The sequence below is a fragment of the Leptonychotes weddellii genome, chromosome 1 (assembly GCF_054177405.1).
Source record: "Leptonychotes weddellii isolate Sample4059 chromosome 1, ASM5417740v2, whole genome shotgun sequence".
Taxonomy (NCBI): Eukaryota; Metazoa; Chordata; class Mammalia; order Carnivora; family Phocidae; genus Leptonychotes; species Leptonychotes weddellii.
This window is the reverse complement of record NC_138369.1, coordinates 16,937,845-17,052,670: the sequence shown is the minus strand read 5'-3', so window position 1 is coordinate 17,052,670 and position 114,826 is coordinate 16,937,845. Positions and strand designations below refer to the sequence as shown.

The window sequence follows — 114,826 nt, the reverse complement described above, 5'->3', positions numbered from 1 at the left end:
CTCTCTCTCTCATTCTCGCTCTCTCAAATAAATAAATAAATCTTTAAAAAAAAAAAAAGAAGTGGTGAAAATAGACCTCCTCATCTTGTTCCTGACCTTAGAGGAAAAGCCATTAGTCTTTCACCATTGAGTATGATGTTCACTGTGGGTTTTTCATATGTGGCTTTTATTATGTTGACTTAGTTTTTTTCAACTCCTAGTTTGTCGAGTGTTTTTATCATGAGAAGGTATTGAATTTTGTCAAATGCTTTTTCTGCAACAGTTGAAATGATCATGTGGGTTTTTCCTTCATACTGTTAATGTGGTATATTATATTGATGGGTTCTGTATGTTGAACCATCCTTGCATTTCAGGAATAAACCCCACTTGGTCATGTGTATAATCCTTTTAATATGCTGCTGAATTCAGTTTGCTGGTATTTTTTTTTAAAGGATATGACACTGTTTTGTTTTGTTTTTTAAAGATTTTATTTATTTATTTGACAGAGACACAATGAGAGAGGGAACACAAGCAGGGGGAGTGGGAGAGGGAGAAGCAGGCTTCCCGCCGAGCAGGGAGCCCGAAGTGGGGCTCAATCCCAGGACCCTGGGATCATGACCTGAGCCGAAGGCAGACGCTTAACGACTGAGCCACCCAGGTGCCCCTGCTGGTATTTTTTTTAAGGATTTTTGCATCAATGTTCATAAGGGATATTGGTTCAAAGTTTTCTTTCTAGCCAGCCCTGCACATGCTTTTCACGGCCTGATCCTTTGTCCTTGGGTACTTGACGATGTCCTTCTGTGGGTACCTGAAGATGTCCCTCTCAGCTAAATCTAGATGCCACCCAGCACATATTCCGCAAGCTCTCCTCAGTGCCTCACAGACAAACACACTGTTTATTTTTATTTTTTAGATACTGTACATGAAGAACACAAAATAACCAAGTAGGCGTTGCGGCAAAGTTTATAAAACTCTTGGTCCTTACTACACATGAGATGGTACAGGAAACCCAGGCACCCACAGGTTTGTTTTAGTATCTTGGGGCTGGTACGGCCATTTTCTTCCATAGGCAGCCAGCGCCTCAAGATTTGCTGCACCAGCCAATGCCAGGATACGCTCCCCCAGGACTTCCTTCCTGGCAGACCAGCTTCTCCTGGGCTTTTACCCACCCATCTAGATGTCTGCCATGGCACTGGGTCAGGAGGAGATTTTACTTTGTTTTCCCTCATGGCTTCCCTTGGACTAACTCACGTGATGGAGGACAAATACAAGTAAGAGGATGTTCTGGAGATGCAGGTAAAGAAATGGTCATAAAATGGAACACCTTGAAGATGTGAATGGAATTCAAGGCAGCTCTGGGGCTCTCAGGGTGTTGGTGGCATTCATTCTGGGCTACATTCTCCAGTTTGGTAACTTTTTGAAATTTTTATTATTATTTTTTAAAGATTTTATTTATTTACTTGTCAGAGAGAGCAAGCACAAGCAGGGGAAACGGCAGGCAGAGGGAGAAGCAGGCTCCTCGCTGACAACATGCAGGGCTCGAGCCTGATGCAGGGCTCGATCCCAGGACTCTGGGATCATGACCTGAGCCGAAGGCAGATGCTTAACTGACTGAGCCACCCAGGCGTCCCTTTTTTTAAAAATTTAAATTCAATTAGCCAACATATATTACATCATTAATTTCAGACGTAGAGTTTAGTAATTCATCGGTTGCATATAACACTCACTGCTCATCACATTCCAGTTTGGTAACTTTTTATGTTCTAACTTCTCTTGCTACTACCATTTCTTTGTGACCTTTATTTTCTTTGGTTTCTCTGCCTTGTAACATTGATTACTGCAGAATTTGGGCTTGGCCATGACCACTCATGACCTTCACGCATCTATGCATGAGATCCTCAGCTCTGCTACTTCCTTTCCAGCTGTCTTTACTTTTTACAATTCAAACTTCAGGGAACAAGAATGTTTTCTCTCTCTTGTTTAAAGATTTTAAAATTTTTAAATAATCTCAACACCCAATGTGGGGCTCAAACTCACAACCCCAAGATCAGGAGTCACACGCTCTCTGAACTGAACCATCTAGGCGCCCCACGAATGTTTTCTGGTAGTGTTCTGTGTGTGCTTGAAAACAAGGCTTTTTTTTTTTTTTTGTCTGCTTGATTCTCTGAGTGTCCGAGATAGGTAGAAGTGTAGAATTTTCTACTTGTCTCTGTAATTCTATCAGTTTTTTACTTTATGTTTTGAAGTTATTTGTTGAATACACACAAACTCCCAGTTATTATCATTTCTTAGAATAATGTTCCTTTTGTTGGTTTAAAACAGGAGCTGCAAAGTTCTTCTGTAAAGAGCCAGATAGTAATACGTTGGGCTCTGCCAGCCATCCAGTCTCTGTAGCAACTACTCAACCCTGCCACTGTAATGCCAGAGCAACCACACAAAATAAAACATTTCCTACAAAAACAGGTAGTGGGTTGGATTGGCCAGTGGGCCTCAGTTTGCTGACCCCTAGCACAAAACACTGTTACTCCTTTTAATGATTACATTTCATCTTATGTCCTATTTACTCTATTCTATGTTACAATAGCTTTCTTTTGTTGAGAATTTGCCTGATAAATCTCTACCCTTTTGTTTTCAAGCTTCTGTGTTACTTTGTTGGTGTCCCTATTCTACACATTTCGTAGATGCATTTAACGTATTGAATTCCATCTAGGAACCTGCGTTTTAATTGCTGAGTGAATGCATTACACTTACGGTGATTGCTAATATATTTGGACTTCTTTCTGTCCTCCGTCTGAAAGTTCAGATCTGTCCCACCCCCGGCAGGTAGGTTAGTCATCAAACTCAAGACACAATGGACTTTAATCTAGCACGAAGTTTGCTTGGCTCTGCAGAAAACGCAGGCCAGGAAATCAGCACGCATGGCAGTGGCAATCTCCTCAGGAGCCCACGCGTGCAGGTGCTTGCTCCTCCCCACCGTCCACTCACAAGGAGCACCCTGGCACGGAGAACTCTCTCTTAGTTGCCTTCTGGTCTTTTACAACATTCCAGTCCCACAGTCACAAGGTCAGCATTATAACTTGCGGCTCTCCCAGTCCCGAGGTTTCAGAATAACCAAGACGGATAACCTGCCCCTGGTTCACGGCTTTCTGTCAAGCACACTCAACACACATGACAAGGGAAACCTGAGGCCAAGGCCTGATTGGTCTTACTGGTAAGGATACAGTGGGCCACCTTAGATTCAGACACTTTATGACTCAGATAGACAGTGAAAGCAAGATTAGCCAAAGTGCCAGGTCCCTGTGGTTCTCGTCCCACAGAACAACAGGGATGACATGAAATAAAAGGGCCAGATGACAGCAGTGCAATTTGTCACTGAGGAGCCTGATCTAGGCTGCAGCCTAGTGGTTTTATCTTCTGCAGCCCTACTTGGGGGAGGCTGGCCAGAGAGCCCTGCTCCTCATTGGAACCCAGGGGGAGAAGGCAACTGTCTCAAGATAGCCTCCCAGGGAAGACAGCAGCTCCTCATAAGCCCCCCATCTTCTCCTGTTCCAGCAGGATCCCAAGGCATCTGGCCAAGACTCAGATTCCCTGTGGTTCAAGCTTCTGCCTTCGTAACCTAATTGGATATATGCAAGCCTGCCATGGCAAGATCATTCCTCTATAGCTCTATCCCCTGATTCCCGTGTGTCCACTAAGATGTCTCAGGGGCCCAGGCCACTCCATACCCTCATTAGTTGTGCAGTTTGGGGCCTGAGCCTTATTTGTCTTAAGGCAGCATTGGATGAATGACCGTAACATGACTCCCAGGTGGGTGATCAGGCCCACTGAGAGTACTGGACTGCAGCCATGCTCTGCAGTCTGGAGCCGAGCCAGCTGAGTAGGTCATTCATCCGGATGCGGCAGAGATGTTGGCAAAAGCACATACTCGACCTCCCCTAGCCAGCTGAGAGCCCAGAGTAATGCCATTGTCTATCACCAATCCCACTAGAAAGCCTAGCACGATTAGCAGTCTGGGAAAAGGTATAAAAGAGTCCAAAAAACAGGATGAAGCTGCAGGGAATCATACCAGTGTTCAGAAAGTCCATCTTGTTCTGTTATCTCAAATGGAGGCTATTCCTTTCTGGAATCAGCAGATGCTGGTGGGTTTTGAGAGTTTTCATTTCAAGGTTCTCATTTATCAGTGAGGGTGGTGGTGGCAGTCTGGGTGATGCTGACCAGATGCCCTGCAGACAAGAGCTGGGAGAGAGTAATGGTCCCTCCAGTCCTGACCCTTGGGGTCTAAGGTGTTTTCTTTTGCAGGGGAAGGCAGAGGGAGAGGGAGAATCTTAAGCAGACTCCACAGCCATCGCAGAGCTGGACGTGGGGCTCGATTTCACGACCCTGAGATCATGACCTGAGCTGAAATCAAGAGTTGGGTGCTTAACTGACTGAGCCACCCAGGCACCCCTAAGGTGCTCTCTTCTTAATTCAACTTCCTTCAGCAAGAATCTGGTTCTGCGGTCATCCTCACGTACCTTGTGCCATCCCAGCATGCCTCCCGTCTCCTGACATGTGGGCCACATCATCACCACCTCAGGAGTTGTCACCTCATAGTCGTGATCAGACTCTTTCCAAGGAAAGGATCTCTGACAAGGCAGCCTGGAAGCCACCTTTGGAAGTAGAGATGTCTGTGGGAAGAGCCCAGCCCCGCTTCTGCCCTTGACTCACAAGGTCCTTCCTCATTGCTGGAAAAATCTCAATCATCCTCTCTAGGCATTTCACATCTCTGCGCATGTCTCCTAAATTTCTCTGACTTCATCCTCCTCCCCCTTCCCCTCTCTTCCTCTGCTTCTGCCACACCAGCCTTGTTGGTGTCCCTCAAACATGCCAGATTCAGTGTCTTAACACCTCTCCACCCCCAAGATGCCTGCAGAGCTTCCTCCCCGCCTCCTTCACCTCAAAGTGATTTCACCCACTCTCTGACCACCATATAAAAGTGAGACCTCCTTTCCATCCAGCATGCTCTGTCTCCCCCTGCCTGACTTTTCCTCATAACATTACTATCCAAACACTCTCTACATAACTGTTCCAGAAGCACAGGAATCTTGCCTGCTTTTTTTTACTGTTGGATCCCCAGCCCCTACAACACTGTGGCACAGAGTGGACGCTCAATAAACAAGTGTTGAGTGAATACCTTTGGTCCAAACCAGTAAAATGAATCCCACTGAGCACAGACCATTCAGCCTTGGGACACAGACAAGTGCCTTCCCTGGGCCACAGGGCCTAGTCATGGATTCCAAGCACACTAAGCAAAGAACTTTTGTTCATAGATTCACTCATTCGTCCATGCAACAATCATTGAACCCCCTACTATGTGCCAGGTACTATTATAGGTACTTGTTAAAGCCAAGAGTAAGACAGGGAGAAAGTCCCTACCTGTATAGAGGTCACATTCCAGGGAGGAAAACAAACCAACAAATAAATGTGCTTTCCATGCATTGGGACAGGTGGCCATTTGTGATTGCTGTGCACTGACAAAGGGGTTTATGGATCACACTGTCTAGTTTTGACAATGCTAACCCTCACCAACAAGGGCAAGTGTGTTACAAAGATTCCTGCAAAAAAATCCTACACAGAAGTGTTACTAACTCACAAGCACAAGCTACCCAACGAAACCCTGGTGATGAAATTTTTCTAGCCTCTGGAGGGAGCTCCTCATCAGCCAAAATAAGATGCCATGGAAAATGCTTTTAGAAAACGGATGTTTTGAAACATTTCCTTTACATGATTTTGTTGCCAAAAAGTTCACTCACAAAAACTCTTATAGCTGAACACTTAAAACTTTGAAAATATAATTTCCTCATCTATTTATCATTTACGTATCTCTCACCTCTACCCCCCTCAAATTGTATTAGTTGTCAGTGTTCAGGACAAAGGAATTAACCAACAAACTGTTAGATGTATGAAATGCAGGGAGAATAGGATCATTATTATAAGAGATTTCAACATCATTAACCAAAACTAAGGACGTAGGGGAACTGAATAAATAATAAACAAAATTCATGAGACACATGCAGAACTTTAGATTTTTCAAATAGAGTAATCATTTATTTCATACATCCACAGAATATTTACAAAGGAGTGGCACACACCTGGCCAGCAAGAAAAGCTTAATTTACAAGTATAATCAGTGATCATGTCTAGGGTTATGTCAGAAACAAATAAGTTAAAATTTTTTAAAAGTCTCATCTCATTGGAAATTAGGGAAAACCTTCGATGGAAGGCAAAACCAAAATAAAATTGCAAACTACCAAAAGAGCAAAAAGAAAAAGAAGACTACTTCTTTTTTTTCTGAGAAGAGACTATTTCCTAACAAAGCCTGGGCTTGGAGGTCTGTCATAGTCTCGAATGCCTCCAATTATCAAGAAAGATAGACCAAAAATGTGGAAACCCAGTACTCATCCCTCAAATGAAAACAAAAACAGAAACAACAGAAGAATCCAAAAGAAATGACAGGGGCGCCGGCTCAGTTGGTTAAGCGGCTGCCTTCAGCTCAGGTCATGATCCTGGGGTCCTGGGATCGAGCCCCACGTCCGGCTCCCTGCTCAGTGGAGAGCCTGCTTCTCCCTCTCCCTCTGCCTGCTGCTCTGCCTACTTGTGCTCTCTCTCTATCTGTCTGTCAAATAAATAAATAAAATATTTTAAAAAAAAAAGAAATGAGGACAAAGGAGATAATAATAATTTTTAAAAGCTCAAATTACTGAAACAGAAACCTTCCCCCTTCAAAAAAAAAAAAAAAACCACACAGGAAAGATAAATGAGCTTAAAAGCTGTTATTTGAAAAAGACTAATAAAATAGATAAACTTCTATGAGCCAGATTTTTTAAAAAAGAGAGAGGGTAAAAATATACAAGATAAGAAATGAGAGCTGGGGAATGACTACAGATGTGGGGAAGATTAAAATTATTTGGAGAGAATATTCTGTGCAATTTTATGGCTAACCAAATTTGAAACTATTGAGGAAATGGATGATTTCCTAGCAAAACATATATTATCAAAATCAACCCAAGAACATTTGAAAACTTGAATAGATCAATTACCACAGAAGATTATATTTATTATGTATTAAATATTGCCTGGGAACCAGATGGTTTCATGGCTGAGTCTTATTTAACATTTACAGAGGCGACAATTCCAAATCTATTTAAATGATTCCACATAATAGAAAAAAAAAGAAGGAAAACTCTCCAGTTCATTTCATGAAGCCAACTTAACATTAACACCAAACCTGATAAAGATAGGCACCAAAAAGAAAGCTAGATAGACCAGGGGTTGGCAAACTTTGCCTGTAAAGAGCTAAATAGTCTATATTTAAGGTTTGCAGGCCATACGGTGTCTGTTACAACTACTCAACTCTGTGCTGGAGCACAAAGACAGCCACAGACATTACGTAAATAGATGAGTGTGGTAGTGTTCCAATAAATCTTTATTATGGATACTGAAATTTGATATAATTTTCAAGTGTCACAAAATATTATTCTTCTTCTGGTTGTTTTTTTCTTTCCTCAGCCATTTAAAAATGTGAAAACCATTCTTAGGTCGTGGGTTGTACCAAAATGGGCATTGAGCCAAACTTGGCCTGGCCATGGAGGGTGGGGGGGGTGGCAATAGTTTGCTGACCAGTGACCAATGTAATAACCCATTCTCACTAATCATTGTAGATGTAAAAATGTAAAATAAAACATTACCAGATAGAATCCAGCAATATGTCAAAAGAATAATACAATAAGATTAAATAAAGTTTATTCCAGGAATGGCTTGATATCAGGAAGAATTAGTGTATGTCCTTAGTGAACAATTTAAAGGAAAAATGAATAGCCTCTTGATCAAATCAATATATGCCAAAAGGATGCTTATAAAGTTCAGCAGCTAATCTTAATAACATTCTGGATAAAACTGGAATAGGAAGAAACTACTTAAAACTGATGAAAACTTATTTTGTTTTGTTTGAGGCAAACAGCATTCTAAATGGTGGTGGGAAAGAAAACTATTACCAATAAAATTACCAATAAAATCAGGAACCTGACAGGGATGCCTATCATTCCTATTATATACAGCGTTTTGGTTCCAGCAAATGCAATAGAATGGGAAAATCAGTATAAATTTTGAAAAGGAAATAAAAATTATTTCTTTCTGCTGCTGATATGATCATATACCTAGAAATTCCAAGAGAATCTAATGAGAAAAAACAATATACCTAGAAATTCCAAGAGAATCTAATGAGAAAAAACAATCAATGAGAAATAATAGAACATTTGGTATGTGGCCTGATATAAAATAAATATATAGAAATCAGTGGTGTTTCTCTGTATTAATAGTAACCAAATTGAAATTGGGTTGGATAAAACATTCCATTCACAACAACAACAACAAACTATTAAATACTTAAGAATAAATTAAAATGTAAGGACAAAAACAACATAAAATAGGGTGGAGTGATATAGGACCAAAGTTTTTATCTACTATTGAAACTAAATTGAACTAATTTGACTAGGTTGTTATAATTTAAGATGCTAATTGTAATCCTCAGAGTGACACTAACAAAACATTTAAAAATATATAGTAAAGGCAATAAAAAAGGAATCAAAATGGTAAACTAAAAAAATCTAACACAAAAGAAGGCAGTAAGGGAGGAATTAAAAAAAAAAAACAAGGATATGACATATAGAAAACAAACAGCAAAATGGCAGAAGGAAGTTCTTTCATATCAATGATTACATTAAACAGATTAAACTCTCCAATCAAAAAGCATAGGATGGCAGAATAGATTTAAAAACAAAACAGTGTGGGGCGCCTGGGTGGCTCAGTCGGTTAAGCGGCTGCCTTCGGCTCAGGTCATGATCCCAGGGTCCCGGGATCGAGTCCCACATCAGGCTCCCTGCTCTGCGGGGAGCCTGCTTCTCCCTCTCCCTCTGCCTGCTTCTCTGCCTACTTGTGTTCTCTCTCTATCTCTCTGTCAAATAAATAAATAAAATCTTTAAAAAAAAAAATAAAAATAAAAACAAAACAGTGTGCCTGAGTGGCTCGGTTAAGCGTCCAATTCTTGATTTTGGCTCAAGTCATGATCTCAGGGTTGTGAGATCAAACCCCATGTCAGGCTCTGCGCTGGGCATGGAGCCTGCTTAAGATTGTCTCCCTCTCCTTCTGTCCCTCCCCCTTTCTCCCTCTCTAAAATTAAAAAAAAAAAACCACATGGTCCACTATATTCTGTCTACGAGACACTCTCTTTGCATCCAAAAACACACGTTGAAAGTGGAAGGATGGAAAAAGATATCCCAGGCAAATCATATACCAAAAGAGATCTGGGTAGATATACTGACATCAGACACAGTAGACTTTAAGACAAAAATTGTATAAGAGATAAAAAAGGCATTATATAGTGATACAAGGGTCAATCTATCAAGAATATGTAATAATTATAAACACATATGCACATAACGAGAGTTCCAAAATATAGGAAACAAAACCTGACAGAGATCTTGGGAGAAATAGAAAGTTCAACAATAATAGTTGGAGACTAACCAATAGATCAATTAGACAAAAGATGGACAAGGAAATGGAAAATGTGGACATCACTATACAGCAACCAGACCTGACGGACCTCTACAGAACACCCCACCCAACAACAGCAGAACACCCATTCTCCTGGAGGGCATGTTAAACATTCTTCAGGACAGACCATACGTTAGACGACAAAACAAGTCTCAATAAATTGAAAATGACTGAAATCATACAGAGTATCTTTTCTGACCACAATGGAATGATAATAGAAATATGTATGAATAGCAGAATATTAATAAAAATTAATCATTCATAATAGAAGGAAATCTGGGGGTGTCTGGGTGGCTCAGTCGTTAAGTGTCTGCCTTGGGGTCAGGTCATGATCCCAGGATCCTGGGATCGAGCCCCGCATCGGGCTCCTTGCTTCGTGGGAAGCCGCTTCTCCCTCTCCCACTCCCCCTGCTTGTGTTCCCTCTCTCGCTATGTCTCTCTCTGTCAAGGAAATAAATAAAATCTTTTTAAAAAAATAGAAGGGAATCTGGAAAATTCACCACTTTGTAGAAATCAAAAACACACTTTTAGGGGCACCTAGGTGTCTCAGTCAGTTATGCATCCAACTCTTGATTTTGGCTCAGGTCATGATCTCAGGGTCATGAGATCGAACCCAACAACAGGCTCAGTGCTCAGCTCGGAGTCTGCTTGAGGTTCTCTTTCTCTCTCCCTCTGCCCCTCTCCCAGCTCACACACGTGCACGTGCTCTCTAAATAAATAAATAAAATCTTTAAAAAAACAAAAACAAACCACACTTTTAAACGACTAATGGGTCAAAAAGAAATCACAAGAAAAATTAGAAAATACCTTTGTATGATTTTAAAAAAACCCACAACATCCCCAAATGAGGGGTGGCGCTCAGAGGGAAATTTATAGCTATAAATGCCTCAATTAAAAAAGAAGAAGTATCTCGGGGCACCTGGCTGGCTCGATTGGAAGAGCGTGTGACTCTTGATCTCAGGGTCATGAATTCAAGCCCGATGTTCAGGGTAGAGCTTACTTAAATAAATAAACTTTTTATTTTATTTTTTTTAAAGATTTTATTTATTTATTTGAGAGAGAGAGCACAAGCAGGGGGAGTGGCAGAGGGAGAGGGAGAAGCAGGCTCCCCGCTGAGCAGGGAACCCAACGAGGGGCTCCATCCCAGGACCCTGAGATCGTGACCCGAGCCGAAGGCAGACACTCAACTGACTGAGCCACCCAGGGGCCCCTACTTAAATAAATAAACGTTTAAAAAAGACTATTTCAAGTTAATAAACTTCCATTTCAAAAAACTAGAAAAAAGAAGAGCAAACTAAACGCAAAGGAAGCAGGACAGAAATAAAGATTAGAGCTGAGATGAACAAAATAGAAAATAGAAAAACAACAGGTATGCTTGGGTAGCTCAGCCGGTTAAGCATCTGACTCTTGGTTTTGGCTTGGGTTGTGATCTCAGGGTCATGAGATCACGCCCTGCACTGGGCTCTGTGTTGGGCATGGAGTCTGCTTGGGATTCTCTCTCCCTCTTGAGAGCCTCTGCCCCTCCAGCTCATGTTCTCTTTCTCTCAAATAAATAATCTTTTTAAAAAAGAAAAGCAACAGATCAATAAAACCAAAAGTTGATTCTCTAAAAAGACTAAGAGAATTTACAAACATTTTGCTAGACAGAACAAGTGAAAAGAGAAAAGACTCGAATTACTAAAATCAGGAATGAAAGTGGGGACCTGGGGCTCCTGGGTGGCTCGGTCAGTTGATCGTCTGCCTTCGACTCAGGTCGTGATTCCAGGGTCTTGGGATCGAGTCCCACATCGGGCTCCTTGCTCAGCAGGGAGCCTGCTTCTCCCTCTACCTGCCTCTCCCCCTGCTTGTGCTCTCTCTCTCTCTGACAAATAAATAAATAAAATCTTGTTAAAAAAAAGAAAGTGGGGACCTTATAAAATAAAAAAGATCATAAGAGAGTCTTATAAAAAACTGTATGCCAGCAAATTAGATAACCAAGGTGAAATAGGCAAATTCCTGGACAAAAACAAAGAACCAAAACTGACTAAAGAAGAAAGAGAAAATCTGAAAAGGCCTATAACAAGGAAAGAGATTGAAGCAGTAATTTAAAAATTTCCAATAAAGAGAAGTCCTGGACCAGTTGACTTCATTGGTGAATTTTATCAAACATTAAAGAACTGATACCATTCATTCTAACATGCTTCCCAAAAACAGAAGAGAAGGGAACCCTCCCTAATTCATTCTTTGAGGCCATTATTGCCATGATACCAATGCCAGACAAAGATACCATCAGACAAAAAAAAAAACTTAAAGACCAACAACAATTATAAGTGCAATGCAAAACCCTCAGCAAAATACTAGGAAATCAAATCCAAGAGCATATTTAAAGGATTATACACTGTGATTTATTGCAGGAATGCAAGCAAGGTAGGTGCAACATATGAAAATCTACGTTAATAGAATACAGGGGGGAAATCACATGATCATCTCAATTGATACAGAAAAAGAATTTGACAAAATCTAATAGCCCTTCATGGTAAAAAAAAAAAAAATCAATAAACTAGGAATAGAAGGAAGTTTCTCAACCCGATAAAGGGCAGCTATGAAAAACCCACAACTGACATCATACTTAATGGTGAAAGACTGAAAGTTTTTTCTCTAAGATGAGGAGTAGACAAAGATATCAGCTCTCATCACTGCTATTCAACAAAGTACTGGAAGTTTTAACCAAGGCAATTAAGCAAGAAAAAGAACTAAAATGCATCCAAACTGGAAACGTAGAGGTAAAACTATCTCTACTTGCAGATGACATGATCTTACATATAGAAAATGCTAAAGAATCCACCAAAAAATTATTACAGTTAATAAACTAATTCAGCAAAGTTGCAAACAAAATAAACACACAAAAATCATTTGTATTTCTATACACCAGTAATGGAAAATTCAGAAATGAAATTAAGGATATAATTATATTTATAGTAGCATCAAAAAGAATAAAAATACTTAGGAATAAATTTAACCAAGCAGGTGCAGGACTTGTACGCTTAAAACTATAAAACCTTGTTTAAAGAAATTAAAGGAGACCTAAATACATGGAAAGATATTCTGTGTTCATGGGTCAGAAGACTTAATATTCCCCAAATTGATTTACAGAGTCAACATTATCCCTTTCATTTCCACTGCTTTTTTTTTTTTTTTACAGAAATGGAAAGCTGATCTTCAAGTTCATATGGAATTGCAAAGGTCTCAGAATAGCCAAAACAATCTTGAAAAAGATAAATTTGGAGGACACAAACTTCTTAATTTGAAAACTTACTGCATAGCTACAGTAATCAAGATGGTATGGTACTGGTATAAAGACAGACATGTAGATCAATGGATTAGAATTGAAAGACTAGAAACAAACCTATAGCTCTATGTTCAATTAATTTTCAATAAGGCTACCAAGACTCAGGGGAAAGAATAATCTCTTCAGCAAATGGTGCCAGGGCAACTGGGTAACCCCCTGCAAAAGCATGGAGTTGGATTCTTATCTCACAGCATATATAAATATTAACTCATAATTGAAGCCCTAAAGGTAAGAAATAAAACTATAAAACTCTTGGAAGAAAGAACAGGAGTAAATCTTTACAACCTTGGATTTGGCAGTGGATTCTTAGCTATGACACCAAAGCACAACCAACAGAAGAAATAGATTAACTGGATGTCATCAAAATTAGGAACTATTGTGCATCAGAGGACATTATGAGGAAAGTGAAAAGACAACCTGCAAAATGGGAGAAAATATTTTCAAATCATATATCTGATAAGGACCTAGTGTCCAGAATATATAAAGAGCACTTACAACTCAACAACAAAAAGACAAAGAAGCCAATTAAAAAGTGGTCAACAGACTTGAACAGACATTTCTCCAAAAAAAATTGACAAATGCCACAAAAGCACATGAAAAGATGTTCAACATCATTTATTGTAGGGAAATGCAAATCATAACCCCAAATGAGATGCTATAGTATTTAAAAATGGGAAATAATGAACATTGGCAAGCATGTGGAGACTGGTGGGAAGTAAAATGGTCTGGTGGTTCCTCAAAGGGTTAAACACAGAATTCCCACATGACCCAGCAATTCCACTCCTGGGTATATAACTAAAAGAACTGAAAACAGGTGTTCAAACCAATACTTGTACACAAATGCTCAGGGCAATACTATTCCAATCACCAAAGAGTGAAAATCACTCAAATACCTGGCAAGTTATGAATGGATACACAAAATGTGGTCTATTCATGCAGTGGAATAGTATTTAGCTATAGAAAGGAATTGAAGAAGGGCTGACACGTGCTATATATGCCATGGACGAACCTGGAACACAAGCTAAGTGAAAGAAGCCAGTCATAAAAGGCATGTGGTCTCTGATTCCATTTATATGCAACATCTGGAATAGGCACATCCATAGAGACTAAAAGCAGATTCACGGTTGCCAGGGCCTGGGGTGACAGAAGGGTGATGGGAAGTGACTGCGTAATGGCTACATGGTTTCTGTCTGGGGGGACGAAATTAGAACTAAAACAAGTTGAAAACAGAAACTGGAAGTAGATATGGGTGATGGTTGTACAACACGGTGTGGGTACTAATAGCCACTCAATTATATACTTTAAAATGGTTAAAAATGGTCAATGTTATGTTCTATGATTTTTACCCCAATTGACTTAAAAAGATACATAACAACACTCAAAACAGTTTTACATTTCTTTAGGTACATATAAAGGCATAACTCATTGTCCAGGATGCCCTCCTAGCGGGGAACAGTAATAATGTAAAGGATTGCCAAGGGAAATTTCAGCTTGAAATGTATGTATTTCAGTATGAAATGTATGAATTAAAAATAAATTATTTCGGGGGCGCCTGGGAGGCTCAGTCGGTTAAACATCTGACATTGGCTCAAGTCATGATCCCAGGGTCTTGGTTGGGATCCAGCCCCACATTGAGCTCCCTGCTCAGCGGGGAGTCTGCTTCTCCCTCTCCCTCTCCCTCTGCCCCTCTGCCCCACTTGTGTTTTCTCTCTCTCAAATAAATAAGTAAAATCTTAAAAATAAATAAATAAATAAATAATTTTTAATAGAAAATTTAAGCTAGTCTGTGCATGGTATAAATTCCGGAGGAAGAGCTTCAGGGGCAAATTTCATGGGAAATTCACTTTCCACCTTATATATTTCTCCATTATTTGAAATTTTAGCAACAGGTATACCATATTTATAATCAGAGCAAGAAATCAAGCAGAAGAGAGCTGGAAGCTGGCGAGGGGAGAACTGATGAAACGGAGACCAAGGCTCGTGCAATGTGATCTGACCCCTCAGCCTCATCTGCTGCCACTTTGTAAATACCTGCAAAAAAGTGAACATAAAAGGGACGAGCAGATTTTTCCAGAGACTTCTAAGAAGGAGACAAAGCCAGAGTATTCTGGCAACAACCCAACCAGGCCAGAGTTGGAGTAGGGGAGAGATCCACAAGGAATAGTGGGATCTGGCATCTTGACCATGGCAACCTGGCCCAGATGGACTGAGTCTCAGAGCACCGGCCACACCCCTAGCCTGTGGATCCCTTCTGCACAGTCTGGCGGACCGGGCTGGGAGTGGATGGATCCCTGATGCTCCCTGATGCACAGTTAGTGCAGCAATGGAGGCCTTTGAGAGACTGATACCAGCACTGGTGACTGACAGTCATTAAAGGAAGCAATAGGGTCTGCCGCCTAGGACTTTTAACATGATGCAAGAGTGGTTGTGTGGTTGACAACAGGGTCAGAACCTGTGAGACACCCAATGGCCAGTGCCTCAAATACACAAAAACAGGAGCCACAGACAGAGCATAGCCCAACAAGCAGTGGGCCCCCAGCAAACCCACATGCAGAAAAATGAATGCTAGGACACATGCTAAAGCCAGAGCCAGAACGGCCTTCCAAATCCCAAAGGACTCCCAGCATCTCTGCCTCACCTGCGTCTGCACTTCCGGTCCTAACTCTGAATCCTAGAAACGCAGCTTTCCCTGAGCTCCCAGGAGACCTGGCTGCACAAGGCAGGGCAGAGCCAGGTTTTGTGGGACCTGAAGCTTACATAATTTGGAAGTCCTATTTTAAGAAAAAGAATGCAAAATTACAGGCTTAAAATTAGGCAAGTGAGGGGCGCCTGGGTGGCTCAGTTGGTTAAGCGACTGCCTTCGGCTCAGATCATGATCCTGGAGTCCCGGGATCGAGTCCCGCATCGGGCTCCCTGCTCGGCAGGGTGTCTGCTTCTCCCTCTGACCCTCCCCCCTCTCATGTGCTCTCTCTCATTCTCTCTCTCTCAAATAAATAAATAAAATCTTTAAAAAAAAAAATTAGGCAAGTGAGTATGTAGGACAAACAAAGAAATCACAACAAACTGTAAATTTTCAAAACTTGGCAAATACCAAAACATAACATAATGTTTATATTAAGTCACTGTCCCACTTCTATCATGTTTTTCCAACATTTTTTTGCAGCATAATCTGCGATTACTTCTTCGTATGATTTTGCAATATCATTTTTTTAAAGATTTTATTTATTTATTTGATAGAGAGAGACACAGCGAGAGAGGGAACACAAGCAAGGGGAGTGAGAGAGGGAGAAGCAGGCTTCCCGCCGAGCAAGGAGCCCGATGCGGGGCTCGATCCCAGGACCCTGTGACTATGACCTGAGCCGAAGGCAGACGCTTAACAACTGAGCCACCCAGCGCCCCTGCAATATCATTTTTGATAAAAATGTGTTTATTATGGATGCTCCAGATGCATAAAATGTTATTTCTCATGCTGCCTTATGCACTGTTCATAGTAGCTCTACTAGTTGCTGCCCTGAAATCATAGGAATTCTGATCAATTCTCTTTCATAAAATTCAAGCCAAAATAAGAATGTATGTTTTATAATTGTCTCACTGCATTATTAAGTATATTCCCAACAAGACAAAACTTCAGTTTTAATCAGGCATCAGTTGAGAACAGAATCTTCCATTTATGGTTTTACATAAATGGATAACAGGAAGAACTTTCTACAGACCGACTCGTCTCCACACTTTCAAACCTCCCTTTCCCTCCCCCGCCCACCTACTTCTGGTGCCAGGCACTGGAGGACACGTTCATATCATTCACACCACCGTAGCAGCCTTTGTTCCTGCAAATTCATCCCGTGGCACGGTAACTGGTAGGAGCCATCTCCTAGCTGAATGGCTAGCAAGGACATGTCTAATTCCAGGCGTGCCTGTGAACCAGATAAATCTGCCTCATTTAACCCAAACTAAGTACGCACATCCTAGCTCTGCTTCTCCTTAGTCATGTCCCCAAAGGGGCTGCAGCCCGTCCCACGCCCCCCCCATAGAAGGGCGACAAAGGGCGTCAGAGAGGCGGAGACAGAGGCCCTCTCCAATTGCAGCTAAAGGATTTTGCTTTCACAAATTTTACATGAAATCATACTTGCCTGTGAACACAGTGCTTGGGGGCCCTCCCACGGGCTCTGCCACTTAAACTTCCGGAAATCCAAACTGCCCGTGGGTATTCCTAAAGTAAAACCCCTTACTTGAAGGAGAGTTGTGTGCCTCTCTCTTTGCGGCCACCAGCAGGAGCAGAAAGAAGTGACTGGAAGGTGTAGAAAGAGCAGGACTTAAGATGCCAGTGGGGTCTGAGAAAAATACTGCAAGCAAGAGATAACAGCAGACCCCCCAAATGACGGGAACCAACAAATGAGGGGACTGGTCAGTCCGTAAGGAGACACGAACAAGAGGAGAGAGATGTGGCAAAAATGTGTATGGATAAGGCCTGACGAGGGGGGGAGCCTTGTGTGCAGGTGGGCGGAGTCTAATGAGGGGGGGTGACTAACAGTTGAGGGCGGGGCCAAAGACTAAGCTATCCTAACTGATAGATGAGCGGACTCTGAAGACCGGGGCCATGGACACACAAAATGTGAGTAAGGCCCGCATGGCCGGGGTCTGCCTGGCGGATGATGAGCAGTGACTACAGATGAGTGGGAGACTGGAAATAAGGTGGATGGGCCTGGAAACGAGGGGGCAGGGCCACTTGTGCCGGGCCCCCTTTGTTCCCAGCACCACAGACGGGGACAGCAAGGGGAAGGTAGCCCACTGAGCATGTCCGTGTTCTTCCCTCCCCTGATCAGTCGGAGAAGGCAGCCGTAAAGATTCAGTCATGGTGGCGTGGCAACATGGTGCGCCGGACGTTACTGCACGCGGCGCTCAGGGCCTGGGTCATCCAGTGCTGGTGGAGGTCGATGCAGGCCAAGATGCTGGAGCAGAGACGGCGCCTGGCACTAAGACTCTACACCTGCCGGGAGTGGGCAGTGGTGAAGGTGCAGGCACAGGTTCGAATGTGGCAGGCCCGCAGACGGTTTCTCCAGGCACGCCACGCAGCCTGCATCATCCAGTCTCACTGGCGCTGGCATACCAGCCAAACCCGGGGCCTGATCCGGGGCCGCTATGAGGTCAAAGCCAGCCGGCTGGAGCTGGACATCGAAATCCTCTTGACCTAGGGAGCTAGCAGAGCCAAGGAGACTGGATCTCTCTTCCAATAAAGACACTTACTGACCACGGTCTTGCCCTTTGGAAATCAGACCCATAAAAGAGGGATCGGCCCCTAAATAATGGTCTAGAGCCCGTCTCAGGGCACGCCACCCTAGGTCCTTGCACCTACTGCAAACCTGAGCCATCTTGCACCCAAAAGAGACCCCAGGGGCCCAGGATAGGCTCTGACACCTTAGCCAGCCTGATCCCAGCTCCACAAGCAGGGCTGTGCACTGGGCTGAATCTTTCTGCAGCCCCTCCCTGGGCTTCTCCATTCAGGGGAGGACACCAGAGAGTCAGGCCGCAGCCAGAGCCGGCTGGGAAGGCCAGGATTCCACAGCCCTGTGCAGGGCAGGGCCCTCAGGGCCGGTGCAGGCTTGGCAGGGAGCCAGGAGGACAGGGCACCCAGCTGAGTAACAGCAGGCCAGGCGCTGTGCCCCACTGGAGGATAGTCTGCCAGAGTCAGCCCTGGGGAAGGCTGGGGCAGGAACTGAGGAGCAGCAAGCTGTGCCTGCCCGTTCGGCCCCAGGGCCTGAGACAAGGCTTCCCTCCCCTCTGCCGGCCTCTCCCTGAGAGAACCAGGCGCGGTGAGGGAGGGGAGAGAAAGCAAAGGGAGGTGGGGCTGAGGAAACAAGCGGAGGGAGAGTCGGGGTGGGCGGGGGAAGGACTGTCCCAATGCCACTGGAAGTCATTGGTTTGGGGATACAACCTCTAAATCTTACCACATCCTCAGAAGCAGCTGTTCTGGCATCCCCCCCAAGATCCCCCGTATTGGCCCCAACCCTCCCACAGACGGCTACAGCCTCTGCAAGACCTGCCTCAAGGGGGTGCCAATGGGCCTCCGAGGGCTGAGTCTCCTGCTAACACTGAGCCCTCTAGGGTCAGCCCTCTGTGTACCAGTCTCTCACAGCCTCTGCTTTAGCATTAAAGCAGGTCCCTCGGCTCTTTGTCTCTGAACCTGCCTCCTGGAAGCCTGAGGCTCGTGACCCTCCCTAGGGGTCTGCGATGGGTGGCCTTGCCTGAGGGGTGGGAGGACCAGTTGGAGAGGTGTACAGATGTCAGAGGTCCTCATGGGCCTTGCAGCTGGGTAAGGCTTTCCCTCCCCTCAGGGACGCCTGTGTGCGTGCGTGTGTGCGGACGTGTGTGTGTTTGGGGCTCAGGGGAGGGTGTCTCCAGAACAACTGTGGCAGGTCTGGGGGTTCAGGGATCAGTCTGACACCCAATGCCTTCAGTAGCTGCAGGTGGCAATGGTGCAGCCAGGTACCTTGCTCTTCCAAAGGAGCCCCTTCAGGAACTTTGGACATGGCTCTCATCTGCCCGCCTTGCAGGAGTGAGTGGTAGGAGACTAGTTAGGTCTGCGTGCTGAACATGATGGAATTCTGCATGACTATGCCTGCAGGCGCCACCCCTGCAGTGAGAAGTAGTTAAATCCAAGGTTGGCAAGGCTTTAAGTCTCTGATTCTCAACCTACAGTGGACATTGGAATCCTCTGGGACACAAAACATACCAGCGCCTGGGCCCACCCAGAGATTCTGCTTTAAGTAGTCTGGGGAGAGGCCTGGACACTGGAATTCAGTGTGCAGCCACGATTTGGAATCCGCTGAGTTAAGCCCTTCCCAGCCCCAGGCAGAGGAAGTGAATGAGACATAGGATGGGAGTCCACAGAAAGGATCGCCTTAGGGGCCTGGTCAGCTAGCGTTGGCCTGGGTGGGGGGAGCCACGGATACGTCCTCGGCAGAGGTAAGGCTGCAGGTGGGGCTTTCAGGGGCAGACACCCTCATGGAACATCACAGACCCTCCCTTCTCTTCCCCACTGTCATTGAGAATTGGGCTGCTGAAGGAACTCTCCCTTACACTAACAGAATTGAGGTTTGGGGGGGGGGGTGATGCTTGCAGACTTGGGGCAGGAGGGGGCCTGAGGGCACTCTGGAGGACTTTGTATCCCCATTCTTGCTCCTCTCCCAGGTGACACTGTGTCCCCAAGAGATGTGTGCCCTAGGCCTGATCAACAAAGAAATATATTGACCCTCAGACTGGTCCAGCATACTGGGCCCCTAAGAAGATAGTTCAGCAAGTGGGCCCATCCCCTACTGGTCCCTTCCAGCCCTGAAAAAGGATTCCCAGGTGGCTTTTCATCTCCTTGCTCCCAGGATGCCCATCCCATGCTCTCAAGCCCCTCACCCGATACATCTCCAACCTCAGTTCTGATCCCACCATTCAGGGTCTCCATCCTGCCTTGTCTTCTGCTTCTCTCTGTCCCACATGGCAAACCCAAAATGAGATGGCACTGTGCAATTTCAAGATTTACAGTAATCAAGACAGTGTGGTATTGTTGAAAGAACAGACAAATAGATCAATGGGATGGAAGAGAGAGCTCAGAAATAGGCCCACACAGATACAGTCAACTGAACTTTGAAAACAGAGCAAAGGCAATCCAACGGAGAAAGTCTTCACAACAAATGATGTTGAAAAAACTGGACATCCACATGCAAAAAAAAAGTGAAGCTAGTCATAGAGCTTACACCCGTCACAAAAATTAACTCAAAATGGATCACAGAAGTGTAGTGCTCCTAGAGAAATGAAAGAAATTACTCACAAGCTGGATTTCATTAAAATAAGAACTTCTGTTCTGCAAAAGACACTGCTGAGAGAATGAGAAGACAAGCCGCAAACTGGAAGAAAATATTTGCAAAAGACACATCTGATAAAGATTTGTTAACTAAAAAAGACAAAGGACCCTGAAAACTCAACACTAAGAAAATGAACAACTCATTAAAAATTAAGAAAAGCCCTGAGCAGATACTTCACCTGAAAAGATGTACAGATGGCAAATTGGCCTATTAAAAGATGTGCAACATCATATGTTATTACAGAATTGAAAATTAAAAATGAAATAACCTTATACATCTATTATTAGAAAGTCTAAAGTCCAAAACACTGACAGCACCAAATGCTGATAAGGATGTGGAGCAACAGGAACTCTCATTCAGTGCTGGTGGGAATGCTAAATGGCACAGCCACTCTGGAAGACAGTGTGGCAGTTTAATACAAAACTAAAGTAGGCTGCCCATGTGATCCAGCAATTGAGCTTCTTTGAATTTACTCAAGTGAGTTGAAAACATATGTCTACACAAAAATCTGCGTATGGATGTTTACAGCAGTTGTATTCATAATTGTCAAAAGTTGAAAGCAACCAAGAAGTCCTTCCAAAGGGTAAACTGATAAACTTACTGCGGTACATCCACACCACAATGGAATATTTAGTGAGAAAAAGAAATGAGCTGTCAAGCCACGAAAAAGACATGGAGGAAACTTAAATGCATATTGTGAAGTAAAAGTGGTCTGCAAAGGCTACATATTACATGATTCCAACTATATGACATTCTGGAAAAGGCAAACTATAGAGAGGGTAAATGATTGGCAGGTGTTTGGTGGAGGGAATGAGGGATAAATAGGTGAAGCATAGGAGAGTTTTATGGTATTGGAACTATTCTGGGGGCGTCTGGGTGGCTCAGTCATTAAGCGTATGCCTTCGGCTCAGGTCATGATCCCAGGATTGTGGGATCGAGCCCTGCCTGCATCAGGCTCCCTGCTCTGCGGGAAGCCTGCTTCTCCCTCTCCTGCTCCCCCTGCTCTCTCTGTCAAATAAATAAAAATAAAAAATAAATAAAAAAAGAACTATTCTGTATGATATTATAAATGCAGATACATGAAATTATATATTTGACAAAAACCATAGAGCTACATACACAAAGTGAACTCTAATATAAATTATGGACTTTAGTTAATAATAATGTATCAATATCAGTTTGTCAATTATAATAAATGTACCACACTAATGCAAGATGTTAATAATAAGTTAAACTGTGTGCAGCAGGATGGGGAGCAGGGAGCCATGGGAACTCTATTTTCTGCTCAATTTTTCCATAAACCTAAAAATGCTCTAAAAGGAAAATCTGTCAATAAAAAATAAAAGGCATAATGATTAGAACAAAAGTGCCAAGGCTGTCTGCATTTTTAAACAGCCTGATTATGTCTATAGAAAGTCATAAAGAATCTACCCAAAAAGCTACTTGAATACATGAGTTTAGAACAGTCATGGGATATAAAAATCAGTTGTCCAAAGAAGATATACAAATGGCCAACAAGCACATGAAATGATGTGCAACATCACTGGTCATTAGGGAAATGCAAATCAAAACCACAATGAGATACCACTTCATACCCATTAGGATGAATTTTATTAAAAACAAAAAACCAAAATAACAAATGTTGGCAAGGATGTGGAGAAACTGGAACATTTGTGTACTGCTGGAGGGAATGCACAATGGTACAGCTGTTGTAGAAAATGGTACGGCAATTCTCAAAATATTAAAAATGGAATTACCATATGACACAGTAAGCCTAATTCTGGGTATATACTCAAAAGAAGTGAAAGAAGAAATTCAACAGATACTCGTACACACATGATCATAGCAACATATTTGCAATAGTCAAAAAGTGGAAGCAACCCAAGTGTCCATTGATAGATGTAGCACATATGGAATGTTTTTCTGCCTTCAAAAAGAAGGAAATTTTGACATAATTTACCATATGAATGAACCCCGAGGACAGAATGCTAAATGAAATAAGCCAGTCACAAAAGAACAAACACTGTATGATTCCTCTTATATGAAACTCCTAGAGTAGTCAAATTCATAGAGGCAGAAAGTAGAATGGTGTTTGCCAGGGGTAGGGGGAGGAGGGAATGGGAAGTTAGTGTTTAATGGGTACAGAGTCAGGTGGAGAAGATGAAACAGATTTGGATTTGGATGGTAGTGATGGTTACATAACAATGTGAATGTATTTAACCCCATAGAAATGTACTCTTAAAAATAGTTAAGATAGCAAATTTTATGTCATGTATATTTTACCACAGTAAAAAAGTAAGTTGTATCTAACAACAAACTTCAAACTGAAATTAAACTTAAAAAAGCATTTCCAATAGCATCAAAAAAATCAAATGCAGGGGTACCTGGGTGGCGCAGTCAGTTAAGCATCTGACTTTGGCTCAGATCATGATCTCAGAGTCCTGGGATCTGGCCAGTGGAGTCTGCTTGTCTCTCTCCCTCTGCCCTTTCCCCCATTCATGCTCTCTCTCTCTAATAAATAAAATCTTTAAAAAATCAAACGCCTAAGAAACAGCATAAATAGAAGACTCCTAGGGGTGCCTGGGTGGCTCAGTTGTTAAAGCGTCTGCCTTCGGCTCAGGTCATGATCCCAGGGTCCTGGGATCGAGTCCCACATCGGGCTCCTTGCTCAGTGAGGAGCCTGCTTCTCCCTCTCCCACTCCCCCTGCTTGTGTTCCCTCTCTCGCTGTCTCTCTCTCTCTGTCAAATAAAATCTTTAAAAAAAAAAAAATAGAAGACTCCTACACTGAAAACTATACAACACTGCTGAGAGAAATTAAAGACTGAAATAAGTAAAAAGATATGCCATTATTCATGAACTGAATGACAATACTGTTAAGATTACAGTTTCCCACAAATTGATCTATATATTCAATGCAATCCCAAACAAAATTCTAAAAGATTGTTTCTGTAAAATTCAAAAGGCTGATTCTAAAAACCTATATTGAAATGCAGAGGACCTAGAACAACCAAGACAATCTTGAAAAAAATAAAAAAAAATGAAGGGCTTATCAGACCTGACCTCAAGATTTAATGTAAGCTCAGTAATTAAGACAGTGTGGTGTTTATTAGGGTAAAAAATACATCAATGAGACAAAATAGAATCTGGACATAGTCCCACCCATTTATGGTCAACTAATTTTTAAAAAGGGTGCCAATATAATTCAGTGAGGAAAGTAGAGTCTTTTTAACAAAGATGCTGGAACAACTGAATATCCATAAAGATTAAGCTAATATTGGCCCCTATCTCACATCACAAGCAAAAATTAATTCAACAAAGATCTAAGTCCCAAATGTAAGAGCTAAAAGAAAAATTTCTAGATAAAAAGCAGGAGTGGAGCAGTATCAGTGAAAATGACAAAGCAGGTAGGACCAAGGGCCCATTCCTCCACAGAAACATCAAAAAGTCAAACAAAAACTATCAGAATCAACTTTGTCCGCACTCTGGAAAACAGTCAAAAGTTTACAGCAACCAAATGAATGTTGATTAAAGAAAAAGACTTTTTTTTTTTTTTTTTAAAGTAGGCTCCATGCCCAGCATGGAGCCCAACACAGGGCTTGAACTCATGACCCTGAAATCAAGAGTCAGACACTTAATCAACTGAGCCACTCAGGCACCCCAAAGAAAAATACAATTTAAAAACAGTAGGAAGATTTTGTGGAATTTTTATTTTCCATTGTTCCATTCCCCCACCCCCCGTCTACAGAATGAGGGCTGTCTTGAAGATGGCAGCCCACATCCTCAGTGCAGGAACTGGTTACTGATTCCAGAGCAGAGCAGACCATACTCCCACGGAATTGTGTTTGCTGGTCTAATTTGTCCAGGTGTGGACTAATGCAAGGCACTTGCTTTTGGTTTGCCTATCTCAGAGTTCATTTGGGGTGGAAAAGCAGTAAGCATTCCTGGAACAATATAAGGCAGGTGAACAACCTCAGCTGCCTGGGGAAAAAGATTATAGTTGAGGCATACAATAGAGTGCTAAAGGCCTCACAGGAAAATCTGGGGATAGTTTCTTTCAGAAATTAGGGCATTCAAAGAGCCTGTGTATACTGGGAGTTTTAAAAAGTTGTGTTCATGACCAGGGCAAGACTTATGCCCAGAAAACCCCTGCAAAGACCTGAAAACCCCTGCAAAGACCTGAAGCTTTTACCTCTCTCTGATCTCTAAGCTAAGAGCAAACAGGAAGTGAAGGCTAAGGCAGAGTCCTACATGGCCTGGCTAAGTGCTGAAGGAGTGTCCCAGTGCAGAAACACTTTGCAAAAACCAGGGGAGTCCTTTTTCTTTTCTTTGTTTCTTCTCTCTCCTGGCATTCAAGAAATTTTCCAATAAATCACTAGCTGAACACAGCTAAAGGAAGACAGACTTCAGAGACCACATATTAAGGAGAACACAGACTTAAAATAATAATTTAGAAAAGTCAATAACCAACTATAGCCCACAGCAAGCCATAAAAAGATAACCTGGGGAGAGAGAAGATTCTAATTTCCAGAGTTACCACATTATAATCAAAACGTTCAGTTTTCAACAAAAAAGTTACAAAACATGCAAAGAAACAGGGAAGTATGACCCATTCACAGAAGAAATTAACATAAATTGTCCCTGAGGAAGCACAGACATTGAACCAGCCAAACAAAGACTCTAAATCAACTGTCTTAAATATTCTCAAAGACCTATAGGAAACCATGGACAAAGAGCTAATGGAAACTGGGACAACAACATACGAACAAATAGAGAATACTGACAAAGAGAAAGAAATTATAAAAAGGTACCAAATAGAAATTCTGGTGTTGAAATGTACAATAACCAATATGAAAACTACAAGAGGGTTTCAATAGCAGATTTAAGCAGGCAGAAGAAAGAATCCATGAACTTGAAGATAGGCCAACTGAATTATCCAGTCTGAGGAGAAGAAATAAAAAGAGAACAGAGAAAAATGAATAGAGCTTAAGAGAATGAGACACGATCAAAAGTCTAAAATATGCGTAACAGGAGCCCAGATTAAGAGGAGAGAGAAAAGGGGGCAGACAGAATATCTGAAGACACAGTGGCTAAAAACTTCCCAAATTTAATAAAATAAAATAATCTAAATCTCCTAGAAGTTCAATAAACTCCAAGAAAGATAAACATAAAGAAACCCACACTGAGTCACTTTATAATTAAATTGTCTAAGGCAAATGACAAAAACAGAATCTTGAAATTAGCAAAAGAAAAATTCATCATGCATAAAAGACCCTTAGTAAAATCAACAGATTTCTCATCAGAAACCAGGGAGACCAGAAGGGAGTAGGATGATAGTTTTAAAGAGCTAAAAGAAAAATCTGTCAACCAAAAATTCCATATTCAGCAAAACTCTCTTTCAAAAATGAAGGAGAAATTAAGACTTTCCCAGAAAGCTGAAAGTGAGCACCACAAATAGACTGCCTATAAGAAATACTAAAGGGTGTACTTCAGACTGAAATGAAAGGGCACTAGACAGTATTTTAAAACCTTATCAAGATATAAAGAACTCCAGTAAAGGTAACTATACACATAAAAATAAAAGCTAGTATTATTGTGTGGGCCTTTTTTTTTTCATTTGTAGTTCTTCTTTTTATTTTCTATATTATTTAAAAGACAAATGTATGAAAAAATAATATATCAATGTAAATGAACACTGCATAATGATAGAATTTGTGGCAATAACAACTTTGTGGGAATGGAGCTTTTTGGACAAAATTTTTATATGCTACTGAAGCTAAGTTGGTATCAATTCAAATTAGATTGTTATAAATTTAGGATGTTAATATTAATCCCCTCATAAACACTAAGAAAATATCTTTTTAAAAGTACACAAAAACATTTGGGCTCCTGGGTGGCTCAGTCGGTTAAGCGTCTGCCTTCGGCTCAGGTCACGATCCCAGGGTCCTGGGATCAAGCCCCACACTGGGCTCCTTCTCAGTGGGGAGCCTGCTTCTCCCTCTCCCACTCCCCCTGCTTGTGCTCTCTCTTTCTTTCTGTCAAATAAATAAATAAAATCTTAAAAAAATAGTAAACAAAAGAGCCGTAATGGCTGCACTATTCCTATTATAAAATGTCTATATTAAAAATAAATATCTTGGGGCGCCTGGGTGGCTCAGTTGGTTGGGCGACTGCCTTCGGCTCAGGTCATGATCCTGGAGTCCCGGGATCGAGTCCCGCATCAGGCTCCCTGCTCGGCGGGGAGTCTGCTTCTCCCTCTGACCCTCCTCCCTCTCATGCTCTCTGTATCTCATTCTCTCTGTCTCAAATAAATAAATAAAATCTTTAAAAAAAAAATAAAAATAAAAAAAAAAAATAAATATCTCAAATTAAATAATCTAACTTTAAATCTTCTAGGACTAAAAACAGAAGAGCAAACTAAACCCAAAGATAGCAGAGGGATGAAAATAATAAAAATTAGAGTGGAGATAAATGAAATAGAGAATACGAAAATGATAGAATCAATAAAACAAAAAATTGGTTCTTTGAGATCACAAAATTGACAAACCTTTATCTAGACTTACCAGGAGAGAAAGAGAGATATAAATAACTAAAATAAAAAAAAGAAAATCAGTCCATTACTACTGACTCTAAAGATAAAAGAATTATACCCCAGTGGTGGGCTTGCTGCCACAGACCTAAAGCAGTCCAGCCCACCTGTGGACCTGGCAGGAGCGCTACTCACACCCCTGGTAGCGGACCCACCACACGCCAATACAATAAGGTAGCAGGAGATGTTAATACCCCACTCTCAGGAATGGGTAAATCATCCAGACAGAAAATCAATAAGGAAACAGCAGAACTGAACAACGCTATAGACCAAATGGATCTAATAGGCATATGCAAAACATTCCCCCCAACGGCAGCAGCATATTCATTCTCCTCAAGGGCACACAGAATATTCTCCAGGATAGATCATATGCTAGGTCACAAAACAAATCTTAATGAACGGAAGAAGAGTGAACTCCTTCCAAGTATCTTTTCCAATCACAATACAACGAAAATAGAAATCAATAATAGAAAGAAAAGGGGAAAATTCACTAATACATAGAAATTAAACAACAAACTCTTAACCATTGGGCCAAAGAAGAAATAAAAAAGGAAATTAGAAAATATACTGAGAGACAAACAAAAGTCGAAAGACCACATACCACATACTTTATGAGATGTAGCAAAAGCAGTTATATGAAGGAAATTTATAGCAATCAATGTCTACCTAAAATAGAAGATCTCAAACAACCTAATTTTATGCCCCAAGGAACTAGAAAAAGAACAAACTAAACCCAAAATTAGTTGAAGGAAGAAAATAGATTAAAGCAGAAATAAATGAAACAGAATAGAAAAATTTTTAAATTGATGAAACTAAGGGTTGTGTTTTTTTTTTAAGATAAACAAAATCAACAAACCCTTAGCTGGACTAATTAAGAAAAAGAAGATTCAAATAAAATTGTGAGTAAAAGAGGAGATTTTACAACTGATGCTATAGAAATAAAAAGAATTATAAGGGACTATTATGCATAATTATATGCCAACAGATTGGACAATGCAGAAGAAATGAAAAATTCCTAGAAACATACAATCTATCAAGACTGAACCAAGAAATAGAAAGCCTGGACAGACCAGTAACAAATAGGGAGGCGAAAGTAACAATCAAAACACTCCCACAAATAAAAGTCCAAAACCAGATAGTTTCATGGGTGAATTCTACCAAACACTTAAAGAAAAATTAATAACAAACCTTAAATGCTCACAAATTTGTTTTATGAGATCAACATTACCCTGTTACAAAGGTCAAAAACACCACAAGAGAAGAGAACTTCAGGCCAATATTCTTGATGAATATAGATGTAAAACTCCTCAAAAAAAAAAAATACTAGCAAACCAGGGTACGTGGGTGGTTCAGTCGGTTTAGCGTCTAACTTTGGCTTCGGTCATGATCTCAAGGTCTTGGGACTGGGCCCAGCGCCAGGCTTCATGCTCAGTGGGAAGTCTGCTTTCCCCTCTCCCTCTGCCCTTCCCCTGGCTCTTGCACTCTACCTCTCAAATACATAAAGTCTTTAAAAAAAGCAAACCTTAAAAAAAAATACTAGCAAGCCAAATTTAGTAGATTAAAAGGATCATACACCATAGCCAAGTAGGATTTATCCCTGTATCCCTGAAATACAAAGATCCCTACATACACGAATCAATCAGTGTGAGATACCACATTAACAGAAGAAAGAATAAAAGTCACATGATTACATTTCAAGATGCAGAAAAACATTAGACAAAATTCAACAGCCTTTCATCATTAAAAAAACCCAACAAATTAGGTATAGAAGGAGCTTACCTCAACACAATAAGGGACATTTATGACAAGCCCACAGTTAACATCATACTCAGTGGCGAAAAGGTGAAAGCCTTTCCTCTTAAGATTTGGAACGAGGAATGGAAATCCACTCTTCTCTCTTCTATTCAACATAGTACCAGAAGTCCTAGACAGATCAATTAGTCAAGAAAAATAAATAAATCAAAGGACTCTAAATCCAAAAGAAAAAAGTAAAATTATCTGTTTACAGATGACATGATCTTATATGTTAAAAACCCTAAAGACTACACACACACACACACACACACACACACAGAGGCAATATATACATACAGCCTGTTAGAACTAATAAACACTTCTAGTAAAGTTGCAGAATATAAAATCAACAAATAAAAATCAGTTGCCTTTCTAAATAAATCTTTTTAAAAGGGGGGGAGGGTGCCTGGGTGGCTTAGTCATGATCTTGATTTGGGCTCAGGTCATGATCTCAGGGTTGTGGGATCGAGCCCCGCATTGGGCTCCATGCTCAGCTGGGAGCCTGCTTGAGATTCTCTCTCTCCCTCTGCCCCTCCCCCTGCTCACACGCTCTCTTTCCCTCTCAAGTAAATAAATAAATAAATAAATAAATAAAATTTTAAAATCAGGCCAATATTTTTACACTAACAATATTATACACTAACAATGGCCTATCTGAAAAGGAAATTAGGAAAACAAGCCCATTTATGATAGCATCAAAAAGAATAAAATACCTGGAAATAAACTTAGCCAAAGAGGCGAAAGACATGTACACTTAAAACTATAAAACACTGATGAGAGAAATTAAAGACATAAGTTAATGGAAGAATATCCCATGTTAATGGATTAGAAGAATTAATATTGTCAAAATGTCCATATGACCCAAAGTGAACTACAGATTCAATTTAATCCCTACCAAAATCCTAATGGCATTTTCTTTTTACAAGAATAGCAAATACAATCCTAAAATTCATTTGGAACCACAAAAGACCCCAAATAGCCAAAGCAACTTTGAGGAAAAAGGACAAAACTGGAGGTATCATAGTCTCTGCTTATAGGTTATATTAGAAAGCTATAGTAATCGAAACAGTATGGTACTGGCATAGTAACAGACATGTAAGTCAATGAAACAGAATAGGCAGCCCAGAAATAAACCCACACATATATGATCAACTGGTTTTTGACAAGGGTGCCAAGAATACACAAATGGGGAAAAGACAGTCTCCTCAAAAAGTGGTGATGGAAAAATTGGATATCCACATGCAAAAGAATGGTATTAGACCTTTACTACACACTATATATAAAAATCTACTCAGAATGGATTAAAGACTTAAATGTAAAAGCTGAAACAAAAAAACTTTTAGAAGGAAACATCGGGAAAAGTTTCTTGACACTGGATTCGGCAATGATTCCTTGGATATGACATGAAAAGCAGGCATTAAAAGAAAAAATCGGTAAGTGGGATTACATCAAACTAAAAATCTTCTTCACAACAAAGGATACAATCAACAAACTGAAAAAGCAACCTATGGCATGGGAGGAAATACTTGAAAACCATCTATCTGATAGGAGGTCAATATCCAAAATATATAAGGAACTCTTACAACTCAATAGCGACAAACAAACAAAAACGAAAACAAATAGTTAAAGGACTTGTGTAGACATTTCACCAAAGAAGACATACAAATGGCCAAGAGGTAGATGAAAATGTGCTTACCATCACTCATCATCAGGGAAATGCAAATCAAAACCACAAGATATCACCTCATACCCCACACCCATCAGAATGGCTAGAATCAAAAAGACAAGAAATAACAAATGCTGGCGAGGATGTAGAGAAAAAGAACCCCATGTACTGTTGGTGGGAATGCCCATTTGTACAGCCACTGTAGAAAACAGTATGGAGTTTCCTAAATAAGTTTAAAATAGAATTACCATATGATCCAGTAATTCCACTACTGGGTATTATCCAAAGAATAGAAAAATACTAATTCAAAAAGATATATGCACTTGTATGTTCGTTGCAGCATTATTTACAATAGCCTACATATGGAAGCAACCCAAGTATTCATCAATGGATGAATGGATAAAGAAGATGTGGTATATATACACAATGGAATATTGCTCAGCCATAAAAAAGAATGAGATTTTGCCATTTGCAACATCATGATTGGACCTAGGGGGTATTATGCTAAGTGAAACAAGTCAGTCAGAGAAAGACAAGTACCATATGATTTCATTCATATGTGGAATTTAAGAAACAATTCAAAAAAACAAAAGAAGAGACAAACCAACTGAAAACCTGACTCTTAAATACAGAGAACAAACTGGTGGTTGCGGGAGGGGAGATGGGGGCGGTGGTGGTGGGTGAATTAGGTAAAGCAGTTTAAGAGTACATTTATCATGATGAGCACTGAGTAAGGTAGAGAATTGCTGAATCACTGTGGGGGCGGTGAGAAAATACAGAATTGTTGAATCATTATATTGTACACCTAAAAGTAATATAACACTGTATGTTAACTATACTTCAATTAAGAAAAAGAAAGAAAGGGGTGCCTGGGTGGCTCAGTCAGTTAAGTGTCTGTCTTCAGCTCAGGTCGTGATCCCAGGGTCCTGGGGTCGAGCCCCACATCAGGCTCCTTGCTCAGCAGGAAGGCTGCTTCTCCCTCTCTCTGCCCCTTCCCCCCTGCTTGTGCTCTCTCTCTCTGGCAAATGAATAAAATCTTTAAAAAAAAAAGAAAGAAAATGTGATATATATCATATCACACACTCACACTGGAATATTATTAGCCATAAAAAGGAAGGAAATCCTGTCATTTGCAACAACATGAATAAACCTGAAGGGCATTATGCTAAGTGAAATAAGCCAGGTCCAGTAGGACAAACACTGCATGATCCCACTTTTATGAGATATCTAAAATAGTCAAACTGAAAGAGAGTAGAATAATGGTTACTAGGGCTGGGAGGAGGGGGAAACAAAGAGGTGTCAGCCAAAGGGTACAGAGCTTCAGTTATGCAAGATGAGTAAATTCCGGAGATCTACCATACAACACAGAGCCTGTATTTAGCAATACTAATTCTTACTTACTAATATCTTCTTAGCTAAGTAGATTTTTTTGTCAAGTGCTTTTACCACAAAAGACAAAAAAATGTAATTTAATAAATAAATAAATAAAGAGAATAGAAGGAATCTTTTGGAGCTGATGGGTAAGTTCATGGCCTTGATTTTGGTGACGGCCTCATGGGTGTATACTTATCTACAGACTAATCATATTGTATACATTAAATATGTACAGTTTTCTGTATGTCAATCATGCCTCAATAAAGTGGCTTTAAAAAGAATTATAAGAGAATACTATGAACTATACTCCAGCAAACTGGATAACATAGATGAAATGGACCAATTCATAGAAACACACAAATCATCAAAATTGACACCAGAAAAAAATAGAAAATTTGAATAGACTGATAAAAGATTGAATCAGTAATCAAAAACCTCCCAACAAGAAAAGTTCAGGATCAGGTGACTTTACTGGTGAATTCTACTAGACATTTAAAGAATTAACACCAATCTTTTTCAAACTCTTCCAGAAAATAGAAGAGGAGAGAACACTTCCTAACTCATTCTATGAGGCCAATATTACCCTCACACAAAAGCCAGGCAAGTACCTCAAGAAAAGAAAACTGCAGATCAATATCCCTTATGAATATAGATGAAAAAATCCTCAACAAGGGGCGCCTGGTTGGCTCAGTCGGTTAAGCGTCTGCCTTCGGCTCAGGTCATGATCCCAGGGTCCTGGGATTGAGCCCTGCGTCTGGCTCCCTGCTCAACGGAGAGCCTGCCTTTTCCTCTCTCTCTGCTGCTTGTGCTCTCTGGCTTGCTCACTCTCTCTCTCTCAAATGAATAAATAAGAAAACCTTTAAAAAAATCCTCAACAAGATACTAATAAAGTAGATCCAAAAGCATATTAAAAAGACTGTACATAATGACCAAGTGAGCCCCAGAACTTAAGGGTGGTTCAACATATAAAAAGCATTCAATGTAATACAACACATTAATAGAGCAAAGGGGAAAAATCATATGATCATCTCAACTGATGCAGTGAAAATTTTGACCAAATCCAACATCCTTTCATGATAAAAATATTCAGAAACCAAGGAATGGAAGATCCTCAACATGATAAAGTTGACACGCAATGTTACATTAGTTTCAAATAAAAAATTGACAAATTGTATTTCGGCAAAATTTCTTTGCTCATTAATGGAGTGAGATAATTAAAAGCAAAGCTACAGAGTAGAGAAAAGATTCTCGACACATTTATCTGATAAAGAACTCATCCTGAATATATAAAGAATTCCTACAAAACAACATTAAAAAATAAATCACCCAATAAAAATGGCAAAAGATTTGAAGAGGTACTTCAAAAAAGAAGATACAGAATAGCCTAAAAGAATATGAGAAAATGCTCAGTATAATTAATCACCAGAGAAACACAAATTAAAACCAAAATAAGATGCTACTACATACCTGCTGCAGTTAAAAGGACTGACAAGTGATAAAGAGTATCTGGAATTCTCATATATTGCTGTAAAATGGCACCCTTAAGAAAACCATTTGGAAATTTCCAATCAAGATTAAAAAAACACTGACTCTATGACTCAGCCATTCTACTCTTTGGCATTTGCTAGAGAACATTGAAAACCTATGTCCACAAAAAGGGTTGCTCAGAAGTGTACATAGTAGATGTATTTATAAGAGCTTTAAAAATTGGAAAGGATCAGTATATATCAACAGGAAAGCAGATAATGGAACTACAATGTATTTGTACACTGGAATACTACTCAGTGATAAAAAAGGTACAAAGATTTGATTCTCACAGCAACACAGATGAATCATATAAACAGACCGAGAGAAAAAAGGCAGACACAAAAGAGTACATATGATATGATTCCATTGATAGAAAGCTCTAAAAGAGGCAAAACTAGACAATGCTGATGAGAATCAAACAATGGTTGTCTCCAGGAGGTGGGGAGGGGGGTTACTTTCAGGAGTAACAAGAAAGTTCTATGTCTAGATTTGGGTGACGTTTACCTGAGTGTACACGTTCGTCAAAGTCCACAGAATCATGCCCCTAAAATCTGTGCATTTTGTAGCGTGTGGAATACCACTCAATATTTGTTTTAAAATCAGACAAGCATCAAACTTCCCTACAGCAACACTCAAGGCTAGAAGAGGACAGATAAATGTCCACCGAGTTCTGAGGGAAAGAGTGTGGGCCAGGAGGAAGGTGGTGGAAGGAGCAAGCTTCCAGTTAGGAGGTACGGGAGTGCTAGGATGTCACACACTGCATGACCTGCTGTGTGGTATAGAGGGAAGCTGTTAAGAGAGTCGATCCCAAGAGATCTTGTCACAAGGAAAAGAGGTTTTTACAAGGAAAAAAGTTCTTTCTCTTCTTTTGCCTTTTTTTTTTTTAAGTAGACTCCGTGCCCAGCACAGAGTCCAATGCAGGGCTTGAACTCAGGACCCTGAGATCAAGAACCCCACGCTTAACCCACTGTGCCACCCAGGCACCTACCTTTTTATTTTATCTCCATGAGGTAATGGATGCTAACTAAAATCACTGCACTGCCCTAATCATTGCACAATATTTATAAGTCAGACCACTCTGCTGTACACCTTAGACTTACACAGTGATGTGTGTCCATTATATCAATAAAACTGGGGTGGGGGTTGGGGAAGGAGATATATATAAAAAAAATCACAAATTAAAAAAAAGAGGAGCCCAGGGGCGCCTGGGTGGCTCAGTCGTTAAGCGTCTGCCTTCAGCTCCGGTCATGGTCCCAGGGTCCTGGGATCGAGCCCCGCATCGGGCTCCCTGCTCAGCGGGAGGCCTGCTTCTCCCTCTCCCACTCCCCCTGCTTGTGTTCCCTCTCTCGCTGTATCTCTCTCTGTCAAATAAATAAAATCTTTAAAAAAAAAAAAAAAAAAAGAGGAGCCTGTTGGGTGGAAAATTGGTGGCGGTTGGGAAGGGCAAGGAGAGAGGGACGGAAGAGGCAGGCCTCTCCAGATCGGTAGGTGGCACGTTTAAGAAGCAAGCACACACAGGGTGCCTAGGTGGCTCAGTCATTAAGCGTCTGCCTTCAGCTCAGGTCATGACCCCAGGGTCCTGGGATGGAGCCCCGCATCGGGCTCCCTGCTCAGCGGGAAGCCTGCTTCTCCCTCTCCCACTCCCCCTGCTTGTGTTCCCTCTCTCGCTGTGTCTCTGTCAAATAAATAAATAAAATCTTAAAAAAAAAAAAAAAAAGCAAGCACACTTACAGGCTCCAGGCTTATCTGGGACCCTGCAAAACTGGGATCTGAGGGCTTAGCCCTCAGTCACAAACCCCGTTCCGGAGCTCTCAGCACCATGCTGCTCTCTCAAGGGTTCCTGCTTGAAAATGGCTCAGATGGTGGGATGGTGGGCTTCGCGCACCTTCTGAGGCCGGGATCCAGCTCGCGGGTCAGCCACTGGCCACGTGCTCCCCGAGACCTCCTCAACAGAGCCTCCAAGGTATCCTGGGTTGGATCCTGGAGTGGAGGATGGGTGTTAGGGGAAGACCGGGAAATCTGAATCAACTATGGATTCTTAGTTCATAAGAAGGTATCAATATTTGCCCAGTAATTGTAAGAAATGTTACTATTTGTTACTAATTTACTTGTGTTAAATCTGGGTGTGGGACATGGAGGAACTATCTGTATTACCTTTACAATCTTCTTATAAATAAAAAGTTGTTTTAAAATGTAAAGTGTATCAAAATAAAATAACATGAAAAATTTTTAAAAAGAGCGTGGACCCCAATATACTAAAACCAGCCCATTTTTATTCAAGTAAAAAAGTTAAGAGGAAAATGCCCCCATCATTAATCTGGGTGATAGTTAAAAGATGTGTTCACTTTGTGAAAAAAATTATTTGAGATTTACCTCTGCGAAATGTGTACATTTTTCAATAAAACTTTTGTTTCATGTCTGTAAAATGAGTACATTAAAAGAATGCACCTAACATTGGATTAAATGAAAACATAAGTACAATATGTGCAATAACATATATCTATACAGTAAGAGTGTCCAGAACACAGTAAATGCTCAATAAATGTTGTATATTATTTTAATTAAAAGGATAAGATTACATCCTGAATTTTATATTTAAAAATTTGGGAGGTGGTGGGAGGAAAAAATGGACGTCTATGTGAAAAAATATTAGCCAGAGATTGATAATTCTAAAAGGTAGGTATGGGTTCATGGAAGCATTCTACTTTTTTATATGTAAATAAAATTTTCATAGCAAAAAGGGGAAGTAATCATTACAGACAAGGAGATCTTCTTATTAAGATGAGTTACATTAAAATTTGGTAAAAAAAATGGTAAAATAAGCTAATAAGACAAAATCTTTGTAATAACATTCATGGAACATGGGGGGAAAGGGCCTTGTCAAATATAAAAGAACTCAGAATATGGGGGCCACAAGTCTTCCATGAAAAAGAAAAACTGCTTAATAAAATTCCAACAATTAAAAGTAAGTCAAAAGCGACCTTTGAACACATTGGACAAAGAATGAATGCGGAATAACTAAGTGACCTCCTCTTGCCAAACAGAATTTGGACGCGATCAAACTGAACAATGTAAAACTACTAGCTAATGCTAATGTTCTCAATTTCTCAACAAGGAATCAGTCCATATGGTCTACAATGAAACTGTGGTTAATAAGAACACCATGATCCTGGAAGGCCACCAGAGTGAGTTTCAGATGTTGTGACCAAGAGGCTGCCCCAGCACCCGGTTTATTTTGCCTGGAGAAAGGATGCACCCCAGGGAGTTCCGCACCCCAGGGCCCTCAGATGCCAAGACACGGTGTCTCATGCCACCACACCTGAGGGATGGGAACCGACGTGAGTGGGTGGCGTGGCTGAACTACAAATACACGCTAGCCACCGGGCCCCTGGGGGCGTCTGCCTCCGTGTGACAGTGCATTGTGGCCATGTAGAGAACAATCCCCCCGGGACAGGTGCAGTGTGCATCGGGAAGGGCCCACCCTCCTCTCCTTCATGGGGCAAGTTTAACCACAGGGTCAGACTCTCCTCAGATTCCCTGAGACTACCGGAATGTTTATCTCTAAATGTCACTCTCTCTCTTCAACTCACGGGGATCTTTCAGGGGGAAAATCTCTTGCATGTTGAAGAAATGTCTGTGAAGTTCAAGGATTCCTTCAGTTTTACTTCAGATTCATTTTCTTCAATTAGAATCAAGTAAAATTAAATCTTCACACAAAAAAATAGACATATGGCATGATCCCATTTTTATGAAAGTATTTCTATCCCTCCTCCTATCTGTAAAAATGCATGGAAATATGTGTGGGATGCTGTACCAGAAATGTTAATGATGGTTATATTTGAATGATGCAACTGGAGCTAATACTTTTTTTTTTTTTACTTTTCTGCAATGCTTAAACTGTTTATAGGGAGTATATATTGTTTCGATAAAAGAATAAAGTGATTTTTCTTAAACAAGCAAACAAACCTGACTTCTTGGTGAGAGTCCTTGGGGTTCAAAGCCTCTATTTTACTTTCTTCTCCGGCTGCCACTGCTCCCCCCATTTCTCCCGCCTCCCTTTGCACCCACCCAGCTTTTCACCTCCCTTTGACTCCCACCTTTCTCTTTCTCCTTCTTTCCCCAGATCTAGCCCCTCTCCCCCAGACTGAGGACACCCCATCTTTAGTACTTAATCGCCTGCTGGTCCCTGGGGGTAGGGAGGCCAGGCTCCTTTCCTTTTCTGCAGGAGGTTGGGTGGAGACATTTTCAGAAGGTTTTTTTGAGAACCTCAGTGACCCTTCCTTTCCCCTCTGCCTCTCATGACCCCCAACACCAGGGGAGGAGGCGAGAGCAGCCCAGGTGGGGTGGGAGGAATGGAGAGAGAACCCTGGCAAGAAGGTAGCTCTGGGGCAAGTTTCCCCACAGGACCCGGGAATGTGGAAGAGCTTGAATCTTTCCTCAGGCTCCACATCATCCCCTCACCTCTATTCTTTTGTCTCCAACACCTTTGCTCAATATATCACCAACTTCTTAGATTTCAATATCCTATCTCAAGGGTCTCCTCTGGAGAGGGCTCACTCTCCCCTACTCTGTGCCAGGACTGGGGGAGCAGGGAACAGAGTGGCCTCACCCAAGCCATAGGACCTCCTGGCTGAGAGAGAGAGCCAGGCCCACCCAGACAAGCTGCTGTAGCTTGCCCAGGACCACAAGGTACGGGTGAAGGGGTGGCAGAGGGGCAGGGAGGGGCTGTGAGCCAAGCCACAGGAGAGACAACAATGCCCCACAGTAAATTCAGCTGCCCAAGCAAAGCAGACTGATTGGTTCAAGGACAGTCAATTCACCATGATGGGCAGCTCCGTCTGGGTGGAGAGAACCCCAAATGTTTGGCATCTCTGCTGTCAGACCCCAGAAAGGGCCAGGCTCTCTTTGGAGGACTCCAAGTCTCACAGTAGCTGGGCCAACCTAGCAGGAACCCCACCGGGTTCCCAGACAGAGGTGTCAGGGCTTCATGGGACATGGATGTGGTACTGAGGAGGAGAGCAGATACATAAGCCCAGGCCGGTCAGGACCGGGAGGAGGCCTGGGGGCGGGGGCGGGGGCAAGGCAAGGCACAGGTGGCGGTGGAAGAAAAGGGGTGTGGTGGACAGACGTCAGGACTGACCCTCAGGAACTCTTCATCCACCTCCTGCTGCAGGTGATGGGTGACAGAGATAGAAAATTCTTCACTGACTATCCCTTATACCTCTTTAGCCATGAACCATGTTAATTACTACCTTTTAAAAGTTATTGTTATTATTACATTTTAAGGTAAATAGCTGAATCCATGGAAAGGAGGGTTGCTTTCCCCATGCAAAAGCATCAGAGCCCATCTTGGCCTGTCCGGGGCTGGGAAGATGGGCAAATGTTTCCTGGGTCCGGTTTGGCAGGGAGACCCAGAAAAGGCCACACTGGAAGCAGAGACCAGCACCGTAGGTCCCATGGGACACTGCCCCGGTGCTCAGACACTGAGGGCTACCCCCAGGCCTGGGTCATGCAAGACCAGAAAGCTGGAAAAGAGACACTCCAGTAGGCTTGCCAAAACCAGCAAATGAAAATACAGGATGCCCAGTTAAATTTGAATGTCAGATAAACAACAAAAATGTTTAGTATAAGTATGTCCCAAATGTAGCACGAGGCATACTTATACTAAAAAATCATTTGTTGTTTATACGCCATTCAAATTTAACTAGGCAATCTGCATGTTATGTGGCAGCCCTACACTTTAGGAGTCTGCTGGAGAGGAAATGCCATTTCTACAATTTTCTTTTTCAGTTTTTTGTTTACATTTTTAAAACTGTTAACCCAAATTTCCACAGACTTGCGGGCCTGTAAATGCAAATGAGTTAGCTTCAAAATAACCAATGTCCCTGGCCTGCCCATCTCCCAACACAGGACTTGTCCCTCCACGATGCAGCAGTGGGGGGGTCCCCAGAAGCTGCCGGGATCTGCTCCCGTTTGGGTTCTGCGCCCACTGGCCCCTATGCCACAGGAGGGCAGTGGTTACCTGGCTGAGCCCCATGGTTGAGGCCGTGCCACTGCGCCCTCTGCTGGTGAGCCCAGACTGCAACCGGGGGGTGCCCGAGGGCTCTGGGCTCCACAACCCATTGGGTGAGAGCTCCTCCAAGACCAGAGAAAGGCCCCTTCTCCCACCTCTCCCAGAGTCCGACAGCAGATGGCCTCTCCAGCTGCCCAGCCTCCGTTCTTCCTGCTTCCTCTCTTCCCTCCTCCTGAGCTCCTTCCCGCTTTGTACGCGCTACATGAACAGGCGATGTTCAACTGTGTCTCCTCTTGGTTCCCTCCACACCAACACTCAGCCTGCCTCCGTGCTAACTGGTGGCTCCTCCAAGTGCCAGGCAGGCCAGTGTGGAAAAGCCCACAGTTACCGGTCACAGTCAGCTGTCCCTCCAGCCCCACTGCCCACACCATCCAGGTCTTCCCTTGGACTGACGGATGAGCCTGTGTCCACCGAAGCCCCCTGCCATCACCCCACTGGTTCCTCGGCCACTCTGCAGGGGCTCCTTTTCATTTTCTGTCTCCCCATCATGCAAGGCTGGGTCTGTCTTGCTGGCCGCCAGATCCTAGCATCTGGCACAGAGCAGAGTCAACAAATACTATCGAAAGGAAGATTGGGAGGCTCTGGAGGGCACGAGGGGTCTCCCTGGGTCAAAGGTAATGAGTGATTTTTTTTTTTTTTAATAAAGACACTTTATTTACAGATAGTACAAAATAAACCACAGGACAAACTACTATGCAGGGGGAGGGATGGCCCCCACAAGAACCCCCCTCCCCATCCCGGAATAACTTATGTAAAAAATTAAAAAGGCCCTAGAAGGAGGGAGGGGCGGGGCTGGAAGCACCTTTGCTGATCGGGGATTGGAGCCGGCAGTCCTCAGCCTTCCCGTTTCAGGGCGGAGTAGACCCTGGCTTGCTCCCTTCCAAGTCCTAGGCTTAGCAAGGAGGGGACACGCTGCAAGGGCAGTTGGTGGCTATTGCAGAGGCGCCTGGGCCGAGGACCCTGACTTCTGACTCTGAAGGGTTGGAGTCAGTGGGTAAGTGGCTTTGGGTGGGCATGGGGTTGGCATTATTGCAGTGCTCCAGCTGACTTCCTCCTGGCCCTGGATGCGGGTCTGCCCAGGTCCCAGGGAGCAGCTGAGTCGGGGCAGGAATGTGGGGTCCTCAAAGCGACGATGTTGTTGAATCTACCACCTCACGGCCGTTGCAAACGGTGGGGACAAACTGGGAGCCAGACCCTAGGAAAGGAAGCCAGAGATTGGGGCCAAGCCTGAGGTCCCTCCCAGAGAGTGGGCTGCAGAGGAGGCAGGAGTGTGGAGGGAGGCTTCCTCCCCCCTTCACCACTCCCTCTCCTGTCCAGCCTCATCTAAGGAGCACTCCACCTCCAGCCAAGGAATCCCAGCAACCCAAGCAGTGACCCCCATGCGGACGAGCTGAGGCGGAGCAGAGCTGCTTAGGGTGAATGCTGACCTTGGCCGAGGCTGGAGCTGGCCCTGGTGGCGGTGCTGCTGAAGCGGCTGGTGGGCGCACGGTGGCTAACCACGTTCTTCTGCGGCTGGAAAAGGATGATGTGCAGCTTGGGCGCAAAGAGACAGCCGAGCACCACAGAGCCGCTGAGGCTGACTGACACGCACATGGTGGTGGTCTGTACCTGGAATGGGTGAAGTCAAGGATGAGTCTGGCCCCAGGACCCCTGCCCAGGCTGTGGGGTTGGGGGTGGGGGGAGATGGTAAGCATCCAACGCCGGGTCTTGGTCCATTTGCCAAGCCCCAAAGGATTTCTAGGAAGGTGGGAACAGTCCCAGCGTCAGCCCGTGGACCACCTTCCCAGGGAGATGAAAATTCTAGCTGAGGGGATGAACATGCAGGGTGCAGGGGTATCTGTGTGCATCGGAGTGTATGTACTCGTGTGTGTATAAGTGTGTATCTGCATGCATATGTGGGCAGGTATGTGTGTGTGCGTGTATGCATATGCGCATGTGTGCATGTGTAGGTACTTGTGCATGTCCAGGTCAGTCCTTAACCACCTAGGATTGGCATGCAAATGCAAATCATATGCAAATGCAGGCTGAGTCCGAGCAGATTCCCTCCCCAGCGCTGGCCTCCACCAACCAGGCAGGTGGCCCAGCAGGTGCAATAGCAGCCAAGCCCAGCCGCCCTGGCCCCCAGCACTGCCCACCATACCTCTGTCCTGGGGGAAAGGGCCTTTGCAGGGGCTCTTGTCTTGATTTTCCTGCTCCTTTAATTGTTAAGATTGTCAGTTCAGACCCTGCTCTACACTCCCAAGCTGAGTGACCTTAGGCAAGGGATTGAACCTCCCTGAGTCTCCGTTTCTTCGTCTGTAAAATGGGGAGAGCCATGGAGTTTACTCCAGCATCGTGAGGACTCACCAAAATGATCCTCTTATTGTCCAGAGCTCAGCTCACCTCTCACCTCCTCAAAGAGGTCTTCCCTGACCACCGCATCTGAAGCAGCCATTGCCCCCTTGAAGCTGAGGAGACCTACTGAGATACTCAGTGCCAGTTGGAACTTTGCTTGGAAGCCACAAACTGGGACACAGTTTCCTCCTGCTTTTACCGTCCTCAGCCCTAGATCCCTGATCTGTTGCTGCTCTGTGCTTCACCTTCTCTGCCATCCCTGCTTCCATCCCTCAACCCCAGAGCTGCACAGTTCCAGGGGCCGCCATGCCACCCTCCACGGCTCTGCGGGGCATCAGAGCATTGTGCCCTCTGGGCCTGCACAGCCTGATAGCTCCGCCATTCCCACTCTCACTGTCCACCCTCACCTTTGCCTCCCTTCCACCATTTGTGCCTCCCCTACTCAACGAGGGAGGCCAGTGCCCACCCTCTGCTCCAGTCAGCCTCTGTACTGGCTGCCCCCCACTACCTTCTCCACCCAACCTATTCAAACCTGCCTATCTTGCAGAGCCCGATTCAAGGACTCCTCTTCTAAGAAGCCCTCCATGATTCTCTCTCTCTCTACACACACACACACACACACACACCCCTCCCTCTTTTGTGCTCTTCCCAGGACCTTTTGTCAACCGAAACAAGTCAGCAACATTTCCTGACTTAGTTCTTTAGTTGATCCCCTGATCACCCACCCATTAGACCAGGTCTCCCCTTCTGCAGCCAACACCTCAGTGGAGCAGGGCGGCTCATATGGACATATTTCAGCACATGCATCTCCTCGAGCTTCGAGGGTGACATCCGAGTCCTGAAATCTTAGCTCTAACTCCTCCACCTCCTTAGCCATTGCCTAAGGCCCCACTCAACCTTCCCACCTCCCCCTGGGGTCCAGTCCCAACTGGGTCACTGCAAGCTGTGTGCCCCTGGGTGGTGAGCATCCAGCCTCTTGGAGCCTCAGAGTGATCGGAAGAGTAAACAAGACACTGGGAAACAGAAGGTCCAGTGTCCGCCCCCACCCCCACTGCCACTCTGTAGCAGGTAGCTCACCCGGTAATCACTGGAGGTGACGTAGAAGATGGGCAGGAAGGCCAGCCAGATGATGCAAGTGGTGTACATGGTAAAGCCTATGAATTTGGCCTCGTTGAAGTTCTCGGGGCACTTGCGGGTCTTGAAGGCATAGAGCGTGCAGAGTGCGATGAGGAGCACGTTGTAGGCCAGTGAGCCCAGCATGCTCGCATCTCGATGGTTGCAGCGCAATGTCACCACCTCCCGCCGCTCCGGGGCTGTCTCCTTGCCCGTGCCTGGTGCCTCCACCACCAGCCAGGTGACCACAATGAGCAGCTGGCCCGAGATAAGCGCCAGGCAGATGGCCACCTGCGAGGCAGGACTGATGAAGCGTGGCCGCTGGGCTCCCTCCCGGGCCCCGCCGAAGATGCGCGCAATGCGGTTGGTCTTGGTAAGCAGGGCTGAGTAGCAGACAGAGAAGGCGGTCCCCAAACCGAGGCGCCGTAAGGTGCACACCACCGTGGATGGCTTGGCAATGAAGATGAAGGTCATGCAGTAGCAGAGGAAGACACCGCCCAGCAGGATGTAGCAGAGCTCCCGGCCCGAGGCCTTGACCACCGGCGTGGCATTGTGCCGCACAAAGACACCCAGCACAAAGAGGGTGGCCAGGGCACCCAGGCAGGCGATGGTGACAGGTCCCACGGCCCAGGCATCGCCCCAGCGGATGTACTCCTGGGGCAGCTCAAAGCAGCCAGTCAGGCTGGCGTTGGGCCAGTAGCCCAGGCCACAGTCAGCACAAGTGAACTCGTCCAGCCGGTACTCGTACGGCTGGCAGGGGATGCAGAGCCAGCAGCAGACCTCCCCTGGCTGCACGCTCTTCACCTCATTCTGGAGACAGGGCTCACTGCAGCGAGAGGCGGGCAGGGGGCCGGCCAAGGGTGAGGCCCAAGGGATGAGGCTGGTGTCCAGGGTCAGGCCTTCTGCCCAGTAGCCCACCTTCTGGTAGCGATAGCGCCCACTGCCCGCCCGCAGATAGGTGAAGATGTTGTAGCGCCCAATGCCATCACCAAAGCGGTCAAAGCGAACCTCACTGTGTGTGTCAGCCGGGCGGAAGGGGGCTGGAGTTGGGGAGGGAAGAAAGGGTAGGATTGGTGGGTAATCTTGATATGACCTCAACCGTCACCCTAGATGGAACCCAAACCCCAGACCTGAGGCCACTCCCTGTTCTTCCCAAGCCTCACCTCAACACCAAAGCTGGCCTCCCCCCACCAGCTATTTTTCTAGATGAGAAGCTACAACAAATCTCAACTCTAAACCCCAAATAGAACCCCAACCTCAAAGCCCAGGCAGCTCCACAAACCTAATGCCCACACCAACCCCCAACCATGACTCCCCAAAACCTAGCCTTACACTTAGTCTCCAGTACCTTCCAATCCAGACCCCAACCTTATCAGAACACACACCACAGCCCTCTCTCCAGACTTAACAGGGACTCCCTCACAGCTAAACTCGGCCTCAGGTCCAGTCCTGGTCCCACTTAATCCTCTCAATGACAAGCCAGCCCCTCTGGTCCTAATACTGACCCCAATCCTAGCCGAACCCCAACCTCAGTGGTCACCTATAACCACTGATGTTCACCAGGATGTGCTCATCAGGCAGCTCACAAGACACTTCTACTCCCCGTCTCTCCTTGCCCAGGAACCTCACATCTCCCAGCCAGGCTCAGGAGGAAGCGGGACCCCTGTCATCCCAGGTCCCAGTGAGAAGTTGGGATTTGCACTAGCAGATGATGTGCTTAAGGCCCCATGGTGAATGGTGCAGCCTGGAGTCCCTTGCAGGTCCCCGCAGGCCCTGCTCCTTCCAGCCAGCCTCAAAGTCCTCAGCATCCAACTCGAGCTCTCCCATAAATCCCACCCAGCCCAACGGGCTGAATGGAGCCTTGCTCTAACAGCAACCTGATGCACCTGAATCCAATCCTAACCTCTCCCCCAATTTTCCCACAACTCTGAATGTCAATCTCATTGGAATTATTATTCGTCTTAACCCTGGGCCACTAGGCTTTGGGGGCCCTGGCCCTCTCCCACTGCTCCTACAGTGACGCTTCCTGCAGCACAGTGATGATTCAGATGCATTCATTGTTCGTAAAGCTGGAATGCTGACTAAAATAAATTTTGGTATGGGGTCGCCAGTGTGGCTCAGTTAAGCGTCTGACTCTTGATTTTGGCTCAGGTCATGATCTCAGGTCATGAGATCCAGCCCTGCATCAGGCTCCATGCTCAGCGGGGAGTCTGCGTCTCTCCTTCTCCTTCTGCCCCTACTCATGTGCACTTTCTCTCTCTAAAATAAATAAATATATATTTTAAAAGTCTATAGGGGCACCTGGATGGCTAGGTCAGTTGAGCATCTGCCTTCGGCTTAGGTCGTGTCCTGGGGTCCCCGGATCATAGGCTCCCTGCTCAGTGGGAAGGCTGCTTCTCCCTCTGCCCCTCCCCCACTCGTGCACGTGTGCTCTCTCTGTCTAATAAATAAAATATTAATAAACAAATGTCTATAAAAATAAATTTTGGTATGAAGAGACTGTGGCCATCCTGAATGAAAAATCAGGTCTAGGAATAGAATTTTCCCAGAAAATGGAGTGTCCCCTGATGCTCACTTTCAACCCAGCCTTATTCTGACTCTCACTGTTTTGCTTGAAGGGCCCCAAGTTCCCACTCCCTGCATGATAAAGAGGCAGGAGAGAGAGAGAGAGAGCAAAGCCTAAGCAGGAACTAGAGACCCTCAAAGTGTAGGACCAGGCCAGAAAGAGGAAGCCCAGTCCTGGCTCCAGTGGGAGTGCTCCCTGTCTAGGCATCCTCATCCTGGGTCTGCCAGCCCCTTTGGGGCCCCCCTACTTGCTGTAGGCTACATTCTCTTAGCCAAGTAATGGAATGTGGGGGACTGCTCCCTCTCATCCTCCAAAGGCCAACAGCCCGGTGGCCTCTGGCCAGCCCCATTACCATCAAACTTGACATTGAGCACGAAGTCCTTGTAGAGCCGGCGCCCATTGACAGGCCGCATTGCGTCGCAGAGTTGGGTGGTGTTGGGGCAGAGGGCTCGGTGCATGTTGTGCAGTGCATGGGCCATGGCATACACCGCATTGACCACAAACATGATCTTGGACTCTTGCTCAAAAGGCACGGCCCGCAGCGAGTGGGCTGCACAATCTCGCCGACGGAAGCTACAGCGGAACCTCTGCTCCCAGAACTCGCGGAACCAAGGGTTCCGGCTGTTGTTCCAGGGGTCCAGGCTCTGGAAGTAGGAGGCGAAGTCGCTGATGGGATAGGAGGCCAGCTCGATAGTGATGGCGCCCTCAGCGGCCCCCTCGCTGCCTGCCACCACGCTCTCCAGGGCCCCCCAGCCATCGCTAGCCACCCAGGTGAAGCTAGCGTTGAGGCGCTGGGTGGCCGCGAGGAGCTCGCGTGCATCCTCAGAACGGGTGAACAGGACAGCCACACGGGCACTGGGCTTCTGCAGCAGGGCTCGCACCACCCCCTCAAATGCTGCGTGGCTCATGGCACGGCCCACCTTCTCTGAGGTGGCCACGCAAATGTTGCGGGCGCGGGCCTCTAGCTCAAAGGCTTCGATGCCTGTCTCGCCATAGTCACCCTCGGATGCCACAGTGGACACATAGGTCCAGTTGAAGAAGCGAAGGATCTCAGCCATGGCCTTGGCTTGGAAGAAGTCGGGGGGCACTGTGCGGGCAAAGTAGTCATAGCGGGACTTGTCGCTCAGCTTGGCACTGGTGGAGGCATAGCTGATCTGTGGGATCTGGAATAGCCGCAGGAGGTTGGCCACCTAGGGGAGAGGTGGAGCCGGCAAAGATCAGAGATCAGGTCAAACTCCAAAGACAGATGTGTTCCTCACAGCTACACCACCTTGGGATCAAGTGTCTGTGTAGTCAGCCTTGAGGTCTTCCTCACCCCAAAGACCTATATTCTGTCTTGATGTGTCTTGCCTCTGGGGGCAGGGAGTTTTCCACCCCTTCCCAAGGGCTGGTAGAGAGAGGACCTAGGGCTGAGGCACCAGGCTCCTGAGCCACACCAGAACCCCTCTATTGTCCCCCTTCAGATGCATAGCAGTAGCAAAAGTAGGAAGGTCCAAATCCAGGCCTGGGAAGAGGCTGGTACTTGGCTGCAAAGGGCGGGGAAGGGGCACTAACTGGCATCTGGGATGCTCAGGGCTCTTAGGCTCTCTACCTATGTGGAGCAGGTATCCTTTTCCCAGAGTCCATCCTGATGGAATGATGGAGAAAGAAGGAAAAGTCTTCCCCAGGAAAGAAGACCCAGATCTGTGGGACCTATGGCCCTGAGAGCCCAAGAGTTGGTCTCCATTGGATGGCTGAGCTTGAAATAAACAAGGCTTCCTGCTTACCACTGACTGCCTGGGTCCTGACCCCAAGAGTGGGGTCCAGATAAGGACCTGGTGGGATGGTTAGGTGAGAGCAGGACAAAGCCCAGTTTCCACAGGAGGGAGCTAGGTCCTGTCTTTGCACCTCGGACACAGGCTCTTACTCTGACCGTCTCAACGCCCTCTCGTCTTGTACTTTCTGCCTCTGTGTCCCTGGGCAAGTTAGCAAACCTCCCTGAGCCTCAGTTTCTCATTCCTGCCTGACAAGGCTGCTGAGCAGATAAAAATGAGAATCCCTGTGAGGCCACAGTGCCTGGCATATGGAAGACTAGAGGGATTTGGGCAGGAGAGAAAGGGCAGGAATGAGGAATGATGAACAGGCAGGTGCAGCCTAAGGATGAAGGGCTGGGCCTTGTTTTGACTCAGACAAGGAAAAAACAGACCGATGTTGAAGTGTGGGCCCTGCTACAGGAGGCAGACAGCTTAGGGTGGGAGGAAGGTAACCGGGCTCCTGGAGATGAATGCATGGAGCCCTGAAGAGAATTGTGGAGAGGGTGGATGCTAGGAAGGCATCCCAGAGGCCCCTGAAGACGACAGCAGGTGGGAGGCGGCAGATGTAGGTGCCGACGCAGCCACACCTAAGCTGCTACCGGCCATCTCCGGTAGCTGGGACTAGCAGAACTGGTAATTCACTGCCTGCAGTAGGGGGATAAGCAGGACTACCTGATCCCAGGCCAGAAGCTGCCTCCATGGTTCAGACTCCTGCTTCATTTCTCCTGAATAAGCAAGCATTCCAGGTCAGGGGTCCTGGCCCTGCCTCTGATTGCAGTGCCCTCAGCCCAGTGCCCTCAGCCAGCCTCCTAAAAGAAGCCAAACCCCAGCCAAGGCCTTCCTTGCAAATCCCGACTCTGATCCCAGTTCTGGCCTCATCTGGGAGCCTATTCTGGACACCAGGCAGGTAAGGGTCCAGGCAAGAGGTGGGACCCAGTCTGGGAATGGGAAGATCCCACCTGGGCTAAAGCAGCCAGGCATGCCCAGGGTTATCAGCTGGGCCAGTACCCTCTGCTTACCTCTTGTGAGAAAGCAGGAGGAGGGAGAGCCTTGTTCCCTCACCTTGCCATCCCTTCAAATCCTGTACACCCTGAGGACCCAAGGAGACCCTCCCCCTGCCACACACATTCTGCTTCTCTTCCACTGGGGTCCCCAACCCTGTTTCTCTTCTCTGGGCTGCTCTTGGCTTCTATCTTCCACCTCTTTCCAGCCCATGGAGAGATGATCTGACAGAGCTGGAGGCCCTTGGGCGAGGGCACTAGCGGAATGTCTTCACTTTGCCAGCACCCACCATCTATAAAATGGGGTACTAATAACAGCAGCTAATATTGAGTATGCCTCCAATACATGGTTTTCATGTATTATCCCATTGAATTTCCAACACAACCCTAAGAATGGCAAGTGTTCTGAGTCCTGTTATCTCTAAGGAGGAAACAGAGGCACAGAGGGAGAAATAACGCCCAGAGTCACGTAGTACACAGGGGAGCCAGGGTTCAAACCTGGAGTTCTGACTCAAGAGGCCTGGCTACTAAGCTTCACAGGGCTGTTTAACCTCAGGTGTGTGTGTGTGTGTGTGTGTGTGTGTGTGTGTGTTGGAAGCGGGATGTTTTCCTTACACTGTGTGTGTGTGTGGGTGGGTGGGTGGGTGGGTGTTGGAAGCGGGATGTTTTCCTTACAGTGTGTGTGTGTGTGTGTGTGTGTGTGTGTGTGTGTGTGTTGGAAGCGGGATGTTTTCCTTACACAATTGCTAAAAATCAACCCCCATTATGTGACAGGGGCACTTTCTTAGTATTCCACAAAAAGCTACTTAAAGGAAGCTCCTAGCGCCTTTTCAAATGCATGGCAGCCTGGAGCCCCTGCTCAGAGGGAATTCTGGGCTCTGCCTCCAGACTCCCTCCCCAGCCCGCAGTTGGGCAGCCCCCACATACCTGGATGGAGACATCGCTGTAGGAGCCGCCAATGACACCAGTGATGGCAGTGGGAGCATCGCCGTGGGTGGCGTAAGAGCCGTCGGGGCAGATGTGGCGTGAGCCATCGGCGCCACGGCTAAGCGAGGCACGCACGAAGTCAAGCGCCTGCTCCAGGGCATGTGTGTCCTTGGAGCAGCTGTCGAGTATGTGCGCGCCCAGGCGCACACCCGGCAGCAGGCGTGGGTCACGGTTGATGCGGTCCAGTGCAAAAAGCATGGCTTCCAGGCGCTGGATGCCTCGATGCTCATTGACAGGCCCACACTCCTCTGCTGGGCCACCCTTCTGGTGTACCGGGAACAGCCCACCCAGGACCAGGTCCCCCTCCAGGGTCAGCATCTTCTTGGCAGGGCCCTCAGCCACAGCGCCCCATAGCAGCAGTGCCAGGAGCCCAAGCAGTGATCCCATAGTCCCAAAGGGGATGGATGGGTCCAGCAGACCCGGGCCTCCAGGGAATGAGGGTAGAAGCAGCAAAGGCAAAGAAAGGAGGAAACAGGGACCAGAAAAGGACAGGCAGGAAGAAAGATAAGAAGGGGCCCAGCTCCTGCAGAGAAAGAGACAGACAGACAAACAGGGAGAAGTGGAACCCAAGAGTGGCTACTCCTCTGACTCTGCCTTCCCCAATTCCCTTCCCTCGGGACTTTTCTAGGGAGCCAGGGAGAGGTAGTATCACAAACTAGGCTGAGAAGCTCCCGGACATCCCTTGGCCTGTTTCTCAGTTTTGCCCTGATCTGGGTCTGTAGATGGGCTCTGTGCCCATTGAATACTCAGCAGAGAGGGAGGGAGGCAGAGAGAAGTCAGGAGACCCCAGCCAACACCAATCCTGCTATAAATCAAAGAGTGTACAAGACCTTGCACTAACTTCCTAGGACCCCAAAGTCTATGCCTTTACAGCACAGGCCAGGTTAGAGTATAAACTTGGGGGTCTAGTCCCTATCCTGAGCCTTGCATTTCCAGAGATGGGCAATTGTGACTGAAACCCACCAGGGAAGAGGGAAGGAAAGGCCTCCAAAGGGTAGTTTCCAACATCTAGAGAGACTGGAGCCCAGGTGAGCACCCAAGGGTCCTAGCCCCTAGTTCTTAAAAATCCATCCCAGAGCCCCCTGACTGAGGAAGTAATAGAGACTCTAGGCCCTGGGAGTTTGACAGCAAGGTGGAGAGGTTGGCCCCAGGGAGGGACACTGAAGTGACCACAGGTCTTAAATCAATAGGGAAAGTAGATGCGAGCATACATGTGTCCAGGGTCAGGGGCAGTTCATCTGGTCAGAATCTCAAAAGAGTGCTCAAGGTGAGACTTTTGGACACCTTAGCTCTGCATAGAATGCTGTTTGAGACTTTATGCCCCTGTTTTTTCTTCAGCTCAGATCCAAGCAGAGAAAGTCATCATCTCTAATCTCCCTATCCTCATCCTCTCCCCATCCTGTCCGCCCTGGCCCTGGCCCTCGGGGACTCCTCCTTCCCTCTTCCACTCTGCACTTCATTTGTACCCCAGCTACCCTCCCAGATGCCCACCCCACAAGGCTCTCACATTCATACAGGCTTGGGAATGCTAGGAGAAGGAAACTGAGGCTGAAGAAGGACAGCAACTAGTTCAAGGACCCCATGTCCTGGTCAGAGAGACTGGGATTCTTCACTTTGTCCCTCAACTCCTCAGGGTTAATCTCTCCTTGGTGCCAGGGCAGGGGGACTGGGATCCTGTGGGTACTCGGAAAGAAGCAGCTCAACCAGGCAACCAGGAGAGAGAGGCAAGCATGAAGACCAGGACAGATGGTGAAGGGACCCAGATGGGGGCTGAGGCCCAAACTGGTCAAGACCACAAGCCTCCCACAGGGGCAGCCAGGACCAAAATCCAGACAGGGACAATACCCTGAAGGGAGACAGAACCCCAGAGGGGGGCAGCCAGGGGGCCTGGGCCACGAAATCTGGGCACGGAGTGATTGAGCCCAAGAGGCTGACACAAAGAGGCACAGACAGAAAGACAGACCAAAGGATGGAAGGAGAGGAAGAACGAAGGAGCGTGATGCAGGGTGTGCGTTCTCTGGGGAAGAAAGGCGGGATGACTGGGGCTGTCTTCCCGCTTCCCGGATCTCCTGGCGAGCACTGTCTGGACGCCTCGGCCGGGAGCCCCAGAACTCGAGGGCCCGCGGGTCTCCGGGACATGGGGTCAGGATTGATAAGGTCGGCGGAGGCCGCGGCACCACGGGCTTACCCTACCTGGCGTGCCCGACTCCGGCGCGGAGAGAAACGGAGAGGAGCCGGGGCGCAGGGTTCCAGCTCTCGCTCGCAGGCTTGCTCCCTTGCTCAGCAGCTCTGCGCTCTCCGCCCGCCCGCTCGCCCGGCCGCTTTCAATCGCAGCCCGCCCCGCCCCTGGCCCTGGCCCGCCCCCAGCCCCTCCTCCCCACTCCGGATCTCCCGCTCCCAACCGGCCTCCGCCTCCCTCCAGACTCCTGCACACAGCTCCTCGCCCTGCGCCTCTGGCTCGGGTTCTTCGCGGGGCTTCTGTCCCGGAGCTGTCCACCGCCTGGTGCTGAATCCTCGGGCGCTCCCGCTCTGCGCAGGAGCAGGTGCCTATCGTCCCCCTCCACCCCGTGGTCAGATTGCAGCCCACAGAGCAGCGGGCACAGGACACGGGGCCAGGAAGGTCACTGAGCCCCAGGAGGTGCGCACAGTGTTATGGGGTCCCATCTTTGAGAGCGGAGGGGCTAGCTTGAGGGTTGCAAGGTGCCATTTGGAGATAGGTAAGGGGGCACGTGGGAAATAGGTAGAGAGCTTAGCCTGCTGGGACAAGTCTGTCCCCATCCTCACATCCATTCTCTTAATCCACAGACTGCAGCTCAGTCCACATGCCAGGCTTGGGGTAGGGGCACGTATCTTTGGCCCCATGTGAGAGCTAGGGCCTGAGTCACTAGGAGGAAGAGATGGGGGGTGGGTGGTCAGAGGAGGACGGGGCCTCCTCTTCCTGCAGACGACCTTTAAAGCTGCTACCCACCTCCCCCCACCCCACACACACACACAGCCCTGACCTCCTCCTCCACCAACCTCACTAATCCCCACCCTCACGTACAAAGGGCATTTATGGCAAAGAGATATCAACCTGGGGTGTATGTGTGGGGGGGTGCTGCAGGGCCAGGGACTAGGGTCAACCCTAAGGCACATGCTGGGGCTGGCAGGGGGGGTGAAGAAGAGGCTCCTGAAACTGGCTGCTGCGTAGGAGGAAATGGGAGCTGGAGCCCAAGCAGAGGGAGGACAGCTCTGAGAAGACGCTCTTGACTCTTCTTCCCTCCTGCAGCAGAATGGAGGATGCCCCTGGGTAGAAGGTGGTGGATAAACTGCAGCACCCAAATGTGCTGAAGGGTTTGGAGAGGGGGCTCGCACCCAGGTTTAGCCTCAGAGCCTGCACACACACCAGGTGCTAAGGCACACAGCATCCCTACACATGCTCCCCCGGCACTGCCCTTTCTTCCACAGGTGTCAGTACAAAGCTAGCTCAGACACATGCTAATGAGCACATGCCAAGCCCAGGTCCCTCTGGCACATACACCTACATGTGCGTGTCGCAGTTAAGGGGGAGGGGTGTCGCCAAGGAAGGACAGGCTTTTTCTCTGGACACAGAAACCCAATGCCCCACTGTGCTGGGAAAAGCACAGCTGTGAAACAGACAAACACATCAAACCCAAACAAACCCAAACTCCACTGCTAATGGGAGGTGAGATGACAGCAGGATGAGGGTTCAGAGTTGTCAGACAAGGCTGGAGAGACAGATACACTGTCTTCCAGCTCTGGCTAGTTCAAAGCAACTGCTGCCTGGGGCAGGTGAGTGATGAGCTGGGCCCTTGGAGCAGAAGGGTTGATAGCAGCAGGGTGCTGAGGTAAGAGGAGCCGCATAGCAATCCCGGCCCACTCACTAAGGTAGCCTCACAAAACACCTAGGGCTTTAACACAGCACCAGTCCCAGAGGCCCATTACGCGGCCCACAGCAAGTGGGCTACACAGTCCTGTTGCAGCGCGCGGAACTGCAGTTAGGCACCCAGCTATGCGGCCACCACTCCCAGTTGTGCACACAAAGACAGCCACCCAGCACTACAGAGCTGCACATATGGACATGGCCACACACAGAGATGTCCGTGCAACCTCACACACAGCTGTACACACAGATGCAGCAGTAACACATAGCTTTGCATGCAGACACACAACTGTATTCATCGACACAAAGTCACATACATAGAGCCATACGTGTCTACACACAGCTAAACTCACAGACACAGCTGAACTGACCTATAGCTTTACATCTGGACACACAGAAAAGTACACAGCTTTACACATGAATACACAATACAGCTGTACACAGACACATAGCTACACACAGACAGCTGTATATGGACAAAGCCCCCAGAGTGATGCTCCTAGCTAGCCAGTCTCACACCCCTATTAGTACCGCCACATACAGTTAACAGCATCACGTGCACATAACCACGTAGCCATCTGCACAAATACAGCCGTACCCAGCCCCAACCATATCCTATTGCCTGCTTGGGCCCAGCTTGCCACCACGAGCAGACGCATCCATGGTTACACACAGAACCAAACGCATGTGTGCATGTACACACACAGGTACACAGACACTGGCAGGCAAGTAGGGACAGCCTCACCTGCTGAGCAGATACCAGCATAAGCCCAGCCACACTCAAACCACAGACACAAAGGCATCCCTTGGAAGCAAAGGCAGGCTGTGAGCTCCCCACTCCTGAGCCCTGAAGGGCACCCCATGCTGGGCTCGCTCTCCCCTTGACCTGCTCTGCCTGTTGCCCAGCAGCCTGGGGGAGCCTCTGGGGCTGCTGCAATGGACGAGCAGGCATCACCTGGGGCCACAAAGCCGGGAGTGGAGGGCCTTCAATACCGCTTTCCTCCTCTCACTCCAGAGTACCTTGCCATATTTCCTCCTCCCCTCAGGCTGGGGTTACTCCTGCCCAGTCCCAGCCTATCTGCACAGGGCTCCTTGAGGTGAAATACACACACAAATGCACAGCCCAAATCCAGGTGAAACGAGAAAATCTTTTGCTTTATTCTGAGTCCTGGAAGCTCCAATGTGACTCTGAAAAAACATGTCAGAGGGGCGGTAGCCCCGGGGTCTGGGTGCAGAATACAGTCCCTGGCTCCTTTGGCCCTGGGAGCCGAGAGGCCAGTAAGAAGGCTTAGCTAGGGCCCGGGGCAGTGGAAATCAGGTCCCCCCGAGACCCCTGGTCCCAGCCTGGGCCTGAGAGGTGAAGGAGGAAGAGGACTGGAGTTCTCAGTTCCTTAGCAAATGCACCCCAGGAGGGTGCAGGCCTAGGGCTACTCCTCACCCTTCTCAGGAGTACTAGGTTCCCGGGGCCACTTGGAAGCCCCAAGGGGCTCAGCCTCAAGGCTCAGCCTTGGCTCCCCCAGGGGTCCCTCGCCTTCCAGGTCCAGCTCCTCAAAGGAAGAGCCACTGGCGCCTGACTCGCTATAGCTGTGCTCACTGCGGGTGTCACCGTCGTCCCAGCCACGGCTGCTCACCCCAGGGGACAGTGTGGTAGCTGAAGTCTCCCGGCTGCCAGGACCCACCTCCAGGCTCACAGAACTTGTGTCACTCATCGTATCAGCTCCTGGGCCAGGAAGAGGGAACACACGTTAACTAGGACCCCCATCCCCTCTTCCAGGGAGAGGACAGACACCCTACCACTTGCTCAGGAACCAGCATGCACAGTGTGCTCGTGAATAATAAAGTGGGCCCTAGCTCAGGAGGCTCATTCTAGCTGCCTTCTGCCCTGACCAGAGCTGCATGCACAGAGAGAGGGAGGGAGGGCAGCCTGTGCACTCCTCTCCCTCCCCCTGAGTTAGCCTCACAACTCCCTGTGCTCCCACAAAGCCTGCTGCTCCCCACCCCCCAACAGTCCATTAAGGACCACTCAGCCCTGAGGTGAGGAGCTGAGGGTAGAACAAAGAGATTCAAGTAATGTCCCCTCCTCCACACCTCATTTCAGGCTTGGAGAGAGGTTTGTCCAAGGCCAGCTACAGACAGTGCCCATAAGGCATGAGGACAGGAGAATGGACCAGAAGGCCTACTCTCTTGTCCCCTCCCCCATGTGGGGCTCTCCAAGGAACAGCCATATCCAGGAAGGCAGCTGGCCTCAGCCTCTGGCCCCCGTTGAGCCCTGATTTGAGGAGGCAGCTAGGGCAGGGAGAAGTGGGATGGAGAAGTCCGGAGAAACCAGCTGCAAGGAAGGAGGGTACTAGGATAAAGCATTTTAAGGGCTTTCTTCCCCTATGCCTGGGTCACCCCAGAGGAGCCCTTAATTATCCCCAACCATTACTGGTGGTTCCTGAGCCACAAAGCAGCAGAAGGGGACCATGAGAGCACTCTGCTGGCAGCTGGAAAGCCCTGAGACAGGGCTGAGGGTCCAGATCCCTCCCAGTCTGTTCCTTCCACCCTAACACGTCCTCCAGGCAAGTAGACACTTCATTTGCCCTGTCCAGGAGCAACCCCTCAATTCACCTCCCCAGATCAGAGGCAGTGACAACAGCTGGCGGGGGGTGGGAGGGGGAACAGGAAGGGACAAAGAGCTCAGGCCCACTGTGTAGGAATCCAGATTGAGAGAAGGCTGATATGCCTCCCTTCTGTGTGAGAGGGAGAGGGGCAGCTGTCAAACATCAGAGGTGAGGGATGGGCCAATTTGCCCAGATCCTGTCTCCATGGTGACGTAGCCCCAAGCCAGGAGCAGCTGGGGACTGCTTGGCATTTGGACTTGGCCTGGAACTTTCACTGCACCTCAGATGGGGACTAAAATAAGTGTGGGGGGCATTTGGGATCTGCTCCTCCAGTTCCCTCAGCCCCGAGAAGATGCCCCTTGGGTCTACTGGCAGAGGTGAGGTGGGCTCTGGAAGTGCCAGCCTACTGGCCCAGGGTCCTCTTCTTGCTGGGGACCCAGTCATGGCTCCCAGAATAGAGGCAGCCAAGAGTGAGCCTGAGCTTTACCCTGAGTTATGGGTGGTTCCTTCTGACTCTGGGGCAGGACTCCAGCCCCTTATTCACTCCTTAAATGGGGATAATCAGTGCCCCAGGGGCTGCAGGCCTGAAAGGAACAAATGAAATGGGGCTCCTAGGCCCCATTAAACTGTCATGTTCCACCAGCCCACCTCTCTTGGTCACCCAGTGGCTCTCTTGGGACCTGGGTATGGGAACCTGTCTGCTTGCCAGGAGGCTGACTCCTTCCTCTCCCAGCTCCTAGGCTAGGAATAATCAGAGGATGGAGCCCAGGGATGCCCCTTCAGGCTGCCACCCAGTATGCTAATATGAGGCCAGCCCCTGTGGGGACATGTGGACACTTCTGGCAAATAAGTCCAAGGCAGGGAAATGGCATCCCTCCAGCCCCACCAAGGTCTGCACCAGAGGAAGTTCCAGAGTCTTGGGCATGTGTCCCAGGGCAGAAAAGGCCAGGCAAGGAAGGGCAGCACCTAAGTCTCCAGGGCTGCTGGGGCAGAGAATGAAGCTGCCACCTTCACCCCAATCTCTCCCTCCTCCACTGCCCACAGCCAGTGCAAGATCAAATATTCATTGCCTCTCTGGAGCTAAATAATACATCAATGTAATAACAGGCATAAGGCAGCTAATCACCCCCTTCCACCTCTTAGCCCAAGTGGGGGACCCAGTGGGGAGGCAGTCAGGGGCAGGCCAAGCCCTGGGCAGCCAGGCGCCCAGCACACACTGCCGTGCAAATGGCATGCACCTGGCAGGCACACTCAGAGTCCTTCCTGGGTGTCAGGGCAGACCCTGTCAAAGGTGGGCAGACCCCTAACCCCCCACCGCCCCCCAGGGAGTGGGCGGGCAGGTTAGTGGGGAACACAGGCCAAGGCGCTGGGGGCATGGGACAGCCGCTGAAGCCAGCCGTAGCGGGTGCCAAGCAGTCCTTCAACACCCCTGGCAGGCGGTGTTTGGGAGAGAAGCTGGGTGGGTGGGCCAAGGACTGGAGTGTAGGCCACAGAGGGAGGTCGAAGGAAGGTCAAGACACTCTCCCTTCCTGCCCTGGAGACTGCCTGGGCTTGCTGACCTTGTGCCATGTCTTGTGCTCACAGTAGGAATGTCTGCCGGGCATTACCAGGCGGGTGGGAACAGTGCCCCATGGAGGTAATTAAACAGCAGATGAAGTTAACTGTGTTGGACACGGCCTCTAGGGAATAGAGACTGCCTCTCAGTACCCCCACCCCCCACAACATACGCCTCTCTAGGGTGACCTTGGCTATTGGAGATTGGTTGGACAGAGGAAGTCTCCCAAAGAAGGAGGGACAGCTACTCTCCTCCCAGCTGTCCACTGGGGGGAGTGGACCACTCCCACAGGTCACAGACCGCCACTGTCACACAAGGCTCCAGCAGCAGGGACTAGGGCTGGGCCCCCTGGGATGTTACCAGCAGGCCCCCTTGCTCCTGGGGAGAGCCCAGGGTCACAAGAAGTGACGGCAGGGAGGTGGGTTAAGAGCAGGCAAATTACCAGCTGGCCTGGACCTGGAGGATGAAGGCTGGCTGAGGTGGAAGGGGCAGGGCACTGATCTCCTGGCCCCCCCTGCATGCTCTCTGGTTGTTCTTCAGCAGGGAGAAAGCAGCTGTCTCTGGGTAGGGCTCCGTCCTGGGAACACCCTGTTCTCCTCTTTACCTTCCAGATCCAGTGCCAATCTTATTTCCTGTTGAGCCCCACCCAAGTGATGCCTTTCTTGAACAGCCCCATCCCCCCCTCCCATGAGCATCTGTTTCCAAGGGTACTTCCCATTGCATCTGGAGGGAATTCAGGCAGGGTCTTTGCATCTGTGTCTTTGTATCCTTGCCAGTGCTAACATATGTGAACCCAATCTGCATGGATCCACGTATCTAGAAACGCAATTCTCATGTGGGTCCTGGGGTAGGCAGGTCTCCTTCCTCCACCTCTGCCGATCTTAGCCTGGATACCCACAGTGCCAGCCCAGCCAGAGAGGAGCCTCCTCCACCATGCCCCCCAATGTCCAGGGATAGGCTCCACACAGGGCCCAACCCTCCATACCTGTGCCATCCATCTGGGTGTCACTGGCCTCCGCAGGCCCCCGGCTTTTCCGCTCTGTCTCCTTCACCTCAGGCACATAGAAATCTCCCTGCCGTGCCAGTGGGCACATGAAATAGATCTGGTCTTGCTGGTAGATCTCCAGCCGAGGGTGGGCACACAGCTTCCGCTCCTTGTCAGAAAGTGGCAGAAGGTAGAATGAGCCCTACAGGGCTTCTGACCCACTTGTCCCTAAGAGGCCCTAGGAACTATTATCTATTACTCACCCCCTCCCAGAGGACTGGCTCCACCTTTTGCCTCAATCTCCCCCAAGTACCAAACCCTTGCTGAGGGAGGCACACACAGAGCACCCTAAGGGCAGGGCCCCATACTCCAGGAGGCAGTGATCTAAGGACCCAGCAGTCCTTCAGACAACACCCTAGGACGGTGACAAAAGAATCGGGGGGGGGGGGCCCTGGGTGGCTCAGTTGGTTGAGTGACTGACTTCAGCTCAGGTCATGATCCCGGAGTCCTGGGATCGAGTCCCACATCGGGCTCCTGGCTCGGCGGGGAGCGTGCTTCTCCCTCTGACCCTCTCCCCTCTCATGCTGTTTCTCTCTCTCTCTCTCTCAAATAAATAAATAAATAAATAAATAAAATCTTAAAAAAAAAAAGAAAAGAATCCAGGGGACTGGCACTGCCCCTGGCACCAGTAAACCAACCTATCCATACGTCTGCAACCAAAAGGCTGTTCCAAAAAGCACTAGTCTCAAGGAGCCATGATGCTTAGCACCCGACTACCCCAGGGACAGGGACCCCATGGACTATGGCCCCAGGCACCCAAGCCAAGCCAAGCCAAGCCAAATTCTGACCTGCTAGACTTCCCATCTCAGGATCCCCTGGCTGTGACTTCCTCTCACCCTGGACAATGTTGACTGACCCCAAGATCTCAGGAAAGGCCAGGGCCCCTGACCCTCAGGCCTCCAGCCCCTGCCCTTGCAGACATGTTACTGACAAACCCTAGACAGGGGTTCCAGGCCAGCAAAACCCCTCTTCCACTCCCATTCCCTCCTAGTTCAGGTCTATGCCAACCTCCAGGACTATCAGATGTGGTTGGTTCCAACCTCTTTTAGCACCTGCCCAGTTTCAGCCAAGGGGGAAGAGGCAGACCCTAGGCTAGAGGGGTAGGCAGGACAAGTAGAACTAGCACTGGACATTATCCTGACTCCCCAGTGGGCCGAAGTACCAGTTTATAGGGCCCCGAGTTCTGAGACAGGCACTCCCCTCTGCCTGGACCCAGAGCCCAAAGCTCCCCTCCCCCAGTGTGTGTGGAATGGTGCACAGATGCATGCAAGAGCTGCACCAAGGCAAGCAGGAACAATGAGAACAGGGGTCAAGAGCATATTGCTCCCCAGCCTGCCCCCCTTTCCTGCAATGGAGCGCAATTACCCACTAAGATGACTGTGAGGCCCCTGCCCTGTCACTGCTCACCCGCCAACCTTCACAACACGACTATTTATAACACCCGCCTGGCTCTCACCACGAGCTCTGAAATGAGCCTTCCACTTAGCAGTAATGAAAGACTTATCGCCTGGTAGGGAGAAGCCACTCTAGGACTCCATTTGTCCGCTTGCCTGGGCAACATTAGGATTGAGGAACCCCTTCCAATTAAAGCAGTGAAGAGGAGTAAAAAATGAACCCCCCCCCCCAGGGAAAGACAAGAAGAAAGGTGAGCCCGGAAGTTTTATGAGCCAGGGTGTTCAGCAGCCACTGGGGGACAGGGTTTGTCTAGGAGCCCATAGGGGAGGTAGCTGGCCTGGCCAAAGTCTAGCTGCAGCTCAGCTAGTCTGACTGCATGGGTAACCCAAGCAAGGCCCTGCACCCTAAGGCTTCATGTGCTCAAACACAGAGAGGACACCCCACCCCTGATACCCCAGGGTCAGTGGAGGAAAGTCATTATTTTTAATAGCTTGAGTCCAGGACTTTTTTTGCCAACCTGGGTGTTCTTTGTGCCACCTTATGAGTCCACATGCCCAGCCCCTCCCATCTCTGCACACACCGACGGCTGCCTCTGCTTCTCCAGCTGCCCACACACTCACCCAGCCCTGGTCCTCAGGAACAAGAACACGGTGTCAGGGAACAGGAGCTGCCAGGCTCTGGGGCTACTCTACGGCCAGCACTTGGGAACAAGCATCTGCCAAATCTGAGACCCACTCAGTGAACTGAGCCATGTCACCAAGCCCAGGGTCAGGGGGCTCCCTGAAGAAGATCCAGGTCCTTCCCTGGTAGTTAGAGGGAAGAAAAAGGCCCCCAAACCTAATCAGGGCATGGTTTTCACCAACACGCCCATGTTCTCTCTGGGCATTCAAAAGGTCCAGAGGAAATCTGTTAAGTGGTCATCAACCTGGTGGCCCATCTCTCAAGGGCTACAGACATTTGGCTTTGGGGGATGCTCCCAGGAACCAGAACCTATGACCACCAAGAAATTCCAGGGACAGTGGAACCCTACCCCAACCCTTGTCAACACTCAAGCCACCTGCCTGAAACTTCCCTTCTGGAAGTAACGGGGATGATAAGAGGGAGTAGTCCTTTTTTCACTCTCTGCTCTAGGCCGGGCATCAGGGTGGGCAGTACCAGGCAGCCACCCTTACCACCTGCTCTGCCAGCCCCCTCATTGGCAGGCGGGAGGCAGCTCTGCGGCTGCTCTGCGCATCTGCCTCCTCCGGAGAGCCCGGCTCTGAAGTTGCCTGGCTGTGGACAGCCCCGTTGCCATGGAAACTGCATCCTCCATCCTTGCCGTCGCCTTCATCTCAAAGCCAACAGGGAGAACAGAGAAACAGGGGACACAGAGGAGAGAGAGAAAACTGGCCTGGCTACACAGCCCTTCCTTCCCTGCCTAGCTCTCCCTCCTTGCAGCATCCCACACAGGGAGTGCCAGCTGCCTAAGCCTGCCCCCAGGCCCCTGGAGGGGCAGCCTCCCACCCAAGCCCAGCCTGGTCCTACCCCTACCACCTGCGGGCCCCTGGCTCTCCCCAGTGGAGGGAGGCATGGAGCTAATTAAAAATCTCATTGACGGCTTAGCCTCAAATCATTTTAGCACATGCCAGATCCTGTCAAAATTCAGACTCAGGGGCAAAGGAGAGGAGCAGGAAGAAGGCAAAGGCGCAAACTTCCAACTCACGCTGATAGGCAAGAGAGGGGTTTATAGTTGTCCCTGGGGCCCCTCAAGACCCCTTCCCTGTTCTGCCCCCAGAGCAATAATGTGCCCAATAGGGACTGGGGCAGGGGAGGAGGGACAGGACTAGCCATAAACCGTGTCCCTAAATGATCAGGCAGAGGACAAGACCTTTCCCTCCCAGCCAGGTACAGACTCTGACGGAAGAGAGGGTAACCATGGGCCAGCTCTCAGGTCCTCACCACACAGCAGGAGCTGTGGCCTGGGCCGCATGTCAGTGAGCTGATAAATATTGGAAAATCATTGGAGGAAGGCAACACCAGCTGCTTCTCCCTCAGCTAGCCCCAGGGAGCCCTGGGCAGAACAGACTGCCAAGGGCCAAGGACACCAAGTCAATGCCACACTGGGCTGGTACTGCTGGGAAAAGGGGCCTGAATGGGCCTGGCATCCTTCCAGCCCTGGGCACACCCCCTCCCAGAGCCCAGACAGCCAGAGGCTCCAGGAAGCATCATCAGCACAGGGGAGCCTACTCTGGCCACTGAAGCTACTGGCCATCTGATGAAGCCACAACCCAGAGCAACTCACTCCCACACAGAATCAAGGGGACCACAAGGTCTCTCTCCAAGAAAGGAGAAATGCAGACATCCACAATCCTCCCCACCTAATATGAAGAAGTCACCATGCTAAGGTGCCACCAGGAACTGCTAGAAACTGGATTCAGGAGTTCTAGTCCCTCAAACACATCTCCAAGGCTTGCTTTCCACAGCAGAAACAAGAGGGGGACTTGGAACACCACCCACAATGCAGGGATTTCCAGGGGACCTCAGCAGCACTTCCCCCAATACCCCTACTGTGCTGACATGGGCTCCCCCCACCCCACCGGGAGTGCTGGCACACCAGGAAAGGAGCGGTATACACAGGCCACCATGGGGCCACTGCCTCAGCTACCTTGGGAACACACCACAGATTCTCTTCTCACCTCAGGCTGAGCTCATTCCTGGGTGAGGGGCACAAATCTGGCCCACACAGCTCAGGACTCCTGCAGAGGCTTAGATGGCCAAGGTTTCTCCACAGCACCCACAGTGCTTCCCCGGGGAGTTCATACTGCATCAGGGGAAGGGAGGAGGGGGGAGAGAGAAAACCTGAACTACTCCCATTTGGGCACCAACCAACCCATACCCTGGCTTTGGCTAGGGGTGGGGAGGGGTTGTGGGGCAGAAAAGGTCAGGTCCAGGTGGAGACTGAGGGTGGATCCTACTCCCAGGCTGCCCAGAGGCTGGGTTTGCTCAGTGCTAGGTGGCCTCAAATCCCCAAAAGGATGAGGCAATGGGTGCAGGCCAAGGGTTGGGTCGCACATCCCCCACCTCCACTTGAGCCCCAGAAAAAGATGAGTTCTGCTCTGTTGTCTCTACCCAATCACAGCCCCGTAACCTCCTCCCTTACTGGCGTGAGAGGCCCTGGCTTCCCTGTTCACCCGGGGCTGCCCAGGCCTGCCCATCCCTCCACGCCAGGCTGGACAGCTGGGCAGCCACACAGCCAGCAAACAGCTGTTGCATCCCACCCCAGGTGGTGGCGTCTCCTCACTGGGTGAAGTGAGGCGTGCTCATTTTTAATTACACAGACACCAACGTGCACCCGCCTGCACACAGCACTCCCTGCAAGTGGGGGCTCAGACCCTGGAGGCCCTTTAAGCGACTGGTCTGCGTCGCACGTGCAAAGTGATGGGGGAGGGCGCAGCAGGCACTGCTGCAGCTAAAATGTGGCACATTGTTATTATTCTGCCCAGGAACTTCCATCAACTTCCCTCTCCCTGGCTGTCTCTCATCCCCACTGGGCCTCCCAACAGCCTCTGGCCCAGAACCTAAACCTGTCTGTGGGGCAGGAGGTGACAGCAGGAGACAGCTCTGGGGGCCTTGCCATGCCAGCAGGGAGAGCCTGCGAGGGCTGATGAGCACCCTCCCCCTGGTAGCAATAGGGGCCAAAGCTATGAAAATGAGGGGCAAAGGAAACAAGAAGAGAGATGGAGCTGCCTCAGAGGGAAGTGAGGGCACAGAAGTGGCAGAGAGAGCTCGGGCAGGAGCCCAGAGCCTCGCCGTTGACAAATAGGTAGCTTCTCCTTGGGTTTCAATATCCCCAACTATAAAATAAAGAGATTGAAACAGATGATCCTAAAAGAAGTGAGAAACTGGAAAAGGTGAATAAAAACACCATCACTGAAAGATAATTATATACTTGAAAAACCTAAAAGGAATCAGTTGGAGAAATTACCATGAATGTTAAGTCGCAAATTTAACAAAAAAAGCAGAGAGCCCAGTTTTCTGTGCACCAGTAAGCCAGTTAAGAAATATAACCGAAGCAACAGATGAAGGCTCTCTTGGGGTCGGGTCTATGTGGAAGCCCCTCAAACGGCAGGGGAGGGGATGGCAGAGGAGCCAGGCCTGGGCAGGAGGCTGGGGAAGACTGCAAAAAGGGGAAGGTGTGAGGGAGAGAGGGGTGGGGAAGCAGGGCGCCGTGCCTGGCACCCCAGCCTGCTGTGCCTGCTGGCACCACTGCCTCAAGACTTTTCATTTTCACCTCAGAGCTGACAGCTTGCCATGCAATTTACACCTCTGCTCATATTCCTGTGCACCCAGGCCCTGGCTTCCTGGGCAGCTCGAGAAGGGGCCTCAGCAGCCATCAGACCAGGGTGGGTTGGGGCACTGAGGAGCAAGGGAGGGTGATTCCCTCTAAGCAGGCACAGGGGACCCAGGCCCTTAAGCACCCTGGCACCTATCTGGACCAGGAAGCCGCTGACCTTGCAGCCAAGCCCAGCCTTTCCCCTCGCTAGGGCCCAACCCTGGCTCAGTCCCACTCTGGCCTTCTTGGGCCCTTGTGGAGCAGGACCAGGAGGTGGGGAATCTGAGGGTGAGTGCCCTATGGGAGACTTGGGGGCTCAGCCCTGGGATCCCCCACTCTCCCTTCCAAATCTGGGAGGGGAGCCACAGACTCCCAGATGCTGCTGCTACCATGGTAGGCTCCACAGCCCACCTCTCTCCAACATCCAGCTATTCTCTGCAGCATCTGCACAGTCAAGGACCTTGAGCCCCGTCCCATTCACAGGCTGATGAAAATGCTACTGATTGATTATCCAGCAGCAGGAAGGCTGCTCGGTGCAGATGGAACCATGAAGCCTAGCACCTGGGAGCCAGAGGCATCAGGAAGTGTCAGAGGGGAAGGACAGGTGGGCAAGTAAGGAGGAAGAGGAGAGGGGAAAGGAGAGGAGGTAGGTGAGGAGGCAGTGGCCCTGAATTTCTCATCTCCAACTGGTACCTCTGAGTTCTGCCCTCCGCCTAGGCAGCCCCCTGCCCAGGAAAGCCGTTCCCCCGGAGGCCTTAGGTTTCCGGTCTGTATAACCAGACAGCTAACTTCTTATCTGAGGGCTCCACTAAAGGGCAGAGTTTTTCTGCTCTGGAGGGAAAGCCCCCTCCTCAAAATCCCTCCCCTTCTCTCGTTCCTGGAATCCCAAGCTTTCCAGAGAAGAGCAACAGAATTCTTCCTCGGTAATTCCCATCTGCCTGGGGAAGAAGGCTCCCTCTGGATTGGTGACGGTCCAACCCCACAGTACCATCCAGACAAGCCTCAGCCCCCAGGGTCCTGCAGGGCTGCCAAGCTACCACATGTGAGCTGGTATTTCCAGAGTGGTGGCTCCCACGCCCGCCCCAGCAAAGGCTGGCTTTGTGCTTCCAGTCCTGAGGTAGAAGAGTGGGGAGAGGTAAAGCCAGAGAGACTGAGGAACCCGTTCCAGGACCTAGGCTGGCAGTGGGGAGAGACCTGGCCTCCTTTGGGTATCCCCACACCTCAGCATCCAGGGGCAGCTCCCTAAGGGGAGTAAGGGAAGCCAAGCCCTGGTAAGGTGGGGGCCTTCTCTTGGCTTGAGGGTATCTGGGAGTAGAAAGTCATTCAGAGCTCAGCTACATGGCCTCCAGCTCTCCCTCCCCATCTCCCTGTGCTAAAGTCCTATTCCAAAGCCCAGCCTGAAGCAATCATTCATCTGCTCAGATGCCATCACTGGCTCCCTAGAGCATGCAGGACCCGGCTTCATCTCCTGGGTCCGAACTCTTGCTCCTCCCCTGCACTCCAGCCACAATGTACATAAAAACCACGCCCAAATCAGTGACTCTGCCTGACCTGCCTTTTCACCTGGAGAATGCTATCCTTTCTTCAAGGCTGAGCCCAAATGCCACCACCTTCCAAAGGTTGCTTTGCCTTCCCTGGTGAATCCATTACCCAACCCCCACCCCACTCTGCCTGGGCATGGCTAGACTGTGGCTGGGGGAAATGGGTGAGGAAAGAATTCTGGAGGCCTGTCACTCAGCCCCAGGTCCCGGCGCTGCTAAGAGTGCTCTCCTCTCTGAGCTGGGACAGGCCATTTGGCAGGTGGCAGCACTGGCAAGTGAGCTGGCCCTGGAGCCCCAGTAAGGAACCTGCAGCAGCTGCTCTCTGTGCCCAGAGCAACTGCCAATGTCTCCCTTAATGGGCACCTGCTGAGCAAATGGACAGCCAGGCTCTTCCTGCCCTTTGCTTCTGGCTCCCCAAGCTGAATCCCAGACCAGCAGCTTCAGCCCTGACTCTGCCCATCAGGCCTATAGACAGAGGGTCAATTAGATGCTGGCCCACTGTGCTGCCATCCCAGGCCCACCGTGGGGACCATCCCAAGTGTATCCCAAATTCATGACAGGTCCTGAACCTCTTGGGCCCAGCCCCACTCATGGATGGTGCAAAGTGGCAAAAAGCATATAGTCATCAGAATGATCCTCAGCCCAGGGCACCCAGTCTGGACTCAGCCACAGCTTTATCCACTGACCTTGGGTAACCTCCCCTCCCCAGGCCTCCGTCTCCTGATTTGTAAAATGATGGGAATGTGGGCTTTGATTAAGACCCTATGATTGCCTTCTAACTGCTTCCCCCATCCCCTGAACAATGCTGCATAAAAGAGGGCTCAGTAAATAACTGCTGAGTAAACAACTGAGCTGAGGTACTGCCAGGGGGCCTTCCTTATGAATAATAAAGTTCCAAACCCTCCCATGTTTACTCAGCAAAGGTGATGGGCACGGAGAGATGACCCCAGATTTCACATCCCACCAGAGCATCCTCACCTGGAATCCCACTGTCAGGGCCATGTTGCTCCCCACTGGTGTTCTAGACCCAGAGTGAGCTCAAATCCCCTCTCCCACTGGCTCCCTCAAAGTTACCCAGGCAGGTTAAGGGGAAACACATACAGAAGATTCTGAGCCACTGGACAAGACCCCAGGCTCTGACCATGCTGCTGGGAGGAAGCAACAGACTCCCACAGCTCAAGAGGCTGATTCACTCCCGGAGGAACTTGTTGAGGCCCCTGCTCCTTAGTCCCCAGCTGGCTGCCCTATGACAACACCATCTGATATCTACCACTCGAGAGTTCAGTCACCACCACCCCAGGGAGAACTGCAGGGCTCCCCTCAGGTCCAACTCCCAGTTAGTCATGCTCCCCCAGGCCCTGCCCCTTGCCTGCACATGGGATGAGCCCTGGTGCCTCCCAGCTCCACTCACACTGCAGCTGCTACACACAGTGTCCTCAAGATCTGCAACAGACATGCAGTTGGCCAGGGCTGGAGGGGGCATCTGCCCAGCTGTGTACTTCTCTGAGGACAGAGGTCTCAAACCACTATAAATCTCAGATGTCCTCCTCCAAACAAAAGCTCACAAGGTCATCTGGTTTACTAAAACCCAGAGGCAGAGCTAGTCCAGTTGAAGGAAAGTAAGGGTCCAAGTGCAACCCCTCACCCCTGGCAGCCAAGCCACGGGGGCACCTCAGCATAGCCTTAGGCTCCTGCCCCAGAGAGGTCTGAGAACTATGATCTGGGGTTCTTGCCCACTTTAAACCCCCTAGTAAGACAACTCCAACAACCCAGCTGTCCCAGAACTTTACCACCAAGACTCCCCGCCCCAACCAAGCAGCTCACTATATCCACCCTGCCCCCATTTCCCCCAGCTTCTCCACAATTCTATGGAGGAAGAGCCAATATCTGACCCCCAAGGCCTGCCTACACTTCCCAGCCAACCAGCTTCCACATGGACAATGCCCTGTGTCTCCCTAAATTCAGGAGAAGATATCCAACCATCACAAGGACCCTCCCCTGAAAACTCCTGGAAAGCAGAGACCATGGGGTAAAGGGTTTGTAAAGATTAGGGATCCTGTTGAGAGGAAGTCAGGTACAGGGGGGCTTGGCTGGGCAGTCTAACACTCTCAATGACCTCCCCACCAAGTGCTATAGATAGCTGTGAGCCAGGAATTGAGCTCAGGGGCCTCTCACACACAAGGGATCCCCAGACCTCTCACTCGGTCCCAGTCTGCTCTAGGTGCCCCAAGCCTTCCCTGGACACTCATTAAGACTGTTCTATCCTGCAGTGAATTCTGGGGCCCTTGCCTATTGCTCTGGGCTGACACCTGCCTGGGCCCCATCTCCTTTGTGGCCCTACAATCTGAAGGAAGCTCAGTTCCCTAATGCAGCTGCCAGAAGACCTCTCCTTCCTGGGGCTCAGGGGGGTGATCTCCTCCTGTCCAAGGACTCCACCTCCTTGGACTCTGGTGGAGCAGCCTGACAAAGCTGGGGCATCTTCCACAGAAAATGACAGCCACATGGTACCCAGGCATCCCCTCATACAGAAGCTGTCCCAGATTGCTCTGCCTGGAGCCCCCGGGTGGTTTATGTGAAGAAAGGCAGAGTTCTAGCCCTTATGGCTCAGCTTGCCAGGCTGCCAAGCTGGGTAAGGCTGGCCAGATCACAAAGCTGGGATCTATACATCATTCTAGAATCCCCACAGAAACGTGACAAATGCTTCTCTTTGGGTTCCTTACAGTGACCTCCAGGACCTTTCTGTCCCATGAGGTCAATCCTGCCCCAGTCTCAGGCACATTTGCAGCTGCCAGGACAGCAGCTACTCTCCACCTTCCTCACCCAAAGCTCTGAGACTATTCACCCCTGCCCCCTGCCCCAGCCTACCAAGCCCTCCCTCCCATCCTTCTGGCAGCAGGGCTACTGGTCTCCCTTACCCCTCACCCCTCCTGAATCAGAAAGCCGATGGTTGCCGTCATTCCATCTGAAACACCTCCACAGCAGACCCAGCCTCAGATCCAGAGAGAAGGGAGCGCATACGAATACACACACACACACACACACACACACACACACACACACAGGCAGCCAGCTGTCAGAGCTGGGAGAGTCAGAAGAGCCCACAGGCTCATTAGCAGCCTCTTTTCTCTGGTCCCAGGGCAGTGGGGAAGCGGGCAGGTGTGGGAGAGCGCTTTATGTTCTCTTCTCTCTGTTTTCCAGGCTGAGAGAGGCACAGGGACACCCCCCTGTCCACTGCAGGCTCAGCCCCTTCCTCGTTTCACATGGTATGCTCCCCAGAACATAAGATCAGGCTAAACACAGGGGCAGAGGTGACTTCAGAGCACCTTGGGCCATGCCTCTACCGTGGGCAGCCTGGCATCTCCCTCACTCTCCCAGCTGGTGGACGAGCCCACAGCAGCGTGCCTCACAGACATCCCTGGAAAGCCCCTTGCTCTCTCTTGTACCCCTGGCTTCCTTATCGAAGGCAGGAAAGAGAATGGTAGCCCCTGCTCCAGCCCCCACCCCAGTAGAATCAAGCCCAGAGCACAGCTGACAGGCTCCCACGGGAGGAGGAGGAAGGAGGAAGGGCTTTCATCAAAGAAGTGACGTCAAAACCAGGCAACTTGTGAAGCTGTCAGGGGCCGGGAAATTTGGACAAAGGTGTCTAAAAATAAACCCCTGAAGCCAGGAAAAGGCTTTGGTGGCTGAGCTGCTCGCCACCACACCACATGCCACATGTCCTGTTCTGAGGTCTGGAACCCAGAAAGTCTCTTCCCAGGGGTGCCCCTCTAATCCTGAGGTTGAAGATGGCACCAACAGGACTGGAGACACTGCCCAGCAGCCTTTCTTGGGTGAAACAGTTGAGGCCCCCTCAGGACGCACGCTGAGCAGGCCTCAGGCACCAATGTCTGCCTTCCTACCCTTACTGCCAGCCAGCTACCCCAGCTCCTGCCTCACCCTGCCCTCAGCCTCCGCCCAACTCACCCCCAGGCAAGCACCTCCTCTTCAGTACCCTTCTGGCTGCCACTGTCCAGCTCACAAAGGAACTCCACCTCTATTCTCCCCGTGCCCCTGCCTACCACAGCAACAACTGTCCTGTTTCTTCTCTTCCTGTCCTTGACCACCAAGGCCACAGCTGGTGACCCAGTTATTCATTCTCCAGCCCTGACACCAGACTCTTTTCACCTCCTTAACCAACACCTGTCTGAACTCCCATTTCTATCACCGAGGCCTCGTCCCTTCCCCCAGGCTGCTCTGGAGAGCCATCAGATTCCTTCGAATCCACCAAATTCAAATTCCTGCTTTCTTCTACTGTTTGTTTCTCAGACAGCATCCCACTACACAGTCGACAGAGCTGGTTGCCCTCCCAGCCCCTCCACAACATCCAATCCAATCCAATCCAATCCGTGCACCAGTCCATCAGTTCTGCCTCCAAAACAGATTATAAATTTCCACCTTTTCTGCACCTCTACAGCCACTGCCCCAGTCCAAGCAACCACCATTCTTGTAGAAATCCTGACAGCCTCTTAAGCACCTCCACTGGCCCCAGGGATCTGGGATCTGGTCCCACCCTGTGCAGGATGAGAGCACCTGTCTTGTACACGTGTGGCTAAGAGGCTCAGATCACGTGTTCCTTTCCTGGCTGGAAAGGAACCTGACTTTCCACCATCTTTAGGTCAAACCCATGCTCGCACTCCGCTCTTCTTACCCCCTTCTCCAAGGGCTCTTTCAGGATTCCACCTGAGAGGTTACCTCCTCCAAGAGGCTGTCCCTGACCACTCTATCCAAGTTGGTCCCCTGACCTTCCTCACCATTCTTTTCTAGCACGTATCCCATTTTTGTCTGACGTTTTTTTTAAAGATTTTATTTTTAAGTTATCTCTACACCCAATATGGGGCTCAAACTCACATGCCTGAGATCAAGAGTTGCATGCTGTACTGACTGAGCCAGCCAGGTGCCCCTTGTCTGACATTTATTACCTGTCTCTACCATTTGCTGTAAATGTGTATCTCATATACCAACATTTCACACTGTGTCCAGCACAGTACGTGGTACATAGACATTCAATAAATTCAAGTTGAATGGATGAATAAACAATTGCTTTCAAGCCCAACTGGGTCATTTCCTAAAACCCAAGTTTACAAAATGTTCTGGAGGAGGAAGGATGTGCAACAGGGAAAATTAAAAAAAAAATCTCTGTGGACACAGAGACCCCCGATCAGATCTCCTGGTGGTTGGCTCTCTTCCTTCCTCCAGGTAGGCCAGTCTGCCAGCATTGCCAATGACCAGGTCAGGAACTAAAGGAGATAGGGCTGCTGCACAAGCCCATGCAGGGGCCAGGCCCGGGGCAACACATCAACATCTGGGGCCTGCCAGCCACAGCCTCAGGGCTCTTGCTTTGTGGGCCTCCAGCAGGAAAGGGTTAGGGTGGACCTGTCCATCCATCTGAGCCTGGAGTGGGGGCTGAGAACTAAAAATGGCTCTGGTCCAAGCCAGAGTTGAACTGACCAGGCTAGGTTTCTGAACAAGCTCCCTATGCTCCTAATAGATGCTCTGGCACCCACAAGGTCTTGGGCATTTGGGATAGATACCAGCAGCCTCTGCCCATCTTCCTAGCTCTATAGGCACCTGCTCCATGAAGGCCCCAGGGTATTGCCCTCCCAAAGGCAGCTTTTCCTCCCAGCCTAGGCAGTCCTCCCTGTCTCCCACCCAAAGGACTGGCTATCCTCCAACACACACAGACACTAGGCCTCTCACCTTGATGTAGGCATCCAGGGCAGGATGGACACGGCGGGTAGCCAGCCAGATGGACAGGGTGGAGGTGTAGGGGAAGGTGGTTGTCACCACATGGCTGGGTGCTGGGAAGGAGAACACCTTGAAGCCAAATTTCTGGTAAAGTTGGATGAGCTCAGGGGAGGGTAACTCCTCACCCTCACTCAGAATGCTGCCCACTGCACAGCGGCACTTCTCAGGGGGTACCTGGGGAGGAAGAGCAGGGGTGTCAGGGTTGGGCAAAGGAAGGGGGCTCTCAGAACTCTTGCCACCTGGGTTCTGTGCCAGCTCAGGCCTGGCAGAACCACCAGCTCCAACAGGCCACAGCCCAGATACCACGATGGAGAAGAGTATTTTCTTTCTGGAACTGATCTGTGGCCCCAGCCTCTGGCATCCTGCTGCAGGACTCATCCATCCCTTCCTTTATGCCTCCAACAAATATGCCAGGCCCTGTGCTGTGGAGGGCGAGCAGGAAGCGGGACCACACTGAACTGTGGATTGCTGATGAAACTGAGATCCTCTTCCCCAATCCCTCATGCTGGGCCAGCCACAATCACCAGAGCCTCCCGACCTCCTCTCCAACCCGTGCTCCATCCCAAGCCCTGACACACTTGCCAAGTCCCTTCTGGCTCAGGTGGAGACTGCTGGTTCCCCTCCAAGTCTCCCTGGGCCCCCAGTACCTGTATGTAACTGCACTCTGATCCCCTCCCTAGCTGCCCTCACCCTCCTGGATCCCATAAACTCAAGGCAGGCGGGGCTCCATGTGAGTCTCTAACACTTCCTAGGCCTGGCCCCAGGCCTGCAAAGCCCAACACTCACCTCTCCTTCTGGCATCAAGAGGCCCCAAGTTGTATCATCTCCTGCCACCTGAATCTACACCAGCCCCTGATACCCCCGGGGGTATCTGATCCTGAATCTAAGACACTCATCACAGACCTTGTGCCATCAATCCTGGATTTCCCTCTACTTGAAGGTCCCTTTCTCCCACTACCTGGGGCCCACTGACCCTTAAATTCAAACTCCCTCTACCTCCAGTTGCTTCTCTTGGCATACCTTCCCGCACCATGAAGTCATTTTTACCTGTTCTTGCTTCTGTCCTCTTTCCAAGCCCTGTCAACAATCCCCTAGGGGTGTCTCAGCCCAGCCCAGCTCTGTCCTTAGAGTCTCACTTTGCCTGGGACTCATGCCCCGACTCCAAGTTCTCACTTCTGTGCAGTCCCTGGGGGTCACTCCCAGCTCTCTGCAGCTAGGGCCCCCTTGCTGCTCCCTTGAATCCTATGTCATTAAGCGTAGCTCAGGGCTTTACTGGCAGGCACTATGGTGCAGCGGTCAGGACCACAACTTCTGGAGAAAGGCAGGACTGGGTATGAACTGTGAGTCGTGTAACTCTGGATAAGTCCCTTCGTTTCTTGGAGCCCAAGTCCCTTACACAATTGACGTATTGAATGAGATTCTCCATATGAGGGCTCAGCGTGGTACAGAACTCAGCAAGTGCTGTAAATGTTGTTGGTTATTAGCAGCTATGACACAGGCCCGGTAAGTGACCCTGGCCTGCAATGCCCAGTCACCCAAACCTCTGAACACGTAGCTCCTCCCTGCCCATTCTTCAGGCTCAAGCACCCTCCTGGGGAACCTTTCAGGGTAGCTCAGTGTCACTCCCCCCCCAACATTTTGCTGTAAACTCTTGCCTCCATCAACTCTACCTGGTAGCAGTCACTTCACTGGCCTGACACAGCTCCCACCCCACCCAGGCAGAGGCACTGGAGCCAAGTGCAGTACCATCTCTCGTCTATAGATGGTGCAGCTGCTCCATCCACGCCCAAGGCTTGGGGCAGGAGGCGCTGCCAAGGCCTCCTGCTGACAGACGGAGGGAGCGTGCCTGCGGCAATGCCAGTCACCATGATCCTGACCCCAGCAACTTATGATGTACAAAAGAAACATTCAATATAGCTTAGATGGAGAAACGGATGGAAAGCCACCTGACTGATCATCTCTGGCCTACCTAGGATTGGGTCCCAGGGTCTTTTCGGGGATCACTTCAGCAGCCTTTATGGAGCTCCCAAGCTCAACATCCTCATTGACCCGTAAAAAGCACCACAACACCTGTGACGACCCTGCTTATAACTTTTCAGTGGCTCCCAATTCTGCTCTAGAATGAAACTCTCAAGCCCAGCATGCAACACTGTTTTAAGTGGTCCATACAATACTGCCTGGATTTGTCCACACACTCGCCTAGCACTTTTTTTGCATCCCCAGGCCCCAGCAAGGGCCAGAACCCAGGTGGGCAGGTGTCCACTGAGTATCTGAGTGGCAGAGGGAGGGACAGATCCAGGCTCGGGCCCAGCCCACGTTGCCAACCTCCTCTCCCACCACAACACTGCACACGCCCACACGGAACTATTTGCAGCTCCCCAAACATGCCACGTCCTTCCATGCTTCCTGCCTTTGCGTAAGCTACTTCCTCTGCCTGGAATGTCCTTCTTCACCCTACTCCAGAGTCCCTTCTGCCTGGGAAACTCCTGCTCATCCATCAAGACTCAGCTCAACCCTCCTCCTCAAAGCCTTCTGATGGTCCCTGCCAAGCAGCCCTTCCTCTCTGATCCCAAATGCCGACCCGAAGGAGCAGGCCTTGTGCTGCACAGTAACTGATGGTCCCTCCATCTCTCCCCACCACTCCAGGCTTCTAGGCAGAAAGGTCCAGGATCCTGTGCACACATGAACTTCTTGGGGTATGCTCAGCAACAGCACATGAATGCCTGTACGTGCACACATGGGCCCTGCACATGAGCAAACCTCTTCTTCCTCTATCTCAAAAGAGGAACTCCCATCACAGGGAAGGGAAGAAGCTAATAAGGAAACAGGACTCCTGAGATCCTGGAGGTGTATCAGCCTCAGGCCCTCCCTTTCTGCCTGAGCAACCCCTCAATTCCACGAGTGAGGATACCTCCTGCACCATTCTGCCCTGGCCAGTAGCTAAAGGGCAGCCTAGGAAGTTACTCAGCAAGCCCACCACCTGATAAGCAGCCCTGTACCAGCTGGAGCTGCTGGAGTTCAGCAGCTGAACCAGGCACCAGCAAGGAGATGGAACAGGCCTGAAGACCAGCTGGGGAGGGGCAAGGCTGGTCAGGAGCAGGGGAAGGCTTCCCTGGGCTCCCTGGAGAGCCCATGCCCACCTCCAGGAGAATGGCCCACTGAGGTCAAGGGCCTAGAAGACAAAGGAGTGTCCTCATAGCTACAAACTCCATCCACCTTAGTTCAATGCAATGCCTCTATTTGGGCCTGACCCTAGGAGGTCAGCCTGGGCTTCCCAGTTCCATCTGCTTGCTCTCTTTCCTCCCTATATCAGTCATTTCTCTAGGTACCTGTGCCCAGAACAAGAGCTGTGAGGCCTCTGGAGTCCTGGCATGTGAGAAGAAGGCAGTCTGCTTGGAACCTAAAGCTTCTGGGTACAGGCTGGCCCCAGTGCTCCTACCAGAGGGCTCATAGTGCCAGGTTGACCCTGTTGGTGAGGTCATAGTGAAAAGAGAGTCCCTGCCTGGCTAAGACTTCACTGAGTCTAGAAACTGGGCAAGACTGGTATCTTCCAGGATCCAGGAAGGAAAAATGGTGTCAGTTGGTCCAGACCAAACCCAGATGTTGGGTTCAGTAGAAATGGCCAGTCTAGGACCTGCAACATCTGATGAAGACAGCTGCAATGCCTGCCGATCCCAGGCCCAGCGAGCTGCCTCAACTCCTCCTGGCCAGCATACCCAGCCCAAAGCTGCCCAAGGTAAGGGGACAAGTAGGGACAGTGCCTTCACTGGCACTGGTACCCCCAAGGGGAAACAGTGCAGCCGCAGCTGTTCATTACTGGAGGGTGAACAGTGGGTTCATTTAACCTTTGGGGTGCTGCAGGTCAACACACCAAGCCCCACAAACTTCCCCAAGCAGGTGGTATCCAAAGGCAAAAGCTGGTCTGGCACTAGTCAGGATATGGGTGACACAGACAGCAGGGCCAGAGAACAGGACCCGCATTTCAGGCTGGAGGGGAGGTGAGTAAGCAGGATGCCAACCTCCAAAGGGGGGCCTGGGGGCTTTCTGGGAACTCTCACTTAGAAGTCTTTCAAGGCCTTCTTTTCACCCCCAAGCATAATCCTAACAACAGCTGGTACCTGACAAGGTGCTCACCATCTGCCCCAGTTGCTGCCTTCCACGTATAAGCTCATTCAATCCAAACAACACTGTGCAATAGGTACCATTATCAACTCTTGTTTCTGAGGCCCAGACAGCAAAGCTATTCAGAAAGGGCCACACGGCAAGGCAGTGTTGGAGTCCGGATTCGAACCCAGGCACCTGGCTCCAGAGCTGCACCACAGGACGCGAAGCCACCTGGGAGCCTAAGAAATAAGCCCTGGCTAGGAACGGCCTGCATAATGGACCATCCCTATGCTGAGCCTCCTCTCATGGCCCAGGCATCCTGCAAGAGGCTAGGCCAGAGGCAGGCAAGCAGGGTTCCCAAAAGTACAAAGTCCTAGTGGCATGAGGCCCGGGGGAGGGGGTACCAAGAGTACTAAGCATCTACTGGGGGCCAAGTATTGGGCTTTATCCTCATTATTTAGTCCCCAGAAAAACAAAACCCCTGAGTTAGGGATTCTCAGAAAGACCAGGTGACTCCCTCAGAATCACACTCTAGTAAACAGTGGAGCCTTGATTCAAACCCAGAAAGAGTCCAAAGCCTTCTTCTCCTACACCCCAGCCCTCCTCCCTACCAAAGGCAGCTCTGCTTTCCAGGGCTGCCCCCCACAGTTAACCTGCTTCAGAGCAAAAGCCTGGACTCCATCTGGATGAAAACCATAACACGTAATTGGGGTAGGGAATGGCCTGGGCCCTTGCAAACATCAGATAGCCCACATTCCCACTGCCCTTGTTGAGGGGTCAACCCTGGGCAATCCTACACCCTCATTCCCTCCCAGGCTCCATGTGGTCTCAGTGCCTCCAGGGATCGCAGGGAGGCCCCATCCCCACACACACTAAAGGGGAAGTGTGGCACAGGCCTAAATCAACACTCTTACCAGCCTTAGCCCCTGCAGACTTGGTGGTCCCAGGCTGACTCTCAGTGGACTAGGAGAAAAAGGGAGCTTCAATACAGCCCAGTTTACTAAAGGCAGAACCCAAGCACCACCAGTTCCCCCATCTGCTCCATACCTGGGCCTCAGCCAGGTAAACTGAACTGGCTGCCACGCCCCACCTGCCGCAGCCAGGCTCCCCACAGGGCAGGCAGACAGGTTGCTTAAGGCCCAAATTGCAGTGGAGGCGGTAGCAGCAGAGGGTGGAGCAGGGGGTGGAGGGCCAGGATGGCACACAGGACAGGTCCATGGGCACAGTGACAGCAGCTGACCCAGAAGGGCCTATCTGCAGGCCAGAGCTGGCCAGGATCAAGTGAGCCACTCAGGGTCCTCCTGGCTCTTTCCCTCACCTCCAAAACCCCAGGCTCCCCGAGGGACCAGGCCGCAGACCCCACACCCCACCTCAAAAGCAGGGCTGAGGGCAGAGCAATTTTGACTCTTCTCCAGCTTTACAAGAACATAACTGGATCTGTGTGTGTGTGTGTGTGTGTGCGCGCGCACATGTGTGCGTGTATGTGTGCATGTGTGTTTGCATGTACACTGGGGAGGGGGCAGGCAGAGATCAGTGACTGACTCTGGAACTCACCCCTTCCCTTGGTACTTAGAAGAGGAAATGGCCGCACTCCAAGAATGCTGGGCCCTGGAGAGGAGAAGAACACCTATGAGCCACTACCAGGGTCGGTCCACTTCCTGTCACATGTTCCCTCATTCCTCCTCCTACCTCTCCAAAGGCCCTCAGGGATGGAGAATGGAATCCTTTCTCTTGCCCAACAAGAACCAGCTGCCCAGACCCTGCAACTTCTTCCATACAGAACTCCAGGATCTGGAGTTGACTGACATATATATGCTGACCCTCCAAGACACAGAGCTGACGAGGTATATATGCTCAAACAGCATCTGACATGAAAGAGTCCACAGCGATGGCCATGACCTTGCCTTGGTGGTGCCCTTTCCTGTGTCACTCCTGCGCCCACAGCCAGACCAAGTGAGGCCTCCCCCAGGCCTTTCTCAGAAATCAGCCTCCCCCTGTCCTGCTGAGGCCTAGAAGGGGAGTGGCTAAAGAGCTGTCAGTTCACACCTTAAGGGGGGAGGGCAGCAGATAGTAGGTGGCCACCTCTCACCTGGTCACTCCCTGCCCACTCACAGACCTGAAAGAGCCTCACTCCTCCCTACTCTCACACAGAAGCAGGTTCTGGCTCCCATTGTGCTCACTGGGGAGGGAAAAAGTGTGGGGATGGGCCACACAACAGCTCAGCCTACATCCTGTCCCCTCCGTCTGTGAACCAAAATATGCAGGGCCCCATGCTGGACACTGCTTAGGGAGGCAGCCTAGGGAGAAGGCTTGGGTTCTTAGCCTTCCCCAGGACTGGATGGGGTCTCTCACCCAGGCTCCCCTGATACACCCACACTGAGAGGTCCTGAGGGCTGGGCCCTTTGGTTTTCACAGTGCCCCAGTGCCCAGCAGTGTGGCACATTTGTTAAATAAAAGCAAAAAGTATGAGTGAACTATGTGAGATCAATACCTCAACTCCTGCTATCTGATCCTCAGTCTCCTCCTCTATCACATCAGCAGTGTGGACCCTGAGGCCCCAGGTCCTTATAGACCAGATGGTCTGTGATAGCCATGAGCACCTGAAGTCTGGGGGGGTCCATGGTCCCCTAAACCCTCTGTGAGAATCCCTGCTAGGCAGAGAATATACTACCCAGCTCCCAGAATAGGTGGAGACTAAGCATCCCTGAGCTATCCCAGGTGTCAGGGTATGACCTAGCTCTGAATGTGGACACGGGTTGTCTTCTGGAGTGACCCATGACTGAGAGGGACAAGATCAGAGGGACCACTTTAACCTATACATTCATCCTCTGAGACAGCCAGATGTCCACAACCAGGCCAAGGGTCTAGGCCTGGGTCATGAGTGCTCAGCCTAATGCCCAAGTGCACCTAATTAGCATGAATGTCTTGTCCACCCTTTTTTGTTGTTGTTAAACAGCTATTGAGGGCCAGGTGGTAGGATGAATGCCTCACCTATGTCACCTAATTTAATTCTTGCCAGACAACATATGAAGCAGATACCTTAACATAGCTCTATAGATGAAAAAACAGAGGCTCAGAGAGATTATGTGATATGCTCAAGATCGTACAGCATGACAGTGATGAAACAGAATCAGAACCCAGGACTGCCAACCTTGAGGCTGTATTCTCAGACTGGCACCCAAGTCAGGCTGCACCCAAACAACCAGCCCCCCCTCCCCCACCCCAAGACAGCTATATGGTGGGCTGCCTGGAGGCAGTGGCTGGGCCGGCCATGGGGAGTGCACACCATGCCAAGATTCTTCTATCTCACTGTTCCCTGGATCAGCCTCTAGCACTGACCCCAAGGTACATTGATGCCTTGGCCCTTTCCTATCCTGGAATTAGCATTTCCAACCCAAGAGGCAATGTGCTGCTTTAGGAACAGGACACGCTGATGAGGAAAGAGGCAACTGCAAGGACTCTCCTCCTTCCCACTGAGGGCTTGCAGAGGGCTCCAACTGGGCCAGGTGTGGAAGGAGGGGCAGGGGTTTACAGAACACAGCCCTACAGGAGTGGGGGTCCAGCATCTGGTCTAGGAGATTCCCAAAGCCCAGCTCCCGCCCCAGGTCATTTAGGCTCCAGCGCTCTCAACTCCCACTTAGTGCCATCTCCCAACCATGTGACCTCAAATCCTGTCTACTCATCCCTCAACCGGGCCAATGTTACCGCTCACCTGGGCCTAGCCCAATCTCCTCAATGGCCTCCCTGCCTCATCTCCTCCCCTCCTCCACCTGCCATCCAGTTAGCTTCCTAAATCACAGGGGGCAAACTGTGCTGCCCCTTGCCTCCCAACCTGCTGTTCCTCACACTGCCTGGCCCACGAACATTTCTACTGCTTTCTTCACCCACCACATGTCCACTGGCTACACTTTCCCTATCGTCCCATGTCTGCAAGCCTTTACTGTCGTACTTCTCTCAGTCAGAAGGCCCCTCCTGGCAGAGCAAAGTTCTACTCATGGGAGAAGTCCCAGCTAAAGTCCACCTCCTCTGTGAGCTTCTCAGGCAAACTTGAAGTACGCTCCCCAAACCTGCAGCTCAAAGCTCTACAGACATCAAGTACAGGGCCTATTAGAGATTCATTTGTATGGTGCTGACCTGCCAACCACGTGAAGGTTTTCTGAGGGCAGGGCCAGGTTTGTCATCTCTGGAGTGCAGGTGTCGAGTAGAACCTGGCACAGAGAGTCGGCACACATTTGTTTCTATAAGTGTCCCACTGAGACTTGGTAGGAGACAGTGGGTAGGCTGTAGGCCTTGCCTACTTGAGCTCTACAGGCAAGGAATCCAGAGCTGGGGATTCCCAATGGTCTGTTTGCCAAGGCTCAGAGCTGAAGGCTGAAGAACTCTTGGTAGAGCTGCCAGCCCATGCAGCTGTGTGCAGTACCACCCCATGCATGGCAAGAGGCCACACTGGTGAGCCCTGACTCACTACAGGCTGTTAAGTACAGCCAGACGCCCACAGGGTACCAGTAATGCTGGGCTCATCTCTGACCCCAGCATCCTAGATATTCTGGGCAGCTCACCTGGCTCCACTTGATCCCCACCACCCCCATCCTCTCCAAACCAGGCAGCTTAACATCCAAAGAAATGCAATATCACTGAGGCAGGGGCCACCAGAATGGCTGAAGAGGTAGGATTCTAAGCCCCATGCCCAGGACCTGCTCTCTCAACCCTTGAGGAGCTGTAGCCATAGCAGGAAAGCTGAAAGAGGGAAGGCATAGAAACAATAAGATATGACTCCAGAGAGAAGGTGGAATCTGAACAGCCCGGCCTTAGAGCACTGGCCTCAAATGGGGATGAAAGAGGGAGGCACAGCAAGAAGAGGCAGGGGACCAAATCCCTGGCAGAAACTAGGGACACGCAATGGTGTGGCCCCTGCAGTCAGAAGTCCATCGGTAGCCATGAGCCGAGAACCAGACCTGGGCAAGGAGAAAGGATGCCTGGAGCAGGAGTCCAGGTTAAATCTGGAAGGAGCTTCAAGCTCAGAGAGGAGGTGGTATGTAGGACCAGCTCACAGATTTTCCCACCCCTCCTCAGAAACTACAACACCTCTGCCCCATGTCCATCCATGGGGCGGAACCCCAGCTAGGGCACAGGAGGCTCCTTACCATGTGGGGATTGTCGTAGTAGACGGCGATGGAGCGGAGCTTGGGGGAGACACTGCAGCTCTCGGTGAACAGCCGCCCAGTCTTGCTGTAGGGCCCCATGTGGAACTTGTAGGCCACAGTGACATTGCAGATGGGGGGTGAGCCGGCACTCACTGCCACCCCAGCCAGCAGCCCTGAGTACCAGGCAAAGGCCAGCAGTGTCAGCAGCAGCAGCAGGGTCAGGCCCCCAATCAGGCCTAGGAGGAGCAGGTCAGACATGGCTCTGTGCCCCCGACACTGTGCCCCCAGGCAGCTGCAAAAGAGACAGGAGGGAGAGAAGGCTCCTCTGACCAATGTGCCCACCTGCCCACCAGCCACTTCTGGCCCAACCTCAGCTCTGCCTTGGGTGCTCTGACCCAGGAGGGGGAGGAGCCATGGTGTTTACACACAGAGTGACCTAGAAGAGAGCTACAAAGGATGACTGAAGCCACAAGCCTCTTTATTTCTTAATCACAATTGTTGAGGCTCCCAGAACAGCTCTGCCTGTCAGCTGGCAGCCCTTGGTCACACCTGGGGAAACTGAGTCATAGAGGAGCACAGGAGTGAGTCAGCCAGGGACATACTCCCAGCCCTGACCAACCTCCCCCAAGATGGGCAAGACGTCAGCCAGGCTGCCTTTTCCCTACATTACCTCTTCCTTTCCACACACTGCCACTGCCTGCCTGACCTCCCCAAGCCTCATGGACCACTGCCAGGGGGAGGATGGGCAAGCGCCAGGGTCCGATCACTTATTAACAAATAGGTAAACCATAAGGAAAAAAAACCCCACGGGGAAAATGTGCCACAGGAAGAGACTCTCACAGGAAACTCTCCTTCTCTAAACACATCTGGCCCTTGGAATCTTGGTATCCAGCAAGCTCACCCATCCAGAACCAAGGAAAGATCAGATCAAATCAGCCTGAGCAGCCAGAACAAAGTCCAGCACTGTGCTTCCCAGACTTGAACCACTGGTGCCAACAAGCTACATCCCACTTTTCCAGCTCATAGGTTAGAAACTAGGAGGAGGAAGAAAAGTTTGCTAGAAATGGAAACACACCAGGGAGAACAATTATTCCCTGGCCCAAGCAGTTCATCCCATGGGGAACGGGTGCTGGCCTTGGGGAGAGTCACAGCTGGGTGTACTTGCTGCCCTGTTCTTCCCCTCCACCAGCATCTCCAGGTGTTCAGAATTATTCTTTGTGGTTTTGATCCTGCCACCCCACCTCCTCTACTAGGTAGTTCATAGAAAGGCATCATGGGGTGGGGTGAGGGAGTCTTTTTTTTCCTTTTTGTGTTTATGTCGTTTATCTGACAATTGTCCCTCCTCCTCACTGGCCTTTCCTCATTCCTCCTTTCTGTATGGTACAAGCAATAAAGACAGTCATTTCAATGTAGGAAAAAAAAAAAAAGCAGAGAAGCTATTCAAGAGCAGGTCCAGACACACAACAGAGGCTGGTGTGTGAGCCACTCAAGGAAGACCGTTCAGCCTCCATGAAGCACAGGGCCAGAAACCTAACCCTCTTATAAGAAGGTTTAACCTGAGTCACCTGGGGGGGCGGAAAAAATCATAGCACAGAGAAGACTGTTTAAAGAGGAAGGGAAACATGTGACCCATTGGAGGAACAGTCTCACCCCAAATATTTAAAATTAATATTTAAAATTTAAAAGACTGGGAGCTGAAAGTCAACACTTCAGCCCTATGGAAAACTTAGCTCTATGGAATAATTTGTTCTCTATGGGTTCTGGGTGTCAAATTTTTTTTACTGAAAAATTGTCTTTGGAGTCAATGAACACATAGTGTTTGCCTCACAAAGAGGCAAACTAAACTCCTACACCTCTGATATCATAAAATTGAGATGCATCACACTGGTCTTCTTACCCATATGTGTTCCTGCCCCACAGTTGTGCTTTTTTTGGGATGCATTCGCTGTCCTACTCATCTTGCCTCTGGTTTCATTCCTGTTTTCTTTCATGATAATGATGATAACTCTTTTACCGAGTACTTACTATATGCCAGGCACTATCTAAATGCTGAAACACAGCTACTTTATTAATCCTCAAGACAAGGTAGGTGTGAATCAGGAGGTTAAGAGATTTACTCAACGTCACACAGGTACTAAATAGAACCCTAGACCAAAATGCAGGCAATGGGAACTCAAGTAGTCTGACTCCAGGCCCCATTTCCACGTTCTCCTTCCTGGTGACAGGGTTTCCAGAAAAGCTCAAGCTTTTTTTCTAATCCATGCTTGGATATCTCTGAACCCAAGGCTCTCAGCTGGAAGCTCTCACTCAGCAGCTAGGTCTCCACGTTGCCTTGAGAGTGACCATCCCTCACTTTGACCTACCCTCTCAGCTGCACACTCCCCATCCTCCTCAAAGCAACTTAGTTCCCACCTCCCTCTTCCTCTCACCTCCTAAACTACCCAGAATAGAGGGAAAATGCACCCCAGAGCTTGGGTCTGCACAGGAGGGAGGCAGGGCAAAGTGAATTTCCCCAAACTCAAGAGAAAAGGCAGGATAAGGGCTGGGGAAGCTCACCTGAAAAGACAGGCTCACTTCTAGCAACTCATGGCATCCAGCGCCGCAGGGACCAAGTGCTCCAAGTGCTCCAGGGCTGGGGGCAGAGAGAAAATCACCACTGAGCTGGGCATCCTGCCTTGACTGTCCCCTTTTCAGGGAAAGCCCACTAGGGCCTCTACAATAACTCTGTCTTCACAAGGTTGCACCTCTACCTCGTCCTCACACCCCTTCCGGAAATCAGAAGCCAAACTCGGCCTCATAATGTGAACTCTTACTGGGGCCAGGCTCATGCCCGTTTTTGGAGAGCCCTCTTCCTGGAGGGTTCCAGTCACCGCACCTCGCTCTGAAACAGCCCCTGCCGCTGACATCTGGCAGGCTGTCCCCCTCTGGCCCGCTGCCGGAGAGGGTCTGGGCGGGCTGTCCCGCGCCGGCTTCCTGGAGCTGCTCACTTGCGCCGCGGCAGCCGGCCAGGCCCTTAAACTTCGGTGCCAGCGGGGAGCGGAAAGACCCGGGTGCTGAGGGGCCTGCGCGGGAAGGAGGTGCGCCGCCTCCCACTCTGGGCTTCCAGCCCTGCTTACCCGCACCTCGCTTATTTACCCAGCCCCTTTCCTTTCAGCCACAACCTCACCGGGCCTCACACACCTCCGAAACTTAAGAGACGCTAAAGTTTGTAGCCACCGCGGCGAGGCGCGGCCTCCAGGGGCCGGGGCGGAGTTAAAGTGCGGTTCTTGCCTCAGTTCCCCACCCCCACCCCCCCGCTCGGGCTTCACTGCCTCGGGGCGTGCCCTGCACCGGAGGCCGAAGCACAGGCGACCCAGCGTGGTAGACTGGTCCAAGGTCGCGTTCGGGCCCTTGGACCGGGTCGGGGCCAGCTGCGGGCGAGACAAGATGCAAAGTGCGGCCTGGGCCGCGGGGGTCACGGAGGGGACGCGGGGGCCCCTGAGGTCGCTCCCAGGCGGTCGGAGGTTCCAGGCCCTCAGCACGCGTGGGGCCGCCCCAGCGGGACGCCTCTCCTCCGGCCTGGCCCTCACCTCAGCGGCCGCCCGCCGCGGACGCCGATCCGCGCAGGCGGCTACAGGCTAGGTCGCGGAGCCTACGCGCGCCCGCCGCGCACGTTCGCTCCGCCCCCTCTCGCGGCGGGACGTGGCCGTGGCCGTGGGCGCGTGCGCGCGGGACCCGGAGGGCGGAGGCCTGCCCCGCCCGGTCTCCATAGCAACGAGAGGCGCCCATTTCCCTCCCCACCCCCCACACTCCTGCCGTCAGGGGCGGAGCCCACTGAGCACCTTCCTGCCTCCCACAAACTTACCAGGCCCCAGCCGTGGGAGGCGGACGGAAGTCAGCCTGGTGGCCCACAGTGGAGAGCCAGGCTAGGGTCCAAGGAAGCCCTCACCAGAGCGGAGCGTTTGAAGAGGCTTGGGAAGTTCAGCACAGCAGTATCAGCCTCTGGCATTTATTTGTACCACCCTTCGTCCTGCCACTTTCTCTTCCTGAAGCTTCCCGACAGACCTGTGAACCCAGCAGGGTAGGGCCACTTGTCCCCCTTTTACAACTGAGGTAACAGACGCCCAACCTGGACGCAGGGAAGAAGCGAATGGATCCAACCTCTGGAACAGCACAAATGTCAGTCACGTCTCCAACACTCCACCCCACCCCACCCCAACCAAAGCACAGGAGTGGTCATTCAACCACCCAGGATAGTTGAATAGTTCTAGGGGCTAGGATGGATAGTTCTAGAGGCTGGGGATACTGATGCCAAGATAGTTCTAGGGGCTGGGGAAATTGAGTGAACAAACCAAGGCCCCGCCCCCTTGGAGCTAACCAGGAACCGCCCCCCTCCAGGCTCCTCTCTCAGAGCCCAGGATGTGCTTGGGTGAGGCTGGTCTGCCCTTCTAGCTTAAGGTATTCTAGGTAACTCCCGGATCAAGTGTAAGCTCCTGGAACATAGGTTGAATCTTCCGCTCATATTTCTGAGGACCTACAAAGTACTCTCCTAGAGCCCCAAAGATCAAACTTTGCCCTCCTGAGAGGCCCAGTCTTGCAGTGGAGGGAGTAGGGGAGGGGACAACTATGCTCCTAAGCTTGGCTACAAGACAGGCTGGGCCAAGAGCTACCTTGGTGCTCCTGACAGGGAGGACCGATATTTGGAAGGGGAATCATCTTAGCATGGATTCCACTACTGCACTAGCAAAGGGCAGACTGGGCACACAGAGGCCCTCGTAATCCTGTCTTCCTTTTCCACTACTTCACACAGTTCCTTCCACAGGCAGGAAAGGATGACCCTCATCCACAGGGCCAAGCCTGTCCTCAGCTGTCTGGGAGAGAGCTTTCTCTGGCAGAAAAGAGCCAGCTGGCCCCTCACAGGCATTCAGGGCTGGGTTGGCAGGGTCATGGCAGTTCTGTTTTGCTTATGAACATCAAATACATGATCAAACCCTTTAGGTGCTCCAGGCAAGTGGGCTATACACTTGGAAGCATTTCCTATGGGATAAGAGCCAGTTCATGGTTCAGAGACAAGAGAGCTTCTGCCCACAGTTCTTTTGCCTGATCATTTTTCCTGTTTCTCAGAATCTGATGAGTTTTTCCCAGGAAACCATTGTATGGAGCTGTCCTTTCCTCATCTCATCCTCTCTGCTCACTTCCTTCAGGCTGGTTGGGGAATTCCAGAGGCCCACGTCAGAATTCAGGGTGTGCCTTAGGAGCTTCACCACCTCTGTTGTGAATGGAGAGTCAGCCTGTGACTGAGGCTTCTGGCCATAAGCCCCCCTCCTCAGCTTCATCTCTTTCGCCTCCCAACAGAGCAAGCCCAACCCCTGGCAGGGATCGCTGCAAGACCTCTGCTAGCCACCAGGAGGCAGCAGCCAAGACAAGCCGCCAAAGGAAGCGTTCCTCTTCCCTCTTGAAGTGAGAGAGTAAGCAGACCTGTTCACCTAGCCATCTGCCCTACACACACTGCACTCCCAGTCCTCTCCCCCAATAGCATATATTCTCTCATGAGCCCAGACTTGGCCTTTGTCTCCTCCTGCCTTTCTCTGTCCAAGAAATCCCCACAAAGCCTCTTTAATTCTCCCTCAGTAAACTTCCAGAGACTGTTTCCCTAGGGCTCCTCCCCTTACAGGGGGCAAACTTGGAGAGACAAAAAAGGTAGACTACCCCCACCTTCCTTTACCTCCTCATGACCCACTAACTCGTGACAAATGGAGAAGGCATATGCAGTGTAAGATGATCTGCCACCAGCCATCTCCCACCCGCTGAAGGCACTGATGCTGTACCCAATCCCCAGTCACCCAGTCTGGTTAGGGCTGCCCAGCAGGACTTGTGATTGAGGACCATCTAGCCTCAGGCCACTCTGAGTCAGTTTCACTGTTTGCTCTAGAGCCAGGAAATGTGGCCCTTTTCAGGGGAGCAAAGGCAGAAAAAGCCTAGTGAACCCCACCTGCAACGAAGCCTGCCAGCAGTCTGCCCTCTATTCCTCCCTCCCTCCCCCACCCCCCCAAGTGCCATCCCAGTGCCCACTATACTGTTATATCCCTTTCACCACCACCCAACCAAACAGCTGTTCAGACAATTCCTTGATCAAACAACACTGCCTTCTTGAGTTTAAATTTTATTTTACAAAAAGAGAAATAAAGAAAACTGATAGGCAGTTATACTGACAATTGTTCTGTTTGCTTTTTTAAAAAAGTGACATGAAACACAAGTAAAAATAAATACGTCATAGAAACAGCCAGTTGCCCAGTCTCTGGGGCAGGAGCACCTGCCCTGCTGAGAGAGGAGGGAAGCCCATGATCACACCAGCAGCTGGAGCACCCAGCCACAGATGCTCCTCAAAGCCAGTCGCAGCAGGTCCCAGGCCTCAGGGGGTGTCCTGAGGAAAGAAGACGGAAAACCAAAGCCAGGTGCCAGGTCCCTGGGGCCATTTCATATCCCCCCACTCCTCCCGGCAGCAGTGTGGCCTTAGTGGTTATCCATTGCGACCCCCTCAACCCACCTGGACCCCCTTCCCCTGACCCTTCTGCAGAGGGTACAGAAAAAAACCAGTCTTGGGCAGGCTGAGGGGGATTTTTCCCGTGAGTCCCCAGCCCACCCTGAGTAACAAAACCAGATAACAGTTTACACCCGTGTGCATAAGTGCACACTCTATCTCGCACGTATACACGTACGCACACACACTCAAGCGCACACACACTTGGGCTGAGCTCTCTTCCAGGAGGGTCCTGGGTCAGGTCACAGTATGAGGTCCCCTCTTCTGAATATCACCCCAGTAGTGGTAACAGTACCCAAATCTCCTCCAGCCCTCTGCACTAGACTCTGCAGCCTACCTGGCTACCTCTTCCCAGTGCACTGGATTACTACATCCAACCAACCTGTGAGAGGAAAGGGGCTGACTCAGGTCCCTGAAGAGTGAAGAAGTTGGACACTGCCTGCTTGGAAAGTTCATCGTTAAGACTTGGGTATTCATAAAAGGCCTAGGGCCAAGCGAGTGGCACAGAAGAGACATGAAGGGGTCACATCGGAACACACAGGGCAGAAGAGTCAGTAGGAGGGGACAGAGTGGAAAGCGCAGCATTCTCAGGCCTTGAGGTGCAGATTTCCTGGGAACAAGTCAGAGGAGGGCCAGAAAGTCTCCTGGGGGTCCATTGAGGGAAAGAGCTCTTCTCTCAGAGTAGGTTTATTGGGGAAAGAATGACTTAACTGGGTGCACAGGAGGCCATGGCTCAGAAGGGAGACTGGTTTTCTGAGGAATCACAGGAAACTGGGAAGTGGGAGGAAGGGGGTCATGGCCAGGAACACTAGGAATAAGGAATGTACCCCCCCCCGACATTCCCCATGGGATGAGGACTCAGTTTCAGAGCAATGCCAGGCTTGAACAGACTGAGACAGAGGGCCTTGCTCTGCTGACAGCTTTGGGAGTGACAGTATCTCCACCCAGACTAAAGTTTGGTTGAGTGTTTCAACTTATCAGCAAAACTTTACCCCAGCTATTTGCTTCATGCCCTGGAGAGGGGAATTTCATATTTAGTTGTGAATCACAAGTATACAGAGAGATACCACACACTAATTCCTAGGGAAGAGAGTTCCAAGGACTAGAAAGAGATGCTCAAGAAGCACAACTTGAAGGGGGTGAGGACTTGGCAGATATCCAATGATCTGATCCAACATGGTTCACTTACTTTCTTACTGAAATGGCTACTTTGTCTCTGGTTCAATTTTTATCCACAACAATGTTAAGAAAAGGAAATTGAGTATCATTACAAATGGTAATCCTGAATCATTACGTAGTACTATATTCCCCTAGCCTGAGGATTTAGGCTAAACCAGATGGATGGGGCTTGAGAGGCCCTTGAAAACATTCTATGGAAGACAATGGTGAGGGAAAATGCTGAGGGGCCTGATCTACTGCCTACCCCTACCCCTCCCCACCCCATATCACCACCCTTCCCTTACTCAGGCCTGGATGGTGGGTGGAAGCCACCACCAAGTGTTTCTGATCAAAGAGGCTGTAAAACATGGTTCTTAGGCTGAGACATTTCCTGCTTCCCTCAGACACATGCTCATGTTTGGTGTGCACGCACATTGCCTACCAGCATACACAAAGAGACAGCAGAAAAGTCAGAAAAGTGTTTTTTAGATTAAAAAAACAAAAACCCAAAGCATGAAACTGGTAGCATTCCAATTTCCCATGATCCCACCCCATACCCCCTATACAATATAAGCTGCACATATCAAAGAAAGCCTTCCCTAGCCAGGTCAGCCTCCCAAAACTATTGCCTCTTCTGACCTGAAGCAAGACCCAGCCCCTGGAATCAGTGGGTAGAGAACAGGTATGTGCTGCCTCTCAGAATACCCATTCACTTCCTGGTACCTTCAAAGGCCCATCCTTCCAGTGACTGGTTTCAATTCCTTGCTGATAGTTTCCAGATTCTCAGAGCCTGCTGCTGTGACTTCTTAGAGGTGAACACAGACATACTCCTCCTTCCCTAACACCACACACACACACACACACACACACACACATCTCTGGGATCCCAGGATTCCGGGGCCTTAGAGGCTATCAGTTGTAGCCCAGGTTGTGAGTGTGCTCTGCAAATCAGAGATCCAGGCTAGCTCACTCCTACTGCACCAGTCTCAAACCTGAGAGCCCACTCCAACTGAGTCCCTTCAGCATCCATTCCTGGGATGCATCTGGAAGAGAAAGCACTGGTTGGAACTGCTATTTTAAAATTATTAAAATAATTTGCATAGCTAAATTGTAGATCTAAGGCTTCTATGAGTAGGAGAGTTAAGTGTCTGACAGGGTACCTATGAAAAAAGAGAGTGAAAGCTCCTTAAGTTCCACTCTTGGTGCAACCAGACAGCACACAAACGTGCGCACGCACGCACACACACACACACACACACACATGCATGCAGCCCCATCAGCCATCTCTTTGTCTCTTCTCTGGGGACAATACCCCAGAATGTGCTAAAGCCCTCCAACAATGGAAACAGGCTGGTCAGAAGGGTTGCAGAAGCAGCTACTATGAAGGGTGACCTGGCTAAGCTGCCTCCAAGGTTGGTAAGAGGCAGGTGCAGCAGCTGCTCAGTGAGGAGGGACCCATGAATAGGTGGCAAAACTCTAAAGCCAGACAGGTTTGTTCATCATAAAGAACTGCCTAGCAAAGTGTCAGTGGCAGGGGGAAAACGAGTCAATAGGAAGACAGCCAGTGTTTATGCTTAAAGACTAGATGCCCTGCCCCCCACCATTGGCAACAAGAAAGAGGAGACCCAGAATGACTGATGTATTTTTTTCAGACAAAGGCCAGACTTAAGACTCCTACAGAGGAAGGGCTGCTCTGTGTTCCTTCAAAGAGGACAGAGATAACAGACACCAGGCCCATAATGATCATCTGATAGGCTGGGGAGGCCAAAACACTTCCCAAAAGGAAATCAATAGTCTATTCTCTCAACCCAGCAGTCACCTATGTATGCACAGCTTCACTATTCAGACAGAGGGCCTGCCTCTAAGGTCATCCCAGGAGGACACAGCTCCAAATCTGGGGTCACTGACTTTCTAATAGCAAACGCCATGATCCCAAGTTTCAATCTCTGTGGAATGAGTCTCACCCCCACTAACTATCCAGTCACAAGATTCTCTGATCTTCCTGAGAGGCCATTTCCCGAAAACATAGTCATTTAGTGTAAACTTTGGTCAAGCCTAACTCTCTTTCCTTGGTCAATTCACTATCTACCTGGGATTTATTTACCCCTATGGGGTCTGGGAGATCTTAACATTTCCCTTCCTATCTCCTACCCTCCCCAAATCCACCCCCCCCCAAAAAAAGACACATGGAAAAGTCCAAATAATAAATAATTGCCCATAAAAAATAAATTAACATGGAGCTTTCTAGCAGGGAAGCAAAGGAAAGGAAAGGCCACAAGGACAGGCAGGTGGGGGCTCAGTTCCATCCTTGTGAAGGTCTATTCTGGTCACAATTCCCTGACCTCTTGCTCACACACCGCAGTATCCCCGTCCCAGCCTCTGCACACACACAATCTCACACCCTGGGAAGGGAGATCTGCTCAGAGACAACCACTGGAGAAAGACACAGAGATTGGTAATGCCCATTTTCTCTCATAATTTCCCCCAAATTCCAAAATAAATGCAGCTATGAAGACCAGGGACTTGGATTAGCTGGGCCTTCTCTTCACCCAACTAGAAGGAAACTTAAGGGTTCCATGGCTCTTCTCCTGGGCTCATCCCGATGTTCATACTAATAGTTGCCATGAACCACCACACTCTGATTTCCATTTAAAAACAATAAATTCATTTTTTAGTTTCCCCCTTCGTCTTTCCCACCCTCCCCTCCCACCACCACCCCTGCTCTGTTACATACACATACAGACATAAACATAAACACACACACACACACACACACACACACACACACACACACACCTGGTCTGTTTCTTTCCTGCCCCTAAAAGGACTCCACTTCACATGAAATCTCAATCTGTTCTCCCCGCCCACCCTTCACTTACCCTTCTTCCCGCCCCTCCCCTCTCTAGGCCAAGCTAAGTCACCCAGTAAGGCAGCTCTCTTGGGAGAGAATGTTCCCAAAGACAGAAATGGGATGTGAGCTTCTACACCCAGATGGCAAGCAAGCAAGCACACAGCATAAGCAAGGCAGGCAGGAAGAGAGGCAAGCTGCCCTGCCCCTCCATTCCTGTTTTGGGTCCCTGATTTCCCGCTATTGCTGCTCTGTTGGCTTTTTTTTTTTTTGCCTCTTTTGTTAAACAGCAACAGAGCCCTACCATTGTGGTCAACCACCTTTCTTTGTCCTCTTCCTTTTCCCTCCTGCCAAGTGCCCTATTCTCAGAAAGCCCAGATTGCTGCCTTTCAGCTTGGTGGGCAACCTGCCAGGGGCCCCAAGTGAGGTGGAGAGGGGCTCCCCAGCTATTTCCCAGTGACCTCTATCACATCATCATCCTTATCCTCATCATCATTGGAGCTGAACCCCACCTCAGCAACCTCATGAGAGTCAAATGGAGGCACCTGGGACCGGAGGAGGCCGCCAGCTGGGTAGCCTGCATGTGGGGACATGTAGCCTGGGTAGACAGACATGCCCCGTGAAAGGTTGCTGGGTAAGACAGGGGAAGGAAAAGGCGCGAACATCCTCGGCTCAGACAGGAGTGGCTGTGAGAATGGGAGTGAGTAGTTGGGTAGTATCCCTGGAACAGAGGGGTTGAGCATGAAGGTGGGGTTGCTGGCAGTGACTGAGGTAGCCGTGGAAGAGGAACTGACGGGGCCTGCTGGCACCAGAGGGTCAGTAGTCACTGGAAACACCAGGCGGGCATCTGCCAGCAAATTGGACAGCTGGTAGTAGGAGGGAGTACTGCCCATAAACAAGGAGTTCTCCCCAGCCTGGGAGGTGAAGGGAGCGGTGAGGTTATGATTTAAGGAGACGGGTGGCATGGCAAACCCGCCAGAAACTGGATACCCGTGTTCATACGGCTGCACGGGGGCTGGCAGGTGGCCCTTCCTGGACCGCCGGCGGGCTGACTCCTGGGCAGCAGGTGGTGTGGCCAACTTTCGCTTATGGCCCCGTAAGTCCAACACTGGGTTCCTGTCACCACAGGGCTGGCCGGTCACCAAGAGGGAACTATTGAGGCAATGACCCCCATGTCGAGGTTCAGTCCCGAGAGCTGTCCCAGGAACAACAGCACTGCTGTCCACAAGTTGGCCTGGGGGGCCAGGCAGGGCGGCATTGGAGCTTGGGGAGCTCTGTTGGGATTCCCTGGCGGCAGCCACATCTGCATACTGCTGGAGCTCACTGATGATCTCCGGGCTGTCTGGAGAGACGGGCCTGGCCAGCCCCTCAGGGTCAGGAGCTTTGGGTGATGAGGCACTGTGTCTGCCGTTGCTTGTGGACTCGAGAGAAGGCCCCTGGGAACCTGAAGAATAAAATGTAGGTAACTGAGAACCAGAATGGCCAGGGAGAGAAGGAGGGTATAGGAAAAATTTCATTAAAAAAATAATCTTGTCCCGTGGTCCCCCAAATTCAAAAAGTCTGATGTCCAAACAACATCCTCCAGGCAACTTTTCCCAGTCACAGAGAAAGAAATCCTTTGATCTAGGAAACAAGACATGTAACTTCTCTGCACCCCAGTTCCCTAAACTGTGAAACTTGACCAAGGTGAATCCTAGGAGATAATGAATATGAAATGCTAAAAGATCATTCTAATAACTAGCTGGATTCCTTCTGAGAAGGGGCAGAGACAGCCAGTGACCAGGATGGGAGAGAAAAGGAAAATGAAAATTATTTTTTTTTTTTAAGATTTTTAAAAAATTATTTATTTATTTGAGAGAGAGAGCACAATCAGGGGGAGTGGCAGAGGGAGAGGGAGAAGCAGACCCCCCGTTGAGCAGGGAGCCCGATGTGAGACTTGATCCCAGGACCCTGGGATCATGACCCGAGCCAAAGGCAGATGCTTAACGACTGAGCCACCCAGGTGCCCCGGAAAATGAAGTTTAAAAAGTGGTCCATCCTGGTTTAAAAACAAAACCAAATCCACGGCTGTGAAAAATGACTGGGACAAGTGGGGATACGGCCTGGATAGTAGGTAATATTATGGAGTTGTAAACTTTTGTTTTAGTGTGATAATGGTGTTGTGGCTAGGAGAATGGCCTTATTCTTAGGAGACGTGTGCTGAAGTATTTAAAGGTGAAGTGACATGACATCTTCAACTTCCAGATAGTTCCAGTAAGAGGAAGGGAGAGACAGAAGAAAGTTTACGAGAACAGTAACAGTCACTGGATGACTAGATGCGGGGTACATGGGTGCTATTCTTTCAACTTGTCTGTAGGTATGGAAATTGCCATAATAAAAATTGGGAACAAGAGCAGTGTAGTGCTCACACTCCATGGCAGGAGGATAGATGAGAGCCACTCCTGTAGAGGGGAACCTGGCCAGACCTCTTAACACCGTTAATGTGCCACACGCACACTCTTTGACCTGCGCTCTCTCTCTCTCAAGTAAATAAAGAAATCTTAAAAAAAAGAACGAAGAAAACTTATGTATATATATTTAACACAGAGACTCACATACACACACACAGGTGCACACATACATACCGGTATATGTAAAACGTATCTCTAAAAAAAGCAAATGAGAGCAGCACCACCAGAAAGGAGCAATAGATGACTGGGTGCTTGGGGGAGGGGGAAGAACTTACTTTTTACTTTACCCCCCTTATACCTTTTGAATTATGAACCATGTACACATTATTCAAAAAATAAATTAATTACAAACCAAAACAAAACAAACAAAAATGTGCCGTGTAGGTCAATAGAAAGTAAAAGCCACTATACCTGAAGCAGCCATCCGACCATCTTCCGGGACCTTCGGTTTGCCAGTTGCCCGGACAGCAAAGATCCGCCCGTCACTGGTGCGGATGTACGTCCCTAAGAAGAAAACAGGAGGAAGACTGCTAGGAGCCAACATGCAATCAGCCAACTCTGGGAAACTCCAGGCTTAGGCACCATGGGCTGGGAAACAGCTATAAAATTAGGTCTCACACCCTCTCTCAAGACCCCTGAAATGACAAGTGTAGTGGCTGAGCTGTGGACCCGATGTTATTCATTCATTCCACAAACAGGGCACAATTACCACATATGAGGCATTGTCCTAAACACTGAAGAACACAGACAGAAAAGGGCCCTGTCTCATGGGGAGGAGACAGACAATGATGCCAGAAAATACTGGGAAAGGTTAATGCAATGGAGGAAATAAATGGGATGCTGGGAGAGAGAGTAAGTTGGCTGCCTTGGTTCTGGGCAAAGTACTCTGGCAAGGGTCCTCCTCTTGATCTGGGAGGAAAGAGCCTCATTGCCTCAACACCCTTTTCTCCCTTGGTAAGAATAATTCAAGACCAGCATTCTATTCCCACAGGGCACTAACCTACCTTCTCTGTCTTTTGATCAATCTCCTGGAAGGTCAGTGTTGCCTCTAAGTCAGAGGTCAGCAAACATTTTCTTAAAGGGCCAGTGAGCAAATATTTTTGCCTTTGTGGGCCAAAGTGTTGCAACCACTCAACTCTGCTACTATAGCATGAAAACAGCTGGGATTGGCTGTGCTCCAAAGATCTTTATTTACCGACACTGAAATGTGAATTTCATATAATTTTCAGGTTCCACAAAATATTATTCTTTTTTTTTTCCAACTAATTGAAAATGTGTAACCCATGCTTAGCTCACAGGTACAGAAACAGGAAGCAGGCAGGATTTGGCCCATGGGCCATAGTTTGCTAACCCATGCTGTAGGCTAGGAAGAGCCTAGTAAGGGGGCTGGGTATAATCTCTGTGTGTCATGTGCTTCATGGCATCTTTTCCCTGAGCCTAAAGGTACTTTGACCCAACAGAGGCTAGGGTAAAATCTCCTTGCTAAACAAAGAACCTCAGGGAGCCTCATACAGTAAAGGATGATATGAACGATAGGCTCAGATTACATCCTGACAATGTCCAGTCCAGAATTCTCATCCCAGCAATCTCATCTCCCTCTGTAAGGGGCCACAGGCAGCAGACTTTTTAAATTACTACACTCAAGGGGCGCCTGGCTGGTGTAGTTGGTTAAGCATCCAACTCTTGGTTTGGCTCAGGTCGTGATCTCAGGGTCATGGGATCGAGCCCTGCACTGGGTTCCACACTCAGCGGGCAGTCTGCTTAGGACTCTCCCCATCTCCCTCTGCTCCTCCCCCACCCCTCTCTAAAATAAATAAATAAATCTTAAATTACCACACTCAAAATATCTGTCATGCAACCCACATACACTAATTCATCCACCCAACACACTTCCTAGTTGGAGACCTCCACCCGACTCTGAGCAAGTAGGTAAGATGACACAATAATATACATGTTAGTTTATAATCCATTCCACAGCTCCTTCCCTCCACTTTTGGTCTCCCTGTGTGTAGTTTAAATGCCAGGCACTAAGCTTTTGATGGTTAAGGTATCTATCTCGAATAAACAAATTGCACCTATATGACACATCTACTAGCTAAACAACTAGATAAGGAACCAGGCTGTCCCCATCCATGAAGTTCCCCTTTTAGAAATCCCAGAGTAGTCTACGGCCATACCACCCTGAACGCGCCCGATCTCGTCTGATCTCGGAAGCTAAGCAGGGTCGGGCCTGGTTAGTACTTGGAGGGGAGAAATCCCAGAGTAATCCAGAAAACTGAACCTCGAGGGACCCTGCTTTTCCCTTCCCATGCCCTAATTCCAGCTCTTATGTTTTAAATTCACCAATGAAGAGTAAACCCATAGAACTCTAACCACCCCAATTCCTGGACTCTAACAGAGCCCCAAGTCTTCTCTCCCTCTCTCTCTCTCTTTACCCATCACCTCACTGTGTGGCCCTGGGGTGCTATGTACCCTCCAGGATCTGTGAGTAATAAACTTTATTTTTTCAAAGTTCACTGATGGTTTAGCTGAGGTAACATCTTGCAATCATAGTAAGAACCACAAGTGCCAGTCCAGCCATGACACTGGCTCTGACAAATGTCTGTGGGGACTTGCCACAATTACTAGGTGAGTGGTGAGGAACTTCTAGCTGATAGCATCACTATCAACAGGCTGAGACTGACACAAAACACAGTGTCTATCCAAACCCACCTCAAGATTCTCCATAAAAACAATGGTAAATATGGGAATGCACGGACCCTAACTCTCTTCTTTTAAGCCACTGACAAATCTCTTTTGGGCCCACCCCCACTCTGCTAAGCTCCTAGAAATGTCTTTTTCTCATGCTTCTCCTACATGTGACACTCTATAGGATAATTCCTATCCTTCCTCCAGCTCAAGCCATATATATTTCTTCTGCTTCTCAGCCCCACACTCTGAACCAAAGGTAGAGGATGGGCATCTTAGGCTCTCACCTTTTGTCCCACGGATGATGTGGATGCTCTCACCAGCATTAATTCTTGCCTGTACATCTGTGGAGCTGTTGAGTCCAGGAATAACAATATCTAGTGAAGACAGAGACCTCAGATTTAGATTACCTGACTGAGAGGGAAAGAAGATGCAAAGTCCACATCCACCCCTGTTCCTCAGTGGCTTCCCTAAAGCCTCTCAGTAGAGTGGAGGTCTGAACCAAGGAGGATGGGGCAAGCAGGGCCTCCTCTCGCAGCTGTCTAGCTAAGAATACTAGGAAAACGAGAAACTTTTTAGAAATCCAATCATCTTTCTGATCAATTTCCTTTCGTTTAATTAAAAATTCATAGAGTTTTAATTTGGAGAAAGTTCTAGTTCAGATGGTTATTTCTATGTTTGTTTATTTTCTTCCCCCCTAAGCTATCTGCATCCATCAGCTCCACATCACTTTAGGCCCCAAAAGTGGCCTCATCCTCTTCCTTGCTGGCATTACTCCACACCTAACTAAAGAATAAAAAGTATGTTCAAGAATCAGCAGAGAAGTAGGATCTCAAGAGGCTCTCTTTTTGTTTTTGCCCATTTCACAATGATTTTGCAATGGACCCACATTATTTTCATACTCAAAAAAACAAGATATTTTTATTAAAATTTATGTACCATGAATATTTCTAGCTAATACGATGAAACACAGCTCCACGAAATGCTTTCCTTCCCAATTACCCTGAATCACAGAACCAATCGCAGAGACAGACAGGCTGCCAGCCTCCTACCACAGGCCCACTATGCTCAACCTGTATCAAACTCACAAAGAAAGAAGCAAGTGACTTTCAGGTCTTCTAATTAAGTAGGGAGGTTGACAGTCATCCTTTATACCCAGCTGACCCTATAGTCAGGCAGGACTCAACACATTCACACCTCTCTCAGACCAACCCTGTGTCCCAGTGACATTTCCATAATCTCTGCAGTGCTCACAGTCTATCCCACATATCACATTTAAGAAAACCCAGTACTATAACCCAGTGTTATAATTCTTAAGATATTCCATTAGAATGCAAATTCCTCAAGATCAGGGACTATCTTCTCTATTTTTACCCACAGTGCTAACGTAGTGAGGCCCAGAACACAAAAGGTGTTTAATAAATACTTCCTGAATGAACAAAGTAAAGGGACAGGCAGCCCTGGAAGAGGACCTAGGAGTTCCCAACCTGTTGTGGTGACCACCTTCTGCACAAGGACCCCCGCACGCTGCAGGTAGTTGATCGGGAAGTTCATAGCTGGATTTGTGCTGGAGGCAGAGCTTACACTGCCTCCCAGTGGGACATGCCGGGGCATCATGGGGATGGGAGTGGACTGCACAGGACGAACACTGGCCACAGGCTTCTCATCACTCTTCAGTGTTGGCTGCCTGTGAGGGAAGGACAAACACACTAAGAGTTTGGCAGAAGAGCCCTTACTTACTGTTCTGCAAAGGCTGGAGAGCTTCTCCAGATTCCCCCATTCTACAGCCTCACTTGCTGCTGAGAAGGATCAAAGAACCTGCAGAGTATGGCCAGTTCAAAAGGAGACTAGGGGCAGGACCAAGATCAAATGGCAGCAAGGGATAAAACCTCTTAGATTCTAAGAAGAATCAGATGTTGGTGGAATAATACCTTTTTGGAGATGTGAGGTGACATTTACTCCTTTAGAATTTGGACTGTTTATATACATTAGGAATTAGTCCTTGAGGGAAGTTAGGAAGAGGTAAAGATGCAATAAGGGAGGAAAAGTTCTTCAGAACACAGTGCATGCCAAGTTGAAGACAAATAGGTGGAATTTTCCCCCTCACCCAAGTAAAAAGGGCCACGTGATGCCATACATTCAGGTGATCTTGAGAGAGCATCTGTCCAACTTCAACCATCTTTACTCTCTGGAACCTCAAGTTTCTATAAGTAATGCAGACACCTCTCTCTCTTCCATATTACCTTTCATTGGGCTCCTCCAGGGGCCAGTGTCCAAAGTGCCCCTCTAAGTCATGACTACCACAAAAGCAGTGGCCACGAAAAAGCTGTTCACAGAATCCAGGCTTCTGAATGGCACGTGGCCATCGCCAGCCTGAGCACACTGGCTGTGCATGTCTTATGCCAGCATGCCAAATGGTCAGTGACGCACTCCTCATTCTCCACTTTCTTTTCAACTGGATGTTGGTACCTTGAGAAAGCTACTCCTGATTTAAGATTTTTTTTCTATAAGCTCTCTGAAGTTTCGTGCCTTTGGTCTTTAGTTTTAGGGGAGAACTTCCTTGGATTGGTATATTCTTCCTTACCTGACTGAAGAACATTGCTCTGAGGTTGCTATAGGCACCTTTGGGCAGCCCTCTGGGCCCTGTCTGGACTCCCACATTCCCAGATAGGCCACATAGGACCCCAAGTTCACCACGTCTGGGTCCCTTTTCCTCAATCTGCCCAGGGTGGCTTTTCAGGAGGTAGGGGCTCTGGTCAGATGTCAGTGGGACTCTCCCCAGGATCCAAAGTCAAATCAGGGTAAAAGTCAGGAAAACAGGAACCCAGCCCAAGCCCCCTACTCTGGAGGAGCTGAAGCGAGGAAATTGGGCAGGAAACCCTCCTCACATACACCCAGATGGGATGAGGAATCAGCAGGATCATAGTATGTCTCATCAAGTATTATGAGAGGCTAGTGCCTCCCACGGGGCCAGAGCTGGACCAGAAAAGGAGCTGACATCGCCTCAGAGACCAGCCCATTTGTCACATCTTCCCCCAACATGGCTTTTCTCCCACTGAGTTCAGGCTTTGTCCATTCCTGTTGTTACATGGGAAAGGCCAGAAAAGAGAACAAAAGGGGTGGAGGACAAGAAAGGAGAACATTCCCAGGCAACAGTATCCTGGAAAATGACACAGAAATAAAGTATGAAGGCTTTGAAATAGAATAACGTTTTTCTTGAAAGCAACTTATACTTAAAAAGTAGCAAATTTACTCACCAAATATTAGAGTCTTCCATAAAATTTACATGGTTTCAGCTCCTTTAGAATCTCATTTATCAGGTTGTTTTGTTTTTTTTTAACATGGAATCTTCATAAGAAAAAAGCTTTAGGGCACCTGGGTGGCTCAGTCGGTTGAGCGTCTGCCTTCGGCTCAGGTCATGATCCCAGGGTCCTGGGATCGAGCCCCACATCGTGCTCCCTGCTCAGCCAGGAGCCTGCTTCTCCCTCTCCCTCTGCCCCAGTTCTCACATGCTCTGCTTTTGCTCAATCTCTCTCAAATAAATAATCTTTTTTAAAAAAAGAAAAAAGTTTTAAATCCCCCTCAAATAAAATAATAATCTTTAATTCAAGATAATAAAAAAATTTTTAAACAAACCACTCAATCAGGCAGCTAATCTGGTAAGGCCTATGAGGTACTTTGTCTTGAAATGAAAAAAAAAATTTAAACATAGATAAAGGTAATTTCTTACAAAGAGCCTCTCTCTTCACTCAGCAATTGGCTTCCAACGTGTTCATACTCTGAACAGTTCTAGAAGTTGTACTCAAGAAAAAGATTTTTTTCCTCAGGATCGTGGCACAACCACGGAATCAAATCCCATTAAGAGTAGGAGAATTCCTTGACTGCAATCCAGGACTCACAAAAGACTTGGCCTTCACCCTTGAACTTCACTGCTTAAGCAAGATCTAGGCCCAAGGCACTATGGATATGAAGGCAGCTGTGTGGGAGGGTTGGGCCTCTGTGTCTTAGAAAGCTGCACCTTCTCCAGGAGTTCAGAAAGACTCTTCTAAGGCACAAGGCCAGTGGCTCACTCTTCCAGCCAGAGCCACTACTTAAAACACCAGGGCTGCTGAACTGCTTCGGCACCTCATCCAAGAGCAGAACCTGTCAGTTCACAACAGCCAACGAGCAAGTTGTAGGCTTTCCCTTTGTTTAAAAACAGAACCAGTCAAATGGTTTGGGCCTGGCCCAGCAGCAGACCTTCCTCCCATTTCAGTGACTCACCAGTTTCTCTGACTGAAAGCAGGGATGCTGGTCAGGCTCTGGTCACTGGCAGGGTAATACTGCGCATATGATGGGCGGGTGTAGGGGACGGATGTGCGCTTGTCTTCCTCATAGCTTTTCTTTGCTGCTTTTTTCTCAGCCTTGGTCAGCTTGTGATCCTTTCGGTTAAGGAGCAATGACTCATGCTCAAAAGGCTCCTGGGGACACAGGAGGATGTTGATTTAATTACCACTCTTTGTGCCAACATGACTGAAATACAATGAGGCTTTCTCTGAAAACAAAAAAGGCTATCTCCAGCACTTGCAAAGAGCCTGCTCACAGACACACAGGCAGGTTTACTGTCTTTTTGTCAAAAGTATAATTCACAACTCTAACCCAGCCACACCTTTACAAAACCCAAGTCTGCCTTCTATATCAAAAGGATGGGAGCGTTCAGAGAATTAACAGACTACATTTCTACAATTTTCCCCCTTCTTTCTGCTAGGAAAAACTCACACTGGCCAAATTATTCCACATAGCTGAGCTGAGCACTCCTAGGACAAGACTGGGGTGGGAATAGGTGGTTGGGGGACTGCATGTGGCAAGGAGAAGAATCAGCTTAGTTTAAGTCCTCTGCATGAAACAAAACCTCAGATAAGCCTCCCTCCAGGTTCTCACCTTGGTGATGAGGTGAGGGTACTTCAGACAGGCAAGTTGCAGGACTGGCTCCTTGATCCCCTTTATGTTCAAGGATGCTTGGGGAGCTGGCTCCTTCTCAACAAAGTGCAGTAGGTTCTCCACCTCTTTCCGGGTAAAGTTCAGCATTGGATTAAGATCATCTACCACTCGATCTAGAAGGGAGAAGACACGGAGAAAGTCACTACACGGCTGAGAAGACTACAAAAGCACAGCTACGAAGATTGGCAGAGAGAGAGGTTGTGGGGGGCATAATTGTCACTGATATCTAAACTACCTCAGGCTATCCCATACTTCAAAGTCAAAGACCAGGTGCGAGGCCCTGGTGAAATGGAAATACCAAAAAAGAAACCTGTACACCTAGCTCAGCTCTTTTCATTATACCTGTCCTCGACAAGTTGAGGTCAACCCCATCTTAAAGCAATTGTTTTTTTTTTCTTTTTTAAAGATTTTATTTATTTATTTGACAGAGAGAGACAAAGAGAGAGAGGGAACACAAGCAGGGGGAGTGGGAGAGGGAGGAGCAGGCTTCCCGCGGAGCAGAGAGCCCGACGCGGGGCTCGATCCCAGGACCCTGGGAACATGACCTGAGCAGAAGGCAGACGCTTAACAAATGAGCCACTCAGGGGCCCCTTAAAGCAATTATTTGAATCGGAATGAGATGGGAGGAACTGCTTTCTGTGATTCAAAGCCTACCTGTGTTCCCATAGCCTGCCCCTCTCCTCCCACCACTGACACAATAAGGATAGTATTGAGCCTGAAAGATGCCCCACCTGACATGCCCTGCTTGGAAATCTGACGGTCATAGATCTTCTTTTCAAGGGTGAAATCAGCCACAAGGCGATAAATGTGGCAGGGCTTTTTCTGGCCATAACGGTATACCCGACATACTGCCTGGGCATCATGGCAAGGGTTCCAGGAAGCATCAAACACCACCACTCGGTTGGCACCGATCAGATTCACACCCAAGCACCCGGCCCTTTAAAACACAAGCCAACAATCACAGAACTTTTAGTTATTAAAGACAGATTTTAAATTGGTTTCACTCTGTGACTCCTGCCCCAGTATTACCTCCTTTGTCCTAAGCACAACACATTGGAGGATTCTACTGTCCTGCCGATGAACAGTACATTCCTCAAGCACTGAAAAATATGCCCTGAAAATCCAACACAGAAGTATCTACCAGCTCAGAAAGAAAACCCACTCTCCACTCCTCTGTAATGGGTAAGGCCCCTGCATCCTGGCCACAGAGTAATGTCACTTGAAGGGAGACGTCTGCATGCAGATGTTTCTGGTGTGTTTAGTCTACCAGCCTTGGAAAATGACTAGTTCATACCCATCAAGGGCACTGTGATGGCAGAAAGCAGCACAGCCTTCAAACTGCTTGGCATGACAAATATTACTACCATCAGTCTTTTACAGTTACATTACACTTTCTACCTTTTTTTTTTTTTTACACTTTCCACTTTTTAAAGCACTTTCACATTAATCACATCATCTAAGGCTCAGAACACTCCTGAGAGAAAAAGCTAATTATGCCCATTATTAATGAAGGTCTCAAAGAACTTCATGACACTATCACGATTACCCTCCTAACACAACTTCATTTTGGGGTCTCCTCTCTGACCTCAAAAACAAGTCACATACCTGAGCAGATCTCTTCTGACAGAACTCTGATGAGTCTTTGGGTATCTGCCTATGTGACCAACTGCCCTGAACACAGCCCTCTGACCTCCCCTCTCAGGATCCACTCACCTTGTGGACAGAAGGAACAGCCAGGTGGTGAGGTTGCTGGGATCATTGAACTGATTAATGAGCCGCTCCCTCTCAAAGGCAGGGGTGCTACCATCTAGCCCTAGGAGAGAAGAAAAACCACACGAAATGGACAGATGAGGGCAGGGGTACACAGCAAAATCACTGGGCAAATGTGTTTTAAAAACGAAAGAAACAAATACACTACAATACCCAGATTCCACTCCCCTGGACATTCCATGGGTTTACAGTGAGACCCAGACACCTATAATTAAAAATACCCCCATGTGCAACAAGAATTATAAACTATGTTTCTCCCTTTAGTATTTTAGGTCAATTCTAAGGCCAGGGTTCCTAGACTTCAGGGGGCATAAGAAGAATCACCCTAAATAGGGAAGCTCGGTAAACACTGGCTCAGGGTGACCTCTCTGCCTCAGACCTGTAAATCCTGGTGAGTGCAGAAGGAGCAAGAGTTCTGTTTTGATATGGATGATGTCCCTCCATCAGGAATTTGCATTGTTACAAGCTCCTATGATTAAGAACTTGCTCTAAGGAGACATTAAAAGGAATAGATCTGGAGCAGTGGGACGGGGCATATGGTTGAAAAGAGGGAAGTTCAAAGGAAGAAGAAAAAGTAACCTTCAGTTAAGAAGAAGCATGAATAAGAGAGGAGGGGGGCTACATTTGTCACCCCAGAGAAAAGGGCGAAACTAAGGAGATGAAACACCACATGGAGAACTGGATTGCTACCGTTATAGGAAGCCTTAGTTTAATTGCCTGGTACTAGAAGCTCTCTCAGTTGACACCCAACCTACCTTTCCAACCTGAGTTCCCACAATTTCCAAGCACAGCTCAGCACTGACTGACTGGGCAAGCCTATAGTCAACACAAGGCTGTGGGCTAGACCCTGTGCTGGGGGTCTTCCTACTAGCCCCTGTCCCTCCATTCTCTAAATACTACCTTTAGGCCAGTGCTTCCCAACAAGGGTGATATCCCTGCCCCCACATCCTACAGGGGACATCTGGCAATGTGTGGAGACATTTTTGGTGGTTATCACTAGGTGGATGCCACTGCCACCTAATGAGTAGAGACCAGGGACGCTGCTAAACATCTTACAATGCACAGGTCAGCCTCCCTACAAAAAGAATTATATGGCCCAAATGTCAGTATCTGGACAGTAAGCACCTGAAGTTAGTATTTCTCAACTTTTGTTTTTCATTACTGCCCTCTTAAGGAGCCTTTTTATACATTTTTCCCCCAATCAACATTACCCTCAAGAATTTTTAAATACCACAGATATACTGTATATGTTTATTTACTGCATGCCTATTGTGCTCTATACTTTTGAAAAGTTAAAAAAAAAAATTTGTCCCCTCAAGAACTAATTTTCACCCCTTTAGGGACACTATCTCCACTATAGAGAATGCATGATCTGAGCTTATTTATATTCACTCTGCTCCTTCCTAGAATGACCTTTGGGCCACACTAACTCTATATATTTAAATTCTCCCCATCTTTGCAAGTCTACTGCAAGTTCCACCTCCTCCAGGAAGCCTTCTCCAACCATCCTCCCCGCAATGATTCTGTTCTCCTTAGAACCTGTTAGGGCACTCGACCAGTGCTACTTTGTATTTGTCCTGGAGTTGTCAGATGAAGACAAGGCTTATGCCTTCTACTTCTCGGATCTCCCCTATCTTGCCCAAGCTTCCCAGCCCCTAGTATAATGCCTCACACACAGCAGCTTGCTCTCAATATCTCCTTGCTCCTTGGCTACTCCAGATACTCCTATGCATTTGATGGAGAACAGAGTAGAAGATAAAAAGGCAGAGAAAGAAAGAGAACCCTTAAGGAGACCCTGCCAAGACTCCAGCAACAAAGCAGCAATGAACTCACGGAAGTAGCTGACGTTTCGAACCCACTTCTGTACTCCTTGCCCATCAGCACCAGGTAGACAGGGCACTTCTCGTTTCCCTAGGAACTCCTCGATGAGAGCCAAGGTGGAAAGGCTCTGGCTGGAAGGAACAACATTTGGTTCAGAAGGCTCTCAGACCCAAGGGAATCTTGTTCCCCAATGGGCTCACCATCATGTGCAGCCTTCTGACAGTGGGAGCTTCCAGAACCTGTACCCCATGAGAGGTAACCCCACAAAGAACCACCAAGGGTGTTCTCCCTAGCTCATAATGGGAGCAGAGTCATCTATACACTTATTGTCAGCACCCCACTAAATCTGCTACCCTATTACTTCCTCAACTGAAAAATTCTGGGGTTTAGCTCAGTGCATAGTAACAAACAGCATCAGCTTTAAAAACTAACATTACATGAATATACATAAGATCTAATTATAGGTCACAATCAATATTATGGGTCTTACTAAGGAGACAGAATCACTTGGCTACTTTCAAGTTATACAGAGAGGCAGTCTCCTCAGAAGTGATAACTTGAAATGGAACACTAGACTCCCCTAGTTAGAATCACTGGTATCCTCTCAAAGTGTGTCACCCATGGAAACCCTCACTCTGCGAGGCTCCCAAGCCAGGCTCCTGCCATTTAGCTCTCATTGGAGCATAATCTAGTCAGAACAACAACAAAAAAAACAATCAATTTTATATCTGTTTCCCTGAGGAGTCAGGTCTTGATGGACATCACAGTTCTGGCCAGACTGAGAATGTGACTCTGGAACAAATCACATTACTTATTTGACTTTATACACAAAGCATAAAAATAAATACATAAATACATAAACAAATAATTTTTTTTTAAAGTAAGTTACACACCCAACGTGGGGCTTGAACTTAAAACCCTGAAAGTAAGAACTGCATGCTCTACTGACTGACCCAGCCAGGTGCCCCCACAAAAATCTTTTAATTAAAAAAAATAAAAATAAAGGCTGGGGAAAGACCGAAGCACATTAGACCAGAAGTCAGCAAATGTTTTCTGTAAAGGGCCAGATAGTAAATATTTTTAGGCTGTGTAGACCACATACAATCTGTCAAATATTCTTCTTCTTCTTTTTTTTTTTTTTTTTTTTTTTATTCATGAGAGACAGAGCGAGAGAGAAAGGCAGAGGGAGAAGCAGGCTCCCAAGGAGCAGGGAGCCTGATGCGGGACTCGATCCCAGGACCCTGAGATCATGACCTGAGCCGAAGACAGACGCTTAACCATCTGAGCCACCCAGGCGCCCTTCTTCTTCTTTTTTTAAAAAACCCTTTAAAAATATAACAACTAGGTGCCTAGGTGGCTCAGTTGGTTGAAATGTCTGACTCTTGATTTTGGCTCAGGTCTCTCTTTTGGCTCTCAGGGTCGTGAGAGTGAGCCCCACGTTGGGCTCCATGCTTAGTGGGGAGTCTGTTTGTCCCTCTCCCTCCCCCTCTGGCTGCCCTACCACCACCCAGCTTGCTTACACGCACACTCTAACTAAAATAAATAAATAAAATCTTAAAAAAAAAAAAAATGTAAAAACTAGCTCTCAGGCAGGCCACAGGCCAGATCTGACCTGGGCCATAATTTGAAGGATTAGACTATCACCTCTGATGTCAGTATTCCCTAATGTTTAAATTGTTCTCTGCAGAGAAATCACATTGGGCAAAATAAGAAACTCCAAGAAAGAGATGAAATGCAAGAAGGTCCTCACAAGAAGCACTGGGCTGCAGATGCATGAAGAAAAAAAAGTAGGGGGAGTTGTGGCGACCCCAGACGGTCTCACTCTGTAGGGGCTGTGTCACTCTACTACAGATACATGATGTCATAGGGGAATTTCTCTTCCTACCTGAACACGAGAATCTTGTCCCCAAGCTTCACACTTTCCTCAATCAGGTGGAAAAGCAGTACCATCTTGGGAGAGTTCTCTAAGACCCCAGTCTGGTAATTAGTCAAAAGGTCCTTGGCCTGCAAGAGAGAAATGAGGCAGCTTACAGCAGGTCCATGCCAGAACACTAGATATAAAATTCACTCCTCCCAAAGCAGAAGCTCATGGACAACTTTATAATCCCCCGCAGAGACCTTGGCAGTACAGTACACTGTGCAACCCCCACCCTTTCCCCACCTAGGATTTGTACCATTCTCAGCAGTGGTTTATGGGCACAGAAGGATCTGCTTGACTCACCCATTCATATGTGACAATGTTGTTGCCGCGCTCCTGGAAAGGGTTGAAGCCAACCCCCTGTAGGTATTTGCTGTTGGTTGCCTCTCCCATTGAGGAGGCCAAGGTGCTGTCCTCCCCCTTGCCTTTTGTTCCCTGTGACGGGCAGCGGGCACTAGTCCCCGCTGAGCCAAGCTCTTCCACATCTAGGTCTTGCTCACTGGCCAGACTCTCCTTCTGAAGGGCTTCATATAGCACATCCGGGTGATTCCAGATCTGAGGTTCAAGTTAAAGGAGAAGTGGCACAGGGCAGAGAACAGTCTAAGGGTATCCCAGGGAGTCTGGAAACATGCACTTGCTCAAACACACACCTCCCACAGCATACACTGTCACATCAAAAATCAAAGCATCTCCAACCCCCTCATAGCCAAAGAGCCTACACATTCATTTTAACTAACCAAATGTGATCGCCATAACACGAGTGGAAGAGTTCCTACCAGTGGGCATGCCCATATGTTTGGTACATAATCAGAAAGGCTATGTCAAAAGCCTTGCTTTCTTATTTAAATAAGAATAATAATGTTCCCGTTTTGCGTGGCTACAGCCGACTACTATATGAAACAAGACTAATCTCTCCCTATGGACAAATGTATCTGACTTACAGATGACCAACCAGAAGTCATTTCAGGGACTATTTCTGGCAGGAGTTGAGAAATCCCGGGGTGCGGGGGACCAGAGGGGTGGGGTGGGGGGGGACAGGAAGGGCACGTTGGCACTGTAGCATCCTCAAAGACCATGTCTGCTGTAGCTTCCTGGCCCTGGTCTAGGACTATAGCTACAAAAAAAAAAAAACCATTTTGAAATCCCATCTGTCCCCTGACACACACCTTCAGCTGACTTATTAAAGCCGTGGTCAATGGGGAATAATACCCAATAGGTTGGCTGAGAGCTGTCAAAGAAACAGGTCCCTCATTACGCAACAGGGAGCACATACTAAAGATGTGCTAAAATGCTCACCTGTTCATGAAGCTTAGTGCTAAAGATACCTGGGCCCTTCTGTCCTCAAACCATCTCAAGCATTATCAGGATGAAAGAGATCTCAATCTCATTAAACACAGAATCAAACAGAAGGTACCCCAACAACTTGTCTAAGCTATATATTTCTTGAATCTTGATTACACTAGCAGTCAAAAACTGCCCTACAATGTTCTTCCATTACCCCTTCTTTGCAAGGGAAAAAAATCAGTGAGAAAGGAAGTGATCTCTTAAATTTGGTACAAGTTGTTCAAATGAACTGCACAACCGCAAGGAGCACCAATTATATCTTAGGCTATGACTAGCACCCCCCCTAGGAACTGTGCAGCACACACTGGCACATCTCTCCTTGGGGACCCCTATTCTCTGATGCAGCCAACCAAAGGTGGCCTCTCTCACTTTATTCTTCCTTTATCAAGGACTCCCAGCAGAAATAACTCCCTTGGGACCATGTGCACCCTTCACCCATATGTCAGTATTCCCTGAGGCCTCAACATACCTTGCAGCACACGCAGAAAGCCTTAAGGGGGTTCAGCCCCAGCCAGCCACTGCTACCACAGTCTCGGAAGCGGTCCATGAACTGTGTGTACAAATCTCGCTGGATCTTCGAGAGCCGCACCAGGATTACATTTTCTTCCTTGGCAGGGAGATGAATCTTCAGCACAGTGTGGCCTCTCCTACAAAGGCAGAGATCAGAATTGTCAAGCCTGTGTGGCCAGGATGGGTCAGTGCAGGAAAACAAAAGAACTCTGCATTTCTGCCACATCTCCTCTTGAGGATCTCCACATTCACAGCAGCCTTGCAATAATGAGGATTGGTTTAGTGACCCTCAGAGGAAACTCATTTTAAGGATAAGAACTAGAGCAAAGAGGACTGGGTGGCAGAGATTGGAAACTTCAGGTTCCTACCCAGATTCAGGGCTGTTTCTCTAAGCTTTCTGCACACATACCGTCTTAACAAGGAAAAACAAGGGGATTGCTTTAGACTACCCTATCTACATCCACTGAGATGCTAAAACTGGTGAGGCCATGCCCCGAGAACCAGCACTTCTGTGTTTTCACTAAGTCAGCAGAAGGCTAGCTCTCTTTTGCTTCTCAGCAAGTAAGCAGGTGGCAGGTATCTCTAGAAACTTTAAAGATTAACTTCTGAGGGAAGCACTTCTAGGCCAAACTTTCAGAGGACTGAAACAGCAGCTATCCATCATTTGTGTGCTATTCAGGAAAAGCTACTCATTAAAAGGGAAGTTTTACTATCACCCACTAAGAAGGGACCCTCCTGTTGTAACAGTTCCCCTTTGGGAAAGCTCTGCATGCCCATTACACCAAGGTCTCTCTGAGGATTCAAAAGACAGGGCCCTAAAGATGGCTCACCTCTGCACAAAGCCCTCCAGGAGGCTGTGCAAGACATGGCTCCGGTACCGCATTAGGCGGACATCCTGAGGCGTGCTGTCAATACACTGTCCGTTCAGGATAGGGCGCTCAAACATGTTGCTGAACTCCTGCCGGGTGCCGAGGAAGTCTGGGCGAACAAAGTCCACCATGCACCAGTACTCAATGAGGTTGTTCTGCAGGGGGTACCCGGTCAGCACCACCCGACGGCGAGAGCGAATGTTCTTCAGGGCCTGTGAGGTGCTGGCCTGGCAGTTTTTGATGCGGTGTCCCTCGTCACAAATCACCACATCAGGGCCAGGGCGGCATAAGGCCTTCTCAAACTCTAGGGAGGGAAGAGGATCCGGAGTCAGAGGGTGAGAGGGCCTGCTCTTAGTCAACAATATGAGAAGTAGGGGTGCACCCTGGAGGAGACAGAAGAAATGAAGGAAGCAGGAAAGCAAGAGTCAGCCCCCATTAGTGAAAGGGAGCCAACATCCAGGCTCCTGCGCATTTGGTGTGACATGGCAACCTGGACTATTGACTCTTGCAGTAAATATCTCTTTTCCCTCTTTCCTTTCCTTATTTTTGCTTTTTTTTCCTTTAGGCTAAAAGTAAAACACCTTGCATTCCTAGGGCTTATGCCAACTGGGTAGCAGAGAGCGTGACTTTACAGAGTACCAGACTAGGATTAAAAACGGGTCTGGGTGAGACTGATGGGAATCATCCAGACACTGCAGTCGGCTCTCACCCTCATCAGTGACTTGGCACCATCTGCAGGCTGGCTGGTGGGGAGTTAGCTAAAGGATAGAATCTTCCTGGAGTTACCTGCCAGTCATTGCTAAATGGCAAATTCATCCCAGCTCTACCACAGAAGCAAACCTAGAACAATCTACAGATGAAGAGACCTATAAAATGAAATGGCCACTGAACCTAAAAAAAACTTTCATCCCCAAATGGGCAAAAACCCCTTAGAAGAGGAAACAGAACTACAACTATGAGAAGAATGGCTTTCCCTAAAAAAAACAGAGGTAAATTCTTTTATAAATTCATAATATTATTACCACACTGTATGCTAGTGATTTAAATACTTTATAAATATTTTCTTAATGCTATCCCAGAACACCTGTAGGGCAAGGTGAGGGGAACAGTCACTCTCCCAGCTGCTCTGTGAGAGAAACAGGGCCAAATGGGCAGGGGAGTCTCCTTGAGCCAGCCTGTGCATGGCCCACCCAGAATTCCACAGCAGGCAAGGAAAGCAGCACCTTCTGAGAGCCAGGGGAGGTCATCCCACCGATCTTAGGGACCAAGATTTCTGGCACGTGACAATACAACTCATATCAATAACCTTCAAATTTCACTTGGTGCTACTACAGACACTATTTCCTTTCTCCTAAAACACCACCCCTAAGGGTATCCCAGGGATAGGCTGCCCACCTCTCCGAAACTCCTGCTGTCGATCTTCCTCATCCAGATCAATGATGACCGGGTGAGAACGTTTCTTGGTTTTCTTCGATCTACCTGTGGCAAAGGATTTCTTCAGGGTGAGGAGTCTGTACATTTCGTACCCCATCAGCAGTACCCCACCCTCTGACACCCAATCAGCCATCACTTTAGCACGAGCTGCCATTGTCCTGCAAGAGTGAACAGAGAAAAAATTACTGCTTCCACTGCTCCCCAGGAAGAACTGCTCACAAGCAGAGACGTGCTGATATACATTAAGTGGCGGCATCGCCGTGGCTGGCCAGCTGTCCAAGGACTCCCCAGCATCCCAGAGACGCTCATGTCACTGAGGATGGACTGGGTCACCAATGACAGTTACACAGCAGAAAAACAGAAGTGCAACGGCACAAGGCAAGCAAAAGTGACAACTCCTGGGACGCCGGGGTGGCTCAGTTGGTTAAGCGTCTGACTCTTGATTTTGGCTCAAGTCATGGTCTCAGGGTTGTGAGATTGAACCTCGTGTTGGGCTCCGTGCTGGGCGTGAAGCCCGCTTAAGATTCTCTCTCTCCCTCCACTCCCACCCACGCCCTCTCCATCTCTTAAAAAAAAAGGTGACAACTCCCTTGGATATACATGCATGGCTACAATTCTACGTTTGAGAGAGAATTTCAAGTTATTCCCATAATAAATACAAGGTAGTAAAAGCAAGGACAATATTCTGCATTTTACCTGCCCGGGCCCTGGTGAGTAAAGAGCCAAGGACAAGCAATAAAGGAGAAAGAGCAGCAGAGCCCAGATGACACTCAGCACAGTTCCTCTACTCCTAAACAACTGAGCCCTGACTAATTCATTAACTGCATGTGGACAAACGGTCCTGAAACCCAAGAAACAAGAGCAGGTGATCAACCATCTAGGAGGCCACTCACAGTCTCCTCATTTTGATGTGTGTGACCAAACATCACAAAAGGCAGCCTCTGCAGAAAACAAAGGCTATCTTCTCAATTATCCATGCCAGCGAGGGGAAAGGATAACATGGATAGCTGGCTTGAACCAAGAAATAGCTTTAGAATTTGGGAAATTTAGTTGAATTTATGAAATGGAAATATAAATAATTTTATTTACATCTAAAACAAAAGTTTGCACTTTTCAAAGCTTGAAAGTTGTACCATTAAAGGTCAACTGTAGATCAGTGCTAAAAAGAGACTGTTGATTAGGCTTCTAAGAAAGAGAAATGTAAAAGGTGAAAAGTTAAGAGGAGGTGGACAGTTTTCATTTCGTCATGTTGAATTTTACTATCCACTTGGGAAAATAGGACGAAATATGCGTATTTTTCAGGATATAAAAGCATCTTCAAGCAGAACATAAGAAATTTCCCAGGCTACCTAACTGACTTTACTGAAAAGCCAGGTAGAGGAAGAAATGAGTAATAAGGGGTGGGGGGCACATCGAGAAACCAAAAAGAATCTGGGAAGACAGGGTTCATATGCAAATAGATTGCCTTGATATCCAGACCCCGGGAAGAAGTCTAAAAGGAAAGAGCAAAGAGGAGAAGGTAGACCACCTACTTGTGCTCATCATTCAAGATGTGAACTTTAAAGAAGCGAGGCTGGACTTCTTCAGGCTTGTTGTCAGCTGGAAGGGCTTCAGGAGCTGGAAGCCACATGTTGAACTCTGCCAGCCAATTCTGAAGAGTATTAACCTGTCAGAAAGCCAAGTCCAGGAAGAGTTTTAAGAAAGAAGCTCAAAGTTGAGCTCATTGAGCTTTTCAGTACCCAGCAAGGCATTAACCCAGAGCTCCTCAGAGGGCTGACTAAATGATGCCTTCCCCAACTCTTACCGGCACAATGGCAAGGACGGTTTTGGCTGGCGTGTGGCGGAAGAGGACATCGATGAAGGATATCACTTGCAAAGTTTTCCCCAGACCCATGCTGTGGGCCAGGATACAGCCAAAGCCACTACTGGTCTTAAACCTCTCCAGGGATTCAACCAGGTTATCATACAGGAACCGGATCCCACCAATCTGACAAGGGACAAACACAGGCATAGTTAAAGGAGCTGGCAAAGACCAGGGCTTTAGTTTTATTCATCTTGGAACTAGTCAGAATTAAGTAAATGAGCAGATACCACAAGAGACAGTTGGTGTGAATGGCTACAGAAGTTTCCCTGAACCCTGACTAGTCTATTGGCTGGTGACAGTCTTCTTAGAGAAAACACAGAAAATCATTCACCTGGCACAATGGCCCATCTAAGGCAAAAACCTGCAGTACCAAATTCTTTTTTTTTTTTTTTTAGCTTTTATATTTGAGTTTATTCTTCATTTAACTTTTAAAACACTACTATAGTTGAATATTAAAACAAAAACAATAGCAAGTAGTGAGCTATGATTATAGTCCTTCACTCATTCACTACTGCATATAAAATGCCAGCAGTGTTACTCACTGACCCCATTAAGAGGTCTGACACTGAACACCACCCCTGGGATGATGTTCATCATCCTCATAGGCTTCCCCATTGTAATGGCGCCGTCTTTCCTGATTTGGATCAAAGTCCACCAGTTCTACCTGGTCCATTTCATCAGTCTCTTCTACTTCCTTCCTCTCAGGTAGGAGTTTTTCCAGGAGAGAGAAAGCCATTCTCAGGAAAGTTTACCTTAAATTCGATGATTAGGCGACCCTTCTCATATGGTCTACGATAAGTTGGCATGCCTTAATTTAGCACACACTTGATATCTCCATGCTTGACAATTTGACCTGGGTGAGAGGTGATGACGATGGTTCGGTTGTCAAGAGTAGATATTGGCTTTTGAAGGCCGCACAGTGCTTCAACCAGCTGTATGTCCATACACATGAAAAGGTCTTCTCCTCGCCAGGTAAAAACAGCGTGGTCCTTCTGATCTAAAATAATGATAATATCTCCTGGTTCCAGTCCTGGTTCTTGGTCTCCTTCACCATGGAATGTTATCTTCTGGCCATCCTTCATACCTTTATCAATATGAACTTCTAGAATCTTCTTCTCTCAAACTATCTTCCTCCCATTGCAGCTTTTACATCTATCTTTGGGACTGATCTGTTCCCCATGGCCCTGGCACTCCATGCACACAGACTGAATTTGCTGAACCATTCCAGGTCCTATCTGATGAGTTCTTGTTTGCATTCCAGTACCTCGGCAATTGGGACAACATTCGACTGCTCCTTTCTTACCACCTCGGCCTTCACATTTATCGCAAATCACATTCTTCTGCAGAGCTAAGTTTTCTTCTTGCACCATTATACAAATCTTCTAAGGTTACTGAGAGGTGGTGCACAACATTTTTACCTCTCTTTTCTCTCTGCATCCTTCCTCCTCCTCCAAAAAACATATCAAAGATGTCCATGGGGGAGCCAAAACCACCACCAGCTCCACCTTCTTTAATTGCCTATTCTCCTCCTTTGTCATATAATTCCCTTTTCTTTGCATCAGAGAGTACTTCGTAAGCTTGAGAAATCTGTTTAAACTTCTCTCCTTCATTTGGATTCTTATCAGGGTGGTACTTCAAGGCCAGTTTCCTGTAGGCCTTTTTCAATTCCTCTTGGGTGGCATTGGGTTTGACCCCCAAAACATCATAGTAAGTGGTTTCT

General features: G+C 48.6%; 4 protein-coding genes and 1 pseudogene across 9 annotated transcripts in view; 1 reads left to right on the top strand and 4 right to left on the bottom strand.

The window, feature by feature from the left end:
* The first annotated feature begins 17,605 nt into the window (after positions 1 to 17,605).
* IQCF6 (IQ motif containing F6) lies at positions 17,606 to 18,181 on the top strand. Its single transcript, XM_006731748.3, has one exon. It carries the CDS (start codon positions 17,767 to 17,769, stop codon positions 18,088 to 18,090), a length of 324 nt encoding a protein of 107 aa, XP_006731811.3. The 5' UTR covers positions 17,606 to 17,766; the 3' UTR covers positions 18,091 to 18,181.
* A 17,847-nt stretch (positions 18,182 to 36,028) lies between these two features.
* Positions 36,029 to 54,429, bottom strand: GRM2 (glutamate metabotropic receptor 2). 2 transcript variants are annotated; one of them, XM_006750916.3, is made up of 6 exons: positions 51,760 to 54,429; positions 49,507 to 50,089; positions 46,138 to 46,975; positions 43,184 to 44,259; positions 41,200 to 41,380; positions 36,029 to 40,967 (listed from the first exon to the last, which is right to left on the bottom strand). In XM_006750916.3, the coding sequence occupies exons 2-6, from the start codon at positions 49,951 to 49,953 to the stop codon at positions 40,894 to 40,896; spliced, it is 2,616 nt and encodes an 871-aa protein (XP_006750979.1). In that variant the 5' UTR covers positions 49,954 to 50,089; positions 51,760 to 54,429; the 3' UTR covers positions 36,029 to 40,893. The 2 variants fall into 2 exon arrangements, with proteins under 2 accessions (XP_006750979.1, XP_081674719.1); XM_081818593.1 differs by lacking the exon at positions 36,029 to 40,967 and having other exon boundaries at positions 41,225 to 42,067; positions 49,507 to 54,429.
* Positions 54,430 to 54,583: 154 nt separating this feature from the next.
* TEX264 (testis expressed 264, ER-phagy receptor) lies at positions 54,584 to 84,638 on the bottom strand. 5 transcript variants are annotated; one of them, XM_081818607.1, is made up of 6 exons: positions 84,502 to 84,638; positions 83,489 to 83,564; positions 80,933 to 81,224; positions 71,637 to 71,858; positions 58,593 to 58,761; positions 54,584 to 55,169 (listed from the first exon to the last, which is right to left on the bottom strand). In XM_081818607.1, the coding sequence occupies exons 3-6, from the start codon at positions 81,188 to 81,190 to the stop codon at positions 54,877 to 54,879; spliced, it is 942 nt and encodes a 313-aa protein (XP_081674733.1). In that variant the 5' UTR covers positions 81,191 to 81,224; positions 83,489 to 83,564; positions 84,502 to 84,638; the 3' UTR covers positions 54,584 to 54,876. The 5 variants fall into 5 exon arrangements, with proteins under 5 accessions (XP_081674733.1, XP_081674745.1, XP_081674728.1 ...); XM_081818619.1 differs by having other exon boundaries at positions 80,933 to 81,105; positions 84,502 to 84,637; XM_081818602.1 differs by lacking the exon at positions 84,502 to 84,638 and adding an exon at positions 84,113 to 84,320.
* Positions 84,639 to 90,263: 5,625 nt separating this feature from the next.
* Positions 90,264 to 114,826, bottom strand: part of RAD54L2 (RAD54 like 2) — a 108,472-nt gene continuing 83,909 nt past the window's right edge. Inside the window, exons 6-22 of the mRNA XM_081805680.1 lie at positions 114,676 to 114,824; positions 113,047 to 113,280; positions 112,775 to 112,908; positions 111,204 to 111,400; positions 109,770 to 110,112; positions 108,899 to 109,076; positions 107,389 to 107,640; positions 107,053 to 107,171; positions 105,180 to 105,298; positions 103,290 to 103,389; positions 102,308 to 102,513; positions 101,517 to 101,689; positions 100,860 to 101,056; positions 98,084 to 98,283; positions 96,884 to 96,973; positions 94,320 to 94,412; positions 90,264 to 92,902 (exon numbers count right to left, since the gene is read on the bottom strand). Coding sequence (XP_081661806.1) covers positions 91,905 to 92,902; positions 94,320 to 94,412; positions 96,884 to 96,973; positions 98,084 to 98,283; positions 100,860 to 101,056; positions 101,517 to 101,689; positions 102,308 to 102,513; positions 103,290 to 103,389; positions 105,180 to 105,298; positions 107,053 to 107,171; positions 107,389 to 107,640; positions 108,899 to 109,076; positions 109,770 to 110,112; positions 111,204 to 111,400; positions 112,775 to 112,908; positions 113,047 to 113,280; positions 114,676 to 114,824 — 3,782 coding nt within the window. The 3' untranslated portion in view covers positions 90,264 to 91,904. The remainder of the gene's footprint in view (positions 92,903 to 94,319; positions 94,413 to 96,883; positions 96,974 to 98,083; positions 98,284 to 100,859; positions 101,057 to 101,516; positions 101,690 to 102,307; positions 102,514 to 103,289; positions 103,390 to 105,179; positions 105,299 to 107,052; positions 107,172 to 107,388; positions 107,641 to 108,898; positions 109,077 to 109,769; positions 110,113 to 111,203; positions 111,401 to 112,774; positions 112,909 to 113,046; positions 113,281 to 114,675; positions 114,825 to 114,826) is intronic.
* Positions 113,503 to 114,820, bottom strand: LOC102732750 (dnaJ homolog subfamily A member 1 pseudogene; annotated as a pseudogene).

Excerpts from the sequence above, each read along its gene's own strand:
- IQCF6 (XM_006731748.3), top strand. The coding sequence starts at position 17,767 with ATGGTGCGCCGGACGTTACTGCACGCGGCGCTCAGGGCCTGGGTCATC.
- GRM2 (XM_006750916.3), bottom strand. The coding sequence starts at position 49,953 with ATGGGATCACTGCTTGGGCTCCTGGCACTGCTGCTATGGGGCGCTGTG. Across the intron at positions 46,976-49,506 it reads ACAGCGATGTCTCCATCCAG|GTGGCCAACCTCCTGCGGCT; the intron begins GTATGTGGGGGC and ends CCTCTCCCCTAG. Across the intron at positions 44,260-46,137 it reads GCTCAATGTCAAGTTTGATG|CCCCCTTCCGCCCGGCTGAC; the intron begins GTAATGGGGCTG and ends CCCCAACTCCAG.
- TEX264 (XM_081818607.1), bottom strand. The coding sequence starts at position 81,190 with ATGTCTGACCTGCTCCTCCTAGGCCTGATTGGGGGCCTGACCCTGCTG. Across the intron at positions 71,859-80,932 it reads ACTACGACAATCCCCACATG|GTACCCCCTGAGAAGTGCCG; the intron begins GTAAGGAGCCTC and ends CTTCCTCCCCAG. Across the intron at positions 55,170-58,592 it reads CACCCAGATGGATGGCACAG|GAGCTGATACGATGAGTGAC; the intron begins GTATGGAGGGTT and ends TTCCTGGCCCAG.